Source organism: Lycorma delicatula, chromosome 11 (assembly GCF_047948215.1).
Source record: "Lycorma delicatula isolate Av1 chromosome 11, ASM4794821v1, whole genome shotgun sequence".
Lineage (NCBI taxonomy): Eukaryota > Metazoa > Arthropoda > Insecta > Hemiptera > Fulgoridae > Lycorma > Lycorma delicatula.
Window position 1 is genome coordinate 30,023,212 of NC_134465.1, and position 144,179 is coordinate 30,167,390.

Consider the following 144,179-nt stretch of genomic DNA (forward strand, 5'->3'; position numbering starts at 1 on the left):
TAGGATTTCTGTTGTACTCTGCATTCCAAAACACAAGTGATTCTATATATTAAACAAAAAAGTTAGTCATATAATATAATTAAAGATTATGACAGAGCATGAAAAGATTTAATATCGAATTTGTTTAATATTTATAGATACAATGTAATTTGTTTCAAGCAAGACTTTGTACTAAAGCTTTTTACGATTTTCCCTATTTTGTATATAAACTATAATTGTAGGTCTAGTAAAGCCAAACTTATGAAATAGATGTTTTAACTAAGTTTAACTATACATGCAAATATAAAGTTTTATTTTCTTATTACAGGAGAAGGATTACACCAATAATCTTTTTAGTAAATCTTACCCAGAGATTGTCTAGTCATCATGTAACTGACTGGAAGCAATGGTAAAAACTTAATGGCAGGCGCTCTTTACGATGACAATTTACACATACAAATTTCTTCAAAATTTGCATCATATATAGTTATAAAACAAAACCAGTCTTTCTTCTACAAAAACATTATATAAAAATAAATTTATCAATTATTAATATAAATAAACTTGGAGACATAATATACATATCAAAAAAGTTAAAGCAGAACAATTTTAGAAAAAATGTAATTACTTTTGTTTAATTTGTTTAAAATTGTTTAATTTGAGCCCATTTGTTTAATTAAAAAGAAAAAAGGAATACTAACTATAATATTATTATTAACCTGAGTAAAATTTATTTAAGAAAAAAATTTATTTAAAAAAAATAAGAATAGATAAAAATTAAGACAAAAAATATATAAATCAATAATAATAATTATATATACAAATTGCAAAAAATCTCACTTAGAAATAAAGTAACAAAAAATAATAATAAACAATACTTATTATATCTGCCCGACTGGTAATATAACTTAAGAGATTAATAAAACAAACAAAAATTCCATAAATCCAATTATTTATTTTAAAAATATATATATTAGTTTTTTATACAGAAAAATATTCATGTCATTACAAATTATATTTATATTTAAAGACTAAAATCCCATCTTTTCAGATCCAGTACATTCACTTTAGTTTCTTTCATTTTTTAAATAACTTATAACCTTTCACAATTTATAGAAAAATAGAATGAAGAAAACAGAAAAAAAAATAAAAAAACAGTGTTGAAAACTAAGTGAAATGAGTGATGAAATGATGGGAGGTTTTAAGATGAATTGCTAACTGTGTGCCACAACTTCTCTAAAGACAACGTTGATTTAAACCATACATTATAAGCATTCCAGGATTAGTGATATTTTGTTTGATGGCTGTACAAAGTAAAAACAGTAAAGGAAGACAAAGATTTTATTAAAAAGTTGAGCATATATTAGAAAGGAATGGATTAATGCATCATAGAAACCAGTTAGTTGAGTAATTAAATACAGAATAACAAATAAAAAGTACCACACAAAAAGTATTATTTTTAGTTATGCTTATTTTACCTTTTTCTTCAATCAGAAATGTTGCTATTAATTATATAGGTTAAGTATATTAAATTATGACCAAATATAAATTACTTACATCATATAAAAAAAATAATAAAGTTCTCTAGAATTTTATTAATTTAACTGGTGGGAAAATAATAAAAATATTCCAGACTAGATTATTAATCATTCTCTTTTTAACAAGAATAGTACATCCCGTTTAATGAAGTTTAACATCAAAAGATTAAAAGTGACAATGAACTGAATGAAATTGTTTGATGACCCCATAAAAAAACTCCTGTTATCCAGAAAAGTCCATATAAACATAAAACACGATTTACAGATTCAAATACTTGAAGTTACAATTGTTTATTACAATGAAATATCCTTTTTATCATTAAATATTACACACCGTGCAAACAGTAATAAGTTTGTCATCAATTATTTAAAACCGGCTCATTTATTCATTTCACATTTATATTCAACTAAAACAAAATCTATGAGATCAGGATAAGGAGAATTTACAACATAATATTGTTAGATATTATAATATATTGTCAAATAATTATATTACAATCAGTAGAGAAGTATATAAACAAAAAGTGCAAATATGAAAATAAAGAGAAGGAGAATGTAAACAAACAAAAGTAAAAAGAAAAAATCAAGAACAACAAAGAGGAACAATGGAGAGACAAATTTTTAGAATACAGTAGAAATTTTAAAATTAAGAAAACTTTAGAAATAAAATATTAGCTGGGAGAAAAGGTATTTTGAAACCATTGTATTTGGACAAACCAGGTGATGAATCAATTTCTTACATCAGAAGCCCTAGGCCCAGGGGTATAAATACTGTCGAGGGCCAGCAAGCAGGAGTATGCATGCGATAACATTCAGTGCAATAAGAGAAATGAGTGTATGACAAGTATATTATGTTTTGCAGTTAAGTGCAAGTTGCTGAATTTTGAGTTTTTGTGAATGGGAACAAGGTGATCCTTATTTTTTTGTTAAAAATATCAGCTAGTTTGTAAATAGTAAACAAAAAGTTTTGCGCAAGTTTATCATTCATTTTTGTAATTATCATATCCTAATTTGGAATTAATTTTCATTACTTACTGTAAATTTTTTGTAAAAATTGTAATTACTGTAAATTTTATGTAACTGTATATTTGTAAGAATTTTAATCTGTATAATCTCTCATTATCCTTTTTTAAACCAATAACACGCAATAAATATATATATATATTTTTTAAATTAATATATATAAGTATTATTACAAGAAACTTATTCCAGCCAGGCAGGCATATCAGTCTTTATAAAAAAAAGCTTTGATTTATTATAATAAAAACTATTATTATTAAAAGCAATAATTAAGTATTAAATAAACAAACCAAATTAATCATAATCGTAACAATAATATATAATAAATGGAATGATCTATTACGATAAAAATTAAAATAAATACACGGTAAAGAAAGAATAACAATAAATTTTTATAATTTAAAAAATACTACATATGTATGTGTGTGTGTGTGTGTGTGTATAAATATATATACACACACAAACACACTATTTACACATACATGTAAATAGTATATGGAATTTTTAAATAATTTAAAGATGCCATATCACAAATAATAACTAATTTACAATAGTAACAATTTTATATATAAGAAAATATGATGGTTAATTTTTAAAATAATAATAATAGAATAAGATTAAATCAAACCAGTAATAATATAAAATAAAAAACTGATAATATAATTTATATTAATAGTTAAAAATAACAAATATACGTGTAAGACAACTAGATTTTTTCTTACTTTGTAAGATAATATACTTTTTTATATTTTTTTTATTTTTATTTTTTTTATTGATTTACGCAAAAAAAAAACAATAATATATATATATAGGAACAATGTATCTCTAACAACAATAATAATAATATAATATATATGTATGTATAACTATATTAAGATGATACTTATACCTAAATAATAATATTAACTGTTAATATATTCAATAATTATTCTACAACAAATCAAATAATGTAACTAATAAAATAGCAGAAAAAAATTTGTAAAGAGAAAAACTGATAAAAACTCAAGCAATTCTTTTCTTTTGAAATATATATATATATATAATTTCAATATTTTTTTATCAAAATATAATTTTTTTTTCTAAATAATATTTGGTTATTACATTACCAAAACTAAGGTAAGATATTTGGTTAAATGCGAAATAATAACTACTTATTACATTATATTCTTAAAAACATATGTCCTACCTAAATAAGTAAAATTAAAACAATTATATAAAAGTAACACACTGTAATTAAAATATATCTTATCTTAAAAACTGTTAAATACTTCAGGTATAAGAAAACAATAAAATAAATTAGAATATGGCAAAAAGGATTACATAATATACATATATATTTTTATAAATAATTTTTTTTTAAATCTCAAAATAAAATTAATTTTTCATTACATAATGTTAGCAATCAAATAATAAAATAATTACAAATAACATAAAAGTAATACATATAACTAACTCTTAACAATAAATTACACTTAGTAAATACATTATCAATTTATGATAAAAATGTGCACAATTGCATACAATCACCGAATGGATTGCTACAATAAAAAAGAAAAAAACCATGTTAAATTATTTATACGGAGTCATTAATTCATAAACATCTAATAATATATTCAAATAAAATAATAATCTTCAAACTCATTAGTATGAAGAGCCAAGATTACTTAGTGTATTATAGTTCAACAACAATACGATAAAATAATTATTAACAGTCATAATTATTTAAATTGTACATTATAATATATAATACATAAAACATATTAAAAAAAAATAATAAAACAATTGAATAAAAATGTAATAAAAAGTGACGGAAGTGTGAGATCTTAATAATAAGAGAAAAAAAAACGGGGTTTTGAGAGGAGCAGTTAGTAAATGGGAACATTCTATTATATTATTGTAAATAATAAATTATCATTTATAAACGTAAATATATTCTCATATATAAGTACCTCATACATACTCACGCATCCACTTTTAATGCAGATCTGATGAAGATTATGACAATAATGACGATGATGATTTCTTCAACATTTTCTATACGATATACAAAGTGTTCAATACGAGAACATGATGATTGTTCTTCGCCAATGTAACGACATAACCTTCAGACGTTATTTTAAGACCACAACATCTTGATACCTATATGGTACATGTATTCATATTAATTAACACAATAATATAAATTCTAAGTAGGTGTAATCCCTCTATACTCAACCGACCAATTTATGTTATCTAAAACTTCTCAATATGCAGTTTAGTGAAGCAAGATCTGCAGATACACCTACTTTTATTTCAGGTGGTACAGAAATCACAAAATCATTACCTAATGAAATATAAAAAGTCTAGTCAGCTTTAAAACTGTTATCAATTTCTATTTCTGTAATTCTGTTCCTTCTGCAGTTTCACTGCTAAAATTTACCACCAGAATGTAAAGCATGTAGTTAAAACAATCATCACAGTCTAACTAAAGTAGATACACATTGTTGTTTATTCTATGGTAACTCAAATTTATAAAACCAAGTGTTTTATTCATTATAAAAAAAATTAATAAAAGAATGTATTCTGCCTCAATATCGATGTACTTAATTGGATTTATAGTGGAATAATCACCTTCAATTAGTTCTGCCAGTTTGTAAGGTAGACAACAATTTAAGAAACCACCTTGGAGAGAAATTGAGTTTCATTGAAGATGTAGAGGCTGCATTGCTGCAAGCTGCATCAAGTGATAGAAGGATGCAATTTCTTAAAAGTGCCAAAAGTTCAACTTTTTATCTATAGATCTTTTCTTTTCAAGTATTATGAAAGATAATACATATGCCGAAGTAACCTACCAAATTTGAATTGAACGACATTACTCGCTTTATCAGAAATAAAATTTAGTTAAAGAATGATAAATTCAGATTATAGATTATATAATTGTCTTAAGTGTTCTGTAGTAATAAATTAATGAGGAGAGAACTTTCAGCACAAATGTTAGCTTTATACAACAAGTATTGCAACCAGTATATACTCCACTTATACACCGACCAATACATAATGAATATGAACGTGCAGTATAAAAATTTAATGTACAACCATCTATTCAAAATACCAATCAGAATTAGTAAAAAGATGAGAAGACAAAAATTACATCAAACTTGGCTGCAATACCAACAAAAAGAAAAAATTAATAAAAATATTTTAACAAAACACTTAAAGTAAACAGACATCACACGTAAACAGACATCACACTCTTATTCACAGATTCTATATTTTTTTTTACATTTATTATTGTGTTATTTTTATTAAACATTCTAGCCACTACATAAAATGCACTATCAAATATTAATTTAAATAAAAAAGACAATATACAAAAAAAAAATAAATTTGATTTATTTATTCTGCTGCTAGGCATTTTGAGGACTAATATACAAACAATTTCTTTCTTTGGCAGCTATACACTTTTGTTAACAATTCTTACAGTTTTTGCAAACATTCCTAAAAGTTATTCTCAGAAATACCTTTAGCTACTCCATGGCATTCTTATATTGCTTTCCTTTTCGAGTTGATTTAGTGAGAATCAAACAAAAATTAGTCATTTTCATTGAAATTTGTCATGCACTGATCTCATTTCCGTTAACACATTCCTTTATAGAAATGCAATCTTTTGCATATAATCTTCCAGAAATTCATTTATATATAGATATCTTTTAAGCATGAAAAAAGTTTTAAGTTGAAATGTACTCAATCTATTTTTTTCATGTTTTTAATTAAAATAAATTTTGGTTAGACAAATATTATGACAATGGTAGTTGTTAATTATCATTTATTAAGCTCTTGAAATAAACTCATTCACCTAGAAATCTCATAAAAAAGATATCCTCACAGAATGGACAAAAAACTACTGCTTCGAGACTACAAAAAGTCAACATTTCTAGCATGCTTACCAAATTAGTGTTTTCAAAAAAAAAAGAACCAGACCATAAAAACATTTCGCAGCATTATGTTCTTGGTTTCGATATTTAATTAATGATAACTGGACTGAGATGTTGGATTTAATTTTAATGTTGGGGCTTGGTTTCATATGGATGACCATGTCAGCAGTCAAAATAGTTGAAAAAATTACATTTTCACACTCATTTTATAAAACATCCAATCAACAGAAAAGCATCAGAGGTGCAAGAGGCACCAATTTACTTTCTCAAAATGAATTTTTCTATATTCAGCCATTCACTATGGTGAACAGAGAGTGGAAGCGTCGTTTATAAGTTGAATATAACCATTTCACTGGTCTTAGTATGCTGATACACTTCAGCATATTCTCACTGGTTAATTAATTTACCTCATTTTCTCTAGTAAGCCTGGAATGGAATTCTTGTTATTCTTGCAAATAGTGTTGCACTGTTTGGAGAAACTTCTGATTCTGTCAGGTTGTCTACTTTCGAGATTTGAATACACATAAAATCAGTTAATCAATAAATGCCAAAATATACACCAGATCATTGAACAATTAAAGTCTGTATCCAGGATGGAATCCAAGGTACCAAAATATCATTCAATGACCTTAAGGTTTTTTTCAACTAAGTGTTTTGTATTGCATTTGTTGTGTTTTTATTGGATTTAGTTGAAAATATGAGAATTTGCCAATTACTTGTGGATATCTGATGAAGCACATTCTGAAATAAATGGCTTTGATGATTTGAAATCTAAGTAAGACTGTAAGTACAGGATACATGAAACTCCAACACAGTTGCATCAACAACTCCTTTATAACTGCTGAATATATGACAAATATGATATCAATTAATGTGTGTAAAATCATCTGCTGACATCTTTTTCTTTTGAAGCTAATCACAAAAGACCCATTAATTATATCTTTAAATTTAAGAAATTTAAAATATGCTCAAACATTTCTTACTGATCACATATCAAATTGCTGATTGTAAGCAGATTGATTTCATCAAAATTAGACTGCTGTCCAAAATTCTTAAGCAGCTTCAGGTATTCCTTACAGGATATGATAAACATAAAATATCACAATAAAAGAAAAGAAATATCTAAAAACTTAAGGATAGATAGTACATAAATATAAGAATTTAACTTACTTTAACATAAGGACATTCAAATTCACAAAGTATGTTCCCTTCACGATTAAAAACAGCTATATGAAACCTATTGCCATGTGAATCTCCAACTAAAACGTCCCCTGCGTCAGATATATCAATACCATTTGGGAAATTGGTTATGTTTTCACAGCCTATACGACGCAAGAAAGAACCTTGTTCATTGAAAACCACTACACAATGGCCTTTAAAGTCGCATACAAAGAACTCTTTACCTAATAACAAAGAAAAAATTAAAAAGTACAATAACCACATTGCTACTGGGGTCATTCCACATCAAATCAACAAAAATAAATGCATTTCTAAGATTCACGTCCAGTAATTCAAATAGAATTTACAGGGTTGGCTCTCTACCCATGAAGCGATGTAAAAATAATATTTTTTTCAGATTTTTCAGTCACTCAGTTTTTAAAAAAACTGTAAAAAGGTAAACAAATTGCAAAAGGAAGGGTTTGGGTAATTTCAAAAAAATAAATTTAGAGAGAGAAAGAGAGAGAGAGCTCATTTTGGTGTCATTTTAAAGCTCCTAGAGTGGACTTTCCATTATGTGATAAAACAAGGTTTTGTGATATTAATAGTTCAAGATCACCATAAACATAATTTGACCTTGAATTTATCCAAAATAGTATTCTTTTAAAATTTGAAAAAAATTTTTTGCTTCCTAATGTGTTGTAATGTGGTAAACATTTCGTAATGGGATTGTGTAAAAACTTTTCTGTAATAATTAGGTTCAGCAGAATATTCCAATTGTTCCCCTATGTGGCAAGTGCTAATTGAGATTCAATCAATGAAACCACACCCCTTCCAGTCTTCCAGACTGGGTCACTTGAGGCAAAAGATTAGCATGTCATGGACATGCACTCCTAGTGCCAGCAAAAGAATATACAAGTTCCTACTGTTGAGAAAAGTAAAGTAATATTCAGTCTGGATCAATCATCTCTTAGAACAGAAGGTTCGGTGGTCTACTTCCCAAGAGGATTGATTATATCAATACAAATGATGGAAAAAAATATTTTTTACAGACTTTTCAGTCACTCTGTTAACTGAGCTTGCCTTTCTCTACAGGTTTGGAGTTTTATAACTAATTCATCATAACCTTGGACCAGTATACAGTGACCAGCATGGAACCATCAACTTCTACAGCTTAAAGTAAAATGCACTGTTGCAATCCATTTGCAAAGTCAAGTCATAGTCCTGTAAGATAACCTGATAAGTGTAAGTAAGAACTTAGTGCCAACATTTTTCTTTTCTTAAACAAGGTTACAAAATTTGTGATACTTGCCACTAACAGTTAGAAAGCATCTGCTAAAAATAATGCTGAAGAATCTACTCTGATGAAGAATTTCAGCAATAAGATCCTTTGTGTTCCCCAGAAAAAGATGAAGCTGTAAATGCTCAGAAACAAAAGTTTGATTGTTTTAAATGAATAACTTATTCAAAAAAAAAAAAAAGACTACGCGAGAGAAAATACCCTCCGGAAAAGCTTCAGAAAGCAGTAGTAGTGTTCAAAAGTAAAATATTGAACATGGCTTCAGACTCTGAACAAGATGCCTCTCTCCTCTGACCGTGAAATTATCAACCAATTTAAGGAAAAATTTAATACTACAGATGATAAGACCATTAGGATGCAAATATTGACAACGCTCCCTAAAAGCTGGACTTTAAAAGATGAATTTGGAGTATCAGACTACACTGCAAGGAAAGCTAAAAGCCTGGATAAAGAAAAAGATGTCACGTCATGTCCTGATATTAAACCTGGTAGAACTGTAGATTTTGAAACAACAGAAAAAGTAAATGATCTGTACGAGAGTAAGGAAATAAGTCAAATGATGCTTGGAAAAAAAGATTTTATTTCTCTTAAGATAAATAAATGGAAGACGAGAGAGCATATTCAGAAAAAATTAATTCTGTGTAATCTCCGTGTAGCTTTTGCATTGTTTAAACAGAAGTATCCATTGCTGGAAATACGATTTTCAAAGTTCTGTGAACTCACGCCTGAAAAACTTCTGAAACTTCTTCAACACACATTTCTTGCTAGTCAACAGTCCAGTTACTTCACCCATCTCTGAAAGAAGGTGAATATCTTGTAATCTGCAACTTCGCCAAGAACTATTCATTCATTCTCCAGAATGCAGCCCAAGGTTTCCACTGGAACAATGCACAGGCAAGAGTTCATCCCCTTCAAAATCTAATTCCAAGATCCAACAAGAAAAACAATGATGCATACATCTATTGTCATTATTTCTGACTATCTCACATATGACACAATAGCAGTGCACCTTTTTTAGAAGGTGCATTTAATCAGTTACATGCAGTTTCATTTTACCACAAAACCAAGCCTGATCTATTAACTACGGTGATGGTCTCCCTTATTCCCCATCCCTCACCCTAACCCTTCAAAGATTTGTCCGAACCAAAAATCCCCTTCCAGATTTTGATCCCCCAAATTTTTTTTTATAAATTTTTCCTGACCTCCCCAGAAAGTTTGTTTTTTTTTCGATTTTGAAGACATACATTTTACCTACCCCAAAAAAAAATCCAGGATCCCCTAAATACTGCAAGTGGGTTGTCATTTTCAAGGGATTTTTTACTACTAACAAGAATCTGGTTATTTTTGACCTAGCATAATCGGATCTCGAAATAAACAGAAGAACAGTCCTTCAGGACTAGGAGGAGCCTGGCACGCTCTCCTGAGCCTGAGTCTGAGTTAAAGGACACTCTCCTGGATTGAGCTAAACTTGACAACAGACCCAGCACAGGAGAGCAGAGAAAAAAACAGACGCAATTTTCTCAACCTCTGTTACCATGGACTCTGGAATCAAAGCAGAGTGGTATTTCTTTGCCACATATCATGGCAAAAGTGCATGTGATGGTGCATGTGACTGTTAAAAGACTTGCAGCTAGAGCAAAGTCTTCAAATGACCTACAATGACCAGATCATGACTACATGACAATTGTATGATTATGACTGGGTAAATTGACACATTGAGTTGTTATGTTTCCATTACAGTACAATTAAATAACAAAGTAGAAGAATAGACTTTGAAGAGTACGACAATGACAGCAAGAACTATACCAGGTACTCAGAAACTCCACTCTTTTGTTCGAATGAAAACAAGAATAAGGTGCAAGTGAGGGTGTTTTCATTTTCTATAAAACAAATATTGAGGATGATCTTGAATTCACAGTAACTGTTAGGTTCTTGATCTGCAGATATGATGGACACACTGGTGGTTAGTGTGTTGTGGACTCAAATGAGGAAAATCAAATAGTGAAGGTGAAGTTTTGTACATCCTCATGGACCTTTACCTTCCTTCCATTAACCAGACTTTGAGGATGTTCTTAATTTGCATAGAAGTGATGTCATTTCAAAAGCAGATCCATGGGTAAATCCAACAAGAGGAGTTTATAACCTCTCAAAGCAAGAAGTGGATAATGCTAACCAGAAGTTGTAAAAAGAAGTGTACACTGTGAAATTCTTCTGTAAATCTTTGAAAACTATACGAATTGCAGTTAAGTGGCAAGTACACACAAGTTCATTATTTTATTTCACCATCACATTGCAATCCCATTATGAAATGTTTACCATATGTACAACACATCAGGAAGCAAATTTTTTTTTCAAATTTTTAACAATACACTTTAACTATTAATATCACAAAATCTTGCCTAGTGATATATCACATGAAAGCCCTTTTAAGCTTTAAAATGACACCAAATGACTATAGGAGCTGAGAAAATTAATTTTCTTTAATTACCTGAACCTTACTTTTTGCAATTTTTTTCACTTTTACGACGTCCTACACAAAAAAAAAACAGTGACTGAAGAATCTGAAAAAACTATTTTTTTGCATCATTTTATAGATATGATCAATCCTGTGAATTTTGTTGAAATTAGTGATGATCAGTTATGAGGCTTGTTGATTGGACATGGAATGACCTGTTAAAAAAAATATTTTTTAAGAAATCAAGAAACTCATTCGATGCATTTAAATGTTTTTTCACCAAAAAATGATGATTAATGTCTGTAAACAAAAAAGGCTGGCTGTTGGGTGAAAACTACTTAAAGTGTAAATTCACATATATATTTTTCTACAGCTAAAAATAAAAGGAATAAATTTTTCTTTTATTTTAAATAGGATTTAAGGATTATCAAAACAGTTCTACCACTATGCTGGTCTCCATGAAGGTGTGGTAACCTCTTGGCCTTTCATCAGAGTCCTGGGTTCATATCCCAGTCAGTCAAACCATTTTTCATAACTAAAAAATTTCCATTTTATATTCCCACAGCAAAACTTTATGTGGTGAATTAATCATAAAAAAAACTGAAAATATTCTAATGTATGGGAATAATAGGTGTTTTGAAGTTTAATTCTGAATTAATAAATTTGTCAAAAAAAAAGTTAATAACATGAAGTTTAAGACTGAATTGTTACCATCTAAAAAAGATTTACATAGAATATGTTTACAGTATCACTATATACTTTAATAACATAAATATGCTTCTGTTACTTGTGAAACCAGATAATGTTGTAGACACTATGTAATGAACGAATCTCCTGCACTACATACAACACATCACGTCAGCTACAAATAATTACACTAGTCAACCCAAAATTTGTATGTAACATTGTTACACAACTTTTCTCACTATATTTTGGGTACTGATTTCAAATATGCTATTGAAATTATGTTACTGCATACAAGTTTTACGTAAATCATAAATTTGTAAAATTTCTGTATAATAAACTCATTTTGATCCACTACTGGTTATAATTAGGAACATCTCTTGTTATATACAGACATCTCTTGTTGCCTACTATACAGGTTAAAATCTTATTCAGTCTAGCCCCACTTATCTACACTGTGTGTTGTGTTTTACAGAATTATTAGTGTTTCGTGATTTTTCTTGTTTTTATTTGCTACAACACGGCTTCTGTAAGAGTTTGTGGATGTTTAAATCATCCAAACAATTTTTGTTACATCTGTGGTAAATTTACACCTAAACTGCAAATAAAGATTATTTCTGAAATATAAATTTTATTTCGATCGTGCACTCAGAGTTCAAGATAAAATATGGGTGCCTCATGTTATTTACATATTGTACTCAGTAACTCTTAACTCAATGATTAAAGGAGAAACCCATGCAAATTGTTATGCAATGGTTTGACATGTGAACCTAAGGATCATTTCACAGATTGCTACTTTTGTATAACAAATATATTTAGATTTTCATTCAAAAATAAGTTCATAAGATATGCAGATTATCCACAGTACCACACAGAGTGAGTGGCATTACCTGTACCTGAACTTCTTGGTTTACAAGGTAGGTTTACAAAATATTATTTTCTTTGTCGTGGGATAGTCAATACAAAAAGTCATTACCAAGTAAAGAACTGGCCATCGCAGCAGGACTTTATGGCTGGTGAAAAAAATGTAAAGCATTTATCATTAATTGAGTGACAAAATCAAACTGCCACCACTTCTCATAAAACTTCTTCAGGATTTAATCAAAGTGTTTTCCTAAATTGAGTGATGGTAAACTCAAGGAGGGCATATTTATCGGTTCTCAAATCAAGAAACTGCTTAAGGACTCAACTTTTGACAATAAACTTAGCGAATGTGAACTAGCTGCAAGAGAGTCCTTCAAAGACTTGTTTGTGGCAGGCAACAGAAAAGATGAAACTATAAGGGTGAATCAAATATAAACTATAATTTTGTTATTCTACAGCTAGTAGTTCTAGCTGGACGGCGGAGTGGGGGGTTAATGTTTGGTGTATTACGGGAGACAGAACCAGCTTGAATTCTCCGCTCTATTCTGTTGTCAATACAGCCATGAGTGAACAATTGGTTCTGCCTGTTGCACAATGTATAATCAAAGTTTATAACTAAAGAAGGCGTTAAACCCACAGAAATTTTAACTTGTTTAAAGATAGTTTGGGAATGCTACACTGACCCAGAACCGAATAAGTACATGGGCCAGACAATTTAAGAGCGGGTGAGAAAGTGTAGAAAACAAAATCATGATCGACGCCCAAGGTCAAGTCTCACAGCTAACAACATCCGTGACTTTCAAGAGCTAGAAGGCGATTGCCAGTTCACTGTTGAAGAAATCGTATCAGAAGTGGGTATCAGCTATAGGAGTGCTCAATCTATTATCGCTGATCATCTTAGCTTCAGAAAAATTTGTGCTATATGGCTTCCGAAGTTGTTGATTGAAAATCAAATACAGGTCAGGTTGGACATCTGCGAGAGACTTCTGAATCTATTTCAGCAAGAAGGGGATGATTTTTTGAGGCGCATCACCACATATGAGACATGATTTTATCATTACACTCCAGAGACAAAAATGGCAAGTAAGGAGTGGCAATGGAAGGATGAGGGTTCCTGGGTGATAGGTGATTATTGCTGGGTTTTTTTTTACACTGACCAAACATTGTGCAAGCGAAAAAGTTTATCCATATTTTAAAAATTGAAAGCAAGATATTCCAGTGATTTAAACTTAAAACTGTATCTTAAAGACATTTCCAATGATTTAGACTTTTAGAAACTGTTACCTTAAAATAGTATTAATGTATTTCAATTTATCTGTCTTTGAATAAATAAAAATTTAGTTAGTTGATTTAAACAAATTTTAAATGAATACAAATAAATCACTTTTTTTAAATACTGATTTCACAGTAGTGATTATGCACTTACTGGTAATATATTGCATGTCTAAATCATACGATCTAAAAAATATGACACATTAAACACAATTCTGAGGAAAGTTGTAAATTCAGGACCCCAAAATTAGTTAAATCATTATGTACAATTCCAGATACAAGATTAAATGTTTTTTTTGTTGACTTAGTGTTATTATTAATCAAGGATAATATTTTTGTTTTAGATTAAAGATCAAATTTTTTATTTGATCAAAGTAAAGTTAGGGATAGTTTTCTTATTGAAACCTATAAAATATTATATTGCTGAATAAAAGTTATTGGTGCTGAAAGCAATTTTATAACCATATGTCAGTCAAAACAACTTAACGTCAAACTGCTATTTCTCTTATAAAAATATGTGGTTTAAAGTTTTATTTTCTTGACAAGTTTTTTATCCTTTCAACAAAAGTAATGTGCCCCTTTATGATGAAATTTTTTTCTATTGATTATAAGAATAAGTCCAGGGCAAAACAGCCCAGAACAGCCTGATCAAAGACAGCCTCCCACTCAGAAGGTTAATTGTAACCTTTATCTTATTTCCTCTTCCAGCCATAAGAATTGTATCCAGCCACACATCCCAATTTCATCCAGTTATACTACTTAGTCATTTTTTAACGGTCACTAGAAAAGAAAAAACTTTAGAAAACAAGTAGAAATTATGGGAAATCACAAATTAGTAAAAGGTAGACCAGTAAAAATATTTAAAAAAAAAACAATTTTAATTTTATTTTGAATATAACTTTTAATGGTCAAAGGAATTTCTTATTTTTTTATAGAGGGGTTAAATATATATATATATATATATATATATATATATTAGAAAAAGTAACATGTTTTATATTTTACATATACATACCATTTATTGCAATATCAGAAGGCTCTCGCATATGATCACTGCAATCGAACCAGCTCAGCAGATCACCAGTCTCACCTATTATGAATACAGTTGGTGATACACTGTCAACTGCTACAATACGCCCTTGATTAGATACAGCAAGACCAGCTACTATATCAATGTATCTAGAAAGGAAAAATCATTGAAAAAATAATGTTTCAAATTATCTTTACCAATTATAAATATAGCAAATATTAAGAATAAATGATCTTTCACAACTTAATTCTATTAGCCATAAATGAGATTACCACCCAAAAAACTGCAGTTGTGAAATAATGCCTTTAATAATTAAAGGCCAGAAAGACCATTTTGCCTGTTCCCAGTTTCCCTCTATGCTTTTGGTATTTATTAATGCCTAATGACTATAACAGTCAGTGCCAATTAACTCTTTTTGTGATGATCGGTTGAATACAAAGTGTTATCCAGCATATGGCAGATTTGCAAACAAGTTATTGGAGAAAACTGTTGACTTTTTGAAAAAAAAATTTTTTTCAATTTTCATAAAAAATTATTTTAAAACAATTTGCAATTCTAATCTTTCAACCCATATAAAGTGAAAATTTCAGCGATTCATTTAATTTTTTTGTACTGTTTTAAAGTTGCATCAGTTACAATGATCAGTAGTCACTGGAAAAATTAACAGCACCAGGTGAAACTGCACCCAGTATTCTTAACTTTGCTGCAGGAGCAGGGACTAGAAGAATATGGGTTTGGCTGTTTGCATTTTACCTTTCTTCACACACCTTAAATTTCCAGGATGCTATTTTGAAAGAGCCATCACATTGAATGAAGCGGTAAATCATTTGATTTAATTATTTTCATGAACATTTATTACTCAATAAGAAATTGAGACTGATGGAAAGTATTTAGTCAAATTTTCTTTTCTAAATATATAAAATACTTGCATAGCTCAGTTTTTTCAATCAATTACTGTTAGCAACAATACTTTAGTCGTTTTGTTCTTACTTATACATTCATGCATTTATAATGAGTGCTGCAATTCATAAACTTATCAAATGTGAAGAGAAGTAATCAGATTTTTTGTGTAAAAAACCAATTCTGTGGCTGAAATTCACACAAAAATTTGAAATATGAGCGAAACTAAAGTAAGATAGTAGATGTTGTTCCTTATGTGAAGGGAGAACAAACAACGATGAAGAATGTAGCGGACAACCATTAATGAGTAATAACTGATGATTTAACTGAAAAAATTGATGAAAAAATTTAAAATAACTGGCAGTTCATGTCTTTGATATTGATATTATTCAATTTTCTTTGATATTTCCTGACCTTTGATTTATGAAGTTTTAACTGAAAAATTGGGCTACAAAAAGCTGTGCCAGATGCATCCCAAAGATGTTAAACATTCATTTGTTAACCAACCATCCCTCAATAATGTAACATTCTATAACAACTGTAACATGCCAGGAAGTAGTACCTTAGAAACTGAATGGTGTGGAATAAGGTAAAAATTGCTAGTGCTCAAGGCAACGTTCAATGAATTTATCTATTGCATTATTGAAGTTAGAATATTGGGATTACTACTAGCACAAAATGGTCGGTTTTTGGAGGCTAGTAACCATATTAGTCAATATCAATTTAAAAAAAGGAGAAAAGATCTGTATTACAGATTTTACACAATATTATATAATTTACAGCAATAAAAATTTAGTACCTGATAGCAATTTTCTTGAGAAATTGTCCATTTTTATTAAAAAGCTGCATACGAGATCGTTCATTGCCACGATCACAGATAACAAATTTACCAGTGGGTCTCATTACAGCAACTTTACGTGGATACCACAATTGACCTTCTTCTTTACCTGATGTGCCAAATTGAAATTTAAATGCACCATTTTTATCAAATACCTGTAAAAATAAATAAAAACATTCATGAGCAAAAATTAAAGACTTTAGTCACTGGATTAATTTATATTACAGTACTGAATAAATAAAACTATTTCTTACAAATACCTGATGAAGAAAAAATCAACTGCTATTTAAAAAAGTTGATATCCTTTTGTAGTAATGTTCAAATCACGAAATAAATTCCAATTCTTAACCACCACTGATTCTTTCATGGAATTTTGAAACACCAAATACGTCCCACATACTGTTGTATAGTATGTGCTGTAGCATAGAGCAGGCTACATTAGTTGTGCTGAATAACAAAGAACATCAATTATAAATTCAGAAACTAGTGCCTATATAGTTAAAGAGTAGTATGACTGTTAAATATACTTCAGAGCACATGCGTTTATCATCAGGCATTTCTATGCTGCTCCCTCTAATAACCACAATTCTCTATTGCAGTCTATCGGAAGTTTCACTTTTTTATTGTTACCACACACATTTACAGTAATAAATCTCTATAAGAAATAATCTTATTCCAACTATTAATATGTTTTTAAACACATATAAAATTTTACCTTTAAGTCCAGCAGAGATTTACTTACTTTACTGTTCAGAACACATTTAGAAATTACACTGTCTACAAGATTTTTGATACTGAAATAATTTTAGCTTATTTTTTACATGTTTTTCATACAAACTGCGGCATCAAAATTTTTTAAAGAGCTTCATTTTTTGGGGTTACTTATATCAAATTAAAATTCTTAAGATTTATTTCCTCTATTAACACTAATCACGTATAAAGAATTGTAGGGAGTCAATATTTATATTAATAATGAAATATGAATGTCTCAAGATATTTCTAAGTGGAAAAATTTGTAAGAATGACCAATGTGTGTAATGCGGTATTAAATCATAGAATGACATCGATACTAAGTGTTTACTATGATTAAGATACTGCGTAATATGATTTTAATTAATTAATGACTTTATCACTATTTTTACTGTGGAATAACCTAAGATCATACATCAGTTTCATTCTGGCTTTCATGCAAATACCATCATGAGTTTGGTTTATTGTTTTATTCCTACAGTTTCTGATTTAGATGAATATTGTTTTTGTTGTGATTCATATATATATAGTTTTCTGTGTGTTAGTAATTTTTATAAAAATACCTCACAGTTTTATATATCATCCAAACAATTCTTGCTATGTGCGTGGTGAATTAACTTTTAAATCTCAAAGAAGAAATATTACTCAATCTGTTGTTAAAATATCTCATGAACTGTGTTTTTGGTGTAAGATAGGATCAGGATAAATCTTGGCCCACTAAGTCTGCTATAACTTCTTATATAACTTTACTAAGCAACTAGTTTAAGTGGGCAGCTGCAACATATGCTTTTTGCTGATCCTATGGAAATGAGAAAGCCGAAGGACAACTGAAGAGACAGTTGTTTTTGTTTCATATAAAACAAAGGCATCCAAGTAAATTCAAGAAATACTTCACACATTCGAGTCGTCTTTCAGCCATAAGGACCTATTTCACAAAATGAAGTTAACTGTTCCAGTTCTGTTAGGAACCAGACCTGGTTCCTTGCGATTATTTTCTTATTTCCAAAATTAAAATCAGTATGAAAGGGTAGTTTTGAGATTATTGATGACATTAAAGCAAATTCATCACGGACCTTAAAGACAATTTCAAATAAAACTATCCAGGACTCCTTCGTGAAGTGGAAACACTGCTGCGACAAGTGTGTGAATAAGGGAAGGAAGTACACTTTGAAGAGTACAATGAACAATAATTGGTAAAATTAATAATTAAGGTTAAAAAAATTAATTTTGGTTATTTTCTGAACAGACCTTATACATGAGATCTTAGAAATGATTAGTGAGGTAAGGAAAATAACTAACAGCCAAATTCAACTGAATTGGTTCAATGAACTAGTTATTTATCATTTTAAGAACACAAGGGTGTTCTTAACTTTAAGAAACAGCAAATTGTGTGTTATTCAGTTTTTTTTGGTGACTAACAACCATACCCATTTAGTTCCTAATTGAAAAAACCCACAAATGAAGTTTGCAAAAGCCAACACAAAATTCTGTGGCAATATGAAAACCTATCCCAAATCCCAACTGTATTAAGCAACTATATTTATTCCAAATATTTTCATACTTTCACATTCCTTATCTTACTATTCTTCATATACCCTAAAAATACTCCATCTTAACATCCTCTCTTTCTTCTCCTTTGTTACATCAACAGTATAACATACACAAATTCAATTAGTTTTGTGAATTTTACAGGACTTCTTCAAAAAAAGAGCTAGTTAATAACGATATGATTCATCTAACCAAACACAACCATAAACTCAATCTAACAGTTAATTTTACTGATATATTTAATGTAAAATACACAGGACATACCTGAATTCGATGATTATTTGTATCAGCTACAATAATATCTTCTTCAAGACCCAAACAAAAACCATGCGGTGAATTGAACTGTCCATCACTAGCGCCCATCTGACCAAACTTATTCCTAACTTGCATAGGTGTAACTTTACCACTTTGCAATCTTGCAGATGAATACGCTAAACCTCTTCCATGCGGAGGTGGTATCTCACCTACTGGCAAGAGATCTGAGACAAAAAGCAATTTATTATTACAAAGGTCATTCATAATTAAACAGACAAATAGCTGTACAGCAAAAATGGGTAATTACATAAATACAATTTTTTTGTCTACTTTTCTACGAAATCCCCACTAACTTCTCTGCACTTGTCCCATCTTTATAAGTCTTCTTATCTCTTAGCGAAGAATTCTTTACCTTTATCTCATAGCCAGTTTTGTACTTTTTCCTTTACGACTTTGTTTGTCATTTTACTTTATGCCATGCAAAGCTTCTTTCATCGACCAAACAGATAAAAATTCAAAGAAGCAAGGTCAGGGCTGTAAGAAGGATGAGGTAACAGTTCCCAACCCACTTTGCCAATAGTTTCTAGTTTGCAGCATCAGTTGTGCCGTATGAGGTATGTTGTTATTTCGATTCCTTTGAGTAAAGGAATTGCTTCTTCCTCCTATTCATGACATACATGTTTTAAAAAAGTAAAACAGGACAAAATTAGGTATTGAAGACAGAAACAATACTCATGATGAAGGTAGAAAAAAGTCTTTGCTACTAAAAGAGTTAATTTAAAGTTTATAACTAACTTATTCTTATAACATAAGTCATATTTATTATATAAATATATTCCCTAACCCAAATATGGAAATACATTTTAGCAGCAAGTTGTAAATAGTGATAAAATAAAAATTATATAACATTATGTAACGTGTTAAATACTAATATAAAACGCCTCAGCTAAGATGATGGTCAGCAAAAAAGCAAATGCATACAAAAAGATGTTTTGCTGTGTCTATAATTGTCAATAATGAGTTATTAAAATTATTCCATGTCTATTGCTCACATACATGTAGACTGCAATGCTCAATTCTACAGCAAACAGTATATCTGCTTATTAGTAGGATTATATTTATTATTATTACATAACATATTATTATATTTAATATTACATTAATTATATTGATAAATTATTTTTATTTTATTCTACATTTAACTGATTTCATTTATTAAGGGAAGATTAGACCGCGTATCTCACCAATGTTAAATTTGAAAATTTTCTGATTCATTTACTCAAGAACCTCTCATAGTAAAGTATGAAATTTTCTGAGTATGTTTATATATGTGTTAAAAAGCCACTGATCCTCAATCAGTCACTTATATCTACTGTTTTTTTTTTAACTGACAACAAGTCCATTCTTTTATGATTTTTTACAGCAAATATTTTTTATTTCAATAAATATCCCACGTAGATTCATAGATGTGGATCAATAGTAACACAATAACAAATGAAACATGTACAGAAAAATCAGCCTTGTAACTTTAGAAGTTCTTGAGAAAATGGGTCATTATCCCAAAAAATATACTCCAAAAATTGCAATTGAAATTGTAAAACAGAAGTCGCTTTACCTTATGTTGCAATCTTATGTAGCTACACAATAGAAGCCTCCTGGTTTGTAGGCAACATCTTCTTCAGTTACTTCAAAACCCAGTGTTCTTTTTTCTCAATGATCTGGCTAATTTTGTCATCTCTTTTGCAGCTATTTCTTTTTTCGTAATGCACAACTTATCAATACTTTAACACATTGATAGTGTTCCAGCCGATTTTTACTCCCAGATGTTTCAAGCACTTTTATTCAACCAATATTTCCAACATTGCAAGTAACAACATTATAAACAGCTAACTGCAGAGTTTCAAAACCAACAAATATGTTTTTAGGGATTCTTGACCAAAGTACAAAATTAAATGATTAGTTTACGTTCTGTAACGTTCAATGTAAACACTTTGCTAGTAACTCGGGGTTGGCAAGGTAAATAAATTGGTTTGATGGCCTGCATCACTGCTTCTGGAGTAGGGGTTTTAAGCTTAAATTTTTCTGCAGTTCCTTCTTTTTGTGCTTTTTGATATTTGCACCAGTCAACTGTGTATAGGATTTTTATCCGTTGATACTTTATGAAAGTAAGTAGCCCACACTACCTTTTTCATAGCCTGTAAGGTTCATCTGTTTGTTATCTCAGATTGCTTTCCCACAATAGTTTTCTAACTAATCTATTACTGTTGTTGTCAACTGCCTCCTATTTTTTTATTGTTTTATCGTCTGAAAGTTTTTGTTCTCAAGAACCTGTTTTTAATTTTGAAGGCGTTACCGATCCGTTATTAAACATGGTTTATACATTCGTTTGGTAATTTCAGCATCACCACATACTTGATTCTTCACAACAGACTTAAATGCTTTTGAATCCCCAACAGAAAGAAAATTTGCATAACTAACACCTTGCTCAGCCTCAGAATGTTTGAAAATTGCAAGAGCTGACTCCACTTCCACGGAACCACTATTTTCATCATAATTTTTAAAACACTTGAGGTTGAGGAATTGTTTTATTTTTGGTACTTTTAGCTACAGTACATTCTTGGCAATATTTGGTTAAAACCTTAACATAAAGAACTTTTACTGTGTTGACATATAGTGTGGCCCCTTTTCTACCATATTCCACCATAAGCTACACACTTTGTCTTCATTTACTTGCACAGCTTCTTTGGTTGCATCAACCATAAACTATACAGCAATTTGTTTTACACCTTGACTGATGAATATTTTTTTGTAATTCCATGGCGGGCTTTGAAGATTCAACATAGCCCAGAGTCTTCTTCCTGCCCTTAAACCTTGCCCGATGCATCGCTAACCATAAAACAACCTAACATTATTTTCTAACAGATTATTATTTTTACACTTCTCAGGTGTCCGGTATTCTTTTTTCTTGTCACATTCGTCCAGTTCAAGTCTCACCTTGCACACCAAACCCTTTCTTTCATTTTGATTTTCTAATAATATGACCTTATCTCCATATGTTTTACAAACAAGGTTATCATTTATAATTGAGGTTAGAATATTGATGTCAATAATATTTTCTTAACTTATATCTGCATGGGAGTAATCATCACTTTCATAAAATGTCAAGTTTCTGTTTTAATATATTTGGAGAAGTGTCACTATTTGTATTCAAAATTTTCTAAGAGTTCAAGTTTACAAGTTAAGCTGTGAAATAGCTGGATTTGTTCCCTAAGGTTCCCTTTGTTTTCCTTTTCTTTAAGATTCCTTTTGTTTTGTTTTTTCAAAAGAATGAAAAAAATACACGATTCAAAAGAAAAAAGATACAAACTTTTCAAGAACAAAAACATTAATGTTCAGTTCATTAATTTCACATAAGTACAAAACACTAATTTTACTCATAACAGCACCAGTATGTACAACATAACCTCTATGTTTAATTCAAACCATTTAATGATAAATTCATTTAATACCTGTGAAGAATGTTGAAAATTTAATTTCCATGCAAAATAATTCTAAACCTTGATGAGAGTGCTCTTATTTTAAGATAATCATTAAGTTTGTTTTAAAGCACTATAAAAATTAACTGAGATCTAATAAAGATCTGTGTTAAATTTACCATGTCGTCATCAAATCAAAAGCAACTAATCAACAAACTTGAAATTTTTTTAAGAAGCAGCTTAAGCTTCAGAACTTTACAGGATTCTTCTTCTAAAAAAAAATATAATTGCAGAAAATGAAGTCAGGTGATAGTTCAAGTAAATAGTTATGAGAAGAAATGTTCACATTAACTCCAAAAAAAATTATAAAAGAGTTTAGAAACATTGCCTGTAGAAAAGCTTCCAAGCTATCAAATAATAATATCAACTGCATACTGTTTTTTTTATAATTTTTTTTTAGCCAGAATAAAGCCAACTACCTGTAAGGTCAACAGAAATTTAAAATGCTTATGGAATTATATTATATATTATCTACGTTACTTTTAATTACCACAAATATTGTTTTTGCCATGATTATAACTGTGTTTATAATATACATCACGGGTGAGTGAGTGAGTGAATGAGTTTGTGCGAGTGAGTTAGTGAGTGTGACACACACACACACACACACACACACACACACACACACACAGTGTTCTGTTTTGAGAAGTCAGGGAATGATTCCCCATGTCAGAATACAAGAAAATACTTTATATCAACATATGTACTAAATACTTTTTACCAGCTATCCTCCATTTTGTACTTTTATCATAAAAATTTATTTCTCAGAAATGGTTAATTATATCAAGCTTAAAATTTAATATATTGCTAGGGCACATAGATGTTTACTTGTTTAAATATAATGTATCTGATTTCTCAGTCTAGTTCAAAATGGTGGCTCATCCAGATTCTGGATGAGCGTGGCCCTGATAAAAGAATTATTTTGAATAGTTGTTGACAAAATCAAAATAATGAGGATATGGTAACCAGTATGATAGCCAATGATCAATACTAATCATAGCAAAATAAGTAAAAATAATAAAGCCATCAAAAAAAGAGTAATGATTCAAAAAATTTTTGAACATATTACACAATATCAATGATTATAAAAAATTAAAATCAGAATTTTTAGTCTTGCTATAACAACTTACAATCAGAATTAGTAAACAGCAAGATAAAACGATTTTTTTTTTATACAGGTAATTTTAATAATGAAATTAATTTATTAAACTGTCAATAACATGATTTAATTTTTTCAAAAAATTACGTTAGTAACTGATTATATATTAATGTACTGTAAGTACAGGTAACACAAAAAACTATGCTTTTGAACTCCATCCAAACTATTATTGGTTTTCTAAAACATTTTTATGGTAAGAGCATGTTGTTAACCATTCCAGCACTCTATGATGAGTGGCAAGGTTGCCTCTGTATTATGTACTTATAATGTATAATTTTAGTAATATTTTTAATTCAGAGGTTATTATTTTCTAAAATTTAATTATCTATACTAGTAATGGTATGTCTATCTTTAACTGAGCACGTCCCACTATTTTTATTTTTCTGTTTAGTCCCCAGAACCACCGTAAAGTATTACTTCAGAGAATGAATGAGGATGTTATGTTTGAAAATAAATAAAGTGTAGTCTTGTTCAATCTTAGTTCGACCACTCCTGAGATTGTGGTTAATTGAAATCCAACCATCAAAGAACACCAGTAACCACGATCTAGTATTCAAATCCATATAAAAGTAACTACCTTTTCTAGGATTTGAACCTCACAACTCTTCGATTTCAAAATCAGGTGATTTTGAAATCATAAAGTTACCAATGGCAATTTCTATCATTTGTTTTAAAACTAATAATTACCTTTAGAACCTAATGAGTAAAAATTAGGATCTTTACGTTCTTTTAAAGTGTACTTCATCATTATCAGAAAAATTTTACAGGTTTGTATAATTAAAAGTTTCCTCTTCATATTTATCATAATTTTACCTCAATACTTCTTTCACTTCTTGTCAAAAAAAAAAAAACTAAACATCTGAAATAGTAGATATTCACAAGTGACAAAGTAACTCTGTAGCATTAAATCAAATTTATTAAAATGATATGAACAGAGGCTGCTGAAGAAAGAAAAGGCACAACAAAATCTATATTTTGTAATCTCATTGATAAGAGTAAGAAGTGATCCAAGAATGAACAAAGTATGTTGTTGTAGAAAGATAATCAGAACCCATATTTCCATTCAGGCCACTCACAATTTAAGCAGTCTTACAGTCACGCAATCATTTCTTCACTTCTTTATAAAAATTACCTATAATCTGATTTCCTAGCAAATTCATAATGAAGATGTCTTTAGCACAAAAACCCAGTCAGCATTATTTGTATTCATGGTTTTTGCAATCCCACTTTTTGAGCTTTGGTTTCTTTAGATTCCAAGCCGCATTCTAATCTTTTGTTATTGGTTTTATGCATGAATCCCTATCATTTATTTTAACATCCAAATGCTCAAAGTTCAATCTTCAGCAAATATTTTTTCATTTCTTCAGATGATTTTTGTGTTCCAACCTGTCCATTTTTCAGACTCTTGCCCTTCTTTAATCCATTTATGCCACCCAAACCCAGTTATTCTTAATAAACATTCTTCGTGAGCAATATTTTCAAATTGCACTGGTAATAGTTTTCAAAACATTTAATCACTGCTGTTTTATTTTTAACCTTAACACAAAAAAAAAATCTTACCACAATTACAAATCTCAACTGTGTCAAATGAACAGAGTTAAGTTGAAATATTAAAAAACAAATAAACCATTTTCTTAATTAAAACTGGCACTGTCAATCCCTGATATTACACATCACCAAGGGTAATGTGTAGTAGACACTGTCTACATACTTTGTAACTATAGAGTTGAACATACAATAACGTAGAATCCATGAAGTACATTTACTCGTACCTAAGAGTAAATTAAATAAGAAAACTAAAAATTAAATACCTGTTTGAGCCAATGTTGGTGAAGTTGGAGAATAACCAACACCATTAGATAAAGCTAAAGTATTATCCAAAGGTGATAAACCACGCACTAAAGACATTGGTGGTCTAACTGGCACAGGTGGACCACCATTAATTGGAGCAGTTGCCAACTCTGAAAATTAGAAAAAATCTATGTAGCAATAATTATTAATAAAATGTTGCATCAGATTTAGTTTACAGCTTTAACATTTGTTATTAAGGAGAATCTACCGTAGAAACCACCTTGCAATCAAAGCCTGTAGTTGAACTTTCTTATTTCTGCTACAGTTAACACCACCATTTACATATTTTTAGATAAGATTGATTAAAAATGGTTTTTCAACTATTCTGCACAGATTGCTGTGCATTCCTCTTGTTCAAGTAAAAGAAATGTCAAGAACCTGACTCAAAAACCTGATGTGGACACATGACTTCCTTGCACACTTATAAAATTACATAGATACATTCTTTTAAATTGAAAAGTACATAAGATTTTATTTCGTTAACTTCTGATATTTTTTCATAATTGTTTTTATTGTTATTATTGAATTATTATTTATCGTAATTTTTTTTTACAATCAGAGGTTAATAATTATACATTTGAACCAATGTGCCTTCTCCTAGTAAGATCCAAATATTTCATTAATTAAAATTTCATTTGGCTATAACTCTGGAACCAATGAAAATAAGTACTACTACAACGTTGAAAAGCTCTAAATGAGGGCTTATTTATTACTGCAGTTAACAAAAAGCCCAAAATCCAAAAAATTTGGAAAAACAAAATTTTTCACAATCACAATACTTCCTTTACTTCATGTAAGGAAGTAAAAATGTATTCTACAAAGCAGACACACCTTATCTCTGAATATTTATGGAAATATACAAGGGATATCTCTAAAGTAAAGACCGCTGGGTAATTTCTCTTCTTAAGGTTGGTGAACTTGTGTCGTTCATGGCCATGCTAGTAATGTACACACTGCATTGTTGTCTGTAATTTGTCACCTTATAGTACCTTTGAGTATACGAGAGTTATTATGTTATAAAATGAATAGAAAAATTGATGGCTGCCAATTGTGAAATACATGGAGTCCAATTAAAATTCATAGGCAGTTGTTTGCTGTGTATGGTGATAATGTAATGAATGAAAGAAATATCTGAAAATGGTGTGTAAAAGGTTTATAAATAACAGAATTATGAGCATGATGAATGTTCGGGTAGGCCCTTGAAAATCACCAACAATTTGTTGAAACATGTCGATGATGAAATCAGAAACAATTGTCGCTCAACGATTTCCGACCTGCATTTTTCCTGATGTTTCAAGAGCTGTTATTGATTATATTGCTCATGACCATGTAGGCTTCAAAAAGTTTTGTGAACTTGGGTGCCAAATGTCTTTTCTGAACATCATAAAAAAATCCGAATGGGATCTGCTTTGGAATTTTTGATGCACGACACAGAAATTGATGAGTTCCTTAATTCAATAGTTACCAGCAATGAAACATGGATTTCGAATTACACATCAGAGAGAAAACGGCCAGTCATGTGAATATCGTCATCTTCAATCACCAACCAGACCAACGAAGGTCAAGCCACAGCTATATGGACGCAAGCTGATGGCCACAGTCTTTTGGGATCAGTTTGGCATACTGCTGATTGATTTCATGCCACATGGAATGACTATAAATGCAGAAGCATTGCAAAACTCTATGGAAGTTACAGCGCGCCATTCAAAATCAGCGATGCGGGTGGCTGACAGATGGCATCATGTACGACATGTGATTTACTGAAAACATTTGGATGGGAAATTTACAATCACCCACCATAAAGTCTGGACTTAGCTCCTTCTGATTACTATTTGTTTTGGAAATTGAAAGAATTTTTAAGTGATAAGTAATTCGCGGGTGACAAACTTAAAATGTTATTAATCAGTGGTTAAATGGACTGGCAGCACAAGAATACAATAAATGTATATTGAAGCTGATGTATCACCATGATAAATATCTTAATTCATGTGGCAATTATATAGAGAAGTAGTAGAAGGTATGTAGTTTAAGAGAAATAAAAAATATTTATAAAGTTTTCTAAATAAATTTTTTTATAATGAAACTGTCTTTTGAGATCTCAATATATATATATATATATAATTTTGTGAACAACCACAAAATCATGATCAATCTAGTATTAAAATTTCATTTAGATATTTTTTTTTTTAAGGCAGTTTACCAGAGCAAGGAATAACCCTAAAAAAATAGACTAGAAAATATCTTCCTACTGAATAAATATGACCTAATATTACTTAACCTAATCATAAATCTTAATCTCTTTTCTGGTTAAAAATAACAGTAAAAAAATTGTGAGAAAGTTTATTACAATTATAACAAAACCATTACTCAAGTTCAAATGTTCATAAATAATAAAATATTCTGTTTTAGTTTAAGCACTTGTTCCAGGAATAAAATTACATGAAGTGGCTGGCTAGCTAGCTGGTTGGTTAGATTAATGAAAACATATAATAGAAACTAGATAGTAATTTTCGCTGGTAAAATATAATACAAAACACAATTCTCTACAGTATTATTGTTACATGCCCGCTGTAGCAGGAAGGAAAATCTGCCCATCCCTAGTTATCACTTCAACATCCTGGAACACTGTTCTGTATTTGTTTTTTATTTATGACTGAACAGCTGTCAGCTCGCCTTGTAACATGTAAAGCTGAAGAACAGGATGCTATAGTGCATTAGGAAAGTTGCTGTGCACTGCAATTATGGAAGTGTAACGATGAAATGTTACTTTGTATTTTTATTTCATTATTTTATAGAAACCGATACTACAGTAACTAGAATAGTTTATAAGGCATTGAAAATGATCTCCTCCAACATCAATACAACACTACACATGTTTCAATTTGATTTCAAATACTTTAAACCAGGTGATGGACTGGAATGGTCCTGTACGTAAGCTGTTATTGCAGTTTTTATTTTGTCAATCATAAGTGGTCTGTTCCGATATATTGCTTATTTCACTGTCCTCCACAGAAAGTAATCTGGGGAAATCAGATCGAGAACTTGGGCAGGCCACAAACCCCTTAAAATGATTCATTCACCAAAAAAATTTCATAAAAAGTCATTGACCTCTTAGCTGTGTACCTTGTGGCACCATCTTTTATTAAGATCGATTTCAATTCTATATTTAAAAAAAAAAATTGGACCCACAATGCACATGGAGGTTAGCTGTCTACCACAGTCATGTATTTGTAAATTAATATACCCTCCTAAATGAAACCATACTTCATCTTTAAAAAAACAAATGTCGAGGATACCTACAGAGTTATGGACAATAAAACATTTAAACCACTGACAATAATTTAGTCTTTTGGGATGATCTGTATGTACACTTCAGTTCCTGAACAAATACTACTTTGTAGGGAAAAGTTTCAGTTCTTTTCTTATAGCTTTATAAGTGGTAGCAAGTTCGATATCTTGCTGCTGTGCTAATTTATGCATAGACTTTGATGGACTTTCAACTGCATTGCGGTGAGCAACAAGTATTTGTGAACTTTTCAGAAAAATTGTGCTTCACTAAATCAGTACATTTGTCACCTTTATGAAAAACATGTGCAATAGAAAAATGTGTTCCTATACAAAAAAAAAAACCATTACATTTCTTGCAACTATTGATTCCAATAAATGAAAAACCCCAAAACGGACCACATTCAATCACAACTCATCTGACATCTTGGTTTAATATTGAGCAATGCCCAACGAACCCACAGAGCGAGCAACCAACCTAATGCCAAAAGAGCAGAATGCACCACATAATTCTAAAGCAACCACAGCAACTTTCTGAATGTACTGTATGATAAAATTTTATTTTCTGAAGATCTAAAACCAGCTGAAATTCACTTGCCAATGTTAAAAGAGTACAGTAAAGTGTATGCATTGTTGTACGTGGATTGAACAGTTAAAATTGTAACAGAAATCGTATTAATGATCTTATTTGCAATGACAGATGCATAAAAATTTGCAAAGTTGTGGCATTTTTAGTGCAAGTATCAGCATTGTTTTATTCAATTATCTATCAAATGAATTACCCCCAAAAGGTGGGATCCAAGACAACCAACTCAAAACTATGAAGACAACTAAATTACTTTTGTGCAGAACTTACAACAATTTTTATTGGAAATATTTTTTAGACCGCATTGTAACTAGTGATGAAACTTGGATTCATAATTTTGAGCCAGAATCCAAATGTCAAGAGTGTAGAATGGAATGGAAAGATTTAATTTCACTAATCAGGAAAAATTCAAAATATACACATCAGCCACTGAAGTGTTACTAATAGTATTCTGGGATTATAAAGGCCCAATCTATTGTGATTATTTGAAAGAACACAAAATCAACAAAGAATACTGTACTGACGTGTTAGAAAATAAGTGAAGCCCACACACACTCTTCTGCATACTGCTCAGAATACACAGAATTATTCAAAAGTTGGGTTTGGTGTTGCCATATCCACCTTACAGCTCTGGTCTTGAATCTCAGATATCCTTTGTAGTTTGATTTTCTCATTAACTTTTTACATGGCACAGACTTCAACAACAATGAATGGGTCAAGAATCTGGTACAATAACAGCACAGATAGCAGTGTAAACAATTAAAGTGTCTAAATTTAGCTGGGGAATATGGTGATGAAAAATACTGAAGCTTCATTGAATAATTAAGAATTTTTCTGGACACTTGTCTTTTTAATTATTGAACAACTCAAAAGTAAAAAAAACAAACCCAGACAACATAACTACTTGATTAATGAAAATGTTTCAAGTATTCAATTTATGATGCATTAAGTTATAGATATATGGATCCTCCAGAACATGGAATTTTTAATAAACTCTTAAATATATTTAAAACCACAGTTCTGTTTTTCATTCTCCAGGCAAACACAAATAATTGTCTATGGTCAGAGTATATTAACAAAGGGAATAGGTGGTTCAAGGCTGATAAAATTCATTCATTGTTACCAAGGTCACTTGATAAGATATGCATTCAATTACAATAACATAAAATATGAATGACCAGTCATATATGGTTCATTTGGAATTTATCATGATATTATACCACTGTTTTAATTAAATAATGTTCATAATCTAAAAAACAAAATATTAAACATTCTTACTAGTAACAATAAACATAATTAACTTGTGCTAAAAAAAAAAAACAACACTGTATTTTTTTATGAAATTTCATAATCATTTAAAAATTTGAACATCAGTAAATTCAAGACAAAAAAGTATCTTATTTTTTTATATTGAATTACACAGATTCAGAATAACTCTAAATTATTTCTTGCGTATATGTTCCTAGTCTGCACTAGAAACATATGTTTCAAGGTACAAGTTTTCTTTTAACAAATGTTCAAACTTCTCTTAAGACAAACAAGACACTACAAACTATGAAAATTAAGCACTATTAAAAAAATTTAGTTTTTCTTTTATCAAGAGTTTCCTTGTTTCTGAACTACTCATTTCTTATCTAAATCACATTGCCATCTAGGATTATGCAAAGGAAAACAAACATCCAAGTTATTATGCAATTTCACACATATTTTAGACTTAAAGAATGTATATAAACGTTCATATCATAATAAAATTAAGATTTTAATCATTTTTAACTTTTTCAGTATTCTTAGTAGTAAGAAATTTGATATTTACTTGTCCCATGTAAGACAATCAAACACCCTGATGTCCCAAGGAAATTTCAAAATCCTCTTTTTTTCTTATCTTGGATCTTTTTTTCTACAAAATAACAAATTTTTTCTTTGTAAAAACTCTTCGGATAGAAAATTTAGTATAAAAAAACTTGGGTCAGTATGACAGCTGTTCATACCAGACCAAAGTTTTCTTATCTTAAATTTTCTAACCAGAAAACCTTTTCACAAAAAATACCTAGCTAGTGGCCAGATATCTGATAGAAGTTTTCTGCACTTCTTCTATTATAATAAAGTTAAGTTATCCTCAAATTGTTGCAATTTGGAAATGTGATTCATTCTGAATGAATTGTGTTAGTGTTATAAATAATTTATACATAACAAACAGAGCAATTAATGAGTTATAGATTTATTATATTTATATAGCAATATCTAACATAGAATTAATATTCTTAACTCAATTTTAAAAACAAACCTACAGCATATTAACCATACTATACTCTACCTGCTTGTGAATAGACAATTAAATGGTAGCCAAATTAATGTACTGTAAACAAGTCTTAATTTTTATAAATTTAATGAATTTGTAGTTAAGCATCCTCCTAGCAGTATATTATGATTAATATCAAATAGTAAAATAAGTTCACTCAAAATAAGTTTGCTCTTATTCCTTTAAATATTCTCTCATATTAGCATTTTCATAATACATCTGATGAAGCAGTGCGTATCACAAAAGCGCTAATGCCAGAGTATTTTTAAAAGAATAAACAGTATGTGTTTTTATTTTATTTTATTTATTTGATGTTTATAAATTATACAATTCAGGTTGGTAAAAAAATTACATTTTTAGTTAATTACTCATAAATTAACCATAAAATAAACATGAATTTTTACTAAAACAAATTTAGTACAGTTAAAATTTTTTAAATAAATAAAGCTAACTTGATATCAAGTTGGCGGGACTTTTAAAAATAATTTCAAATTAGAATTCAATTATTGAAACTGTACTTGTGAAATAAGCTGTAACCTTTTTTGAAGTTTAGTTTTTCAACAAAGTTCACTAACCTGACATCAAGATAGCAACAAGCTTACAATATCTCAAGTTCAAATTGTCTCATTATAGTTACTCTCAAGAATATACATTTTTAAACGTATATAGCAATTCATTAATTTGAATACAACTTTACTTTTATATTAACTGAAAGTGTGCAATGTAAAAAAAAAAAAACAGCTAACAAACATTTTTTTTAAGTTATGGCACTATCATTAGTCGAAGTAAGTGCTTTATTATATGAAAACAGGGCTTCATTTTAAAAAAATGAAGTTGAAAGGAAAATTAATGGTACAATCTATTAATAGTAAAAAGCATCTTTGCCACAAATTAGATTTTGTTACAACCATTCTAAGTTTAGTTATTTTAACTGGTCATATTATCTTACGATTTATGTTATTTAAAATAAAAAATAAAACTACATATACTTAAAAAAATAAATTTCGGGTGATTATATAATTCATAATCAAAAAGATAACTCCTTGAAAGTTTTAGAAAATGTATCAAACTATTTTAAACGATTATAAAAACTTAATTCATTTTATTTTAACTTAGTTCATTTTAAAAACTTAATAGTAAATTTTTTAATTAATAGATAATTCTCCAACAGTTTAATTTACAAATTTCAATGTGGTCCTTTCAATTTTATATTATTTTATAAACTGCACCATCATTACAAGGTCAACGTTTCTTATAGCTCTCAATTGGACAACACAGGTGTTATTGTACTTAACTGTATTGTGATTTGCAAGATTACCCTACCTTTGAAAAGATAAAATTTTTTATTGCAGTAAGTGTACTTTAAACATGTATTTAAATATAATTTATTTAAGTGTGTATATATATATATATACACACTCATGTGTGTATATATATATATATATATATATATATATATATATATATACACATTCTCATATTTTACATTATGGGATTGATAATTGTGACAGCAACAGGTGGTAAAGAGAAAAAAATTATTTATACAGTAAATATTAAAAATCTTAAAATTAATATTTTGACAATGTATGATAAATTTTATTAAATTCTAACTTGCTATGTTTATTTAAACATTGCATTGTTAACTTATTACACACCATGGATCAAAGTGACACTTCTAAAAATACATGTATCTATAATTTTACAGAAAGTAAGTAAGTTTTCAAGAAGAAAGTTTTGAACAATGCTCAAAACTTGGATATTTATCACATACCCATAAAATGTTCCCACTCTAGAACTTTTCACTAACAGTTCCATGCCTATGGAACTACAACTATGTTTACAGGTACATCTGGACAATTTATTAATATATCACATTTAAAAAGCTTTTTTCTGATATAAAAAAAATAAAATTCCAACAATAACATTTAACCTGACTTAAGTAGCAACTATATACATAGTATTATTTAATTTTGATGGATTACAAAAACTGGATAATTTTTTGAAATGAGACTCTGCACCCATGTTTAAATTTTGTTGACAATCAGTTTAAACATGGGCCGGGCTGCTTGTATTTTAATTTACTTCACATCATTTAATTTTCAGGAATACTTAATACATTTCACGTGTTGTTAAAACCATATGGTTAAAAGTGGTCTTACTCATGGAACTTTTTTATGACACATTTTCAAGAGTTATCATCTAATTAACTAAATTAAATTATGCATTAACATTCTACAATCGTAAATTAAAATCGCTGATATCAATGCTTATTGGCTTCTAATAAAAGAAAATAAAACGTAGAGAAAACTTCATTTAGTAATATTTGGTGATCAATTTCTCCTTCACTATGGGTCAAATTCTTCTTAATTGAAATGAAAAAGACAAATCCTCAACTTGGAAGTAATCCTACTGCAGGTAGTCTCAGCTCTTGCTCTGGTTCCACCCGACACTATGCTGGTATCTTCTAGTATTCTCTTTATAACCTTCACTTTTCCAGGATACCACTTTCCAAAAATTCTGCATATGCTTTAGAACTATCAGGAGATACTGGGGATATTTCTGATATCAGAAATTAAAAGGTAAAAAAAAGTTACCTCCACACTGATGCAATTTTACATAAGCAAATATTTTATTATAGACATTTTAGGCTGTTTTGTATGGATTAAGGTTAACCAGCATAGGTTTATGTCAAGTGAAGCAATAACAGATTGGAAAATATACCTGAGGTGTGCACTGATCTTTTATTAAAAAACTCAAAAAAGGTAGATGGTCCAGGAATGATTAGAAATAGAATCCTCATTTTCAAAAAGCAAGTAAAATAGAGGCAGAATTCTTCCAAATAAATTGGAGGTATTTGCTGAGAAATTTAAAATTAATTAACCAAACTTAACCTACGCTCACTAACCTTAACTAATTAACAGTAACGTTCAGATTATTTAAATATAAATAATAAATTCAGTAATTATTTAATATTTAAATAATAAAAACTTTACTGTTAATTTTTCAAAGATAGCGAGAGTAGGTTAAGTTTGGTTACATTATATTTATAACTTATTAATAATTATAAGCAATAATGGTTATATTATTAATATGTACAATATGTTAATATGGAGAATGTTTTTAAAACTACCAGTATAAAACAGCACTTGAAGTGTATGTTCCATTGGAGAACATACACTGTAGACCTATATTTGATACATAACAGTCAAATGATGTAATTTCATGTCAAGCTAGACATGTCAGCGAGTCAAGTATTGAGTAATCCAACGTGATAAAATTTTCTTCAGTATAAGTTCAGCTCTTTGTATGGCTTGCCATCTTTAATTGTGGTAGTGGTTTCATCATATACATATAAGCGATACCATTAATTTAATGAAAGATTTTTATGAAACAACAGCTTTTGGTATTATTTCATTAAACATCAAAATTTGTGTGTTTCATACTCCATTTCATTGGACTCCATGGTGAAACAATTTTATTAAGTACTTTAAATCATTAAATATTTATAAATTAATTTTTATAATTAAGTAAATGTTTGTGTAATACTTCAATTTACTTTCATTCTTTAAAATATTTTGAATTTTACAATGAATAAAAATCAGGCTTGTAAAATTTCACCAAATTTTTTTGTTACATTTGCAGAGGAATGCACCATGAAAAGTAAACAAAAACCAGTATCAAATCTGCTGAAAACTGTTTACAAACATTATTCTGCTGTCTCGATGTGTGCTACATATGGAACTCAGGATGGAATTTAAGTGCTACGTTAAACTAACCCAGTAGTTAAGGAAAAAAAGAGCATTTGCCTTTTGGCGTATGTATATTTGGCGAGAGCCGTTAAACAATGGTTAAAGTATTGCACACCCATATGTTCGTTCAGGTATGAGACCGGCACCACACTTCATGTCATGTGTTGATTTATGAATTCAGATTTCTCCAGTTTCTTGGAAAGAATTCAGATTCCACGAAAGGCTCAACCGATAAATCCTCAACTTCAATAGATATTAATTACATTCCAGAAGTATCAAATACTGAACTTCACTCCATCACACAAGCAAAACTGAGTGACCTAACTCATGACAAGTATTTGTCGAAACAACATGAACACATCTTAAAGAATGGAATTTATTAAACAAGGATACTAAAATTTCAGTGTACAGAAATCTAAAAAAAAATTTCTAATATACTTAGAAGAGATGGTTTAATTTGTTCCTGCCATGATATTAGGGGGCTAATGTCTTAACTGGAACATTGAATAATTCATAATTTGTGTTTATTTACACTCATCAAAAAGAAGCTTAAAGGCAGTGTTGTTGCGTAAGTTTCTTCTACACCGGTAAAGCACACGCTGTAGGAATGAAAGAAACATATGAAAGTATGTCAAAAATTTTAAAAACTATTAAGTATGATGAATACTCCTCATTGCAAATAATTGTTAACCTGAAAGCAGGCTTCTTCTCAATCTCCAAAGTGGCTTCACAAAATATATATTTCTTGTGTTTGTGAGATAATCAGGCTATAAATAAACACTATCCAGTTAATAGTTGTCCAAAATGGACAGCATTTTCCAAAGGAAAATGTCAATATTTTTCTCGTTTTTGTATTCTATTATTTAAGAAGTTCTCGATATTTTAAAGGGTCGTAATTAAATATTAGAGGGTGATAAAAAAAAACCTGATATTTTAAGATTCACCATAAAAAATACATTCTAATTCACGTACTTTTATCTAAGTTCCAAATTATTATTTATTTTTATTTTTGTTGACCTGTATTATAAAACATGCTATATTAAGTCATTTTTATGTGAAAAAATGCAAAAAAAAAGTGGAGGACATAAAATAAAGTACCAAAAAATTAAAAAATGCACAGGGAAATTATTGATATCCATATTACACTAAGCATTTAAAATTCTAAAGCAAAAATTTAGATAAATATAAATTAATTTTAATAGAAATGCATAATAAATACCAAATATTTACAAGATTTCCATTATATATTTAAAAAATCACTAAACATAAATAAAACAGGTAGATGTAAATTATTTTTCTATTAAAAGTAGTTACAAAATCTTTTAAAAAAAACAGCATGTAAGCGGCTAGTTTACTGCTACCAGATTTTTAAAATTATTAATATTTTACAATTTGTTTTTAGTATTATGCAATATAATTAATATAAGCTTGATAACTAAGAGAAACTTTATTTCAACTGAATATTATTTTATGTTCATTATACTTTAATCTGATTAACTATGGATTCAGTCAAAACAATTTTATTATGAAAAAAGTAACATCAAGTTACATTCTTACATTAAATAATTAAAACCAGACTTATGATAAACTGTTACAAATGTACAATCAAATCCTACGAATATTATTAATGACTTAGCAAAAAAATTTGGTGACAAAAAATATTTTAATTGCATAAAAAAATGAGTCATCAGCCTATGTAAATTTTAATACGTATTAAAACAATTTAGATTCCTTTTAATGCCATAATAAATCTATAAATCGTTGTTAAACTATAAATCTACAAACTACTCTGTTCTTGATCACTGATCCAAGGACAATAACTGATATGATGAGAAAATGGAAACACTGATTATAACCAGTATAAAAAATAAGGAAAAAATTTTGATATTAACAAATTTCAACAATTTAAACAAACAGCCTTCTATCATACTTACATTTTTTTTTTTAATTCATGCTTGTACTTTAAGTACAACAAATTATTTATTTAGTCATAATACTACAACATGGAAATAAATAAAATTCATTAGTTATATTACGACTGCAGTAATCCTTTTAGAAACATCCAAGTCATCTTTCAAATAAATTAGATATATAATTGTAAAAATGTGATATTAATATGAACTGATCTAGCACATTTCATAAATTACCATGCAAATTTACTTTAATTAAAACTGAATCTTTTTTACTTGACCAACTGTCCTGAAAATCTTAACATTTTTAAAAGCCATTTTAACAATTGTATGGCAAATTTAATTAATTTTTGGGAATTCCCACTTGAAAAATAAGAAAAACTTTAAAAAATAAAAATAAAATTACTTTGAAAACTTTACACACAAAAAAAAATTACCTTTCAGTTCTTTTAACTTTTTTTGAAAGTGATGCCAAATTGAAACAACCCAACAATTATAAGGTACTAACCACCTTTACTTTGGTATCTATCTTCAAAAATTGAAGGCATTAAGTTTTTTTGTACAAATTTTTTAAAATTGTTAATATTAAACAACTTATTTTATATTCTTTAGTTTTATTTCTACTTAAAATTTGGAAAGGCCTAACACAGAAACAACACTTTCCATCTCAGAAGAAATTTGTGCCCACATTAAAATGAGAACTTGTTGGAAAATGTATTAAAAGTTCAAGTGCATTTTGACAACAAAAAGACAGCTAATAAGCTGTGAGCTAAAACTCTCTGGAATTCAGGCTTTATTACTTCAGTTTTACCTCAAGTAATTATTTCTGCATTAAAATACTCTGATTAGCAGAAAATGACATCATGCTGTAATAAAAAAATACTAAGCAATTATGACTGCAAAAACCAGTCTATGTAGACAATTGTCTAAAAAATCTTTCAACAGAGTTATACAGAAAACTTAGAATTCTGTATACAGAGTTATACAGAATGTATTACTGGAGGAATTCCTCTACAAAATAAAATATTAATTCTGTAAATTTGATAAGACTTAAAAATTCATACAAAGAAATACATTCAGGTCAAGAGAGTAGTCTATTAGAACAAAAAATTCACAAGTTTTTTTAATGTTCAAAATATAAACTTGTACAGTAAAATATTAGAATAAAAAGTATGGCTACAGCTTCCCTTGGGTTGTTTATACAAGTGAAATAACTCATTAAATAGACTTCAATATAAACAGCACATCCCAAGCTAAATTCCAATTTGCTCACACTTATATTTTAATAATTCTAAGCTGTTTTCTCAGGTTTATAATTAAAAATTATTTTTCATTAAAATATTTAACAGAGAACAGAAAACTTTACAAAAAAAAAATATATACATCTTAACATCTACCTAAATATACCTCTTCAAAGTGGATGTTATCATGTATTTTACTTAATGAAATTTTAAAAAACAAAAAGATGAGTAGGTTAATTTAATAAAATATACAAAATTGTGCGATTTATTATGACATCTACTAGTGATGAAATTGCTAACTGAAAAAAAAGTACATGACTATTGAACATATACAACCAAATGGCCAAGAATAACCATAACTTCTAATTCAACAAAAGCAACTAGATAACAGGTAAATTTCAGATATTTAGCAAAAAGGCTGATGATGTGGCTTTATGAATTTGAAAATTGATCTATCTCATTAAATAATAAAACCAATCAAATTCATAATATGAACAACATTACAGAGGAAATTAACTACATTTAATATTTTAACAAAAATATAATAATTTGCAAAGAAAATAACAGCTTAGCAATAATCATAAGCAATTTTAACTTTTCAATTAGAGGGTACTGATACCACAAGAAATTAAATCAAATAGGTAAACCCTAATACTTCTCCCCCTCCCAACCCCAAAAAAACATCCTTATCAAAATAATCCCTCTACAAAAGAACTATTTTGAGTATGTACTCAAAATTATTCAACAAGGAGAAAACAGTAGACACCTGTTTTTTTTTATCAATTTATTTTTTAATAACATGAAGAAGGAATAAAATGGAATATGATAGGGAAATTTAAAATGAGACAAGTCAGTGAAAACTGCAAACGGCCTTTCATTTTACTTTTATTTTTTCCAAAGAAAATAGAAATTAAACAAAAGAATATATATAAAGATTAATTGTACAATTCCTATACACAAAAAATATATTTTAAACAAAACAAAATTTTCTAAAATAATCAGCTGTAGATAAAAAATAAAACCCGAACTTCCATTAAACAAAACATACTTTTGTGTTTTATCAAAACAAAACAAGACTGTCATTAACAATAAAAGAAAAAAAATCACAATTATAAATAATATAATACGTAATAATTATTTTGCTTATTATAATTTCAAAACCTAATTAAATCTACTTACTTAAAAAATACAAATACTTCGAAATATTTCCACATTACAATTAGCAACAGTTTTTTAAACAAAAATTATTTATAAAATATGCACTGAGGAAAGAGTTAGGCCATCAATTTATTAATTAATTAAGCATGTAGGCCATGGAAACAACAAATTTGTTCATAATGACAAAAAAGCTAACAAAGAGTATGATACTTCAGTGTGTCTAAACACAAAAATTTAATTCCATTTTAAATCTGAACTTTTAGCCTAATAATTTCTATACAGAAATAATGTTTGATCAGTTTTAACAAAATGAAAAACAAACAAAAATACAGGTAACAATAAATCCCAACCGCATACAGCTGAATTTCTGTACTATATAAATTAATCCAATTAGTAATAAAAAAATCTTACAAAAAATAAATTAAAACTAAATAATACTATTTATCCACAATAAAAACAACCAAAATATATTTGTACTAAAAGTTCTTCCTTAACTTAATTAATAGGCAAAAAAGTCAATGCCTCAACAGATAACCAGTGTTTAATAAAAATATGCTAATGCATAGAAATTTTAAGTAGTTGAAAAAATAACAGAATAACAAAAATAAGATGAATTATTACTTAAGTATACAAAATAATGCAGTATTAAAGACTGAGAAATAGGGTAGAGAATAAAGGCTTGGATTAAAATATAAGAAATGTTAAGGATTAAAATTACAGTCAAGTCTCAGTCATTTAGCTTCAAGTGAAAGATCTGTCATTTTATAAACTGATAACGCTTAAGGTTGACACTAGGAGAAATATCTAACCCTATTTTATATTTATACTTAAAAAAATATTCAAAGAAGAATTTGGTATTTTAATACAATTACAAAGTTAATTGTATTCAAAGCATATATAATCATAACATTGAATTTTTACGCTGCAAATGTAACTGTAAAAATAAATAGTGTATATTTTTAATATAAAAAAATAATACTTACAAAAATACTGTTTAATTTGTTAAAAATAAGAAAATCCATATAAAGAAAAGAAAAAAGAAAATTTATAATACCTCAGGGGTAAATCAATTATTGTTCTGTTCACATTACATTATAGCACCACAACTAACACAAAAATATATGCGCTAAAGAAATACTTTTGTTTAAAAAGGGTTATTGCTTCATTGCCAAGCATCAAAAGCATTTAAAAAATTGTCCCATCAATTGAAGGTAAAATTAAACGATTTTATTTTACAGAAACCGTATTATTGAAATCTTTTTTTTTTAAAACTGACTTTTGTTTGTTTATTAAACAAGTGCATAAATATGTGGTTATAAATAACTTTCATTAATGCTATCTGAATTCAGATTCATTTTATAATGTTTTAAAACTGTTCACCGTTAACATGTATTTATTACGTTCTGATCAGAATAAAAATGATTTTACTCATGAACTGATATAGAATTCCAATTAGATTCTACTAAATTATTACACAAGATGTATAACAGCACTTTTTGTTGCAATACACTCAAAAAATTCAAAACCACAAAAAACAATAGAAACTTTCCACTAGATTGTAAGTAAAATTTATGCTGAAGCAGATGACTATGACAGTCATTCTAAGGACTGACATGTGGCCATAAAATCCAGACATTAAAAACTGCTTAATGTTTTATAAAGGGTTATGTGAAGAAATCAGCTGTCTTATCAGAGAAGAATTAACTACCACTGGGAGACTATTATCGTAGCTTAGCAATCATTACATGCAGGCTAGTGAGAAAAAACTGATTATCATTTAGAATGTGTGTACACTTGAAATGCCAGGATTTGGTAAAAACATTCATTAACTACATATTTTGAAAAACCTAAAAACCTACAACTCAATTGGAATGAATTTTATGAAAGGAATATGTTGATTACAATTTATAAATTCTCAGTAAAAAATTTTGGAAACAAATCTAATGATTTAAAAGTTTTTCAAAAAGACTAAATGCAGCAAAATATACAAATAATATTAAAGAAATAAATATGTACTACCATTTTTATAACAATCAAACCTATAAATACCAAAAAAGGACACAGAAATGTTACTTTAGAACCCAAACTTCTTTAACCTACAATTACTTAACCTAGGATAAGTTTCAAAAGTTCTTTTTCTACATTCTATTTACAAATAAAAATACTATATAACTGAGAACAGATTTAATACACAGATTGGCCAGAAGTCACCGTACCCCTAAAGTTAACAAAAATATATTAAGAAATATTAGGATGTTTTTAGAACATACAGTATTTTTGTTGGGGTTGGTTGGAACAATAGTTTTACATCACACAGTCTGATTAAAAACAACTGTGCTAAAATGGCTGACACAAGTAGTTACAACGTTGAGAAGCAATTACTGACAAATGTATGGGTTCATGAACGACAATATATGAATAAAACAATGAAGCTAATTAGCGATAAGTTTTGGCAACACCTTAATAAGCCACCACCATGAAAAGCAACAATGTTAGCTTGTGAAAAACGTGTCTGAATTAGGTAGTGTTAAAAGTAAGCCCCGAAGTGGATGAAAATTAACACTGTTAGAAACATGTGCTGCTGTTGCAGTCTCCTTGAACAATCCCCAATGAAATAAACTCATAACAGTCAGCAGAACTTCATACACTGCAGACAACACAATGCAAGACCACATGAAAAATGACTTTAAAGTTAGGCCATTTTATCCATGTTCATTGATAAACTGCAAGATGCAGACATGGAACATCATGCTGCATCACGCTGGGCTTTATTAGAAAAATTCCCCACTGCAGTGCATCATGGAAAGGTGCTTTTTACTGACGAATGTAAAATCTATTGCAGTTTGTGTGCCAGAAATGTGTTATTTTGGGCAAAAGAAAATCCTTATTAAACAACAAGAGTTGGAAAGAAATCCACCACAAGTCATGATATGGGCTGAAACGACAGCTCGTCATTTGTTTGGTCCTTATTTTTTTGATGGGCCAGTGAATGCGCAAAATTATTTAGAGATGTTGGAGGCATGGTTACAAACCACAGCTTCAAGAGAAGGATCTTCATGGAACAAGTATCGTTGCAGCAGGATTTCTGCACATTTTGCTCAATCAGTCCTCACGTTTCTGGATGAAAAATTACCAGGACAATGGATTGGCCGCAGTACTCCAGCGCCACCAGCTTTATTATCATAGCCATTATGAAGTCCTGATCTAACCGCATCAAACAATTCATTATGGGGGAGTAATCAAGACACACATATCTGCATGTCGCGACACCACAAATGAAGAATTGCATGATGCTGTGAGGAATGCCTTCTGAAATGTAACAACATTACAGAAATGCTCTGTCGCAAGTCACCACGAACTGTGCGTGCAACATGAGAACAAACAGATCTACTGGACCATTAAAATTAATACTATGTAGCAAGTCGGTAAATAAAATATTATTATATCACATTTTCAGTTATAACTAATTACAAATTTTTAGTTTTAACTTTAGGGGGTACGGTGACGTCTCAGCCATCTGTACAATCAAAGGATTGGCATACATGAAAAATGAACAATAAATAGTATTCTGTTAACAGGATAACAATATTTCATGCAATTATTCAAGAAAAAAGCTACCCGAGGCGAAATATAAAATATAATGTGCCAAAAAATAAGATATTACGTAATAATTTTTTTCTTAATTAATTTCTGCGACAACTACTACAGTCGATGATGTCTATCATGTCAACCCAAACAATTTATCTATGTTTTGTTACAACCAAGTTAAAAAACAAGCTCTGGCCAAAGATTTACTTAGAGGAAAAGCTGCCTATATAAAAATTATAACAATAAACTGCTAATAACTTCTAAGTAATTCAGATTAAGTCAGAAATTAATTAATAAAATAATTATTTTAGGTGTAAAGCCATTCTCTTTTGTATACACAAGTATACAAAATATAATATAATTACACAAAAGGAAAGATAATTTGTTTGTAATGAATACTCAAGTTAAAGATTGAGAACTGCAGTTTTTTAATAAATGCATTTATTGGTAGGTTTTTGTCAAATATTTGTTTAATAACCTTTTTTCCGATAAAAATAGTTCAACTGATTTATTTATATTCTTTGATTACAATGATTTCACAATAGTGAAAGATTGTTGCCTGTGGATAACTGAAACTTCACTGTAGAAAAACCACATCACTACGTATTTTTCGTAAGAGTCACTGCAGAAAAACCACATCACTACGTATTTTTCGTAAGACAAGACTATTCATTAAATTTTATAGAAAAAAAATACACAAAGGTTTGGCAGACATGAAAAATGAACACTATATGTTATGTACATACAATTTAAGAAGTTGTTATTGATGAATTAATAAGCCATCTCTTGATAATCTGTACATCAAAAAAACAACCCTGAGTATCATAATACAGGTTTATGTATAACAAACATAAAAATAAAAATTGTTAAGATTTTATTTTTGTATGAAGATTATTAAAAAATAAAAATCACCACTAACAGAGATGAGTGCTTATTAAGATGCTTATACCTGTGTGATTTAAATAGTATTAGATCACTAACAAGCAAAGAAAGAAAAAGAAAAGAATAAAATTGATAGACTGATCTAGAAAGATCTAGGAGTTCAAATGAAAAAAAGAAAGTAATATGGTGCAAAGGATCTTACCCAAAAGGCAGGTAGCAAATATGATTATGTGGTAATGCTGCTACAATAAATCCCCACAGAATGTATTTAAATTGTACTCATATTCTAACACTGGAGTGGAAATTTGCTTAAAACTGATATCTGATAATCTTTTATTAAATGCTTATTACAAAGTCTAATCAATTCAGTTCAGCCAATAAGATCATGGATCATTGTACTGATGAAATTAAAATATAGATCAGTTGATTGCAAAATATAGCATTGATTTAAAAGGATTATTGGAAGGGCTAATCAATTATCAACTATATTAAATGAAATACAATGCTAGGAAATATACTTCTCATTTAGATCATGAAAGAAACTTCTTGGCGATTTAAACATAAGTACAGAAAATCCAAATCTGAAGTAAATACAAAACTGAGAAGAGCTCTAAATCAATTTTAAGTAAAAATCCTGACACATCATCTAACAGTTAGACCATTATATCTTCTCATAACCAAGGATTTGGGTACTCGACAGAAGAAACAAATAAGATAAGATTTCATTGCCATCGATAAATCCTGAATTAGGATTATAATACACTACAATTTCACTGAATATCTCTTAGAAAGATATAATGTTCCTTACTATCCAAAGCACCATGCAGTTATTTTGAATTGTTAAAGGTGTTATTTATAATAAATAATATTTATAATTGTAAATAATTAACTTTGTTAAATATTTCTTTTTAATCCACAATTAATTATTTAAAGAACTTTTATAGATATTTATTATTTAAATATCTTTTATCTTAATTAGATACATGGATTACATGGATTTACACCAAATTCAACAAAGTCAACTTTTTCCCATTTTTTTTTTGTTTATTTGAGGTAGTCTAGCTTCAGATTATTAATTGCAATGGATAATCTAGAGATGGCTGAGAATCATCAATGATATAAAAATAAATGCATTAAAAACATGCAAAAAAAAATTTATAGCACTGCAAAAGAAAAAATACAAAAACATAAAATTATTAAGCAAACAGGTGCTCCAAAAAAGATATATATGCATAATACACTGGAATAAACAGACAGCAACAAGTAAAATTACATATAAAAAAATGATTTATATTTACAAAAAATTAACAGATCACTATTACCTATCCAAAATAAAGTAGTATACTGAAAATGAAATCTAATGCTTTCTTTGGCATTATTATTTTTCTCCAAACAGCTACCATTGTAGTAATTCTTCCTACTAGAATGTTTACAATCTTTCTCATATAACATAAATATATTTATCCAAAAAGTGTTAAGTTTATTTATTCCGTCTTTCATTAAGAATTACTTAAAACCGAGTTAATAATACTAGAATATTCTAGTAAAATAATAGTCATATATTTAACAAATTTTAACAGATTTGCATTAACATCTGACGTAGCAAATCCAAAAATTTGCAGTCAAATCTCTGAATCTTTCAACTCAAAAAACATAACTGAATTTTTTAAATTTTTATAAAACAAGAAACAAACAAAAATACAAGGCTTGGAAGAACTGCTAAATATAATTTGGGTACTTTCCTAATAATAAATATAAATTTTATTTTCAAAATAAAATAAAAGATACTTCAAAGTAGTGGCACACAGACGGTTGTCAGTAATATTCTCTATCATTCTCTGCATTAGGATTTTCTTAAATATCCTTCGTGTTTAATGAAGGAAAGAGTTATGTTCTGTTTTTTACTACAAGCAGGAAGACTCCTAGGGTGGATGAAATGACCTTTAGAGTGACTCAGCTGCATCATCTCTATTCCTGTACTGTAAGTGTGGCGTAGCTGACAGGACTGTTTTGCTATTGCAGCATCATTGAAAAGTAATGGTTTAGTACGTATTATGGTCGGTTTTGTATATTTTTTCTTCAACACTGTGCAGTCTTAACTTAAAATGGACGACACACTAGGCCCTTCTGGACTAAAGTGAACAAAAATCTGTATCTGACAGATATAAAATGCTAAGCAATTAAGAATTACTGTGATATTTGGAAGATAGTGAGAATAGTTTAGAAGGAGCAGTGTTGAATATTTTCAATTTCTGAAACTTTACATACCAGCTCTAAGTTTGAAGCTGAGGTTGTCAATGATGAAGTTGAATTAGTGAATGATGAAAACACAAGAGGTTAGAAATCAGTGGAAATATACAGGTATGTTAAAGCAATTTATATTTACAAAACAACAAGGAATTCTTATTCCTATTCCAATTGATGCCAAGCATATATAATTTTTTCAAATGATTGTTCAAGATAATTTTTTGCAAACTATTATTAATGAATATGCCGCCGTAGAAGTTTTTTGTTGTCCACAAACAAAAGTTAAATTCTATATTACAGTTTGGAAGGATGTTACACTTTAATTAAACATATTTTTAGCCTTACTGCTTCACACTAGCATTATTTCATTGTATCATCTCGGTGACTACTGGAAGACTAATCCACTTTTAGATATATGGTATTTATAAAAGCATATGTCCCAGAAACAGGTACAAGCATACTGTGAATAATATTACCGCTGAATTTGTAAATAAAATGGACCTTTCCAAAAACTAACAAGGCACTGTGATAGATCAAAAAGATCAAATGATGGTGTACTACCCTTGTAGTAAAAAAACCATTTGATGGTACAAAAAAGATTTTATCCGTATTTTGCAACTACATTAAATGCATGCTTTTTATATTCAAAGTATGTTAAAGCATGACCATTTTTATAATTTTTGATTAGAAATAATAAGAAGCTGGTAACCCTCCCACATAGCACTAAATATCCATCCAGATGCTAAAACTTCGACCAATCCACCGGGTTGGTCTAGTGGTGAACTAATCATCGCAAATCAGCTGATTTCAAAGTCGAGTGTTCTAAGGTTCAAATCCTAGTTAAGGCAGTTACTTTTATATGGATCTGAATACTAGATCATGGATACCAGGTGTTCTTTGGTGATTGGGCTTCAATTAACCACATCTCAGGAATGGTCAACCTCAGACCGCACAAGACTACACTTCATTTACATATCATCCTATGAAGTAATAACACCTTACAGTGGTTCCATAGGCTAAACAAAAAAAAGAAAAGTTGCTAAAACTTCAGAAAATCTTATCATCCATTGCATCAGTAAAATTAAAAAAACAGCACCAGAGGAAAAAGTAATGAAAGAATCAAAAAGGGTTTCAAAAAAAGAATGTAAAATATGTACACAGAAGAAAATAAGGAAATACACTGTGTACAAATGCAAACTGTGTCCAGGAAATCTCAGTCTTTGTTTAAATTGTTTTTGAATAAAATGTAAATAATGTAAAATATAGGCCTACTCTAATTAAATATGAAATTTATAAATAAATTACATAATTTAATATTTCTTTTCATATTATTAATAAATTATATTCAGTTTATATTGATGTAGTACATAATTTAATATTTCTTTTCATATTATTAATAAATTATATTCAGTTTATATTGATGTAGTTTATTCCTTCTGCTCTCCTTGTACACCCAGTTTCCAACCTAGGAGACGCCAAAACCTTTTAATAAAAAATTAATTTTCATACCATATCTATAAATAAACAAACTTCATATCATAACATAACAATACAAATTCAATGAAGTAATGTTTATTTTTATTTTTCTTGCATTTTTATACATTTATTCAATAATTCCTATTAAAAATTATTCAGAGTAGAAGATTTTAAAAATGGCCTTTGCAAACACTGTTTCTGTAATGCAAAAAATGACCACTAGTTGCATGAAACAACAACCTCAAATTTAAACGTCACTCCTAACTAAAGTGTCAACTTTAGCATGTATTGGCAGGGTGTGATATAGTTTTTATCGTGATTTCTTTCTAAAAATAATCATTGGTACATTTTAAAAATTATATTTATTTATTTTAAATTATATTTATAATTTTTTTTTTGGACGAATAGATAAATTTTTGAGTGGTTACAAGAGAAAAGTAGGCAATAATAAACTGATGCTGATACAAGTGGGAATGAAAGCAAAAAAGGAAGTAAAGCTCCCAAGAAAAGATAAAGTTAATCATATTTATCGTTAGGATTTACAAGTGTTATTATAGCAACCTGCGATACACACTGGTTTTTCGAAGCCATATGGCTTCGAAAAACCAGTGTGTTTGTTATGTTCAAAAGTTTTGGCTTCAGACAGTATGAGACTATACTTTCAGTTACACCAAACACATCATTTTACCAGCAGCTATTGACATGGTTCGAATGTTTGGCAAATCGTATGCATAACAGTTGCAACAAATTCCACTTGCTGTTAATACAATAAGAAAGAAAATCAATAATAACGGAAGATATTTGCGATAAATTAGTTTCTTGGCTGTATATTTAGAAATTCTACATTCAAGTAGATGAGGCAACTGATATAGTTAAAGATACCCATTTAATTGCATAAGTTTGATATGTTGCAGAAAGTAATATATTAGAATATATATTATTTTGCAAACCCATTCCTGGAAAAACCACATCCATTGAGATGTTTAATAAACAAGATTTTTTACAAGAAAACAAAGAAACTTATAATAATTGCATTGGACTGTGTACAGATTGAGCTTACTCAATATTGGTTCAGATACAAAGCAGGTCTTCAAGCATTCGTCAAAAAGAAAGCACCACATGCTAATTGGACGTACTTGTATGCTTCACACAGCAACTTTAGTCAAAAAATATGAGTGAGGAACTGAACAACAGTTTTACGAAAGTTTTTATAAACTACATTAAGAACAGTCCTTTGTAAGATAAGCTGTTTGCAAAGCTGTGTGTTGATATGGAAACTAATTATACCTCACTTCTGTATTATTGTGAAATTCAATGGCTATCTCGTGCAAAAGTGATTCAAAGGGTGTTGAGGTCAAAGAAGAAATAGCAACCTTTCTCCAATGAAAACCACCATGAAGCACATTTGTGGACAAATGATAATTTTATTGTTAAACTTGCCTATCTGGTTGAAATTTTTGGAAAACTGAGTAGTTTTTAAATCAATGCAGGGATCACAAATACATCCCCTTGTTCAAAATGACAAAGTAAAACTTTCATTAAAAAGCTGAAGTTATGGAAACCAAATTTACAAAAGAATGAGTTCGATATGTTTTCAATTTCAAATGATTTCTTGGCCACAGCCAGTACTGAAAGCAAACATATTTTTACTGAACACTAAGATGGTTTAGTACTGCATTATTAAAATTTTTTGAAAGACCTTATTTCTCAAAGGCTTTGTGGAAGACGAATTTGAGTTGAAAACCATCAAAAAAGAAAAATTGATAGAATTATCATGCGATAACTCACTGAAACAAAAAGTTTCAAAATGAAACCATAATTTAATTTTGGATGAATCTTAGTGGAGAGTACGAATCTTTGAATTGCAAAGCAATAAGTGCTTCTGCCGTTTGTAATGTCTTATTTAAGCAAAACTGACTTTTTGGCACTGGCTGCAATAAAAACTGGTTAATAGTTGAAAAAGAGTTATGAGTAGCACTTTTCACATTAACCCCACGATTTAATAAACTTTGTGCTACACCCGCATTAAATTTTCATGCGTTAGATATAGTTTAATTAGTAATTCAATATAAAAAAATAAATATGCATGTTTGTATTGCTATAGCAAATTCTATATTATATCTATTAAAAAAATAGGAAGGCGCTGAAAAAAACTTTTTAGGGAAGCGGGGGAAAAAAAATTTTTTTTAGGGAGACAAAGTAGCATAAAGGTTGGAAACCGCTGATGGTTTCCTGATGGAAACCGCTGACTTGAATTGGAGTTTCCAGCGCCAAGAAGAAAATATTGATGTTGGATGCCAATCATTCAGACTGGAGTTCATTTCTTAAATAAATTATTTAAACAAAATAATTTACAAAATCATATTCTAATATTATTACGCACTAAAAAAAAAAAACCAAAAATAAAAATATTGCCACAGTGAATCTTCTTAATATTTAGTCAGTAGTCAATGTTAATAAATTTTCTATTTCTTGTGAATCAAATTAATAATTCCTCATGTTAGGAAGTGACATTTTGAAAATAGATTATGCATGAAGTACCTAGAATTTTTCTTCTGTTAAAGAACTTTGTACTTCTATTTTATTACATTATAATATTAGCATTTAAGTATAATTTATAGTATTTCACTGTGAAATTTTTTATACAGTACATATCACTTTATTTTCAACTAAATAGCATTTTTAATAGAAAACAAAATTACAAACATTTATTTATCTCAAAAATGCATATTACAAACCAGAATTTTTTCTACTGAATCTGAAATGTGTGTGAATTTTTATATATACAACTTTGTACACAGATAATATTGTGCCAATTTTCCTAGCTGTTTTGTAATTAATTTTTCACTCTATTTCTCAAAATAAACAGATTCTAATTATTTCCACAATTACAATTTCAGAGATTTGACTGCGTCAAAAAATTTTTTTAAATTAAATGTATGTGAAATTTAATATATACATTAATATTTAAAATAATAATTGTGCTCCTAATTAACAAGTTCATGATGTTACGTATTATATTTGGTCACAAAAATCAGTCCAAATTTGAGCAATAATATTATAATTATTTTTCAGACTTCTGAAAGGAACAAGACCAATATTATACAAATACGATGACGATTTTTTAACAGCCAAGGTGTAGTGCCATCATATGTAGAAATTAATTCTCGTGTTAATATTTTCAGCAGCATTCACACACATAAAGCAAGGTGTTCATTTTTTAATGTTTACAAAATTCTTATGCAGATATAACATAAAAAAACAACAAAATTTATTTTTTGATAAAAGAACACAAATTCTAGGTGGTTAATGGCAGTGTTTATATATATTTAGTTTATAATACATAAAACATTTTAAAAAAATCTTTTCTTATACTTTATTATTAATCACTCTTTTAATAATGTAATATTTCAGTAAATATTTATGTACAAAAATCACAATATGAAGTATATAAGCAAGACCTTTTTTAACAGAGCTAAAATTATAGAATGCTGCTTTTTAACTCATCACAACTCTTTAATTGGTGACAATATTTCTTTACTTAATGATTTAACACAAAGTATGCACAAATTTCACAATAAGATTATTTTAAATTACAATTTCATATCTTTTTAAAAAATAAACATTAGAAAAGAACTTATCAGAATTTATAATTTAAGTAATTTGACAAAATTTACAACCATTATATACATACAATCATTACTAAGTACAAATGTGAAAATTTTTAGCTACTCAAATTATAAAAATAATACTTATTTAGCGTGAAATACATTAAAAGAAGCTAAGCATTAGAGTAAAAACTTTATATATATATACATACACATACACTCATATACACAAACACATACATACGATGAAACACAAAATAAATTTGTGCTACCAAATGACAACATTTTATTTAATTAATAACACCTAACACACTATCAATATCACAATATATGAGGTTATATAATAATTCATTATAAATCCATCATTACATAATATATTAATATATACAGAACAAAAATGACTAGTATACTTATTTGCTCATATTATTTTTTTTAATTCCATCAGTCTTACAATGAATTATGGATAAGATGTTCTTCAAAAAAAAAACTTATGAAAAAGAATTTTAAAAAACTAACAATAAAATTAAAAAAAGAAGATTAATTTACTTTTCTAGTATAATTAAATAAAGACCATATTAATGCTTAACTATATAAAAGAAAAAAGCTTCACTAAACACAATTTTGAAATAATCATATACATTAATACCTCGTTTAGAGTTATCCCTTTTAGTGCTGACTTGCCATAACACTCTTAAAAATGTAATTTCAAGGCGATTGTATTTAATTAGAACTTTACAGTATTGAAAGTACTATATGATGTACATGTATCTATAAACAGGACAATTCTTTATCATCTACCGGATGGTTGATTAACCGTGCTGAAAGAGGATGGAAAATGGTCTTTTGCTTCAATACAGTATATATACTGTATGTGACTGGACAAAGCCTTTTATTTCAAAGCATAGACGAATACTCCCATCCAACTGATACATAAGTTCCTATGACACAACCGTTTTACAGTTTAAATCAAACAGTAAAGAGTGGTTGGGCTGTGTAGTCGTGTTCTCGTTTCAATTCAAAACGTTTTTTGCTCATATCAATTCAGAACGTTTTTTTATAGTCTCAATTCAATTAAATTTTTTTCTGTTTTTATTTCATTTCGTAAATTTATTCACTTATTGTTTTTATTTAATATACGTACTGTGTTATTAAAAATCATGCCAAAGTTGTAGCCTGATACTGAAAATAAACAGCACAGGAAAAGGATCAACTTGGATATAAAATTGCTACGAAGATTAGAAGCTGGTGAGCATCAAGTTGAATAGGAGACTGTTATTTAAATTTGGCACAGTCTACAATTACAACAAATTTAAAAGATTAAAAAAAAAAATTAAAAAGTCTGCTTTGACATCAAACAAATTTTCTGCTACAAAAATAGGAAGCAACATGTTATCTAGAAGCAACATACTAAAAGAAATGTAAAGAAGGCTAAGCATTTGGATCGATGATCAAACGCAATGAAGCATGCTGTTAAGTCAGCTAATAATCATGGAGAAGGCTGAAAGTATTTTTGCTCACATTCAGGATGAAGTATGAGACAAATTGGAAACATTTACCGCCAGCAAAGGGTGGTTTGAGAAGTTCAAAAACGATCAAATTCACGTAACATTTAAATCACTGATGAAGCGGTTAGTGCACATCACCAGGCTGCGTCAGAATTCCTTAAGACACTAAAAATATGTGGATATTATCAGCCTGAACTCATATTCAATGTAGATGAAATGGGCTTATTCAGGAAAAGGATGCCATTTCAAACTTTCATCTCCCATGAAAAAAAGCGTGTTTCTGGATTCAAGGCAACCAAGAATCAATTAACTCTGTTGCTAAATGCCAATGCTACAACCAATTTTAAACTGAAGCCGATGCTGGTGTATCATTCTCAGAAAACACGTGCAATGAAAAGTACATCAAAATCTAGTCAAACAAACAAACGATTCGATAATTTTGGTAAGAGTATAACATTATGAATGTCACAGAAAACATAGATGCCACCTGAAAAGCAGTTTCAACAAAATACATTAATAGAGCATGGAAAAAAGTTTTCCTGTACCACTACAGAAGAAGGGGAAGAAAGAACTGAATTGGTCATTCAAAATATTATTGAATTAGTTAATGAAGAGGGATTGAAAATAATTGAAGATATTATAGAATTGTTACAGTCACATGGCAAAGAACTAAGCAATGAGGACCTCAGAGAAATTGCAATTCAGTGTACTTTAGAAGCAATAATTGACCGTAGGATACAGAATTTCTTTCCAACAGCATTTCAACCATCACGCACATTACGCATCAGTTTATTCAGAATGATCACGATTGTGAACGGAGTTCTAAAATGAAGAGAGAAATTATTAAATGAAAGAAAACAATGGAAAAGACAGGCAACTTTGACAAACTACATTTTTAAGAAAACGAAAGTAGTAAGAACCACAGCCCAGACCATTATCTTAAAAGAATCTTTTTTTATTTGAAAATGAATTATTTTTTGCTGCAAATGTATAATTTTTTTAATTTAATAAATGTTTAAAGCCATATTTTGTAATTAAAAGTCATTTTACATAATTTTATTACATGTAGGGCTACTAATTTTAAATAATTTTTGTCTGTTCTTTATATTTAAACTGTACTCATTTTAAAAAGTTTAATAAAACAAATAACAGAAACAGTAAAATTAATGAAAATTTACGAATAAAAAACCAACCTCGCATACTGCTGCATGATCGTGGAACGAATCCTGAGCATTAAATGAGATAATAAGAATTAATAAATGTATTAAGAATGATCAAAAAAGAACAATTTATGAAAATTATTAAAAACTAAATACCTAATAAATAGATGTACATGTTAAATAAATTTAAAATTGTCATCAGCAGAAACAAAATTACAAATGTAAATCCTATAAAAATATTAGGGAAAATGTTCACGGCTATTACTTTATTTATTACTTCAAGTTAACCCTTGGGGGACACTCTGGGGCGTATAACATCTACAATTTTTTATTTATATCTATTTCAATTAATTTGGCAACACAGAATTTGGGCTCCCATAAAAATTCAGTTGGCATCACTACCTACAGCCAGCAAGCAACCTTTGTTAAGTGTCAAGTCTCGCTTTCATTGAGCGATCACATTCTTTTGTGTTTTGAGGTGTTATAGACCCCCAGTGTGTCTGTTGTGTAAGCACTTTTCAACATAGATTTAGGAAAAGATCTTAGACAGCTTCTCTTAAGACATTTGCAGTGATGATGAAAATGTTGATAACCTACTCAGGGGGAATAACCTCTCTGATGAAGACCCTGACTTTATTTATGAAGAAACTGATTCATCTGATGAAAAGGACAGGACGCTGATGAAAATGTAGACCCAGAAACACAATATGCCAGAACCACAAGATGAGCTACAACAGAAAACTGAGCCAACTGTTTCAGTGTCACTGAAACAAGGATTAGGAATAAGACTGCCTGTATTGGCGAGAATGAACACCACTGCAATATTATACTTACCTCAAAGGGGCAGGTAAACAAAATTTTGGAAGAAATTATTTTACCAACAAATCGAGAAATAGATAGCAAAGTTAAAAACATTTAAGTAAAACAAATCATCAGAATATGTAAAGATAAAATTTTGGCATTTCTTGGTTTGCTGTATTTATCAGGGGCCAGAGGATTTCCCAAACAAATTTAAAGAACTTTGGTCAGCTACTTTTGGGTCCTCTACTTGCAGGAGCAACTATCCCCTACAGATTTCTAAAAACAGATTCAGATTTCTAGGAACTTGTTAAGAGATTTGATGACAGAAACTAGGCACAGGCTGGAAGGGCAACTGATAGATTTGCTCCAATTTGGGCTATTTTTTAAACATTTGTTGAAAATTCTACAGCCATTTACATCTCTCTGAATTTGTCACCATAAACGAGCAGATTCTGAGATTTAAGAGGAGATGCCCATTCACAGTTTATATGCAAAACACACCCGACAAATATGAGCTAAAAATAATGATGATTCATCAACATTCTACATGCTGAATGCAATACCTTACGTAGGATAGTGCAGGCCTCCTAATAAGGAACTAAACCTTCTTTCTAAGTAAGAACTTTGAGTAAACCGATCCACGGTATAAATAGAAATGTAACTGTATATATTTGAATCAGTTCTGTTCCACTGTTCCGTCAAATGCTAGTAGATAAAAAGCTAACAACGGTAGGAAGGGGTTGAGATCCAATAAGACTAAAATACCATCATCTTTTTTTGTTGTCTTCTATGTATACGATTAAAGAAATTGATGAATTTTCTATGAAATCTTCTGTAATATTATTCTATAACTCAACAAAAGGAGGGACACTCATTCAACCAATTATGCCTCTTCTAATTGGTTTGTAGGAGAGCTACATGTGCGGTAGGGCATCATGGACCATAGTGGTATAAATGCCATGATCCTGTACAACTTGAGGATGGAAAACCCAAAGATGAGAAGAAGGAAGTTTTTAATGGAGTTATCTCTGTTAATGATAAAATCGTTTCTGCAAGCCAAACAACTCAAGCCAAGTCACAGCATACATACCATACTGTTCTTATCTTATTGCAGCGAATGTAAAATTCCTAAGTGTAAAGAGTACTGGGTTTCAAATTTTCCCACACAAAAAAAATTTTTAGTGTAAATTTTTATTTACTGTAACTTTTTTTTAATTTAATTATAATAATAAATATTTTCTGTAGATGTAATAAGATTTTTTAGTTCTGATATAAAATAAAATTAATTAAAAATTTTACTCTGTCAAGTTTTTATTTTCAACACAAATGGTGCCCAACTAATAAAAAGAATTCTACAATTTGTTTTTAAGACACGTTTAATGCAAAAATATAAGTAAAAAGAAAAAAAAAATCACAGTTTAAAACAAGTATGATTAAAGAAGTATCATACATAGCCTACGTTATACAGTCAATAAATTTTAAAAAATTGACAATAGTCGGCATTCATTCTGTGGTGGGTTTATATTTTTGGCCTCGACAGTGAATGTGTTAAAAGACAAAGAAGCCACGGTGTAAAAACAATAAGTAGACATACATATAACTTCAATCTAAAATTTAACTTGCCAGTAAAAATCATTCCTGTTTGTAAATTTTGTAATATTTTTTGTCAGCTCTCATGGTCACGCTGATACAATTGAGAAATTTAGCATATAGAATTTAATTTGGAGACCACCTGACAGAAAAACATGGTGGAGATAAAAAATCTGGCAAATACATATTGAAAAAAATAACATGTTTACCAATTTTTATGAATAAAAAAATACATCTTACATTCTCAAGTTAATATGAAATTGAGAAAAAAGCTTATATTTTGATAATTTCCATATATTTTTTTATGATTTTGGGTGTGTTCCTTTCATTCTACATAAATTTTATGGTAAATGAGAATTATGATTTTTAATACTAAAACATATTTCTGCTACATTCCCATTTCTGAACAAACTATGTAATATACAGTAAACTGCTATCAAAAAGAATTATGATGTATCCATTATAAAATTTGACCTAAGATTAGGCTTAATTAAATTGGTGAATTTATTTGTATTATTTTATTTTATAAATTTCTTAATACGTCGATAGACAATTTTTTAAACGTAAAATTAATCTCAGCATGATTTATTACTTATCAAAAATTCTTTCTTAAAATAAAATTTTAAAAAGTATGAAATCATGCTTGAAATATGAAAAACATTTCCTATACAAAAAGTGTTACATTTGTGTGAGTACACCACATACTCACACAAACTGTATAATTCGGAGAAATAGTGGTGGGGGGGTTAGACCGGTGAGACCATCGAAAAGAATCAGTTATATGTTGGATTTCATCATGGTTAGTTGAGTGTAGAGTATGTTTTTAAAAAAACTGTTCGGGAAATTTATAAACTATGATTTATACGGAATACAGGTATGAGAATTTAATATCAAAGGCCTCTCCATAAAAACATTTCATGGATCCATTAGAAGATTGCTTATCCATCAACTCTTTTAAAATAACGTTCAAAAAGAATTATTATTAAAAATGTAATATGTTATAATGACAAATTATATTAAAAATTACAATTATAATTAATTTTGGATTGGCCAATTTGGTCTACGAATTGAAGTAGACTAGTTATGGGAGTACTGAGTCAAATGTGCTTATTGTCATTTTTTTAATTTTCATAAATAATATGTATTTTTTCATTGCTGTTAGTAATACTTTTTGATATCTCTAAAAGTAGTTATTGTAATTTTTTTTTTAAATAAAAATCTAGAGAACAACATAAGCAGCATAGTCTTAGTACATTTTATATAAATTTAATATAGTCAGTTCTCAAACAATTTATTTAAAAACTTAATGGACGTGACATATAGAACAAGTAGTAATCCTTACCAGTTTATAGCAGTACTCAGAAAATGTTGCAATACCTAAGACCTAACTGTAATCAACATCCTACTATCTTGACTGTGAACACCCCAACCCCTTGTATTACCAACCCCAGTAAACAGCATTGGCAGTCACATTAGTGTAATTTATGCTATTTCTTACATGCTGTGAAACAAGATACAGTTCACTAATCAGTACTAGTTGCAATGAACATTCTGTGGAAAGTTTAATGGATGGTTGCTAATCTTGATTTCTGTAGGTTCTTAAATTCGATACACCTTTTGTCCCATTCTTATTCCCTTGAGTAATCTGGATTGATTCTTTAAAAACCACACTGGCTTCATAATACAAGACAAAGGGATCAATAACTAATTATCCAACGTAGCGCGAGTGTTTCTTCAGAGGAAGTTAGCTAGCTGCAATAAACACTTCTGCTGCAGGCTTATTCAGAGCAGTCTCTGAATAATTTTTATAGAATTTCCCAGCCAGAGACAGTGCAATGTGCCACCTACTTAATATGCAATGAGAATTTTGAATAACTAATTTTTCAAGTTGCAGCAGCAAATAACTTAAATTTTCCCATTTAGGTACAATAAATAACACAAATTTTTAACAGAATGCTACTAATTTCTAACAAAAATTATGTATAACAAAAAAACAACAAAATTAAGATTTGGGTTTTCAATCCATTTGAAGTGACCCAAAGGGTGGTTTGCTTGACCAATTCAAAAAAATTGAAACTTATTCACTTGTTTCCTACATGTCTCGGGGGACCTTTTGGTACAGTACCCACACTATTTTTGTGATTGTAAGGGTTTGCGGAAAAAATCATAACTGAAAAACTATTGGTCCTGGAAGGATGAAACAAAATATAATCATATTTTCTGAAGGTAAAAGATTGGTCCAGTGATTTATTTACCTATTTCTCTTCTTTCTATGAGAGAACTACCATTAAAGTTGAAAAAACTGAAATTTCACTTTTGGTCATTTTTTTCAAGGGGCAGGGATGGCATACACAGTTTGAATTTTTTTTTATATATAGGTCTATATTAGAAGTTTTACCATAAATAATATTAATGGTGATATACTTACCCCAAAATTTTTATGAATTTTTGAAAACTATTTTTTTTAAATTCAAATTTAGGGGCGTCAAATAAGTCTGATAGAGCACTTATTGGAGCATTTATAATTAACTTTGAGCACTTATTTAGCGAGTCAAGATGGTATCACGTTTAACAGGTTTTTCATAATTTTTGAGAGGTTATAACTTTTTTATTAGTTCAATACACAAGAAACTTTTTTACCATAAGCATCTAAAAAAACACTGCTGGTTCTGCAAATTTGAGATTTTTATCACCAGCCCCATCAGAGTTATTTGAAGCCAAAATTTGATATTTTCAAAAATTCATAAACATTTAGAGGTAAGTATATCACCATTAATATTATTTATGGTGAAACTAATATAACACATACCTACATACAAAAAAAATAATTTAAACTGTGTATGCCATCCCTGCCTCATGATAAAAATTACCAAAAGTGAAATTTCACATTTTTCATGTTCAACCTTATGGGTAATTTTCTCATAGAAAGAAGATAGATAGGTAAATAAACCTCTGGACCAATCTTTTACCTTCAGAAAATATAGTTTATAATTGCTTTTTGTTTCATCCTTCCAGGACCAATAATTTTTTAGTTATGATTATTTCCATAAACCCTTACAATCACAAAAATGTGATTGTAAGGGGTTTTCCACACCTATTTTGGTGTGCGCACTGTAACAAAAATGGCTGACACATGTAAACTACTAAATAAAAAATTAGAAAAAAAATAGTTTTAAGGTCCTGGGTAAATAGTTTTAGGGAAAAAGCGGTCAAGTTCAATTTTTTTTAATTTGTCGAACTTATGTTTTTTTGGGACACTTTAAATGGATTGATCCATTTACCAATAAATTCAGAAAATTCTTTTTTTTAATATAAAATAAAAAACATTTAATAATTCATGATAAATTAATTTTAAAGTTTATAAAGCAAGGAGTAATTAAGACAATCTGCAACAATAGTACAATTTTTTTAAATCTACCATTTGCATAAAATATTGAAGACAAATAAAAAGTATAAATAGAGAAAAACAACAGTTTAATAATGAATTATAAAATAAATAAATGAGATCAAATATGATATGTGATTTCGCTAATTAAGAGCAGAATTATCAGTAAATTAATCACAATGTGTACTAACATTTTTACTATCAGTAATATAATCAGAGTAATTTTCAAAATTAATTATATGCTTATCAAATTTTACAACAGAGGTCAAACACAAACTTACTAAAAAAAAGATTAAAAAAAAATTCTAATAAAATCACCCACTATTTTCAAAAATTTGGAAAACTAATTTACTGCTCTATATATATATATATATATTAGTGTTACAGAATAATAACAACTTAAAAGATTTCATACCCGTGTTAAATGTTCAAATTATATTAAATTAGGTACAAAATATACTTTACAATAAGATAAAATACAATGACCAGTCTTACAACTAGAGGTCTGCTAGTCCGAATAAAAAAAAAAATTATTCTACTTAAAGGCTGAGAAAGATCATAATATTTAAATAAACAGAAGGTAGAATCTGAAAAAATTAATTTCTTGTATTAACATAGTTAAATTTGGTAGTCAAAGCACAAAATCCAGAGTACAAAAAAATTTTATTTTATAATTAAACATAAAAGTGAAAAACTATATATTTTTACTATATTATAATAATAACAGTACTTTATTATTGTTACTTTGGTTTTAAAAATGCTTTACATTAATAAACTTTAGACTGATTATATCAATAAAGATGATATAAGCAGACTCAAAAAATCCACATGATGCTGGTTTTCATTAACGTTTAATAAATTTAAGACAATAACATATTTTATTGATATGTATTAAATTCATGCTATGAGATTTTTAATAAATTAATGAAAGGTGTTAATCTTTAAATATAAACACATTGCAAACCCTATTTATAAGGATGAAACAGACCAGTTAATAATTTGAATAACAAAATAATATCTGAATACTAATGGGTATGTTCAGTATTAGCTATACTGCAATTAACATAATTTTTCATTAATGATACAGTAATGCGTAAAGTAAAAATTAATCAGGTACAAGCTTTGAGACAACAATTTAGAACTAAAACTTATCAAAGTAATTTACTCGATTCATTATTAAGCATTCTTTCCTGTATTTAAAACAAATTCTTCTAAATTTTTATTTAACCTGAACTAGCCCGATTTAATGCGACAGATAATTGTAATATCATAATTTTTAGTTACATTTTTATCGTAAGATCATGTTCTTTAAAAATTCAAGGAAAAAAGAAAAATCACTGGACAAATAGTAGGGATAAACTAAACTAGCACACTAAATTAAATAATTTATTAAATAAAGAGGCATAATTAAGACCATATGGGTTTTTTAAAGATAAAATGTGATAAATAATTTATATGAAAAACAAGATAACTAAAAAACAAAGAGGTGTGTAGAGAATAAGCAAGATAAAATGCAAGCATGTAATCCTAACACCATGAACTTAATTAACATGGGAACAGGAAACGTTTTGATCAGGATCATAACTCTACATCAAAATCAATAAGTTAAACAATTTAAACAGACATTAATACAAGAAAATAAAGATATTTAAAAAACAGTTTTTAGTTACACATATTATACAAACACAAAATTAATAATTAGTCAAAGAATAAAAAATATTCTTACAGTATCAGACCATTCTAATTATTAGTTCGGTAATTCTCCAAAATTAATGTTACAACTTAATTAAAATATATCCAAATTTGAGATAATGTTTAAGCATTGTTATTTATAACAATACTTAAACATTAAAACAACAATAATAAAGATTTTAATGTGATAATTTTAATAATTAAATTAACAATCTTTGAGTGTTGCAAATTTTTTTTTAATTATTACTATTTCTGATAATTACAGATAATTAAAAATGATAAATTCAATAACATACTATACATATTAAAAAAAATATAACAGAAATCTTACCAGAAAGTAAGGCACTAAGCAATAAGGCTTTCTGAGTTGGATAGGATTCACGTTGAGGACATGTGGATAAGGAACAAGAGGGATTTCTGGAACCTAGAAAATTCAGTTTATTAAATTGTTTTAAATAAAATTTAGAGTAAGAATTGATTTCTACACAGCAATCTAAATCTTATTTTTTTTATTTTTTTTTTTTTTTAATACGTATGTTTAAACTAACTTCATTACAAATTAAAGATAAAAACAATCTCCCTGCCAACAAAACTCAAAAGAACAAAATTTACCAGATCACTGAAATCTCAACAAACAACTGAATCTTTTAACAATGGTTCAACAACACAAATCTGTTGCCAATATATATATGCTGTCACAGCCACTATCCTTATTTACGTACATTTAAAAAGATGTTAATGGCAGTGGAAATTACATCATTTTAGTTGTACTGTGCTTAAATTATTTAATTAAACATTAAAAATATATATATATATTCAGAAGTCTGCAAAATTAATCTGAACACATAGAATTTTTTGGTTTTTTTGTTTATTTCTATGTTGTGGCTATACTGCTTGACCACCCATTCTTTAAGTTGTCCTGTGTTGTGTTTTGTAAAAGTTTATTTCATTTTTTATTACAAAATCATATTTTCACATTTTTTGTTCACTCCAAGAAAGCATTCAAAAATTGCTTCTCTTTCTGAGCATACCAGTATGACAATAACAAATACCAGGACATTGAATGCTATTTTAAAACAATTTAAAGTAATTGGTTCCTTCCTTTTCATCTCAAAGGAAAGGCAAATGAGACCATAAAAGAAAAACTACTCAAATATAGGGTTGATTATTAGCGAGAAAAAATTACTTGATCCAAAATTATCTTTTGTGGATTAAAGTGAGCCAGTATAACAGATTTACAGTTGACAACTGTTAGATGCTGACTTCTTCCAGCTGGACAAATGGACAAATCAGCCAGCTAAAAAGCTTTTTACAACAAATAATGTGCAAATAAAAAAAAGAAAAAAGTTCTTGTGGGCTAAAACACATACTAACTGAATCAAAGAACACTAGAAAAATGTTATGTATTCAGGGGCAAGGGTTTCCACACGTTGAAAATACAACACTGGCCTACTATCCAACAATCATTAAACATCTTCATAAAAAAAACAAAAACATTTTGGGTTGTTTCACATATATGTCTTGTTCATTACTTCCAGTAGATGGATATATATTAAGATCCTGAAGGACAGTTGTGACAAAACTTCAAAACAAATTCCCACAAGGCAACAAAGTGTTCCAACAAGATTTGGCACCATGCCATACTGCCAAAAAAGTGGAAATAGTTTTTAAAGAACAAAATTAACAGGCTCCTATGACCAGGCAACTCCCCAGACTTAAACCCGATTGAAAATCTTTGAACAATAGTGAAAAAACAACAAACATTAATTATATCACAAAAACTGAACTTATTAAAGCAATATCAAAAACATTTATAGTACACTAGTTGAATCTATATCAAATTATTTAAGTGAAGCCATTAAGAATAACAGGATATATCAATTACTAGATATTCACTAACTGTACAGATAAGATTTTTTTCCTAAATAAAGTAACTTATTATTAGATATCTGTGTTCGGATTACTCTGCATGCTATTCCAAGTACACTAGAAAGATCTGATACAGAGGTTTATTAAATACAAAATGCCATTAAATATATTCCTAAGAAATAAATATATATATATATATATATTTACTTATAGAAACAAAAGAAGTACTAAGTTTATTTTTTCTGCACAGAAAGCTTTATGAGGGATTTCATGTTGTGGTAATGAGACAGTGGAGGCGGCTAAATTGAAAAATGTTCTGTTTATTTAGAAATTTTATGTTAAAACACAAAAGAGTAATAACCAAAAACATCTTACCTTCGAATTTTTGTATATAATTACAGTTGAAACTTTACTATTGAATATGACTACTTATGACCGACTGTAAAATATGCTTTATAGTAAACACAATATGGCACACCTTGCAGGATTATCTTTTTAAAATCGGTTTAATAATACACGTACTTGTGTGTGGATGTGATGAAGTATATATCTAGATTTGATATTTACCCTTTTTTTTTAATTTTAAATTTACAATTACACTGAATTTATATAATTAAAATAAGTTTATAAGTTAAAAGTTTATTAAGATTAACTAGCAAGATAAAAAAAAAACCCTAACAGATTTTCTATTAGTAGTGGTACACAAGAGAATTTATTATTAGTAAACGGATTGAATTAAACATCTTTCCTATGCTGAAATATCTTAACACTAGGATCAATGAACCATTAAAACAGATAGTAATTTTTTTCTGAGCAATTATTTCCTTTAATATTTTTATCATCTTTAAATTTGAATTATATTAATAACTGAAGAGACATAAACATAAAAACACCATTATAAAAATGTTCATTAAGTAAACCACACTTTTAACTTTTTGCATCGTTAAATCAGGTCACAAATTTTGATATTAAATAATTAATAATCAATAAATTTTATGAAATAAAATTTTATAAAAAATTATAAAAACTCTGAGCATAATTTAATTTTAAATGGGGTAAAAATAAAAACTTCCATTAATATAATTTTTACCTTAAAAACATACTTTTTCACCTATAAAGGTTACATACGAGTCCTCTGAACAATACATACTGAAAGTGCGGAAGAACATTTTTTCTTATTATTTTTTATTCTTATGTACACTTATATTGCTTTGTAATAAGAACTAACATTTGCTTAATAATAATTTCAAAATGTATTTATGCTGTTTCTAAAGTGTATATTTTAAAATTATAATTCTTTTCTTAAAAAAGAATGATCAATTATCTAAAAAAGACAAAATCTATGAACTGTAGACAATCCATGTTCTACTATATTGTAAAGATTATTTTTAAAAAACATACATTAGTTAGGCATAATACAGTAAAACAATACAAAAAAAAATCTTTTCTCCATTAACCTTATAAACAAAAAAAAAATCTTTTCAAACACAGCTTTTTAAATGTTTAGAGGAACATCTGATTCTAGACAGACAAATAAATGAAAGAATAAATAATGGTCAGTTGTTAACAATGTTCTAATTTACATCACAGAAAGATACTGACTTGAAGATATTGAATAACTAAAACAAAATTAAGTAAAGGAAAAAAATGACTACTGATACAAATCATAAAATTAAATATCAGCTTAAACATGTCCATTATTAAACCTTAATAATTACAGGTAACTAAACAACAAAACTATAAAGCGATTGATGCAAACAATCAAAATAAGATTAGTAATTTTATTTTGTTTGTTTTACAGCAAATGTATAATTGAAGAAACAAGTCTAAAAGGTAATCATTTTTCTTTTCTTTTTTTTTGATTAGTCAAGAAACAATAAAAATATGTACATAAACATTAAACAAAAAAAATCAATAATAAATAAAACTGATACATAAAATAATGGAAACACCCAAAATGAAGACAAAAAAAATTAACGTGAAGAAAAATTAATATACAATTAAAATGTTAGTGCCATCGACTTGTGAATTGATAAAAGCTGTTAGTATATTGATTGCCAGATGGAAAATTTTGAAATAGGCGAGGGCGAGGTTGTAATTCATTATTCATAAATTGATTTTGCTTACCCTGTTCACTGATAGAAGCTGTTCCCAACTTAGCCAGTGCCTGAAGATTGGTTAGAGCATTAGAACTTATATCGCCTTGAAACAGGTCAACTAGATTAAATGATGGAGTCGGACTTGGGTTAGAGCTCGGTGGTTCCTCTTTACTATTGACAGCAGTAGCAGTCGCAAGAGTTGCCAACTGCGTAAGGTTATACTCTTGAATCATAGTCATAGGTGGCAGACAAGGTGTTGTTTGAAAGAGATCTCCTTCAAATGATGAAGGCATTGATACTGGGCTGCTGGTCATAGAGCTCGGTGGACACGTCATACCTCCACTGCTCCCAACTCCCCCTCCTAATAATGGTGGTGGGCTGCATTCTTGTTGTGGTGTAGTTGTCTCGGTTACAGCTGGCGAATCTTTTCGGAAGCTACCAAATGTGGACTGTAAAAAAAAAAGCAAGCATAAAAAATTAATGGACCCATATCTTTTTTTTACTAAAAGTCAAGAACGATCCTACTGATTAAAATATCAAACCGGTAAACATCATTTACATTTTGCATTGCCAACAATATGCAATCTAGAATAATCATAAAAATCGTTTAACTCTTTTACTTGACAATATGCTTAATAAAGTAAAAAATACATTAAAAGCATTAAAACTATGAACGGCCTAATACTGATAAATACAAGAGTGTTTTAAGTAATGCACAGTTTCTGATAAACTCACAAATTAAGAGGTAGTCAAATAAGAAACAAATCTTGCATAAAAATGTTTTACTTGCTACATCTTACATTTACTTTTTCCCGCAGTCATTTATATAGCTACATACATTTCTTCCAACAGTGAACGCGTTCTCATTCCATCAATGAAAAATGCTGACAGTCTTTCCTTCATCTAAAACCTCCTGCATTCTTCAAATTTACCAATCTTGGTGCAATGAATACCTTCTTTAATAGCCCATTTAATTGCAGAAAAAGGTGAAAATTGCAAGATGCCAAATCTGGTGATGATAGTGTGGAAAAGATTTAAATTTCAACTGCACAAGAGTCATAGTGGTTAGCAACACCAAACCTCCTTTTGGTGTTTCTCATCGATCACAGAAATTTGTTGATACCTGCAAGTTTCAACATCAATAATGCTTGACCAGCTTTTGATTTATAAAATTTTATTGCCAATCTATTCACAACAATCAATAGTTTATCACCAAAACGGCTGTTAGACAACGATAATACCACTATCACTTTTCCCATTACAAATTCAATCACTGCAAGATGTTTTTGATGCGTAATATAGCAAGCATAAACAACTAAACATCAATGGCAACAAATAGAAAATGACAGGCATGGGTCAAGTTTTACAATATTAGCAATAGGCAAGTTTAACTACAAGCTGGCAGCATATGTTGTTCTGTGTGAAAATTTTGTTCTTTCATTATGTTTCAATGTGCATTATATTTCAGAATCTCCTCATACAGTAAGGCACCAAAACCATGGATAACTTTATACTGATTCTTCAGAATGGCTCTATACACTGTACAAGATGGGACCAAACTTTAATTCATAAGGAAAAAAAATGTTGGTAAATCTACTTCTACTTCATATGTAGTGTATTGGAAATGAATATAATACAAAAAAATATTACATTCATACTTTCTATCGATTTTTTAAATTAATGTTTTGTTTTAATGGTTTGAGTTTGAGTATTATAATCTTTTGACCTATAAATTTAAACTCAAAACCACATTTATTTCTACTAAACTTTAATTATTCTAACCTTCAATCACTTTAAACATTAATAATTTTAATATACCGGGTGATTCAAAAAGGACTTCACAAGATTGAAATCTTAGACTCAGTTGAGGTCTCATTCCATATAAACACACATCAAGTTTTGTAATGCGATATACATCTCACTTTGTGTTTCATCCCAAACTTTTCAACCAGCAAATCAGGAATTATCTGTGCAGCTGCACCATTAATTAGCTCAACCAGATTGCAGGCAAAGGTGGTATATATAAACCTTATCTTTAATGAAATCCCACAAGAAAAATCTAATGGGGGTCAAATCTGGGAAGCAAGGTGACAATGCAACTGGACCTTCACAATCAATCCACCGACCTGGGAATCTAGTAAAAAGAAAATCTCATACTTCTAGGTGGTAGTGGGATGGTGTCCTATCTTGCTGATAATAATGGCATCCGTTCTTTGTCGTCATCATCTGAGGAATAAAGAAAATTTTGAAACATGTCCATATAAACAATACCATTTACGACTGCCTCCTAGAAGAACAGGCTGTACAGTATTTGTTTGCTTAGCGCACAAAAAACAATGACCTTAGGGCTATCACAAATGTGCTGCAAAGTTTCATGAGAGTTTCCATCACTACCCTGTATTCAGGAGTAGTGTGTTCACCTTGTTAGTGAAATGTTAACTCATCACTAAAAACCGATCTTCTAAACATGTATCTATCTGCAATTCTAGCAATCATTTCCACACACAACTGCAGCCGAGAAACTTAATCGTCATTGTGATGTGTTGAACCAAGGAGTTTGTACAGCTTTAAGTGCAATCGTTTATATAATGCACACCAAACATTTGTTTGTGGAATGCCAGCCTAACACGACACAAGAGGAGTTGTTTTTTCAGACTATGTACAAACATTTATCAGAGTTATTCCACAGCAGTCTCAAAACTGAACACGAACAACCTGTCTCAACAAAGGTTTGGTGCCACAAGTAAATTGAATGCCTACTAGGAGACTCCCTACAGTACTAAATAAAAATTATGTTGAACTGCAGTTTCTGACTGCAAAGCATGAAACCAAAACACAGCAAGCACATTCCCCACCAGTAAATATATCCATTTTTAACAACACTGGTGACAGCGCTGGTAGCTAAATACTGTACAGATGAACTATTAAGAGTCAAAATTTTATGTGTTTCGCTATGCAACAAGACCTTAACTGAATCTGTAAATTATCTAAATAAATGTTTATATGCTTTTAAAGTTGTGAAGTTCTTTTTGAATCAACTGTTTATGGTTTGTGTTTGTTTATGTGTGTGGGCACCTTTTTTAGTAATATTAGTATTTAGCATATCGCAACGAAATACATGTTAAAAAGATCAACCTTGCCTGACTCAAACTGTTTTAGTACATTTTTAATGTCTACATTCTTCATATTTGTTACCTGATTTAACACTTTAACACTAACCAAGGTTACACTTTTTAGTCAAAGTTACTATATTTGCTTTATAAAGTGAAATTAATTTAACACCAAGCAATGTTTTTTTTCTTGTAAAGTTCATTCAGGTATAATGTTTTTTTTTTATCCATCAGTAAAAAAGTATTATGAATACTTTTAAAATTTTGCTGTATTTGGAAAATTCTCTGCTGTAACAAGCTATGTAACATATCTATTTCGCAACCAATTATTAACCTTTGCAACTAAAAATGCAATCTTTGCATCTTTTTAATAATTCAATTTCAATAGCAGTGTTCTGTAAATGCAGTTGAAAATGTGAAAAAAGTGGTGTGAGCAAATTATCAAGCAATAAAAAAAACTGTAAGGAAACAACTTTGATCCTTGTGCAAACGGGTTTTTGGGTTTAATCGATAATTAATACCTACAGCTGTTGAAACTGTTCCTCTTGAAATAAGACCAGGCTTTAGTAATATAGACTCTACAAATGTCAAGGAATTATTGAATTTAATCATGACCATGTGATACTTGCAAATTTATTGAACTATACAACTTATTAAAACGCAAAAGAAATATTCACAAAAGTAAAATAAATTTCTAAAAAATTCAGAAAATGTCCCAGAAATATATTATAAAAACCACTTAATAAAAACATTCAAATGATAATACGTAAGTAACCATACCAACATTATATTACCGCACCTTATGTTATTATACTAATTTTCTAATGTGTCCTTATTTTGATAATTATATGACATACTTAAAATAAAAGTCATTTATCAGTTTTTAATCTTTATTTATGAAAAAAGCTGAAAATCCATTGCTGGTTTGGGAAGTGAAATTTGCCAGTTTATTTAAAACTAAAATATATATAACAACTCTCTATTTATTCGTTAACAATCTATTTCAACTACAGCACTGAATTATCTCAACAACAAATATAAAAAATGTAATTATAATTAAAACAAAAAAAAAATAAAAAACCAGTATTTAATGAAGTTGTTTGTAACAAACGTTCATCTAGTTCAACTAAAAATGTTTGTTGGAAATTATTATTATTATAATTAGCAATATTAAATTACAAAAGAATTCATGTCAAATGTGTCATATGTCTAAAAATAAAAACACGAGGCATATTCATAAAGTAAGGACATATTCATAACTCGTGAGAATAGGTTTTTACTTACAGTTTTAGTTTACGGCTTATCTACTTCACCTTTTCACATAATAACCATTCAATTCTAAGCACTTTTCATAACGCTACACCAGTTTCTTTAATCCCTCTGCATAGAAGTTCACCACCTGGGAACTGAACCAGTTAACAATGGCAGCCTTGAGTTCCTTGTTGTTTTCAAACGGTTGTCCACAAAGTTACTTTTTCAAATGCAAGAAGAGGAAGTAGTCACTAGGTGCAAGGTCGGGACTCTATGGAAGGTGGTCAAAAAGTTTCAACAAAAATCTTGAATCTTCTTCTTGGTTAAGGCAGCAGTATAAGACCCACATTGTCGTGAAGGAGGATTACGCTGGACAACAATTTCCCGTGTTGTCAATTTTGGATTGCACGTCTCAGTTTGGTGAGCGTTTTGCGGTACATGGCAGATGTAATTGTTGATCCATGTTCCATGAAATCAACCAAAATGACGCCCTTTTTGTCCCAAAAATACAGTAGCCAACACTGTTCTCCAAAACTTTTTCAGTTTTGGAGAACATGAATGGCGCTACTGCAAAGACTGTTTCAATTCTGCATTGGTGTAGGATATCTACATCTCATTGCCTGTAACAATGTGGGAAAACAAATCACCTCAATCTTGTTGATAGCGGTCCAAAAATGCTTGTCCACAGCACATGCTTTGCTCTTTATGTTGTCAGTGAGCATTTTTGGTACCCACCTTGCACACAATTTGTGATATCTGAGCTTTTGTGTAGATAGAGGTGCATCCAACGCGCAGAAATTTATCAGCCAGAGCATTAATCGTCAATCACCAATCACATTGCAGATTTCAGTTCACTTATTCAGCAATTTTGTCGGTCTGAATACTGGACCTGCCACTGTGCTCTTTGTTGGGCACATTTGTGTAGCCGTTTTTAAAGTCTCAACACCATCGTCTAACCTTTCCTTCACTCATTACTGTAGGTCCATACACTAGACAACTCCCGATGAATTTCAGCAACTGAATATCCTTTTGCACAAAAAAATCAAATCACAACACGCACTTCACAACTGGCGGGAGAAACGATTGTAGCGGACATTGTGATTCGCATTCACTAGCAAGCAAACGATTACAGAATAAAAACTACAACTGTAATGGCTTCGTAAATAGCCAATAATGGCCCCATGATTATAATAATAGTCAATAATGGCATTCATGAAACTGTGTTCAGATCCACTAATATTTAAATATACGCCGACAGCTCGTACACTTTATGAATATGTCTCGTATATATAATTTCAATGAAATTAATCTTTTTTTTCATACTACTTACTCTTCTGTATTGTTAACTGCATTTAAATTCTATTAAATAAGCCACCAAATACAGAACTGATAAAGTTTTCAATTATGACTGAGAATTTGGTATCCCATAATAAAGTACTTTGATGAAAAATTAAGGTAAGATATATATCATCTTAATATTCTGTACAAGGTGGTTTATGTACCACTTTGCATGTGTACGCACACGTGCACACACAAATACACTGGCAAAACTAAAAGGTATTTTCTGTAAATGCAACTTCAAAATCAGAGAAACATACAATGTCTGATTATGTTAATTACATTTTATAAGTTATTGTAGATATATTATGGTTGTTTTGCTTAACAGAATGAGAACATTTAAAAAGAACACCGAAGAACTAACTGGTAAAACACAAACTGTTTTGTCACTTTGTAACATCAATAAACATTGTTTTCAGTGATAATCTTTGAATGATATAAAAATCAAAAACTTTATAAATCATCGATAACAAAACATAATCAAGAAGTAATTGGGCAATTAAATATCTTAATTAGAATCACTGTTTAATTATCAAGTATTCCAATTAAATTGATATTTTGTCTTACAAGATTGACAATTCTACAAACGTAATAGTACCATAAGAATAAAAAATATAACTTACAGTAACATTTACATGACTTACAATTAAAACAAAAAAAAAATAAAAAACCAGTAATTAATGAAGTTGTTTACTATATAACAATTAACACATTCCTCAAATTTTCATCTAACCCAACTCAAATATTTGTTGGAAATCATTGTTATTAATATTGTAATAATATGATTATTAAAAAAATCATATAATTAAAAACTTTTGACAGGAAAGATGACCAAAGAATGATAATCAGATTGACATTTTAAGGGCAATTTATTTTTTAAATATAAGTTGATACATGCTCACTTATATCTTAATAGCATTTCAGCAAGCTGTAAAATGGAATTTTTTTTAATTTAGACATATGAAAAAAGTGCCATAATTCTAATCAAAAATCTTAATACACAATACATGGATGGGGTAAACACAATCTGCTGAAACTCTTCTTTAGAAAATAATTCATTACAGATATGAAATTGGTATTAATTCAAAAGAAATTAACATACACAAATATAATTAAATAAACTATTACTTAAAGTTATATTACCTGCACAGCCTCATTAAATTTATCCATGTCAGATGTAAATTCAATACTAATATTTACATCTGGTTTTGGTGTATTATTAATCAAATTCAGCAGCTGGGTGCCAACAACACGACGGAGTGCCAATATTTCAGCTGCATTACCCAAATCCAAAAGCCTGTTAGTAAATTTACAAGCATCCTCAATGCATTCCATTGTTTTCTCAACACTGCACACAAAATAATAATTACGACTTTAACAACAAATAAAAAAGGCATAGAAGAAATTATAAATTACTGTAAAATACTTAATTCAATTACAGGCTAATTTATAATAAGCAAGTATAAAAAAGTTATACTAAAAATGGAAGTAGAACTAAGAAAGGGTAGTATATATACCCCACCTTGTCTCTTAGGTGCCCAGTGTACATCATACTATACAACTACATGAATAAATGTTATAAGGCCAGATTTAAAACCAATAACCTCAGGTTTTTATTGGTTTTTAACCAATAAAAACCTCAGCCAAATGTTAGGTTCTTTAAACCATAAGGAAAGGAAAGTGAGAGAATCCATGGATAGGTCCATATGCAGGGCTTATGGACCTAGTTTAGTGGGCCCCCACTAAACTAGATTTAAAAAAATACATGAAATAAAAAAGATTCTTCTAAGCTAACGTAGAGCCAGAGGGCATCTAATTGAAACCCACACATCATCAACACAATGGAAAAGATAAGAAAAAAGGTAAATGGAGATTATAACAATCTATCACTGAACAATAACAATGCAATAATAATACCCACCCCCACCCCCCATCAACACGAAAAAAAAACTACTTCAAGGTCATTTCATAGCAGAAGCAGGATATTATATATTTCATAGAAAACTTCAAAATACAACTTTCAACATAGATTGGTAGAAACATTACCAATCAAAGGTTCCAGATAGATAATAGCATCCAGAAGGTTCTGGATTATAAACCTATAAGACCTGTAACAAAATAGCACAGGTTTGAAATACAAAATGTATCACAAAGTTCTCCTGGAACTTTCATAACCTATTCTACTCATGAAAATAATGGAAAAATTTCATATAAATATATGAACTAAAGTGCTTTTTTTGAGTTAGCTACTCTGTTGAAATATAGTCATACTGAAATTTTTAAGACATTAAGGTGAATTTAGTGATTTCTTATGTTATTTTAACTGGAAAATCAAATAAAATAAGCCCCACAACCGCATCTACAGCACTTTTTGAGAAATCTGGAGTGAAAACCAATAAATAGGAGGGTATAAACCCAGCTTTTTTATATTTGACTTACTAACTTATATGGATAATAAACACACACATAAAAAGTTTTAAACAAAACTTTTAGAGAATTTAATTCTGAACAAAATGGTGCAAGTTGAATAAACAAAGAAAACATGAAAAATTTGAATTTTATTCAAAAACTGTTCATTACTTCAATTGTCAAAGTAAATGTTTAATGTAATCAAAAACCAATTTTTTTTGGCAATACGAAAAATTTGTAAAAACTAAATTTACTGTTAAAAATTAAAAAACTGGAAATTACACAACAATTATAAAATAAAAATTATTTAATTTGTTTATTATGAAATACAATAAATTATTTGAAAATCATTTCAGTGTTTGCAATAAAATAACATAATATGCTGATATGTTAATTCATTTTGGGTGTATGTATTGGTGATGCTACAGCTGCTGCAGTAGAGTATGAAATACGTTTTCCGAATCACAGAAGTCCAGATCCCAAACCATTAGCCTGTCTTTTTGTAATCTTTGAGAAACAGGTTCATTACCTAGTATTCGTACCAGCTACAAATGATATGTCCAACACAATGCTGTTATTGATGAAATTATTGTCGATACAGTTCAGCGCAGTCCAGGCATCAGTACACATCTTTCTAAGCAGATCGGAATTTCGCATTTGATGGTTTGGAAGACACATAATAAACAAAACAAATTTTATCCATATCATAAACAGCCAGTTCAACAACTACAGCCAAGAGAAGATCCACTTCGCTTGGAAGTCTGCAGCTGGTGGAATAAAACTCAAACAACTTCACAAATATTTTTTGTTTACAGACAGATAAATTTCACTCGAGATAGCGTCAACAACTTATATAATGAGCATATGTGGACAGAAGTAAATTCTCATGAAACAGTGGAAAGCAATTTTCAACACTACTTATCATCAATGTATGGTGTGGCCTTCACAATCAGCTGTTTGGACCATTCATCCAAACTACTTTCACTTTCTTCAAGATTTGTCACAGCTGCTTGAATATGTTCCTCTAGCACAGAGACAAGTATTCTTCCAGCATAATGGCACACCTCCCCTCTTCTCTTGTGCAGTTTTCACTCATTTAAAACATCATTTCACTGAGAAATGGATGAGTCATGGAGGTCCACATTCCTGGCCACCAAGATCACCTGATCTAAAGGTGTAACACCATCTGAGGATGGATGAAAATATTGTATACTGAACAAAACTACATTCTCGTGAGGGATAATTGTCCACATTATGGATGTGGCTGAGCAACTTAAGCAGAGTCATGAAGAACTAAAGAGCAACAAAAGTAGTACAGAAGCGTGCCAAGAAATGTGTTGAAAATGGCGGGCACATTTTTGAACATTTATTATAAACTGGTATTTATAATGCACTTTGGTCTCCTGTTTCTAAATAAAATTCAAATGTTTCTATTTTTTTTTTGTTTTACTCAACTTATCTTATACAATTTTGTTTAGGTTTAATTCTCTACAGGTTTTGTTTAAAAGTTTTATGTGCCATAAACAGGGTTTTTACCCCAATTTATTGATTTCACCTCAAATTTCTCAAAAACTACTTCAGATATGGTTCTGGCACCTATTTTATTCAATTGTTCAAGCCAAATCAATAATTCTGTCCCTTAATTAACATCCTAAAAATTTCAGTACAACCTCATTTGAGCGAAGTGGCTGAAATCCGAGTAAAATCTTTCACTAGCTGTTAACTCGCATAACGAAGCATTTTAGGACATGTTTATATGAACTTTTTACATTATTTTTCCAAGTAGAATAGGTTATGGAAAAAGTCCCAGGAGATCTTCATAATAAACTCTGTATATCATATACCCAGCTGCTATCAGACTTTACATTGAATTAGTCACAAACCAAATGAGTAAATAAGTACGTAAGAATGGCAGATTCAGGTTCCCTAAGGAACACTCACCAATCCCTAATATTGTATGGTATGTAAAAATACCCAACAAACTATTAATCTACCCAAGTAGGTAAGTACACTCCTATTTCAGGAGTGTACCTTTTTCTAAAGGTAATTTTTTTCAGGAGTAATTTTTCTAAATTACTTATTCAAACATAATTATTTATATAAATTAATAGAAAATTTAAAATAGTTTGGTATATCTTTTACTATTCTATTAAACAGAGAACAACAAAATAAAGTTACATCTTGTTTCATAGACTTATTTGGAGCAATCTTCATATTATCTGAAGATTACGTATAATGGTGGTATTTGATAAATCCATGAGTTTTTTTTTATTTTTCAAAATAGTATTCTTTCAAGTATGTACATTTAATCCAAAAATTCTAAAAGCTTTTATGTGCCATCCTTATGTATGATTTGTTTGTCATTGAAATTTTTTTCCATCAATGTGATCATTTTTCCCCTATTTCTTCATTTAAATAATCCAGCAAAATTGTTGTTTTACTCCTGTCCAGAGAGTCGAGAAAGAATATGCCATAAGCATCCCAATAGACAATGACAATCACCTTTCCAGTATGTTCCCAGAATGCAACCCACTGTTCTGACTGTTCCTTGGTTTCAGAATGAAAGCGATGAATCCAAATTTCATCAGTACAAATGATTTTGTACTGTAAATAGCCATATACAAAAAATCATGCTTAGAAATGTTTACTCTCTCTCTCTCATACTTTTGATCAGTTGTGAACAGGCACCATCTTGTGGAATTTCTACATACGTGTTTTCATGTAAAATAATACACCTGTCCATTTGAGATGTAGGTAATCTTACACACTTTAAATTTTCTATCCTCCACATCATGGATTTTTTCATACAGAATGGGACTCGAAATGATCAAACACTTGTTTTGGCAATAATTGTTTAGGTTAATAATTATTTATGTGTATGTTGGCAGAAGTGACAGCAATTCATGAATATTGTTTCTTCTCTTTCAGAGTGTGCTGTTTGTATATCGTTCCAAGATGATTGACAAAGGAAGACCGACTGTGTTTTTAAATGAACCAAAAAGTGTGATGCTTACACAAAGATGGTTTCATTCATTCCCCTTTTCTAACACTGTGGTTGCCCTCATTTAAAACAGTACGTAGATTACAAAAAATTTAACCGTGATCGTTCAGTATTCGAGAGTAAGCACAAACAGCCTGCTGATGTTCATTCTCCACAGAATGTCAAAGCTGTCAGAGCAGCGTTGCTAAGGACTCCAAACAAATCAACAAGAAAAGGCAGCAGCACATTTGGAGTTTCTAGGCAATCTGTACAGCGAATTCTAAAAACTGATTTGTATTTGTAAAAATAACAATTTTGCCTAAATTAACGGACAACAAACACCAGAGAAAGTCATTCGCTGAATGGACTGTGTACCAAGACATATTGTTGACATGAACAATGTTTGGCTTTCAGATGAGGCCTATTTTTATCTAAACAAGATTGTTAATAAACAAAATGTGCATTTTTGGGCTTCTGAAAATCCACACATGCTTCATGAAAAGGAACATCATGCTCCAAGAATTATGGTATGGGCTGCTATCTTAAGTCATGGGGTAATAAGGCCATTCTTTCTTGGACAATGAACAGTGAACGTTATCTAACATGCTGCATAATAATCTTGTTCCTCAGTTTCAATTATAAAACGGGTGGTTCATGCAGAATGAAGCCAGACCACACACAGCTAATGTTGTTTTAGACTTTCTGAATGAAACTTTTAATACAAATGTCATTTCAGATTCCTAATAGTTTTGCACGTGGATATAACTAGCCCTTGAAAAGTTCTGATTTGAATTCATTTTCTTTGAAGATTTGTAAAGGAAAAGATTTTCTCAAAACAGCCTTATATAGTGATGCATAAGCTGATCACTGAGGCATGCAAGATAACCTAGGATATGAGTTAAGTTATTAACGTAGGAGTTCATGTTGAAGAAGTTGCTAGACATGATTGTGGTCATATTGAACACGTGATAAGCAGAATATAATTTCCAGGTATGTAGTAAACAAGTTCTATTTTACTTTTCTGTATTGTGATTCAAATAAATATTTTTTAACTAAACCAAATGTTGGATCATTTCATGCATCACCCTGTATTTCCTGTAGTTACAACCTCATCAGGCCATTCAGAATATTCAGCATTATTTGTGCTCATTTAATGACGTTGAAAATAGCCAACCACTTGTAAAGCATTTTTATAAACAAGCTGGCTAACCATAAAAAGATTATTCTAAGTTTAGTATACTGTGCAGTTTTATAAAAAGTTATGTTTTATCACCACACAAAATTCTCTTGCATCCATTTTTCACAAATCACAATACTATATCGATGCAAATTACTGCCAACAACAGAATTATGTATATAACCAATTGAAACCATCCTACATCACAAGTGCCATTGTAAACAGATTTTTCCACCCCCTCCTATTTTCAATGATTAATTTTTTTTAAATTAAATTCTCATTTATAGCAAATCTTATGACAAATTAAGATTTTAAATCAACAGATTAAAAGTTAAACTTACTTATGGAATGACTCCATCACTTTCAATTCCCTTTGGTCATGTATACTTTTCAATTCCTCCAAAACCTCCTCCTTTCTCTTTTCTAATAATGCTTTGTAACTCTGAAAAAAAAACAAAAACAAATGTTAGAAATATATAAGGAATAAAATATATTAAATCCAATCAAGCAAGAGTATTATATCTTCTGTTATACAATAATACTAAACTGCCAGAAGTAGTTACAGTTTTTAAAAGTATTAAAACAGAATCATATAACAAAGTACATGTATAATACAAAAACAAAATCATAAAATATGCAGAATGAATACAATAAGAAATATACATACATATCGATACAACTGAAAAACAAAGATCAATATAACTGTACTTCGCAATAACAGCGTAGTGGGAATCCAAAGCAATCTCTTTTGACACAACTTTACCTGAAAGATTACAATCACACTAAGAAAACTAATGAGAAATAACATCTACCATCACTTTTTAATCAAAATTCTTACTACTACTGTTCTGCGGTATACAGCTTAACAGTTCTGGGTATTTTTGCCAAACTTCAACTGCATGTATTGAATTATTCAATTTAAGACTAAAGATTTTTTTTTCAAAAATCTGTACTTAAGTTTGATTATTCAAAAGAAAAAAAAAATGGTTGCACCAGAAACTTTGTTAATTGGGACAAGGAGGCTCTCAGTGTTAACAAATTGGCTGTTTATGAAAAAAATATTTGCTGTACTGTGGTGGCTTCAAGGGAAGATGACCACTGAAAGAGGGCACTGAATAAAAATAAATATTACTTACTTATTAAGCTAATACAAATCAGCACCTGAGAGGTAAACTCAGGTGCGACCTGAGTCGTAAATCTGATGGGAGTTATCATTTACCTCTCGGGTGCTGAAATTTATCCTGTTTTATTTTTAACATACATAAATATTGTACAGCTAATAAAAAATCTACCGATTCGATGTCTGTAGAATTGTTTAACTATTTTGTTAAAGATACAGTAATGAAAAATTGTTTTAATATTATGATAAAATTAATAATACTTCATAAAGACAATTTACCTGCAATGAGTGCAGTGATGATTATCAGTACAAATCATTAAGAAAAGGCAGCCTTCCCTTAGCTTTGTGGAAACTGTAATCACTTTTGATGTTTTGGATCTTTTTATACGATTGGTTGACAAAAATCTCGTAAAATGGTATTTTTCACCATTAAAGTCTGTCCAAAGATCTCTTTAAAAAATATGATGCATGATGAATGGGACGACCATTCCATGGAATTAACACTTCTTGAAATAGTGTCAAATTTTACTTTTCAGTTGTGCTGATTGTTACTTAATGACTGATCCAACAGATTCACATAAACCCTCACTACAGATTTTTAAGTAGTTTTCAAGGAGGAAAATCGTTTCTAGAATTTCAGCATTAACTTCAGTGTTGGTAAATAGTTCTTTGATCACTATGTTGTCTTGCTCAATTAGAGGTTTTTGGCCTCATCTGGAGAATGTATTTTTTTGAAAAAATTTAATTTACAAGATTGCTCTTCATCATTTTTAGCAGTAAAAAAAGAACTTTTAACATCAAGTTGCACCCTCAATTTTTATTGATCCAATTTGTTAAAACTGCTAAAGAAGTCTATTTGCATCTGTACTTCTTCTTCATCTACACTTGATCAAAATATAATGTCCATAAAAACTGTTCTTTTATTTTAATATTAAAATTCTCAATAGCACATTCGAATTATAGAACAAGAACATCATCCTTGTGTAAAGTGCCACGTGGTGATATATCAATAATAATACAAATCTTAACACAATCTACTAATATGGTCAGACTTGTAATTTGATATGTACAGTGAAGTTTGGTTATTTTATCAGCAGTGACAGATACTAAAAGCAAACAGTTTGTTACAGGATTTTTAGTACCCAAAAATGGTAAAAATCATGTTTTTTCTGAATTCTCTATAAAATTCTTTGGAATGATTAAGCTCACCAATATCAGCATCATTTAATACATTTAGACTTAATAATTTTTCAAAATATTTCCCACCCTTACCTTCTTTAATGGCACTATAAAGCTGCTCTTGCAACCCCCAGACCCATCTTTTCGTGTTCTTTTTGCAAAATTAATTTCTTTTCTCAGTTGCTTCAGAAAAGTCAATACACCATTTATGAGCGGGTGATTAAATAATAAGGTAATTAAAGATAAGTAGTCAATTAAATCGGTTTTGACATTTTGACTGTACACTTTGAACCAATTAAATTAACTGGTATTCACTTGGTAGAGAATATACCAAAAGTGCCAGATGTAAGAACCACTAACTCTTTGGGAACGGTTTTATAATGCTCTACACATTGGGAGTAATGTACTGTGCCCATATTATGTTCTGTTAAGCACAGCATGAGTAGATAAATATCTGCAAGTGATTTGCTTATCCCTAATTAATTTCAGTTTTGTTTCAAATTCTTCATTTATCTGATTGGGGCGTTGGCCTGGACAAGTGAACTAGATGGGCCTAATTCAATAGTTTTAACCTGATTCGGTTTTAATAGTGTGTCAACTTTTATAAGACCAGATATCGCCTAATTTATAATTGATAACTCTTCAAAAGCATTAGGATAAAGATCTATCTCCTGTTGGAGACAGATACATTAACGCCAACATCACATTGGTTTGCCTGCAAGATAAGTCAAATTCTGTACAAAGTGATTGTGATTCATCAAGTTTTATTTGTTTGTTTAAAGGGGTTCTCACTGCTACTTATTTCATCAGTCACAAGTTTTTGTTTTTAAAAATACAGAATACTAAGATTGATTTTTAGTTATTGGTTTTTTCATTTGGGTGTTTATTTACAACTTAATTTCCAAGTTTATCACGTCTGCCACACCAGTCACAAAACACACAGTTTACATCTTGCTTAGTTTTAAATGTCAAATAGTTAATGTACAATTATAATATTTTATACTCACTCTACTGTATATTGTATATATCACTTAAAATATTGTGTATCAAAAGACACTTAACTACTTCACTATTAAAAGAAAACAATAGCTTGCAGCCGGCCAACTAATAAAAACAAAAAAATACTATTGACTATCCAAAAAAAAATTAACAAATAGTGCAATAGAGAGGAAACAATATGCACTCACGCACGCACATACTGATGATCACAATGCATCTTATCAGTAATGTGTCCCTTGCCTGTCTTGATTTGAGTCTGTGTCATCGCTCACCAGGAATGACACTGCTACCTTTGTTCTCATTATGCCTAATACTAAACAGGATGAATGTTTCTTTTGAAAACTTGTTAAACAATCAATTATTCTAGTTAATAATTGTAAGAATGATGTGAATACAACATCAATTGATATTTACTTCGTGATTTCTATTTTTCATGACTGGTAAAAATTTCTGTGAAACTTTCCTGGACAGCCCAAATTTACCCTGATCCTCGTTTACACGTTTGGACATATTCTGCTCCCTTACTTTCTACATAACTTTTTCAAGAATTACAACAAATTTGAAAATGAAGTTATTAAAAATAACATATTTGTTTAAGGAAAAAATGTAAGCTTTAAATAATAATTTTTTTAAAAGATAAAAATAATAATTATTACTTAAAGAAGGAATTTAGAAATTATTCCTGAATTCCTTATGAAACAAAAGATCCTTTATATACTCCTATGACGCAGCTGATAAGTTTTATATAAAAATTATTAAAATCCTTTTTATTTATTATTCAACACTAATTTCCTTAAATAATTTACCTGAAAAGTTTCATTAATTAAATCGCTAGCAGTATCACGCTGCACTTGAAGATCAGTCAGAGCAAGTTGTAGCGCATTTGTTGCATCTTCACAAAGAGAAACTTTGGCTTTGCTTTCAGCAACTAAATTCCTCAATTCGACCTTCTGCTTTTCTGCAGCTTCACTAAGTCGTTCATAATGATGTTCAGGGGCAATATGGTCTCCCATTATGCACTCATTGCATATCAATATCTGATTTAAAACAAAATGGGGAAAAAGATTATTTTATTAGACAAAATAAAACATAAAAAACAACAGAAATAAGTGAAATAAACAAATTACTACTTTTAACTGCAGGAATAAATTATTTCATAAAAAAAATCCATTTTGCAAAACATCTCTTATTTTAAATTATATGGAGCAAAATTTTGTTTAAACAAAGTCCATAATATTAAGTTTACTACATTGGTTGTAGTGATATATATACAAGCAAATATTAAGCTAAATCAAGTAGGCTCAAACAACAGGTTTACAAATGATGTCCTATCCAAGGTAGAGGACTACTCATTTAGTCATGATCACTTTTACAATAGTTTTTAAAAATTCCAAGAAAGGTAGCAATTAAATTTATTACACTTCATTTAATATTACTTTCTCCCCTTCATCTGCATTTAAATAATCGCCAATCAAAACAATTTATAAAAAATAAATATAAATACATTCCAAAACATACAAGCTATTTTCACTTTTATAAGAATTTTTTGCAGTTGTATAATCCTTCCGAGGTTAATGTAAACTTTACATAAGGAATTTTGATCTATCTGTACTGATAGATAAGGATAAGATTCCTTACACTGATAAGAAATGAATATAACATCTTTTTTACACATGGCAGTAAAATGTTTTTGTTTTTTTTTTTTGTTGGATAAATCCAACAGAGGAAAATAAAAAAAATTAAATATTAAAATACAGTAAGTATAGTTTATAGTGACATCAGATAAATGACATATCAAATGCGGTAACCAAAAACTTGGTCTATTAGTTGGTTTGGGATGCTGTTAATATATAAATACAGTATGTATAGTTCATAATTACATTGGTTGTAGTGATATCAGTTATTGTGACATTTTTTCTACTGCAATGCAACACTATCACTTACAATGACAGATGTAAGTGACTCATCAGTAACATAGATATATCTATATTGTAGCTACAAAAATATTTTGATGGTTAAAATGAGTCACCTTTTCCTTTTTACCTGCATATACACTCTGTAGCTCTTGTTTTTCTTAGCTTCTTCCTGTACCAGAATACTGTAAACTGAAGCAGCCACATTCAGTTATTATTAATCTTTTGCTGTAAGCATATCATATTATCAAGCAGGTACATTATTTTATTTTACGTATCCTGTGTAATTCATTTAATAGTGATTTAATTATGATTTCGTGAAAAACATTCACAATAGAGGGAAAGGCACACGCTATCTGGTGGTTAAAAAATGGTGAAACTAATAACAATGCCCAAGAATTAGGTATAGGACATTCAACAATATCGGTGACATGGAAGAACCGTGAAAAAATTAAGAAAAATTTTGAAACAATTCTATGATACAGCCTAGTCAACATAATGATGTAGACCAAGCGCTGTTAAAATTGTTTAAATACCAGAGGACTACTGATATCCCTATTAGCGGCCCTATATTGCAAACTAAGGCAAACTATTTTTCTGAAAAATTCTGTAAATCACGTGAAATAAATTCAGCTTGGATATAACAGTTCCATCAGTGTCACGATATTGCCGAGGAGAATAAGCGGCAAGGCTGCAGTAGCTCCAATCGATATGTCAGAAAAATGGTTAGATATCACTTGGCCAAAATTAAAAGAGGGCTATTCAGATGAAAAAATCTAGTAATGCTGATGAATCCATTCTTTTTTTTTTAAACTGACGCCAGAAAGAACCTTTCGATCTAAAGGCAAAACGTAATAGCCAAAAGAAAGACTAACAATGCACTAATTGCTACAAATATGACAAACTGACAAAAAAAACTTCTGGTTGTAGGGAAAAGTGCTAAACCCTAATGTTTTAAAATTTGAAATCGCTTCCTGTTATGTATGAAAGTAACAAGAAAGCTTGGATAACAAGTGATATCTTTACAACTTGGTCGTTAAAATGGGACCGTGAATAAAAGATTGAAAATGACAAAACACTGCTGCTCATTGACAACTGTCCAGCTCATTCACATGTTGAAAATCTTTTGTATATAATGTTAGTGTTCTTACCACCAAAAACAGCAGTCTTACAGTCTTTAGACCAAGGCATAATCAAGTTGGTAAAAGTCCACTACAAAAAACAACTGATACAGGATTTACATCAAGAAAAGGAAACAACTATTCTGGATGCTATAATTATGTTAGAAAGATCACTGAATGAGGTTTCTCCGCTATCTGTAAAAAAATTGCTTTCGACATGCAGGATTTTTACCACAGGCTCACAAAGTTACTGATGTCACATGCAAAGAAAAATCTTTATTGGAATGGGGCAGTAGTCTGCAAAACCAATCGTCAAATGCATTGTTTGAAGATTATCAAGAGGTTGACAAAGATTTAGAAATGCATGAAACTAACAGATGATGTAGTAGCTTCACTACTAACAGAATTAGATGGGGGACGTAGGTAATAACAACAAAGGTAACTATAGCGACAACGATGAAGACAGCTCAGTTTGCTAGTTCTCAGTTTTACAAATTGGTAATGAAGAAACTAAAAGTGTTTGTTTTGGTTTAGAAACGGTTATTGTGACATAAAATTGTCGGTTCCTTGAATGTCACTATAAACAATATTTACTGCGTTTTCCTTAAAATTATTTGTACTCTGTACAATGAGTACCTTCTTCAGTACTACATTGAATACTTAGCTAAAGCTTTAAATTAAATATGAAAGGTTTTAATGTAATTAAAGCTTTTTTGGAGAAGCAGATCTGCTTAATATTTCATTTTATTTCACTTAAAAATCTTTTTTTTTTAATTTTAAATTAATATTACATATTAAAAACCTTTAAAACTCCTCCTTTTAAAATACCACTTTAATCATAGAAAATATTACCAAACTAGACATAAATACACAAAATGTTAATCCATTACATTTAGAAAAATATACCTAATAAAATTATTAAAGAGAAAATCAAATTCAAACATAATGACGGACTTGGGAAAATAATAATTTAACCATGCAGAAAATTTTATTTAAAAATATTCAAACATGATATGATACAAAACTAAATTCATAATCTACAAATTGTAATAGCAACAGATCAAATTTTATTTCAATGACTGAGAAAGTAAACATCTATAATTTTAATATTTAATAGTTTAAAAAAATGAAAATGTAATTGCAATCAAATTTTATTTCACAAGTACAACATAATTGTAATCATCCAATCCGAAACATGACAGCATAATGATAACATACCTGGCACTTGTAACAATAGAATTTAACAGCCTCAATTGTATGAGTTTCACAAAAAACTGGTTTGTGCAATGGTAAGGGCTCTTTTGATTGCTTCAAGTCATCAAACTTCACAACATGGTGGTTTTCAAAACACCGCATAAACTGTAAAGTAAATCATACAATAGAAAACAATTCTGATACTTGTGAATTACAAATTTCTAAAAAAGAAAATTAAAAAATCACTGTACATTAACATGAAATATTAACCTATAAAGTCAGCAGTTAATGCAAAATTAAATCAAATTAGCCAATTACATCAGCCACGTCCTCGTTAAATCCACCCAGATATCTTAACAACCTTGCATTACAATTACCTTGAACGTCCACAAATTGTACTCAATTTGGAAGCTATTGTTTATGAGAGTTTATTCAGCCAATAAAACACTATCTTAATGGTCATTCAATTTTTTTTTATATATAATTCTAATTAAAATTTCTGTAGACAAAATTACCTTTCTTCTATTCTGGCTGACATAAATCAATCTAAAGTTTTTCTTTAATTTTTACAATTTCTATAATTCAGGTATACACATTCTATCACAAGTTTACACATACAGCGAATCTGATTTTTCTTTTGCTAATTAATTTTGTTTTTTTAATTAAAGCTCTCCACTACTTTAATGTATTTATATTTATATATATTTTTTTGTAAATCATCCTGGAAGAGCCATAATTTTTTTGTACATTCTTGACAATGAATATACTGTTCTGGATTTTTGTTTCTAATAAGTAATTAGGTTGTTTCCTTTTAGAATGAAATTTACTTACATTAATATTGCTACCTATTATTTTTCAAATCTACTAGTAGATGCTAAAGCCTAATATTTTTTGTTAATTTTATGAAATGCGATACCATAAGTTATCAGTCAATTGAAAAATTGCAATCAATTTGTATACCCCATATCTATTTGTTCAGTGATAATCTTATAATCTCAACAAAACTGCTGTATTCTACATCCTCGGTTACTTTTTTATTTAATCCAACTTTGTCTTTCTCAGTTTTCCTTCTACACTTAATCTTCATCACTAAATTTTTTAAAGGGTTCAATTTTTCTTCTTTCTGCTTTACTTATTGTTTATCTTTTGCATTATCTTTTTTACAATAAACATGTCCTCACTTGTCAAGTTTTCTACTTCTACTTAAAATAATTATAAATAGAAAATAGCAGGTATAAAAATGTTAACTTTTTTCAGTGGCAAAACTAAGAACAATTAAGGGATAATTAATACATGGAGTAAGCAGTACAGTACTGTTTTTTTAAGACTTAAGACCCAAATTTATTAATTTGATAAATTACACTGATGGACAAAAAAAATTTTTTTGAAGTTTCTAAATGTAATACAATGTCTTGAATTGCTTTTTTGCGTACATTACAGATCTATAAATACAATTTTTCTACCACCCTTAGTTTTAAATAAATTACGCTTCAAAAAAAATTAAGGGAAAATATAGTTAAAATTTATAATTTTGCATGTCCATGCCTGTGTTAGAATGATTTCGCAGATGCTTTTCTTTTATAAATAGCCTCCCAAACTAATGTCCAACAGTAATCAACTAGCATGTTAATAATATCCATTTATAGCGGCTTTCCAACACTGAAGCGTCTTGGTGGAAAAGTTCACTATGTTCATCACTTATGTCTTCGAGGTTATCCAGGAAAAATCCAAATGTAAGTGAAGGAAGCGTTTCAAAGAGATATTACATCCCATAGCTATGTATGAAGTAAGAAGATGATTAGCAATATTGTGGTAATTGACTTTTTTTTTGTTTGCCGAGAAACTTTTTGCAAACTTCTTTAAATGAAGCCCAAGGTGCACTTTCTACATTATTTAACATAGAGTTAAATAAATAATCTTTGACCAACTCTCTTATTTGAGAACCAACAAATATTCCTTCTTTAATTTTTCCTTCACTTACATTTGGAAATTTCTGCCTGATGTACTAAATCTAGAACTATCCTTCATTGCTTTTACAAAATTTTTCATTGGTCCTAGCTTGATATGTGGAGAGGAAGTAAAAATATTTTTTTGGGTTCAACTATAGGCTCATGAAATATGTTTCCCATTTGGAATTAAGTTGTCTCGTTTCTTCCACTCTTTGGTGACAATGTTTATCCCTAGCCCGGCAGTCCCATTTGCATAGAAAACACATGTACTTAGTACAGCCTAACAAAATAGCTAACTTTCAAAACACCACATATGTTCCAACTATGTTTTTTACAATTTATTTTTTCAAGACTGTCATTCATCACATCGTATGTCTTTGAAATTAATACCATAAGCAATTGGTATCTAAGGATATTTGTTACCGTAGTAGAACCATTTAGTTCTACTATACTTGGATAATCTATGAAAGATGTTGAGTCTTTCAATAATATTGAAGAGCTTAAGTTAATCAATATTTGTGCAGTAAACCAAATTATTTTCATCAATAAAGTACTGAGAAAGTTCTTTTTGTTGGCTTCCAAAGCCCAAAATGTTTGTATTTTTTTAAGTAAATTCCAACCTTGCAGTCTTTATCCTAACAGTTAAGCTTAATTTATTGATAAATTTAAATCCCTAAGCAAGTCATTTAATTCACCTTGTGATGTAATATGTGGCTTATTGGAAGATAATTCAAAATCAAAATCATTGTCTTCTTCAGTACTGCCTGATTCTTCATCGCTGCTTTCGAAACATACATTCACAGGTGGCTAAGGAACTGGAATAATCTCACTGTGAGGTACAGGCTGGATATTTTACAGTACGTTTAGATTTCAGACACACTTGTTAAACAAACTAACAATATGTTACATGATCTTTTGGTTCATGCCAAACCATTGGTACACCAAATGGCAAAGCCTCTGTGTATCTTTCAGCCGTCCTCTTAAATATACAGAACAATTAGTGCATATTATGTGAGGAGCCCACATCTTATCCTTATCACCAATTTTACACTGAAAGTACAAATGATATGCTTTTTCAATTAAAGGTGTTAAGTTTTTTCTATTTGATTTTCACAAAGATAACAGAAACATCCACATCATTTACACAATTTCGAGGCATATGACACTGTATTGTTAACAAACTTAAGACAGCAATAAGACTGAACAAAATTAATTCATTCCTAAATCCAGTGCTTAATACAAACAACAGCTGTTTTCAGCTACCTGCACAGACATGATTAATCTTGTCTATGAAGGCTCACTCTCAGTATTAGATATGTGATAATATGTGACTTGATATGATTTAATTCCTTGTCTAGTATTGTATATTTATAGCTTACAAATTACATTAACAAAGTTAAACAATAAAAAAATGAGCTAACAAAATACAATATAGGAGCTTACAATGCTAACTATACGTTGAAAAAATCCTTTAATTAAAATTTAATTTTTTTTTCAAAAATGGTGGATAAAAAGATTCTGAGTCATATTCATTTTCAGCATCAAAACAGATTAAAAAAAGGTATCGCATGTTAGGAAATAAAAATTATGTTTATCAGTGTTGCACGATTAAAAAGCTTAACTACTGTTAGATTGTTTCAACTAAACTAGGCATGTTTAAATGTTTCTGTATATAACAAATAGTAAAATTCATTCAACACATTCACTATCAAAATGATTTCCTGCTTGATATGCTGTTTTCACTAAATCCCTTAAACTACACAATAAATATGCTCAAACACTCCCCACTTAATACATTCTGAATTCCATGTAAGTGTTTATTTATCCCCTCTCCTAATTTCCACATTGAGTTGAGTGTGCTGCAGATAAATCAAATATTGCAGTACTTCTCTGCATGTGATTTTTTAATGGTTAACAAGTTTGGTCTTTATTTTAAACTGATGTCAGACAAGTCGCTGTTTATAAGAACAATAAACATCATGGTGGCAAAGTTTTCCTAATGGACACAATAGGAATAGTTAAGTTAATATGAACCAAAATATACCATATTAAAGAAATACTAAAAAAAAAATTTCTATTTATCAATAGAAATAGATGCCCCGCATATTAAAAAAAAAACCAACAATTAACTGTCAAAAAGCTTTTTTCTATTTGCTAAGAAACATAAGTTAAATTACAGCCACTGGATCAAGAGATAAAGCACATAGTTGTAAAACAACATTATCACAAAAGACTAACTCATAAGTACTCAAATGCCATGGAAAATGATAAACATCTGTAGGCAATTTCTATTTTACATACACTTCTACAATATTTCCAACCATAATTACTTATTTTTTTTTGAAAAGCTGACATTTATAGGCATTTATATACCCCGTACATGGAAAGAAACCAAATTTTCTTAAAAATTGCTTCATTGATTTTCTTGAAATTTTGCACACATTGATAGTGTAACTTTTCTAAAACCTGGAAAAATTCATGGAATTTTTCCCAGTTGGTGGTAAACACTTGTTTTCACAACTTTTTGCTCAGGAGTGTGTTTTATAAAAAAGATCATGTAAAAAATTATTACATAAAAAAAAACTGTAATTAAATTCTTTACAAGTTTTCTCAAATATGGTACCATTACAGGAAAATTGCAATTAAAAGTTTTAATTAAAAACACTTTTGATATAGGTCATAACAAAAAGCATAAAAAATGATAAACTAATCAATGTTAATGATAAAAAAATTATGATAAAAATTCCAGATTTAGTTTAAATTATTCATCATATTGTTTTCTACTTCAAGGATGCATTTTAATAAAACTTTTATATATATGTATATATATAAGCAATACTAAAAGGATTATTAAAACATTTAACAGCATTAAAACCTTAAATATGACCTACATTTAAAGAGGCATGCAATTTAATGTTTTACAAACAATATTACGTTTTATGCATGAGTTAATTGTATAACATTATGAGCACACCTGTAGTTTATTCAAGGACAACCTATCATTTGCTACATATTTTAAGAAAAAAAAAAGAACAAATACACTTCCAATATATACATATATAACATAGATCAACACTAACAAGATATTTTATCATTATAGGAAAAAAAAATTGACTAAGAAAAATGAAAATAAATTTAAACAAATATTTATGCAAAATAAGCATAAAAAGTTCACAAAATATTCACATTAAGACAAATATCATGATGGTAAAAAATAAAATAAATTACCTGATGGGCGGTGTTACAATTTGGACACAAAAAGTTTGCACAGGTTGAGCAGCGAGACACAGCTGTTTCTTGTGTCTTACAACTTGTACATACGACTTGCATATTGCCTATGGCAGATAAATCTAAAATATTTGTTAAGACATAATCACATGGCAATGAGGCAGCGCCTTTAGGACCCACCTATAGAAAAAATAATATTAGTTAAAAAGAATTTCAGACATAATTTTAATCAATTTCAAAACTTTTAATCAAGGATCAATGTCCTATCACATAACATAAATCTGCTTAATGATGGCTAAACTAGTCTCTGTACTGCATGTGTTTAAGGCAGGTGTCACTTTTGATTCAAGTAATGAGATTTGTAGTTTTTTTTTTTTTTTTTTTACTGAATTGTTTTCAAAAGTGTTAATATTTACTGGGTTGTTCAGAGTTCTCATACTGAAACAGATGGTAAAAGTAAGATCAAATAATTATATTTTCAAGTATGGTCCTTTACATGGCTTGCTATGAAGTTTCAGGTGCATGTGTTTAGTTGCTTGTTTGTGGCAATCAAGTTAAGGAACAAGTTTTCACATTTTCTGAAAAACAAATACAATTAAATTCAAGGAGCACATACTTTGTTTTAAAAGGTTTAACTCTGAAGGATAAATAACAAATAGTTAAGATTCCACTTTAAAGGATTTTCCCCCTTCCTTTTCGACTGTAAATAAGTGGGCTACTGAATTTAAATGTGGTCATACATCCATTCAAAATGATGAACAATTCAAACTCCCAAAAACCACCATAACCGACAAATTCATAATAACGTAATAAATCATTAGAGACTAAAGGTACATGAGCTTGCAGACATCATAAAATATCGACAGTGTCCACTACCATTTTACATAATGTTTTGGGTAAGAAAAAGCTTTCCGCTCAATGGGTACCAAGTTTGCTAGTAGTCAACCAATAACGCATTTAAATGAACAATTCTTAAGAGCATTTAGACTTATTTAAACACTATTCCACTGGGTTTCTTTGACATTTTATAACAGTAGATGAAAAGAGATTTAACATTAACACCATAGACCAAACAATGGATAGAAACAAATTTATGTGCACCAAAGAAAGTGAAAACGATTAAATCTCCAGGAAGTCATAGTAACAGTTTTTTGGGACTGTCGTGTGTTCATATACTACCTGTAAAAAGGCAATAAAAAAGACAAAACCACCATGGAGGAGTATTACGCTTCACTATTGGACCAAGGGTGCTATTCTGGATATGTCCACACCATTGGTCTAAATATATCAAATTTCAAGGTGACAGCATTGAAAAAGAAAATTCTGAAAAATATTGTGTTTTCTTTGTCAGACTGAGAACTTTCCAAATACCCCTCGTATGTTTAATAAAATGCAATGTACAGCACTAATTTCTCAAAAAAAGAAATATTTTTATCTTTTATTTACTTTAAATTTTCTTTTCTCTTTTGCATTTCTGTATTCAGATTTTATTAATTTTAACTTTTTTAATCATTAATGGCCTGAATTATGAAAGATAATATATACTTCAGAACTATTACAGTTAATCATTTGCAAATATTTCTTTGTAGTAATTTCCCAAAAACTGCTAACTATTCTTGTTTCAGATTTTTTATATACAAGAGTGAAATCAAATTTAAACAGTAATTTTGCTACACTACCTAGCAAGCAGTTACGAGTTGGAAGGTGGAAATCATTGGCAAAAGTGTAGATCGTGCAGGAGACATATAGAGAAATTTATAAAGAAAATTACCATTTACATTTTATTCACCCTCATAGTTTAACATTTCTCTTAGTTTTTTCTCCCAAATTCCTATTCCTAATATCCAGAATCCCTGTTCACAGATTAAGTCTTTTAATGAGAAGAATATTAAAAAAAAAATTATATTCAACAAAAACACTTCAACATTGTTCAGTTATTTCATAAATTTCCACAAATATTTCAGACATGGATTAATTCAAGATTCAATTATTGCTTAAAAAACCTCTATTACTTAACATAACTAAAAAATTCATAGTTTAATGGCCATAAGGATCGGGCAGGGAGGACAAATAACACAATAGTCAGCACGATCCCTTTTTGGGAATTGACCATTCAAAAAAATTTTTAAACATTTTCTCAACAATTTACAACATTTTATTAAACATTTTTCCTATTTACTTATACACTCTTTTTCAAGCTCATACATACACTTCTTTCAATTAAATGGGAAAAATCGCTATAGAAAACATGTTAAACATAATATTGGTCTTGCACAATAACTACCTATTAAATGATCATTCACATTCTCTAGCCTCTAACACCCTTTATCTCTTCCTTAAGCACAAAAAATGATAGAAATTATATTCTGTGCTATCCTAGTTCCATCACTGAGACCAGTTTGTACTTTTAGTAGGCTGCCAAATAGCCACCACACTATTAATTGAAATCAGTGGAATTAAAACTTCAGTTTGTATCTGTGATTACCAAATTAATTTAATAAGGCAAGTAAATATGAGTCTTTTATAAAGTTTAAATATGACATGGTTTAAAACTCTTAAAGAAAAACAACAAATGATACTCTCCACTTAATAGTTTATCCAGAGAAATAATTTTCACTACGTCCGAAATACAAATTAACAAGAAGATTAATATGCAGTACTTTTATATATGGAATGTGAACCCCTAAAAGAGATAATTTACAACTACCTTAATAATTTACTTACATTTAAATGACTCATATTGATTCAAATAACTTATCAGGATTTAAATACTAAATATTAACATTTTAGTCTTTTCACTATTAAAACTACAAAAAAATAATATATTTGTAGCAATGCTGTTAATGTAATTTTACTTTTTGGGATTAATTTTTAAGTTGAAAATGAGTTGCTGCCTGAATTAAATACCTACATGCCTATTTTTTTATTCTGTATATATATACACACACACAGGGTGTGTATATATATATATATATATATATATATATATATACACACACACAGGGTGTCCCCCATTTAAAATGCAACCCATCAATCACTCATCCATGAAATTTCAAAAGTCAAGCTTACTCCCCTACTCGTTACTGAAATGGACTCGTCCAACATCTGAAAATCGCGGCGACGCAGTAGAACACTACCGATAGTAACAACAATGCAATCATAACGTTCAGTGTATTGCTAGAGACAAGATGGTGTTTTCGCTAGATGAACGTGTTTTTATTGTTGAGTCATACTTCAAGTACGAAATCAGTGGTTGCAGTGCAAGATTTGTTTCGCAATAAGTACCCAAATAAACCGGCTCCTAACAAAACATCAGTATTAAAGTTAGTTGCAAAATTTAGAGACTGGTTCTGTTAATAACAAGGCACAAAAGATCTGCATCAATGTTGAACACAGATACAATCACTGAAATCAAAGACCGATTACTCGCCTCGCCAAATAAATTGATCAGACGTTTGTCTGCTGAAATTAATTTGTCTAAATCAACTGTTCATCAGGCGACCAAACGATTACAATTATGACCTTATCGCATTCAAACGGTTCATCAACTTCTTGAGCCCGACAAAGAAAAACGGCTACAATATTGTCAACGGTTCCGTCGATTTCTGCGAGGGAATTAATGTTATGGATTCGTTATTTTTCACAGATGAAGCACGGTTTCATTTGGATAGATACGTAAACAGCCAAAACAGTAGAATTTGGAGTGCTGAAAATCCCCACGTTTATCACAAAAAATAATTACACCCGCAGAAGTTGGGCATGTGGTGCGCAATATCGCAGAAGAAAATAATCGGTCCTATTTTTTTCGAGTACACCATTAATGCAGAACGATATCAGTATATTGTATTTCAGTTCATCGCACTCGTGGAAGAGAAAGACAGACACTGCCGGCTACAACATGACGGTGCGATATCACACTACGCAGGTTCAAGTTCTGATTTCATCGAGGAATTCTTTGGTAATGGTGTTATCGGTCGAGGCTTGTGGCCACCAAGATCTCCAGATTTGACTGCAGCGGATTTTTTTCTACGGGGTTACCTCAAAGAAAAATCCTACAGCAACAAACCACAAACACTTGAACAATTGAAAGTCAATATTGAACAAGCTGTATTAAATATCCAGCCACAAACTTTGAAAAAAGTTGCAAGAAACGCTGTAAAAAGAATTGAAGCTTGTATTCAAGAAGATGGCGGACACTTCCAACATTTACTCTAAATGTAAGGTAATGGATGGTAATAATAAAAATTACATTTACATTTACACATGCCTTTTTATTATTTCAATACCTACCAATATAAGGTTGGGTTGCGTTTTATATGGGACACCGTGTATGTGTATGTATATATGTGTTCCAAAAGCATAAACAAAATTCAGCACAATCCACCAAAGTACAGAATCAATAAGAGCTCTTATCTTATTAATTTTTTTTTTCTATATATCAAAAGCGAGGAAATTCTTCTTAAGATTAAAAATTAATTACACATTAAAACGTTAATAAAATGCTAAACATTAATATTATTACACGTATGACATAATATATGCAGTCAAATAATTATAAAAATTAAAAATGTTTAAAAACTTAAAACATTTTAAAAAAATGTTTTTTAAACATTTTAGTAACCAGCCACTAAATACAGCACTGTATTATTAAATATAAGCTTTACCTAATATTGACAAAAGTGCTGCTACCTGTAGCAGTTTTGATAAGAGTATCATTATCAAATTCTGTCTGCACATTGATATATATATATATATATATTTTTTTAAAATGTCCAATTTTTTATTATCATCTTTTGTGACTTCATTATTCTCAAATTAGTTTTAAAGTCAGTAATAGAATCTTTATTCACTATCAGATGGTTGGCAACAATAGAAAAACTGTTATGTAATAACTAAAATGTTCTGCAAATCTATCTTACTTTAAATGATCTATTAGATTTTAAAATGTTTTAATTATTTACTGTATATTATATTATGTCATATGTAACATTAATAAATAACATTTGATTAATGTTTTAATGTGTGAAATTTTTAATTTTAACCAACTGATGATGATGAATTTCCTCGGAAGCACTTTTGATATACAAAAAAGAAAGTTAATAAGATAAGATAAGAGCTCTTAAAAAGAATTTATTTTAATAAATTAATATATATATATATATATATATATATATACTTACTTTGGTTTGTTGTCGGCAATCAGGACAATTAATAACACCTTCTCTATTGGCAGTGTCACCAGCCTCACCAATGAGCAGTTTGTTCAAACATGCTTCACAAAAAATATGAAGGCAAGACAATATCCTAGGTGAACTCAACTTGTTACTGAAAAAAGCAATATGAATGTTATTTTCAACAGAATCTTAACTTTAATGCATAATTAATATATAAGATTTGAATCAACAATATATAGATAAAAATATATTATATGAAAATTTTAATTCACTAAAAAAGCAAACCCCAAGTAAACATATTTTAATATGAAAATTCACAGGTTTAAAACAGACAAATAACTCATTGGCACCATAATATCAAATATGTTAGTATAACATTGATAAAAAATGAAATATTTTACTTTTTAATGCATTTTCAGTCAGTTTTTATTTTCAATTTATTATGCCGTAACACTTTTTTTGCTTTATTTTTATTACAACCATGTCTACAATTCCTATATGAAAAAAGAAAACATAAAAAGCACAAGGTTAAAAACCTGGATCTTAGATAAAAATAAGAAAAGGAATCCAGAGATGATGTAAAAAGCAATTACTAGAATATAAGTCTCTGAAGGATGAAAATAAATCGAAACCAAAAAAAAAAACCATGAAATCAGAACTCTGTATTAAGTGAGGCTAAGAGCAAATTTATAACTTCAAATTTTGAAAAGTGGTTAAAAACAATACAATTCTTTTTTTGCTCTTACCTTAAACCATTTATGACACTTTCTTGCCAGTCACTTTCTTATCACCCAACCAGACCTTCCCCCCTTTCTTGATGATATTCATATTAATTTTGCAACTTCGGGGGTATTCCATTTTAATTCAACAAATTTTCAAAAATTTTAATGCGTCACTATTTTTGATTTTGTTGATATTTGGTATATGAACTACCCACCTTGTAGTGGCAAAACATATTTTTTTATATTTTTAAATAATTTTCTTGAGTGGTAGACTACTTTCTAACTTGCCAACAGGTAAAAAAGCCATTTTTGTTACATTTTCCATGAGCTGTAGCATTCTTATTTTACATCATAGAGATCAAAAAGAGTAAAGATGGAACTTCATCTTAGTATATTCAAGATTCATTTTGTTACATAACCAGTAATGTTTACTGAAATTAATTTAAAAATATTTTTTTTTTTTCAAATTTTGGGCTCAAAATAAATAATGATGGGCTTAAGGTCACAGACCTGTTTTTTTACCTTTTAATACTTACATACTAGTAGTACTTATAAAAAAAATTAGACTGTTACCAGTGTCCATTAAAAAAAAAAGCTGGCAAATCATACAATTTTTAAATGTCTCATTTTTGGGGTCCAAAAACCCCATGTGGGACAGTTGGCAAAAATCTGAAATGTTCACAGCAATAAGTATTTTGATGTCTTTAAAACTATATAAAACTTATTTTGTTACTCAAAGGGGCTGACAAGTAATGAAACCAACAAAACTGCTAAAAACAGTTGTATCCAAAAAAATTCACAGCATGTATTTTTTCAGATAATAATGTAGGCCTACTATACAAAATATTTTGATATGTCTATAATGAGACTCATACACACAAACTCATGTTTAAAATACCAAAGTGAATAAACATGCATGGATATGACTGTCTGCATAATCCTGAATAACACAGTAGAAGGCACAGTTACTTACAGTTTTGATTTCAATGTGATGATATGTTGTATTGTGGTTAGTGTTAATACTATGGTTAGGTAATGTACACTTGTTTATAAAGTGATTTTATTAGCAATGAACTTCTCTTTTATTTGATATCTTTTATTTTTAATTTTATTAATTAGAGAAATGTTTATTTTAGCTGTACAATAATTGGGATAAGACAAAGTGAGGTGTAATTGGTAGTTTTATAATTTATACAACTACTATATTGTTATTCTAAGAACACTTGCATTTTATAAGAACAGATTATAGAATGTTCAATTGGCAGTCACACTGAAACAGTATGTTACAAATTGACTTACAATAGATATTCAGTATTGCACGATATTTTAGAGTTTACTGAACAGCAAATAACATTACTATCTTAAAGAAGTGGATATACTAAAACAAAAAATATCCGTACTTTTCATAAAACTGAATATTTAAATAAATATTTTCATATTAACGGGAAAAGTTGCTCTGACCCATTTAGCTGTCAGGCTAAACCAGTTTCTCTCTTTGAAAAATATCTTTGACACTTACTAAATTTAATCTTTCTTTGACAGCAAGAATCTAAATTTAAAATTAATTCCAGGCAGAGCACTGTGTACAAAATGCTTAAAATATAAAAACCACAAGATGAAACATAAACTAAACTGGAATGTCAAGATATATTTGAGCCTAAATGTGTTATAGTTGAGTTCGTAAATAAAGCTTGTTCAGCACTTGGCATTTCCCCATTAGTTTCAAAAATTATCGAGCAGCGTAAATGAACCAATTTAAAAAAATAAAGTTACAAAAATAACAAAGTCAGTTAACCAGTAAATTAAGTGATTCCTTAAACTTATAATCAACTTAAATATTTCTACAGTAGAAAACAATTTAGTACCACAAAATTATACTTATTTAGGTAAGGAATATGAAAAATTAATCATTTAACTAAAGAATAAACAATTATATCAACCCAGGAAAATTTAATATTTTAAGTTTTACCAAGTAGCTAGTGCATTCAAAAAATTCAAAATGAGTTAAGTGTTAGTATTTAGCACGTCAAGCCAAACAATTAGTTAAAACAAGTGAAATTTTGGTAAATTTTGAATTTCAAAAAGAAACACAGTCGCGTAACTGAAGAAAATGTTATTAAATGTGTCCAAGATTTTTACCAGAATGATGAGCACAGCCGAATGATGTCAGGCAAGAAGAATTGTCTCTGTAAGACAAGCTGATGGGAAGAAAATTAATATTCAATAAAGGCTTATCTTATGTAACTTATTATGCTTTTCTTATGTAAGAATTGTACACAGCCTTCAAAGAAAAATATAATTTAAAAACTGGTTTTTCAAAATTTGCTGATTTTGTGTTATGGCTGGTGGGTTAGGTACTCACTCTATTTGTGTGTGTATCACCCACGAAAATCTAAAACTCAGGTTATCTGCTCTAAAAATGAAATCTGATTAAAAAAATTCTCCTTTCAACCATGGTATGTGATATAGAAAATGAAACATGCATGCTGTAACAGTATGAAAAATATCCAGACACTAATGAAGTGTTCAGATTACTGCAAGAGAACTGGAATGATTTTGATTCTGAAATTATGTTCAAACAGTGGGTTTCTGTTGACCATTGTGAACTAACTACTCAAATTCTTCCACTTCAAGAGTACTTAGATAAACTTACTGAAAATTTAAATCTAAATAGGCATGATTTTGTTGCAAAGAAACAAGCAAATTTCCTCTACATTAAAAAGGAAACTTGTTGGGAGGGTGAATTTATTGTTATGGGAGACTTCTCTCAAAATTTTCCTTTTGTGATACAGGATGAAATCCAGTCACGTCACTGGTCAAAAACTAAGGCCACAGTACATCCATTTCTCACATATTTTAAAAAGGAAAATTACAAAGCCAAAGCTACTGTGTGATTAGTGAGTACTTGAAGCACAATATTACATTGTTCTTCTGGTTCCTAAAGCAAGTTATAAATAAAGTAAAAGCACTGTTTCCACAAGTTAAACAATTTTTTTTCTGACTCCTCAGCCCAGCATAAAAACCAAAAATTTCATAAATTTGTGCTATCATCAAGATTTTGAAATCGCAGCTGAATAGTTTTTTCCATTCATGGAAAAGGTCACGTGATGGTATTAGTGGAACCGTAAAAAGGACTGTGACTAAAACAAGCTTTCAAAGACAGTCAACAGTCAAATTGTTACACCAACTGAAATGTATAATTATTGCAAAGACAATATTAAAAATATGACATTTATTTTCTGCTCTAATAAAAATGTTCAAGAGACTGAAAGAATACCTCTGTTCTCGTTTACCAGGTAATTACAAAAGCCCCAGAAGCAAGAAACTTTTCACAGTTATGTTCCAACAAGTCAGAAATGTATTCTTAAAGTCCAGGCGACCTCTGAAGCAGAAACACATTTATCGATACGCAAGGACATTAGTGTTTCCGATTGCCTTATAGCAATTTTGGTTTACCAAAGCCAAAATGTAAAAATTGTCTGCTGCATATACGATGGCAAGTGGTGGTTAGGCGACTACTGAAGTTAAAATACATGAAAATAAAGAGGAATATCAAATATACTTTTTTCATCTGCAGGGTCCTGGTACTTCAGTCAAGAAATCATTGAGGGATAATCAAACAAGGTTCAATTGGAAAATATTTTTAAAATCCTCACACCTTCACAGTTTTTTCTATCAACTACTAGAAAAGAACACAACATTACACCAAAGATGAATGAGAACATCAGTTCTACTCAATAAAAAAATGGCAGGAGCACTAATTTATGTTAGTTAAGTTTGTTAACAAAATGTAAAAGATTTATTCATAACTTCCATTAACAGGAGCAAAATAAGGTAAAAGTGAACTGAACAACTTGTTAATCTATTTGAATTGTTTACCATTTTGTAATATTATTTATCATCATTGGCAAAGACCAACTTGAACTGGAACTTGGGGAATACCAAGGGGGATTTAGGCCATGGAGAGGTTGCCCGGAGCAAATAATATCCCTAAAACTTATGATGGACTTATATAAAAGACGGAAAAAACAACTAATAATCACCTTCGTCGACTTTAAAAGGGCCTATGATTGTATACACCGACCATCCATGCTGAATATTCTGAGAAACCTGGGCCTTCACCCTAAACTCGTAAACATGATAAAATTAACTTTAACCAATACCCAGTCCAGAGTGAAATTCAGAGGTGAACTCTCTCAACCCTTCTACATAAAAACTGGATTGAGGCAAGGAGACGGCCTCTCACCACTCCTTTTTAACTGTGCCCTTGAATTTGTCATGAGAAAATGGTATGAAATAAATCCCAAAAATATAAAAATGGGTACTAAGAAAAACTCCATCACACTAAATTGCCTAGGATTTGCAGATGACCTCGCTCTTTTAGCAAATAATATTCAAGAAGCCAAAACACAAATCATGAGCCTTCAAAACCTAGCACAAAAGATAGGGCTTCATATCTATTTCGAAAAAACTGAACTAATGGCCATAGATCCTCTGGTAATAGAGCACATTACGGTAAACAATCAGAAAATTAAAATAGTAAAACAATTTAAATATCTAGGGGAAATAATAACTTATAATTTAAATGAAAAAGTGACATGGCAAAACAGGACAAATAAAATGATTAAATCCCAAAAATTAACTTGGTCAACATATAACAAAAAATGCCTTTCTGCTAAAACAAAACTTAAACATTATAAAACTGTAGTACAGCCAGAAGTCACCTACGGAAGCGAGACCCTTTTCAAAATCACTCAGAAAAACAGAATTGAAAAAATTCTGAAAATAGAGAGGAGAATTGTCAGAACGTGTATCAATAAAAAACACCAAAAAGAAGGCCAATGGTGGATTGTGCCAAATGAGGTGGTGTATCGAGAAATAGAGCCTGTTACTGATACTATGCGGAAAAAAAAGAATCTCTTTCTTCGGTCATCTCATAAGGACACCGCAAACAAGACTGTCAAGAAATATCATTGAAAAGCTCTGGTTCCAAAAGCTAGAAGTATGATAGATCAAAGAAATTAGAGAAGATATGAAAGAATTGGGAATTTCCCTGACTGACCTACAGAATAAAACTGGAAAAATTACAAAGCTAAAGGATAAAAGCATTAGATTTAAACAAAAGACAGACAAACGACAAAATACAACGAAGAGGGTGTTTACGGATGAAGAAAAGAAAGCAAGATCTGAACGGATGAAGAAATACTGGGCAGCTCGAAAGAGTAAAATAACACGCTTTTCTCAGAAAAGATCCAACTAAAATTGACTTAAGTGGTCCCATGTTGGCCGTAAAAGCATAATAATAATAATAATCATCATTCTGCAATTGCCTACTTAATCATTTTGTAACTGACTATTTTTTTATTATCAATGTATTCATTCTAAAGAGTTTTGTGTATTTTTATAATCTGAAAAAATACATATCAGTATTTTTGGAAACATTGTTTACAACTGTAAACAGTGTTTTTAGCAGTTTTGTTGGCTTAATTAATCTTCAAACCCTTTGAATAACAAAATAAGTTTTAATATAGTTTTAATGAACATATAAAGTACTTACTGCTGTAAACATTTCAGATTTTTGCCACCTGTCCTAAATGTGGTTTTTGGGCCCCACAAATGAGACATTTTAAAATTGTACAATTTGACACCTCTACAAGGTGGGTAGTTATCATATACCAAATATCAAAAATAGTGATGCACTGATCATTTATTGAATTAAAATGGAATACCCCTTCATCTTTCCACTATTGTCATCAACCCTAGAAAACCACTACTTAAATATAAATATCACCTTACCTTACACATTTTTATTTCTATAAATTATTCAACTTAGAACCCACAGCAGCACTATCACTGTAATATATACAAAGGCCAGGAAAGTAAGAAAAAGAAGTTAAAATCCCATCACTTCTAGATATTTAGCTTTAATATTGTCATCTTCATAAAATTTAATCTCATCTTCAAAATGTTATGATAATATTTATTTATTACTAATTTTTTTAATATTAATTTTATTGATTTATTATTTTTTTTTTGGCAAAAGTTTATCAATAAAGAAAGGATTATAAGGTTTTTTTTTATTACATATATATTTTGAGAAATCTGGTTAAATATATTGATAAAAATCACACGTTAATACATTTTCAGATTTTCATATCATGTGGTTCTTATGAGGATAAGAAAAATAAGAATTTAATTAAAGCATCTTGACTTAAGTAGTTCAGTATGAAAAAAAAACTTTTTTCTAAAAAAACATGGTAGCTTTAACAGGAATGTTGCCACAACATGTATGCAGTGCACCTTCAAAGAGTTCTGAAATCATTACCACTGTTTGTCTTCTAATTTTGTTGTAATTTTATTCAGTATGCTACACAAGTAATTTTCAATTATGGTTTTTTAACAATTCTTGTTATACAGTCTAGAATTCTTAATATGCCTTATACAGTCATACCTTAATAAATAGGCTGACTTGATTCCAGGATAAATTAATTTATAAAATTAAATCTTTATTCATAAACTACAACACACAGAAAACTTCAAATGAAAATAGCAATTGTGTATGACAATACCAAAGTGTGCTAAACAAATCACAGGGAGAAATTAACAACTAATTTACATTTAGTTATGAAAGTGAAAAATAAATTAAACTTCTTCCATTCTATAAAACAAAAAATATATTCTTTAGTTTTTTAGTACCTAAGTATTTGTTCCCAATTTATTAAGTTCTAAAGTGATGTTTATTAGTTTTTATAATATAATAAGATACACATAACACGATTACAAAATAAACAAATAATGCCTTCCGCACATCTGCTTACTTTGTCTTTAAAAATATTTATGTTGTTTTTTTCCTCTTACATTCTACATTAATAAAACAAACCTATCTATAGAAAAAAAAAACAATTTTTTATCCTGACTCTAGGCATCATTTAATTACTGAATTGATAATGTTAAAATAACACTAAATTACACCTTAAAAAAGAAAACCAATAATGTCATTCTACACCAGAATACAGCAGACATTTATAATTATATTAAGTACACAAAAATATTTTAATCATAAAAAAATTAAAAAATTCTACAAGCTTTTCAATTCTCAAAAAAAAAAATGAATAAATACCAATATTAATCATATGAAAAAATTAACAGTAAATTACAGTAATGATTCATTTCCATTCAATTATCTTAAATACAATCACTATTGTTATATAAATAAACAAACAGATGTAATTATATATACACTAAATACAATCTTAATTTAAAATATAACACTGGAAGAAAATTTAATTCAGATTTAAACAATTGAATAAAGTAAATTAATAAATTGTTAAGACATTCATTTCTTGTGCAATACCACACTGAAATAACACAAAGACAAAATAATATTTTTAAGCTTTATGGCCTAAAACAATATGAAATTAATATTAATAATTTATATATTATATATAAACACACATTATAAAGTATAGATTAAAATATTAATTTATATATATATATATATAAACACACATTATACATTATATACACACACTATGATGATGCTACTCTGCGGTCGGCATTCCACACATGCGCACTGTGTACCCGCATCTGTTGGCAAGCCACAGACGCCATTACAGGAATATTTGACTGTGTTTACATTTGTTTGTGAATATTTGAAATGCCTCTGGTGATCGAGAATCCTGCCGACTGTGAAATATGTAGTGCAATTTGATTTCTTGTGCTAAAGGTGTGAAAGCGCCTGAAATTCATCATCAGACCAGTAAAGTGTATGGAGAAAACATTATGAGCAATGGAATGGTACGAAAATGGGTTAGAGCTTTTAAAGGTAGAGCCAGATGATGAACAGAATAGACGACCTTCTATCATTACAGAAGATTTGGTGCAGATAGTTGACGAAAGTGATAAAGAACAGAAGTTTTACAATTTCTTCCCTATCTGAAGATTTTCTTCAAGTTTTAAAAGTGTTTTCTATGAAATTGTGACCAAAAGCTTAAATTATCGAAAATTGTGACCGTGTTGCAGTGGTTAAGTCAGGCAACAGACTTCAGTGACGACTGTGTTCAAAAACTGGTTGCATGATACAAGTGCCTTAATATTGGTGGCAATTATGTAGAAAATTAGATTAAGTACAAGCTTTCACGTAAAAATAAAACTTAACAATGTACTTGTTTTTTCTAATTTCAAAACAGTACTTGCTTTAAAAAGATGCCTCGTAATATGGCCAATAACTAAATAATTTGTAATGACTTATACCTCTCCAGACTTTTTATTGCATTCCATAATTTAACAATATGGTCTTATAATACTTTTCTAATGGAGTAACAATAAATAATTCAAACACTAAAAAATATAAAATAATAATAAGTATTAATAGAATTTTATTTTACTAGCATATCAATATGCTGTAAAGCTTTTTTCTTGAAAGAGTTAGCAATGTAGCATTAGTATAGTTTAAAGTATAAAGTATAGCATTAGTATAAGATCGAAATCTCTGGTTTTCATGATTTAATCTCTCACTTACTAATTCATTTTCTTATAAAATTAAAAAATACTAATGATTACTTAGTAAACCTAAACCCATCAAAACAGCAATCCCAGCAATAGACTCAACCTTACTTTGAAGGACATTTTCAGAAACTTCAAGAGAAATTAAGTTTAAATTATTAACTATTTTAATCAACATAGTTTTAGTATTTTTTAATCAACAGGCTTCATGAACCAACAATGAATGCTATTATTATTATTATTATTATATTTTAAATCTGTTATTTAATCTATCACTTTTTTGTTTTTAAAGCTGTGAAGCTGCTGTAAAACCTGTAACAGTTTTTACAACTTTCACAAACTGCAAGATAGTTTTATTTACTGTTACGTTCTACTGCAATACAAATAAACATCAGTAAAGCAGGATATATTAACAATGGTGCTGGAAGAGTTTGTGATTAAAAGCAAAAAAGAAAGCAGTTCGGAAGTTGAGATTTTTTTTATAAATAAGATTCTCAAATAGTTCGTTAAGCTATTTTCCTTCAGTGCAGGCCAAAATACATTTTCTAGAATTATCTGATTTTGATAGCAAGTAAATAATTTATTTATTAAGATAAAAAAACAGATTTTACAAATTCAGAAACACTAAACTGAACGTTTTTTTTGTTTATCTGTAAACAGACATTTTCATTGCGTGCACCATTAGTAATTCACAAAATATCCAATCAGTAATCAATTTCATGTCATGTTCATTAATATATCCAATTTAACAGTTCAAATGCATTAACAATCCTTTCCTTAAGGTCAATACTCACTACAAAAGCTTTACTATTCTTGATGAAACCCCATAAGAAAAAAATTGCATGGAGTTATATCCGGTGATTGAAGTGGCCAAGCAATTTGTCCATCACATCCAATCCAGCGATTTGGGATTGATTTGTTAAGGGATTCACACATTAATAAACCCCGATACGGTGGCGCTCAATCTTGTTGGAATATGATTTCGGGGTTGAAACTCTTCAAGCTGAGAGTAAACAAATCCATCTAACAACTTTGGATAGATATTTATAAAAACTACAGTTTCCGTAAGAAAAAAGGTCTAATCTCTTATACAGCCAAGTGTAAAATGTGAGCTCTCAGATCTAAATATTAGAACATGTTGAATGCTCACTTTTCCATACATGAAATATAGCCTCATTGCAGAACATACTTTTTTAAGGTTAACATTTTCAATTCTTTCAATCAATTCCACAATTAATTCCTTTCTAGCAATGTGTTGTAATATTTGTAATTTATATGGACACAATCTTAATCATTTCTTCAAGACATCATGAATAGTATATCGCAAAGATTTAACCCGCATGCTGCACTCTAAGTTGACTTCAAAGGCAGCAAACAAAAGACTGGCAAATAATCTCCTTTTTTTCATCCGATGTTCTAGGCTTGCCTGCACTCTTCTTATATTCAACACTGCCAGTTTCTTAAATTTATCATAACATGAACAAATACTTGTTCTATATAGAGTGGCTAAAAATTATACATAATTCTAAAATTGTGTAGAACTCTGACTGTTTCAATGAACCACTATGCATTGTGCTTTCATTTGTGGATTCATGGCAACTGTAACATCCGGTTAGTGTGCAATCACAGCGCTATCTAGTATCTGCCATGGGAAACTTCATGAGTTACCTGTTAAAAGCGAGTCCAACCATTCAATAGGACTTATTTTTTTTCTAATAGACCCGCCTTCTTTTCTCAGGATACCTGCCATATTTTTTATGCTAATTAATAGTTTTAGATTGAACTTTACACTTTTAAAAGCAAGGTAGTTATTAAAGTTTCTGCAAACCTCAAGCAAGTCCAAAATTGACCAACGCCCTTTACAGACTGGCCACTAAAAGGAAAATAGATGAAAATAAAATTTAATCCCTGCCATCAACTCCAAAAAAGGTAAGGCGAAGACAAAAAATTTGAAAATCTTACCACAATCATTTTAATGTTATAATTATTAATTTGGTATGAAGTGATCCAAACAGTACATTTTTCAGAAAATAATTAGGGTAAATCACAGAAAATTTCATTTTAATCCTGTATACAATTAATAAACTATGAAAAGTAAAACGGTAAATTTTAACAGGACCACTTATTCAGAATTTTCACAAAACAGAAAATTTTTAACAAATTAAAAATTTGTTTGAAAACAGAACTTTCAATGTAACACTGATCTGATTTAAAAAAACTGTTTTTAATTTTATTTTGATTAAAGTAGAAACAAAAATAACCTATCTTTTAACATCACTTTTCTGTTTTCAAAAAATTTGTTAATACATTCAAAACCATTAAATTATACAAAACTACATCTAAAACAAAAATGAAAACTGAAGTAAATAAATAACAAAAGCAGATATAACAAAGTAGAGCAGTTAAATAAAAGCAGGCTTGATAACCACAAAATGAAGATATTTTAGTAATTTTTAAAAGCAGATAAATGGTTTTTTTACCTTAATAATAGTTGCAACCACAACTGTAATGTATGCTACTATTTTAAAAGTAAAACCAGTTTTCATTTTGGCCACATCACCAATTCAGTATGGTACATTCCATTTAATAAAAACAACCTATTAATAAGCAGTTAAATCACAAATAGTATTTTTTGTCACAGCTTATAAACAACAGCCAACCATCTGCTTTGCCAACTGCTTTTCAACCGATATTTGAAAGTTTGCGACACACATCAGACATAAGATATTACATAGAGACCACATATATCTTGAAAGTTATACACATGCCATTAAAAATATGTATTATTAGCAAACAGGGAATATATACTAAATGCTATAAAACCAAGAATAAAGTGATAAATCTTGAGAAATTACACAATAACAGAAGAAATATGAATTGAAAAATTAAACTAATAATTACCTGCAAATGTTACAAATTTGATCTTCATCTTTAGTTAAACTAGAACCATTTTCTAACGGACTAGAAGTTCCGTTAAAATTCTCGGTAGTGTAAGGTTTTTCTTCAGCAGCAGTTTCCATTTTTTTTTTATTTTTTTTTTTATATGATTAATATATATGTGTATATAAAATATAATAAAATATAATTTAAACAAATATTATATATATTCACTACTAATAAATATTATTCTTTAGATTTCAATTTGTTTGTTGGCAGGAACGCAAACTTCTCAATATCACTGCAATTATATGTTTATGCGTATACCTGAAACAAACAAGAAAAAATATATATATTTATAGACTAGTTTTTAGCATTCTACATCTTAATTTGAAATGGTAGTTAAGTTTAATCAAAAAGTTCTGCCAAGAAACAGAAACATTAATAAAAGAAAATCCATTTTAAAAAGGGGAACAAGACAGTATATGTAATACATAAATGCAAATCTTTTGTGGACAATTCCGTCTGTCCATTAGCAACAGCAATACGCAAAAACCAACTGACCAGAACAATAGCTTTAAATTTTCAGGATATTCATTCCAGGGAAAGTTTTAAGTCACAGACCAAGGCCATAGCCCCCTTGGGGTGAAGTTGCAAACTTTTCCTCATCAAATATCTAGGTACTTGAGTTACTACAGTTCTGTCTTTTGTGATTTAGTTTCTTTTTTATGTATTAGTAAAGGGAGCTTTTCAGAGTTCTATTGTTATTTATCTCTATTACTCTCACAACCATGAAGATGACCACAGCAGGTGCTAGATGGGAAGAGCTAAAGGGCAAGCAAATCAAACCCTAACCAGCTTGTGTATAAATATGCGCACGTGCAGAACACCTTTGCATTCATTGTAGATGACAATTTATCATTTTTTTTATTAACTTATGTAATAAGTCCCACATTTTACACTTCTCCATTAGTTATTGTCACTTAATGATTTCTGAAAAAACCTGAAGGCCAAACTACTAGGCAGATCCTAATTGCCAAATACTGAACCCAAGATGATTAATTAAAAAATAAAACTTCCCAAATAAGTGGGATTCTGTGGAGTAAACTGGAATTCCAGTTAATATATCCTGGAATTAACCCTGTTAATATATCAAGCTGGAATTCCAGTTTACTCCACAGAATCCCACTTATTTGGAAGTTTTATTTTTTAATTAATCATCATGGGTTCAGTATTTGGCACTTAGGATCTGCCTAGTAAGCTGAGAGTTCCAGCGTTCAAGTCCTAGTAAAGCCAGTTATTTTTACACGGACTTGAATACTAGATCGTGGATACCAGTGTTCTTTGGTGGTTGGGTTTCAATTAACCACACAGTTTCTGTGTGGTTACCATTCTCAGGAATGGTCGAACTGAGAATGTACAAGAATACACTTCATTTATACTCATCCATATCATCCTCTGAAGAATTATCTAAACAGTAGTTACCGGAGGCTAAACAGGAAAAAGAAGGATCTGCTTAGTAGTTTGGCCTTAAGGTTTTTTTCAGAAATCATTAAGTGACAATAACTAATGGAGAACAGGGTAGGCAGGAATAACTCTGCAGCAGGGGTAGTGTCTCAATCCTACATATACCCTATGACAATGCTATCTATTGGAGACCAAGTACCACCATTAAATAACCAGTAACTTGGACCAATTGACAATTGCTTTGAAGAGGGATAAGGATATCACAGATCTTAGAGTAAGCTCCCATTAATAAATTTAAACAAAGATTTTCTGAACCACAACCATTTCAGAAGTTAGGCGTACCAACTAGCTGATGGTCAATTCAAACTCTACAACAGAAGCTTAAAGCTCACTTATGAGCCATTAAGATTGGTCACTGAGAAAAGTGGCATTTCCCCAAGGGTTATATTCTTCATTTCCATTTGATTTTAACTCATTACAATGCTGAACTTCTGGACTTCCCTTGAACTCCTCCATGAACTTTCTCCAACAAAGATTACTTGAGAATGAGATTATCAAAAAGTGTATTGAATGATATTCTTCAAGGCCACAAAATATCAATCAGGAGCGTAGATATTTTGGTCAGATAAATTAAAACAAGAAGTTAGATAGGGTAAAATGAAAAGAATAATTTTTTTATCCGATATAAGATAATGGGAATTCAGAAGTAGGAAGAGTAAGAGTTAAAAGGATAAGTGTGGTAAATATTAGTAACAACAGTGAAAGAATTATTTTAGTTACAATACAATTAAGACAAACTATTGAATAATCTTATAGGTTTATGGCAATTTGCCAACATAAACAAACAATTTGATTGATATCATGGTCAATCAAATGATGGGAAGGATTGGATAGGAAAATCAGTTGCAATTATGGCCTAGGTCATATAAAAGAAAAACTGCACTTCCAGAATTTTGTGAGTTAACTAGAATTTGTCAAAGGCATATAGTAGTTTGCCACAGAGAACTTTCCAACAGAGAAATATCAGTATACTAACAAAAAACATTTATGTTCTTAAGATATTTATCAACCAAACCCATTAATTTTTACGATTCATATGGAAGAGATGCAAAAATTAATAAAAAGAGGCAGGGAAACGTAGTGAAACAATAAATTTTCAAACTAGTTATGACAAATATAATACACAGTTCACACATGATGAAAAAGTATTATATAAGACACTTTTGGAACAGAAGAAAATCGTAAAAAGAAAAAGGAACCTAGATATAAAAAAGACAAGTTATCATATATGGGACAAACTGAGGAAGAACACTAGAATATTATCTGTGATGTAGAAAAATTGAACATGGATTTACAAAGATTACCCATGAAATCTTCTAAAGCAGTCTTTAGTGAAAAGGCTGCTTAAAGTAGAAAGAATACCTTAAATTGAAGTCTTAACAGTACCTTAAATTGGTTCTGGACCAAGAACTGTCTATGGAGATATTATGCTACAGATCTGTGAAAAAAATATGAAATTCTAAGAAAATAAAGAGAAAAAACAAGTAGAATAAAAATAAACATGGAAGGAAACAATGAAGGAAATGAGAATTACATTTAAAACAGATAGTTAAGAATTACAATCTAAGAGCTGTACAATGGCTAAAAATTACCACAGAATAAAAATCGGTGGAAAATACATCAAATTTATAAAGCACTTTGTAAGAGAAAAAAAATTATCTCAATCTATAATAAATTGAATTCTAAATCCACAAAAACAAATTTATGTATAAAAATTGACAGTCAGTGTAAAATAAGACATTTTTCCCTTTAAAGGACAAGATCATAAATTTAAGGGTTCCCATACATCTATCAGCTATTGAATTTAATAAATTTAACAATATTTGTACAATAACATTCAGAATTTTTCTGACATGTATTTTGTGTGCATGTGTATGTGTTGTGCCTAAATGATAATAAATACGGTGTGGCAGAAAAGCAAGAATTAATACTTGGAAGAAAAAACTCAAATCAAATCTAGATAATAAACAAGTAACCCTACCTCCACTTAAAACATTAATTAAAACTAATCATTAATAATAACCAGTTAGGGAACAATTTTAATTACATTTCAAGAATTGCTTTCTTTTTAATGAATATGAAGGAATCAATTAAGTTGTAGAGAACCCAATTTTTAAATAACTTTAGCGTTTTGAAAAAGAAATGAAAAAAGTTGGTGTTTTTCAACTTTACAATCTTATAAAAATAAATCTAGCCACAAATTCACCTAAATAAGTAAGTAACTTAGTTACAATCAGCGCTTATTAAAGAGTATAATGTTTCAAATGTAATAATGTTTTAGCCTACAACAAGTTTTCATTAATATTTCATTTTAGATGGCTGTCAATGTAAAGTTTATCAAGAAGTAAAAAAAAAAACTATTTCTAATAATAATAAATATAAAATAAATAATATTCCAGCATTACAATTTGTAACATTAGAAATTTTATGTAAGCTTATTAATAATAACATATCATGTGATAAGGTTTAATTACAAACTTATTGCTGGTTTGTTAAAATAAAGACAATTTTTAATTTTCAAAATGTATTCCTTTTCACCAAAAATCTGCATACATTGTCACTGAATATCAATTTCTTACAAACTTATACTTTATTTTTAATATAAAAATGGTTAAATCTGTAATAATTACATCACTGAGTAATAAAATATTTCCTTAATTTTCACTTCACTTACACAATGCTGAAAATACATGAATGAACAATGCTTCTGTTTACCTAATCAACCATAACTTTATCAAACAAAACCAAGCCTCCTAAATAAAGTTAATCACCTTATCCACCAGATCTGTAGTGGTTACTAATGCTCCATCCACTTTCAATTATATTACACGAAATATAATTATTACCACCACTAATCAGCCAATTTGTTAAAATATAATGGCCTATATTGCATTAATACAACCTCTCCAGTTAACACAAAATTAAACTGCAAATTTTTTTCTTTAATTGCATACCTATTACTAAATAACATTAAAAATTCTTAAGGAAATTTAAATTTATTAATATCTAATATTAGCATTTCAGAAGTGAGTATCGCTAGTAACAAAGTATGGATTATTTAACAACATAAACACGAACTAGCGAAGCCACATTAACCTAGGCCTAAAGCAACAAGGAAAATGCTGCGTTAGAACCTTAATAGAACTTAAGAGAAGAAATACTGCGGCAATTGTTAAAAAATAATACCATGTAAGCAGTTTCAATTTCATTACATTAATTATCAACAAATGCGAAGTTACCGTAGTTAAATATTTTCACATACATAGCCTAGCAATCTAAATAATTTAAAGACCAAACCTTTTCTTAGCACCAGTCTTATTAAATAGATAAAATCAAGTTAAAATTCGTAATTTAAATTTATAAAAATTACTGTCCACTAACTAGCATAAATTCATCAGTAAATAACGACAACTTCAGACATGAATCCCAGTTAAGATTTAGTGACCTTGGCTAATATCGAGCTTACAACATAGAATCAGTTTTTACATAAATTTGTTCTAAAACCTAAATGTAAGCCTAGTAGTAACATAAGAAAAATGTGTTATATAAAATGGTAAGATTTTTAAATAACTAAATTAAAATAAAAAATAAGCAAAATTCAGAATAATCATAAAATACAACCAAGATAAAGACTTACCTCAGCCATGTTGAACATAATGCAAATGGCGCGTTTCAACTAAACACAAACCCAGTCCTGCCGCCTTCGATCGACAACCACGCACATACACAACACACATACACACATATACCAAAACATAGAGTACGTTCATTTTTCATTAAGTCTCAAAATTTTGCCAAACTAATGAAACTGTATTGAAAACAAGAAAAATACTAGGACACCGTAAAATTAAATAAAAAATGGCTAACTTCATATATCAATATAAAAATTTTGTTAACAGCACAAATGTCATAAATATTTTATGTTCATTCAATCTATATATGACAATAATGTTTGTAATTTGGTGCTAATTTAGATGTTTTCTCTCAAGATTGTATTATTATAAAATTAACTATAGAATCAATTATTCAAATTTGTTGTTAAAATCTAAAATTAAATAACCTTGGGTTGAAATATATTATATTCTATGGTGTCAGTGTTACTACGAACACATATGGATTTCTGAAAACGCTGCTGAACACTAACCGACAATTTACTAATGTTTAAAATCATTATCTGATTAAAAGCGTGATAATAATATTAGTCTTTCAGAAACCAAATCGGAGCGTAGAGAATATGGTATCTTAATAAACTCGATGTTTCAACTCACATTTAAATTAGCAAAGTCTCTTTTTGCTAAAATGCAATATAAACAATTTTAAAATATCTGATTTCTTTTTTCCAGCTACTGTATTACAATTTGAAATGTCGTTTCAGTTTAGAAAAACAGTTAAATTACTTAATACGCTAAAAAAGCTAGGAATAATAAATAATTAATCCAACAATAATATCATGTCAGAATTAAAAATAAATATGCAGATCCAAAAAATCGATTTATGTTTTGAAAAGTAATTCTGTATGTAGAAAATTAATCAAAATATTTATTAATACTTTAACACTGTAGTGCACATGAGCAGCTGAAAACTTAATAATTATTATTCTTATTTTTATTGTTGAGAATGAATCAATGTCAATTTGTCTTAGCAGGAAATTTTTTCAAGAACAAACATTAATTCTTCTTAGAATTTTAAAAAATTTCAGTTGCTTTAAATGAGTTAAATAAAATGACTATTATTCCTTTCTTCTTTATGGTAAAGGAATGCACACAGTCAAGTGTACTATTTCTCTTTGCAATAAAAAGTCAACTTCATCATTAGTGTAATTTAAATGTGACCAGTTAAGATATTTATTGCATTTGCTAAGTGCAAAATTTAATTCTTTAATTGAATGATCCATTCATGTAATCCCATTTAATATTAACATATTTATTGAGAATATAACAAAAGTATTTTTAAGATTCATTTTTTAGAAAAAATAAAAACTGATCTCTAAACAGAAATATTTTAATACAATTTTGTTTAAAGTGTAATATATGTAACACAAAATTAACTAGTGATAGATTGGTAAATAAAAGTAGGAAACAAAAATGTATCCAAAGTATTCTTTTGATTTATGAAAATAAATGAAAAACAGATACTACTTTGTTTCAATAAGTTACTTTTATAGTGACTTAAATTTTTAAAATATACTACAATTATGATACAAAAATTGTAATTTTTAACTTCTCTTAAATATTTAAAGAGTACCTTTGAAACAAATAAAAACCATATTAAAAGAAGTGGAATATTTTTTTTATTGTAAACGATGGGCAACACTGCAATACAGCTAAATTTGCTGTTACCAAAACTTTTCATAATATTTAATTTTTTTTTAAATATTTTATTTGGATTTCATAGATCCATAGAAAATATACCTTACTGTACTTACCTAAAACAAATCCAAAAGTTTGCATAATAGCCTAAAAGTTTTTACTATTGCCAATAGCTTTGTCTCTCAGCAGTACAAAGATATAGTTAGAGGATAAAATTTTTGTGGGAAAATCAAATTGATTTTATGTATATCAGAATCACCATATTGTTTCATTATGAGACGGAAAAAATTGTTACACTAACCATTACCTTTTAAATTCTATCTTCATTGCAGCATATACTAATAAAATCAGTATAATTGTATTTGTTAATTTTACTTTTTTCTAATTTTTGTTTCATATAAAGACATATAAAATTACATGATAAGTATTTGTAAATCAATACACATTTTTTTTTATTATTATATTAAAAAAAAATCAATTTAACTTATTTTTAAATTCAATACTCACTAATCCTTTTTTTGCTTTCCTGCCTAGCACTATGGCAGAACTGTAGCTTTAGAAGGGAAAGTATTATAATTAGTCCAGTTTGGGTATATATGGTTTTTACCAGATTTTTACGTTTTGACACCTAAGGAACCTAAAAAACACAAAAACCAGTTGGAAATGTTTGTATGTATGTGTGTGTGTTTGGTGTTTCACATATCTCCATAACTACTCACCCGATTTTGACCAGACTTGGTCAAATTACTTCTCTGTGTGTGAAGTACTTCATTGATGCCATTAAATTTTCAATTAAAAGGTCAAGGGGGTGAGGCTGTAGAGCAAGGTACCCTTAATATCTCAAGATTTTGCTTAATTAGGTCTTATTTTTCTTATGCACATTGGTCAACAATTAAAAAAATATTTCAAAAAAAAATTTGAAAATTGCACCCCTACCCCAAAAATTGCTCTAAATTAACTAGTGGCTAAGTGGGTATAGTGCATCATTAGTACTGCCCCCTCTCACCATAAGGAGCACTAGCGTACCACTAATGAACAGCTGCTGTAATTGTCTGCTATGTTGTAACATCACAGGTGAGGGGTAGAATTAAATAAATGAATAATATTTAAAGTGTAAAAAAGGATTTAAAGTGGCCACTAGTACCGTCACACCCGTGCAAATGAAATACAGTGTATGCACACAATTTATTTAGAATTACTGAATTAAATAAACAAAAAATATTACATTTAAATCAAATTATAAATATTTTTAATTAAGTTGTGTGTGTATTCGTGTGTAAGCCATGTGACAGGAAAGTGTTACAACTGTGTTGTCAGCTTTTTTATAATTCTTTTTATGTTATGATACTGCTTTTATTTGGTTTTCTCTTTACCCTTGCAGGCATTTACTGGAATAGTTATTTTAATTTATGTACAGGATAACAATCTACCCACTCCTGACATGATCTATATAACATATGGGTACTTATTTTAATGAAATATTTATTATGCATATTCTTTAGTATGTTTTAAAAATATTGGACAGCCTTTGTCTGTTTTATAGATATTTTTTTAGTAGATTATTGGGTAACAGTAGTTATGGTTGAAAGAAAGCCAAAATATGTGTAACTTTTAGTTAAATAATTTTATAATTACTATGATCGTGGAATAAATGTCAAAAAAAAATTAAGTGTTCCTAAACATCACAGTTTAGGAGCACTAAACTTTAGAAAAAAAAATTAATTGATTTTCATGAATTATAAATTATACTGCTATTTTATCATTTTATTCTAGCTAATGCAAACATTTTCCTTGAGTAAACACAACAAAATGATAGATGGGACTATCTAGTCTGTATCTTTGTAAATATTGGAATATCCCCTAACAAGATTATTTCAGTGAAACAAGCAAAAGTTATAAAGTTTTTACTGTAAACAAAATTCTAGATTGAATGAAAATCAGTAATGTAAAGATTAAGTAATAATTATATGAAATATTGTTAAACTTTTAAAATTTATAGATGTAAATAAAATGTTTCCAGAATGAAGGGGATTATAACATAAATGTACTGTTTTATTAGCATTTATTTCATATCCATTTAATATTTATAAAAAAGTAAGTTTATTTAAATAAATTTTAATTCCTTAATTATTAAAATGTCAGTTATGTCATTTTTCTTACTACTGTGTATTATATAGTATAACAAAACCAAGTATGGTAATGTCAGAAATCATCTTTTCACTTTTTTTTAGTATTTTGGACTCAGCAGGTCATAAAAAAGTGTAATTAAAAGTCAAATTAATAAATTGTTAATCAATAAAAATAATTAATAACAACAAAAATGTTGTAGATGTGATTAGATCGTATCAGTTGACTTTATTTAAAGCAATAAAAAAATATATTATTTTTTTTAGATTATTGATTATTTTTATAGTCTCAGAAAATCAGCGTAGGGAAATGTGTATGCTTATTTATACACTATACACTTGAAGAACTATAAAGAAATATTTAGCATGTAACCTACTAGAATTTCTGTCATTTATTATTAAAGCAGAAGTATTTTTGTTCTATTGTTACAATAAGAATTATTCTGGTCTTTTTTTTATACAAAAAAAAAGCATGTACCTACCTATACTATACACAGTAGCGTTCATTGAAAGTAATCTTTGTGTAGACTACTCACAGTGCTATTGTGTTACAAGACAAAAAATTTATTAACAGAATAAACACATTGTAAGTAATTTAAATAATATTATTATGATTGTTCATAAGGTTGGTTTACAAAAATGTTAGAAAGTTTTTTTCTATATTTATGTATTTTCACATTTCCCCTATTGTATTAAAGCAATATATATATATATATATATATATATATACTCTTTCACAATGGAAAGGGGTACACTAATTTATTGTTTAGTACTACCTTACTGCCTCATATTGTGATGCATATAAAGTTCTTGCAATACAATAAACATGTCCCTTGTATTTTCTCTGAGAGTAATGATGCTCTTTATACAATTAGTCCCTGTGATTATATATGGCTGAATGTCACATCCATTTTGATAGACTTGATAGATTATGGAACAGGTGTTCTTTGGTTGGGTTTCAATTAACCACACATCTCAGGAATGGTCAACTTGAGATTGTACAAAACTACATTCATATATATCATCCTCTTTCATCCAATGAAGTAATACCTTACAGTGGTTCCAGAGGCCAAATAGAAAAAAAGAAAAGAAAGACTTGATATGCAAGAATATATTTTCTTTGTAAAAAAAAGCTACAGGGAACTACTCTGCTCTTTGCTTTACTTAGTAAGCATGGTATAGGATGTTTATTATTTTTGAGAATGGCTATTCCATTTTTGGGGATGACTTGCAATTCATACATGTCCCTAAACTATTATGGCTACGAAACTTAACATGTATATTTTTAATTGCTTTTAAACAATTTATAATGCAACAAAAATTAATAATAGGGAAAAATACATAAGCAAATTCAGTATAAACTTAAGTAGATGGTAACAAGAACTTCATCATATTTAAGAGATTAAAATATTAAGTTTAAATTAATGAAAATAATTATCTATAATATAGTCACAGGGTAGCATATTATTAGGATTTCAAAGGAAAAAAAGTTCAATTTTTTATCAATAACATTTTTTCTGAACTATTTTCATATAAATATTACAGTAATTTAGTGCACAAACATTTTTTATTGTATTTCTAAAAAAATTGAGATTTATGATTGAGTAGAGAATCAATGAAAGAAGGCACTTGCATTTCAGTGCATTGAACATCAAATTCATGTCAATACTGTACAAAGGCTTTTAATATAAACCATTGCTTGATTTAAAATCATTCTCTTTTTTTACTGATATGACTGAGTGTACATAATGTTTAGAAATTTTCAGATATTTAGTGAAGCTTTCCTATAATATTATGACACTGTCAGTATTAAAATATGAATGGCTCAGCCAGATCTCAAATTATTAACCTCACACACAAAAAATGTTCTATTATCCATTTACCACTATGAGACACTCTTTTCTTTCTAATTTAAATAAATAGAAAAAAAAACTGTCTACAACATTTTTAGATATTTTATAAGAAATTATGAGCAAACTTGCATTAACCCAAAGTCATTTCAACCATAGTTATACAGTGGAGTTCCTGGACAGGTCTGCAAACAGCCCTTCACCAGTTCATACCAAGGATACAGTAAGTATTCAAAAGTATTTTGGAGCTCATGAAGGAGCTGAAATATATGCCAAATAACCCTTTGTACAGAATATCTTCACACCACATTCCAAGCAGCGTTTGACCATCCAGTGTGGTATTTTTACTGAACAAATTACTGATGAATAATTTTACATTGACCAGCTTAAATATTGCAAATTTTTTATTGCTCTATAATAATTATAGAGCATTCCTCTCTCTCTCTCTCTCTCTCTCTCTCTCTCTCTCTCTCTCATTCTATATATATATATATATATATATATAATAAGACATATTTTACTTTAAAACATTCTCTTTATTAATCTCTTGGGTTATCCAATCAACTATACACACTTATAAATTAAATATATACTATGTTTCACTTCTTTCTTTCTTTTTCCTGTTTAGCGTCCGGTAACTACCGTTTAGATAATTCTTCAGAGGATGAATGAGGATGATATGTATGAGTGTAAATGAAGTGTAGTCTTGTACATTCGCAGTTCGACCATACCTGAGATGTGTGGTTAATTGAAACCCAACCACCACAGAACACCGGTATCAACGATCTAGTACTCAAGTCCGTGTAAAAATAGCTGGCTTTACTAGGACTTGAACGCTGGAACTCTCGACTTCCAAATCAGCTGATTTGGGAAGACGCGTTCACCACTAGACCAACCCGGTGGGTTACTATGTTTCACTTAGAATTTTCTAAGCTTCCTCAGGTGACAATACTCATTCATACATACATCATACAAAATTCTCTTACATACTAAGAAATAACTGGTCTACCCATCCTAGATAACAATATGTATGTATAAAACTGTTTTTCTTTCAAAAATTAAAAAGCCACCCAATAACAGAATCAGAGTATTTAAAGGAACCTTCTAGCCCAATCCAGAACTTTGAGAGGCAATGGAAGTATCAATCACCACCACGAATCATTTACCTGACCTCCCACTGCAATTTAGGCGTTATTAAAGCTAGTATATATGTATAAAATGGGCTAAAAAATTATTAACATCTAAATATTAGAAAATTGTGTATAGAAATTTTTTGTCTTCTTAAAAAACAAATAAAAATCAGTTCATTAAATGATTTGTAAGTAAATGCTAATTAAAATTAGCACAAATTCAAATATTCTCTCTTAAGGTGTAAAACTACCTAAAATCAAACTTTTTTCAACATAAAAATAATTTTTTTTGAATTAAAAAATTTAACACCTAAGTACATGAAAAAAATTTAAAATTATTCCTATCCTGAATAGATCTTATTTATTTAATCAATCTTATTTTTTATTTTAAAAATTTGAAGTTGATACAGTGAAACAGTAAAAATTGGATACTAGTGTTCTTTGGTGGTTGGGGTACACATTTACATGCTAGACTGTGTACAGATGCCTTGACATCTCTATAAAGTACTGTTGGCATTATGTCATTGTTCTATGTTACACTGTAACCTGGTATTACATAAAACAACAAAAATTAATTTTTTTATAATACAATTTTAATAAATTAAAAAAAAAGGTGAATTGCTTCTAATAATATTAACATGTTCTCTGCTAGTGGGGTATCAAGAAATCAATCAATATGGCTGATTTCTTTTTTTTAAATTCACCTCATTATGACCTTTATCAGTTCCAATATTTGCTTCTTTTTTTAAATCTAGTAATGTTTTTTGGCTGGAAACCAACAAAATATTTAAAATGCCAAATTAATGTTAACTGCCATAGAATACAGACCTAACACATCATCTGATTAAATAATATCCACTCTTCCGCTATACAGTTTGCTATTATTTGTAAATAATGAAATAATTTATATTCTTTATCAAAATATAGGCCTGTTTATTTTTAAATATAAATTTTCATGTTATGGTTTATTTCATAGAACATGAACAAGTAGCCAACAAAATAATTATTGTGCTATATTTTCATTAGTTTTCTTCATACTGCACAATCTACAGTAATAGAAGCACATTCAATATTATGAACTTTGTAACATAAACAGTAGTAAATATAATACAATACTATAATGGAAATAATAACAATAAAAAACTAAAACTAAATGTAAACTTGCCTAAATGTACTTATGGTAAATTTCAAAACAAGGAGACAAACAAAGAGCTGTTTGTGAAGGATAAAACGAACAATAATATTGGGATCTTTTTCTAACTTTTTTTTTGAATGCACACTTGGTATTTCCTTCGTGGTTTTCTACCAGATTCATTATTTTCCAATTGCCATGGAATATGAATTTGGATTTTGCCAATGCCTCTATAAACTGCTGGTTCCGGCCTTATTTCCTGTTGGTGAATACAGATTAATTTTTCAATAACACATCCTGAAATTTTAACTTCATTTTCTTGTTAGGCCTATATGTTTTATACAGCAGAAACGCATTATTCATAATCCTTAAATTTTGTGATAGCCTCAGGCTTATCTTTTTCTTTTCCAGATCTGATTTTGATTGTTGTCATTTGTGCAGTGTGTTGAAAAGAAATCATTATTATCTGGTGTTTGTTTCCACTTAAACCATTTAAATACACACATACCTTTCTTGTTATAACCTTGCACAATTTCTCCTCTTGAAATTCTTTTATTAATCGTATGGACTGGATTTCCTTTATGGTGTGCTTTCAGAGTCCCCGTTACATAATTTTTTCTTCCCAACAATTCATCAGTCAGAAGTACACTATTATAAAAATTACCGTATATACATTTTGCCCTATGTCTAAATAATCCTGGAGCAGACGTTTTACAACCTTTACTACATGGCCCTTACACCCAGTTGATTATCTTCGATATCTGAATTCATTAGGAAATTTAACACTTCTTCCGATGACAAGATTCTTTCTTCTGCAGTAACAAACAGGTTTCTTTTATTTGCTTCTGAAGGACCTGGCAGCTCAGAATTGTCTTCATGTTTCTAAAAAAAAAAAGAATTGAAATAATTAGGAATGTTAACATGGAAATAATCTTATACATTTTTATAAGAACAGATTACCAAAAAATTATTTTATAAAAATCCCCTACCACTTAAAAAAAGCATAAACAAGGGATGTCACAGTGACGTCGTCAGCCCTGAGGCTGAACCCATGATGACGTCAATGTGGTGTTGTCCACATTGAATATGTTAAGCAAAAGACATGAAATTTCATAAAATCTTAAAAATTACAACAAAAAAAATTGTTTAAAAATGAAAAATTGTAAAAAAGAAATTGTTTAAATCAATCTAGCTAATATAGTGTAGGTTGATTACTGTCAGAAAGTGGTAGCACCTTGACATTTCATCTGTTGGGTTCCAGATATAAATACCATCTAGCCAGGAACTCAATTTTTTTTCCCTAACACTACACAATTTCTATCCTGCTTACTTATATATGTTTGTTACACATACAGGCAACCTGATAAGAAAATCAAATGCCCTTCTGTAATTGGCATTTCCATTCTCAAGATAGTAGTCAAATTATTTATTAATTGATAATAATAAATGAAATATATAAAAATTATCTTAGAAATTATTGTTAATTAAAATTATTATTAGTTAATCTTAAAAAGTATGATAATATTTGTTAAACCTCAGTTGCTTCCACATGACAAACTTAAGAAAGACTAGGATAGATAGTAAATTTATAAATTTATTCCTTTTATTGAGAAAGAGTAAATTATATTTGCTGTCTTTACCGAAAAAAGCGGTTAGAAAAAATTCATTATTGTATTCCTGGAATTTGAAGCCAAGTAACAAGCATACCTGTAGAATTTATGCTCGAGATCTTAGTAATGCTTGAGCTTCAGGATGCTCAAAATATTGAGAAATACAAAACTTATGGAAATTTGTTTATTAATAAAACTACTTACTCTTCCCCCTTACATAATACATTGTAATAGCTAAAAAAATAATAAACAGAATATTAATTTATTAAAATTAACTAAATAAATGAACAATGTCTTAAAACATTCATTACTTAAAATGGATTATTATTACAAAATAATCTTTAAACATTTACATTAGATTATTATTAAATAAATATCAATTATACAAATAATAATCTTTAAAAACTGTGTTCTTGAAACTACAAACCTGTATAAAAACATTAATTATACAAATGAAAATAAATAACAATTACAATTAATTATTTAAAAATTAAAATTAATTAATTTTTAATAGAAAATAAATTATAATATTAAAGAAGTGTTTCATTATTGCATGTGATAATGTATGTTTAAAAAGATAAGAAATATATATATATATATTGAAATAAACAGTATACAAAATAATGTGCTGTAATAGTTTATTTTCATTACATTATAAATTTATATGATGGATGAGAACCAAATTATTTTAGATATAATTTTTTTTTTATATTTTAAAACAGTTCCACTTTATCTTTCATAGAGAGAATACAGACAATACTTATTAAGTGATTTATTTATTATTATTATTTAATCACACCGTTTTTAAACAACAAAGTGATATTGTAAGTAAATTTATATTATATAATTTTTTAATTATTAAAACAATATATAATTTTAGCTTATTTCTTTTTAACAGAAAGAAAATATTAATATTTTTTTTTTTTTTTATTATATGAACAATATCACCAACTTTCATATTACATCATAAAAAAAAAATTAAGATTAATAATAATAATAATTATTTAAAACTTTAATTTATCAATATTTTCCTGCTGAAAAAATACTGCAGCTTTGTTATTTTTAACTAATCTCCAAAACAGACTGTTCTCCATTAGATCTATGTGTTTTTTTTTATGTAGCATCAAAGATTACATTTTACTAAATGTACTGATTTCAATGATTTTTTATTTTTATTTTGTAAAGTGTTTGGGGTGGTTTAAAAACAAATTCCTTCTATTTAACTTGACTGACAGTCTTTTTTAAACAAAACAAATTCTTTTGTGTTTATTGCATTACAATGAATTGTTATAGCATACAATGATGTCATCCTAGTATTCAAATACACAGAAATATACAAGAAGTATATTTCTTATACAAGAAGTAGGTAAATTTAAATTTAAAAAACACAAATTAATATAGAAACATCATTTCTATCAAATTATTTTCTTATTTTTATCAATATACAAATCAGATTTCTTACCTTGACTTTTATATATATATATATATATATATTTTTTTTTTCATAGGACATTATTTTTCTTAGACCTACCCCATTATTTTAAATAAAATTAAAACTAAACATTTTAAAGTAGAATTATTATTTAATAAAAACAATGTCAAAATCTCAACGAAAAAAATTTATAATTTTTTTAATATTCTTGTTTATATTTTTATTTTCTTTTGAAGTCAGAAACAAATAAATTATGCTCAGTAAGTTACTGGTAGATATTTATTTTTTTAATCTGGTACCATTTAAAAAAGTTGAAATTTAAAGAAGACTCGCAAAAAATTTTTTTTGTTCATTGAAGAAATTCCTTTACATGAAGAAATAACTACTATTTTAGAAAAATTTCAAAGGTTATTGTTTTAACAATCATTCATATTCTAAATTCCTGTATGTACAGGGTTATTGTAAAAGAATGGTGCGGTTTTGAACATGGTTTAAATTAAAACAGAATTACTTACAGTTTATGTTTTTTATTTTTCAAATTTGTCGTCTCAAACATTTTTTTACATAATAAATTTCAATATGTGCACTCTTAGTCGCTCGACAAATGTCTAAACAATACTCAACTTCTCTCCAAACATTGGTTAACATTTCTTCGTTAATGGTTGTCATTGCTTCATTAATCCTGTTTTTTAAGTGGTTTAGTTTGCAAATTTTTTGTGTATAAACAATGCTTTTGATGTACCCCCACAAGAAAAAGTTACAAGGTGTCAGGTCTGAACTCCTTGTAGGCGAAAGTATGGGTCCTTGCCGGCCTATCTATCGATCTCCAAATTTTTCGTTCAAAGCGTCCGTGACCAATGCATTGAAGTGCGGGGGAGCACCATCTTGTTGAAAATGAAGTCGATGAATGTTTTCGAGTTCATCCGGCTGAGGAAAGCAATAATCGGTTAACATGTCAAGATACACAACTCCATTAATTGTTTTTTCAGCAAAGAAGAAAGGCCCTATTACGCGATTTTTCATCACACCACACCAAACATTAACTTTAGGCGAATCGTGTTGTTTCTCAATAATTGCGTGTGGGTTTTCAGAGCCCCATATTCGTGTTACATATTTTTTTTTTTAACTTTTCAATAAAAGATAGTACATCATGAATATTAAAAATCAGAAATAAGATTTCTGATAATGGTATTCTCTAGATATTTATTAATAATTTGAAAGTTTATTAAAATACTGTTTTAGTGGTGTCAAACCACCAGTATCATTCATAGAAAATAGACGGATTGATAAAAAATTCACAATTTTATAAAATTAATATTTAGTTATATTGTTATTTAATTTGTAAAAGCTAATTTACCCATTGCTCCTCCTTGCACCTGTACTTATTTACCAATTGGAAGGAAACTTGGATAAGAATTTTGGAAAAATGTTTCACACAAAACTTCTAAAGACTCTTTTTCCGGTAGATCATTACATATAAACAATTAAAACTAATTTAGTTTAAACTGATTTTAAATTACCTCTTCATAATAATTTTTAATATACTGATTATTTTAATTTAAGATTACGTTTAACTTAACATTTTCATATAAATTAACTTTCTAAGTTTTTTTAAAAATAAAATGCAACATAATATAAGGAAGGAAACATAAAAAAAATACCATTTACTCCAAGAGAATGTACGAACTAGATTAAAGGTATTGTAAAATATGGGCTATCATTTTTTGTTTCATTTAGAGCCTGGAGAATGGTTTAGAGCAGAATTGTATACCTCACAAGCCACATGAGAATCCTTCTAATTCCTTTAGGACCCATGCATCTGATCTTCCAGAACAAAATTCATGGAACTCTGGAGAAAAAGAAATATATTTAAGCTGGTCAATATATAGTGAGCTCCTTTCATCTGCGTAAATGTAGCCAGTCTCCCAAAAGATTGTATGGAGAACAGATGCTTGCTACCTGTACAGGTACTTGCATTTCCCTTCAGATAGGTTTATTCATCTTAGAATGTGATTATTCTGAAGAGAGATTTTCCTCTAACACCATGCATCCCTTTTTCATAGCCTTGATCCCAATATTTGTCATTCTCAGTTCTTTAAGGTTTGGTCCATGCTGGGAATGATGGTAGATCTAATTCATCCTCATTTTGATCTGATGGAGAGACTATCTGTGGCCCAATCTAATTACAGTTTCCTGTCTCATAGCTAAATAATAAGTCTAATGGCTCAAGAGCCTATTGCGTTGTGGTACAACTCCTAAATTATAATTAGTTTTTCATACAAAATTAAATAAGAAAATTATTATAAACATGAAAGTGGCAGAAAACTGTTGGTTAATTTCATTTGAATCTATATACACAGCATTAAAGTACAACTATTCTGGAAAGAGCAGATTTAAGTTTAAATTACTATAACAAGATTAATGATTATTAAAGAATATAAAAAAAAAACTTTTACAGTATTCGATTGTAATAATGATAGTTTTACATTTAGAGATACAGTTAATCACATTGTCTAGGTTGTGGTCATTCAGATAAGATCAACTAGTGAACTGTAACTGACTTATCTGGCTGCTGTTAATTTTTTGTAATTTAAAAAAATAAATACATTATATAAATAGTATGATTGATAGTATTTAAATTAGTATACTAGTAATTATAAAATGTCTATAAATTCCATCAATATAAATATACATATAAATGTATATATAAACAGTCTCTATTGTTGACACAAAACGGATTAGAAAAAGAAATCGAATGACTATAAAAAAAATTCAATGATAAAACAATTATGTGGGAAAATAATGTTTTACTGATAATGTTATTTATTGTCACATAACAAAATAAAAACAAGTAAAAAATTTGACTTTACTTCTTGTTACCATATTGTGTACACATTTTAAAAATATATTTAAAAATCCCATGTACTTTTGTTTATACAGAAAAAGAAAATGTCATATTCTGGTCTATTAAGTATAGGAGAGGTTAATCAGCTTGACTTGGATCAATTCATTTGGTTATTTGGAAATGTGTTAGAACAAAACACAGAAGCAGCAAAATATGTTTTTAACAATAAACCATTTAAAAACGCATTACATATTATAAAATTATTTAATAAATACTTGGATACACTTTCAATTCAAGGTAAGAATGTCTAAAACATATTATTTTTGTAAGTAGTAAATAACATTTACAATTAATTGTATTACTAAACAAAAATAAATCTATCAACTGATAAATTATATCTACCAGTTTAGATATCACTAATTTAAATTAAAAACATTACTATTTTTCTAAACAGTATCTTATCATAAAATTAATACAATAGGCAACACTTACAAGTGGTATTAATTAATATTATACATTGTATTGTTTTCCAACTCATTGCGCAAGTTGATGAAAAAGCTCTTGTATCGCACATTAAAAATAAATTTTTTAATATGCAATGGTATTAAAGCAATAAAAGTTAATTTAGTAGATCAGTCATTTTGCAATATTTTACAACTGTTGCTCCCAATCTGAGAAAGATTTTTGAGTATCCCTTTTCAAAACCTAATCATAAATTTTTGATCAAGGATTATTTTTAAACATATATTTTGCACAAATGAATCACACAAATAATAATTAATCAAGAGGTTACAAACCTTCTTGATTACATGTAGTTTCTGTAAATTATTTGCAAATATATAGACCCTTGATTTTAGATTGATGCAAACATTAATAGAAAAAACGTTTAATTTATGTCAAATTAATCTTTTTGTCAAAAAAAATCTATAAGATACTAAAAAAAGACCCTATAATTTAAAAATTATTGAAAAACAATGTAATTAACATAAAAAAAAAAAAAAACATAAAAATTTGGTCTTTGGGTTATACCTTATGTAAATGCTGAATGTTTGGCCAGAAAAGTCTTTTTTTAAAAAAGGAAAAAACTGATATCATTCCTTTCTAAAATCAAATACAGAATTCTGAATTTTAAGTTTTTAAAATCAATTACAAAGTACTTTATTTAAAATAAAAACTATCTCTTACCTCTATCTGAGCTAGCTTTAGAGACTGCTGTAGACTTTAGCTGCTGTAGGCTTTAGAGACTGCTGCTTTATCTTTAGACTGCTGTAACCCAACAGGTTGGTCTAATGGTGAACTTGTCATTGCAAATCAGCTGATTTTGAAGTTGAGAGTTCTTAGGTCCAAATCCTAATAAAGGCAGATCTGAATACTAGATCGTGGATACTGGTGTTCTTTGGTGGCTGGGTTTCAATTAACCACACATCTCAGGAATGGTCAACCTGAAACTGTGCACGACTACACTTCATTTACATTCTTACATATCATCCTCATTCATCCTCTGAAGTAATACCTTTTATGGTAGTACCAGAAGCTAAACAGTAAAAGAAAGAAGAGACTGCTGCTGAGAGCACTGAATTTTGTTGCCATTGGATATAGAGTGGCATTTAAATTTTCTGAAAGAAGGTTTTTTGTTTAATATGTTTCCAAAGAATGTATGCCATTTAAAATGTGTGTTTTTTAATATGTTTATACACATATGTATTAAATTAATAAATAAAATTTTTTTCATCTTCGAATATAAGACAATTAAAAACGATTTTTCAAAACCATATTCAAACAACAGAATTAATTGCATCCATTGGATCAAACATTCAGTGTTTTTACTAGTATTTTCTGATGTAGTTAAGCTTACTAGTAAATTTTTATAACTTTAGTCATCAATAAAATACGTAGTAGTCGAGTATAAAACTTTTCAATTTTGAAGCACTGCTTAGGTCTATAAAAATAGCTATAAAAATTCAATTTTATAAAATTCTCTCTTGAATAACATTTTTAAAAGATACAAAACATTCTCAATTTTGTCTATTTATATTTAATACAAAAATACTTTTTCAAACTTTAATTTTTATCTAAGGGTAAGATAGATATGAATGATTTTTTTTTTCATGGAGAAAGTTTCTCTGATAATCTCATGCTAAGTTCCTTCTAGACAACTGAATGGAAGATTTTGTTTTTGATATAAAAATAAAATGTTCTAGATGTTTTACTCCCATTTATTTCGAATGAACAACAGCAGATTGACTAAACAAATTTTTTATTTCTTCCAAAGTAAGAAAAACTAAAGGTAAATTGTTCACACAAGTCAAACAAGACCTAAAAGAAATAAAGAAATTGTAAGAGAAAGAGAAATTTTAAAGAGAATATTAAAAGATGAAAATCAAAGGTTCTAAGAAGTATTAAAATACAAGAACAACAGAGCTGAGCTTCCTGAAGAATGAAGGAAAGAAAGAATAAAAGATGCTGGGCAGATAGAAAAACAGAAAAAAGAAAACCACAAATAAATAAATGATCTAAAGTGTTCCAAGGTGATCTATTCAAAGAAAAACAAAAATGTTCTTAAATAACAATCTGAAGAAACATTTTTTTCGTCGTTGGTATTAAACTTTTACGACCTAATGATGTAGAGACATTTTGTTATCTGTACTCATGTTGCAACTCTTGCCAGGATGATAGAAGGGCACTGATATAAGCTAATCTTTCATTGCAATATTTTAATATACTCTCCTTAAAATTTTCATAAAGTTGATATATATATAATTTATCTGTCTCCATGGTAATCCTAATCTCTATGTTATATATCTCTCTATGTTAGCTCTCTCCTAGTTTTTGGGTGACATATCTGGTCTTAAGCTTCACTGTGGTATATTTAAGATGTAATTTATGTGATGGTTTCTAATGCAAGATATTCATTACATCAGTTAAAATCAGAGGACATTTATTTATCACTATCTCAATTCTTTTTTATTTTCTTCTATTCGACTTCTTCAAACTTCTCCATTTTGAACTTATGTAATATTTTTATGTAGTAATATAATCTGTTTAGAAAAAAATAAACATGGATAGTTTAAAATAATCTTAAAATTATCATAAAATTAAATTTTTATCTCAACTAATTAAGAATGTAAAAAAACTATTTTATTTTATTTAAGAACAAGAAAAAGTGTTACAACAACATCCTGACTTAGGATCAAATGTGAAAATGACACCAGAATCTACACGTGAACAAGATGGCGCTGGAATGAACAACTTAACTGAAAATGATCGTGAATTATTAATGGAATTTAACTACAGGTAAATATATTAATTATTTTGTAATTAAATATTTACATATAAATGAACCTACAACTTACATTTGCTGTAACTTGTTTCATACTTTTTCCTTTTAAAAATTAGTTTATCTAAATTTAAAATTCAAATTACTTAAATATTTTCATCCTAGGTAAGATCGTAACTTTGTAGCACACAATGAACGTACTAAATGAAACAAGTTATAGTGAGAGAACAGACTATCTAGTGATACACATGGGTCAAGGCATGCGTGAATGATGATAGGCAATTGATATGTAAAATGGAGATAGATTCATGAACACCAATATGAAATTTTTCATCTGCTTGCAAAAATCTACCACATTAGTGTACAAAATCTTACAGAAGGCATATGGCAAAGACTTTCTTCCACAATTCACCATATTCAGTGGTTTAAATAATCTCGGGAGGCCTGTGTTTCAATCGCAAAGCATAGTGATCCAGGCAACAGACACTGCAGGAATGAGATCATGATTAACACAATTAACATTATTGTTTGGGAGATTACCAATTTTAACAGTGCATGGATTGATAACAAACAAATTACACATATCCCGCAGTTTTGTGTTGTCATTCTATACAGTCAGTTATGTAAGAAGTACAACTATCAATCTTAAAGTCAACTGTGCATAACAAGTGAATATTGTGCAAGATGAGCCAAGTTCATTAATGCCTGATCAGAAATTGATATGAGTAGAAGCTATTGCGTCTGTAAAAGAACATGGTGAAGCCTATCACAATTTTATCATTTTTGGCTATGCAACCTGGCTTTGCCATAATAATACTTAAGCCAAACAAGTGAGCACAGTCTGGAAATCATCCTCATTTCTTATCAAAGTTGTTTGAACAGTAGAAGAGATAGTGGTGATTTCATTCTTTGACTACCGTAAAATGGTTTACCAATAAGTAGTATCTCCTGCATAAAATAACAATTAGTGGGTTGTATTAAATGACAATTTTGAAAATCCTAGTTGAACACTTCTGATGAAAATGGCCTGAGCATCATCCACTTCTTCGGCACTTGTACTATTATTATAATACCATTCTGTGTGTAAATTTCCTATTCTTCTATTCACAGTGACAATCTAATGCATTCTTCTGCTATCCTTTGTTGTACAGTTGGATCTTTTACATTCCTACTTTTGAGTAACTTTATATTACATTGTACTGCAGAAACATTTACATTTAAGATGTCACAGACACTACCCATGGTTTTCTCTAAGTATAAAAATAACAAAACAATACAACCAGTGAAAACAAACTGTGTACTTGCAAAGGAAAGTAAATTATATTTATTACAGGTTACAGATTAGTTATGACTAAAGTTATGAAACTTTCTGTCTTCTACAAAGGGTTGGACTAAGAACTTAAAATTGTTTTAAACAATTACAACCATGTATTTCAGTCTTATAAATTGCATAATCTTATGAGAAAAATAATTATCAGTCATTACATGCTCAAAAAGAAACAGAATTTGTAGTTCTTTTTGATAACTTCTATCTTACAGCTCCTATAATTTTTTATATTTCTTTTTTGGATAATGAACTAAAAATACACCATTCAAAATTATATAATAATGTTTAACCCACTTTTGTGAACAGTGTACAACTCTTGCATTGCTTTACAACAGCAGAGGTGTGTAGAAATGTGAGTGATTTAATATATCTTGTGCACTTTTTGTCAGTTTTCTGTATTACAGATACATTTTTTAAATTTATAAAACAGTATTTTTTTTTTATGTAGTTAAAAAAAATCAATCTTATTATAAATATAAATCTATGTCTTTTGTGAAAGTTCAGCCAGTCATTTTAGAAGAGTCAAACATACATTTTTATAAGTTAGAAAAAGAAAAATATTTGTATAAAAATGTTCACCAATTCTTTTTTTTTGTATTTCATTATTTAATTGTGCACTCATCAAACCGCTTTATATGTCTGTTCTGAGATATTTTGAAGAGTACCATTCAACTGAAAATAAATATTATGTCTTTTCTTTTTTATTTACTTATTTATAATATTACATGATAAATTATCATGTATTATTTAATTGCTTTATCATTTTTTTCTTAGCGTATTTTCAATTCTTTAATTTTATCGTTAATAATAATTTTTTTATATTAAAAGTGGATTCATTAAATTTTTTATACTTCAAACCATTTTTAATTTTACAATTAAAACATATATTTATGTTTTACTAGTAAGAACTATATTTTTACTACTTGTTTCAGTTTTGGTGGATTTAGTGAGTTGGATTAATGGGTTTCGATGGGTTTTTAATTTTGTCTGTAAATATTTTTACAATTGAAAAAAATTAGTATTCAAAAATTATTTTTGTAAATAATAAGGATATTATTGTAAAACTTTAATTAGATAAGTACATATTAAGAATAAAATAATAACTTATTAAACCTTATTAATAATACATATTTTATATGAATTTAATACATGGATACCAGTGTTCTTTGGTGGTTGGGTTTCAATTAACCACAATGGGAAGGCAAAGTCAAACCATCCGTAACAACCTGCCAGGAAAAATCAATGGAATCATCAAGGGTTAGAAACGATTGAATGGCTAAATTTATTTTAACTATAATAATAACATTCAAATTAACTCATAATTTTATTGTAGAAAAATTATTTTTTATGAAAAGAGGTGTGTACACATTAAATGGAAGATTTATGTCATAAATAGGTAAAAAAATCAAAAACTTCCACTCCCTGAAACCAACTTTTACAAAACAGCCAACTCTCAAAGTGTTAATTTTTTGTGAAATGAATATTTTTATCATTATTATACAAGAAAAATTTAATTGAAACCTAAGGTAAATAGTAATTATATAAAATAGATACAAAAATATTATAGCTACATAAGAGGTGTCAGTTATTAAAACAGATAAAATCAAAACATATTTTTAATTTTCACAAGATTTATTAAAAAAAAAAAAAAAAAAAAAAAGCTGTTTTGATACACAGTACCTTCCTCAGGTGTTACGTACAGAATACTAAAGCTTAAAAGTAGACACAAACAAGGTAAATATATAAAACTGGTAGAGATAAAGTACATAAAGATAAAGAGTAACAATAGGGAGTGTACATATATTAGTTATACATATTTGTTATTATGGATTTTCACCAAATAAAGGCATCATCCATCGATAAGCAGCTATTTAACATTAAAGCCGTTGTAAAAATATGATACATTATTGCAATTATACAACTTACTTGTTATCATCTTAAACACACCCTTCTTTAGTGGATTATGAATTTTTCATTGTTCAAAGCACTGCTTCAAGTCACTAGGTGTTATCTGCTCAAGTAGCTTTGCCGTTTTCTTCTTTACCCCATTGAATGTTTGTAAATTGGTACCCTTCAATGTGGATTTCAACTTTAGAAAAAGTTAAAGATAAAAATCACATGAAAATAAATCTGATAAGAAGGACAACCAAACTTTGGGATCTTCTCATCAGCTTTAAAGATACACTGTGGGTTGCAGCATTCTTTTGAAGACAACGCTCCAATATTGTTCTACCAAAGATCAATCTTTTTCACCGGTTCTCAGCTTGGCAAGAATCTCAAGATAATGTTGATTAATTGTTAAACAAATTTTTTTATAGTCTCCTTAACAATATGAAGAATTTCTGCTATCACTCAAATGCTTAATCAGCAGCAATGATTGTAGACAATTTTATTAATTTTAACAACATTGTATTTGGTTGCTGCTGTGACAGGGTCCAGATTTACAATATTTTCTACCTTCAATAAAATGTTTATGCCATTCAAACATTTGAACGTGTGGTATCACATTATTCCCACAATCTCCTGCAATAGCTTCTAACATTCAGTCAGTGATTTCTTTTAGTTACTCAAGGAATTTGAGACTAATGTGGTGCTCGAGTTAGACATTATTCTGGTGAGGCAACTTCATAAATTTCTTTATACAACTTATACAACTTCTGCAAATACTTATTTATACACAATCTAATGAGTAAAAAACTAATTCACTTATAACTAATTATGAGTGAAAGTTAACATAATAAAAACAATTGTTTTTTAAAACTTGTTCTGTCTCATTATTTAATAGCCACACCTTGTATTTTAATAGATGAATTTAAAATAATTTGGATATATATAATATTTAATTTATAAGATAAAATAATACTTAATATTTGTTTCAGATATAAAGAACATTTTGGATTTCCATTTGTTATATGTGCACGAGAAAATAATTCAGACAGTGTATTAGAAAATGTAAAAAAAAGATTAGAAAACGACAAAGAAACTGAATTAAAATTAAGTATTGAAGAAGTAAAAAAAATAGCAAGACTGCGGATTCTTGATCTAGTGTGGCATAGTTGATTATTTTACAATTATATTACAGCAGATAAAAGAGAAAAATTTGTCTACTGAATTAACCTAAACTGCAAAAAAAAACCATATAATTTTAGCACAAGGGTTCACCAAAATCATAATACACATTTCTAATTAGTTTATCCTGTTTAAATAATAATTCTGAGTTCAGTAGATGAGAAATTTATTTTATTATAAAAAATTGAATTATAATTGTATACGAAATTACAAATGATTGTTGCATAAAAACAAAAAAAAAAACAAAAATTGACCTAATAATAATGTACTTACTTAACACCAACAAATTGTCACTGCTGAAAATTATACATACTAAAAAAAAAAAAAATAATAAAACCTACAACAATATAAAAAATTAAACCCCGCACTACGATTTTTCCTTTTTTTATCTATGATTGTAAGTATACTAATAGGCTACTTGAACCACTTTGAAATCTTAAAATGGAATTTTCTCCAACTTAAATTTATACCATAATAAGTTGGAACGTTGGATTTAAAGTAAGGGTCTCCTTCTACAACCCTGCAAGAGCATCAGTAAACTCTGTTGTAAGCTGATTGCCTATCCTTGTGAAGTTGGTGATCCATGTGGCTAATATGGTTTTGGGATTCTTAGAAAACAAGATAACAAACCATTTTGATCTAATCCGATCATACAGAACCCCTTTGTGGTTAAACGTCATCTCTTTCTTCCTGCAATTGGGTCAGCCATTACTCTGGTTTAACCCAAGGCATCATAGTAGAAGCTGGTATCTAGTATCTGCAGTGCTTCTTTATTGAGAGTCTGTGGAATGTGATCACATTTTTGAGCCTGTGAAACTATCCAAGGAGTCGTTTCCTATCCCAGTATTGTACAAAAAGCCAAACTGCAGCTGAGCTGCATACTAAATGAGGTTAGGCTTCTTGTTCTATAAAAAAATGTATGGTCTAAAATTAATGTTTAATATTTTTTACCTGTTACGATGTGGACTAGTTACCACACCTTCCTTTCTTTTATTTATAGTAGTAATTATTTATGAATTTCATCCTGATAACAATCTTGTTATATGGAATTCCCAGCACCTAAGACACATTTATGGTTATCATTAATTAGTATTATTACATTTCAAGATTCTTCTATTCTGTATCATGGTTCAACTTTTAACTTTTATTCCTGATTGCTACCTCCTTATTCAATAATTACAATTCTTCAAATATTACCTTTCTGCCAGTTGCACCTTTTGTCTCATACTTTCTTTTTACTACGTTAATTTCTTCCATAGGTTTTTGGAATTCTCCAAAATCCTCTCTATGGGTCCCCATGGATTTCTATCTCTTCTTCCTTACTTAAAGTGGACTTAGTCTAATTTTACTGTTACAGTTATTTACAAACTCCACTTTCTTTTCATAATTTTTCTACTTATTTTTTTTAACATGAATTATTAGTTCAAGATAAATCTACATTTTTTCATTGTAAGAGATGATAAAAAAAAAATTGTTTAAAATATCCTATTCAGTTTGAATTCAGTGATTGACAAATGTTTACTCTTCTATCATCATGTAATGAATAAAATTAAGCCAAGAATAAATATAATAATAACTTCAATCCAACATCAATGGTTTGTTTAAACATAATAAAGCATTTCAGTTTCCATTCTCATTTGTTTCCATTTATCATTATTTAAGAGAGTGCAATGGCTATAATCAAGCTGATTTGAGTATAAGAAATCATTTGATTCTGCTGTATGTAGCCTGGACATGGTATTCTATGAGGTACATTTCTGTTTCTACTGTCTATTGCTGTTGTTATCATATGTTTCTGCTATAAAGTATTGTGTTATTTGTTATTTTTAATACTTAAGTGATAATGTTTTTAATTATATATGTTGTTTGTAATTTAATACACAATATAATTAATTTATAAAATATGACTTTTTGGTTTTTCAAAAAATAATTGTTTTGTATATTAACCAAAAAATTCCTTTTTATTTTATTAAAACTATTCTATTACATAAAGCACAGTAACTTTAAAATATTGATTTGAATACTAAAAAAAATTAAATTTACGTTTTTGAATTCTCCTGTGTTTAATTTGATATGTAGTGGAATGCATGCTATGTTTTCATTCACAAAAAATATATCATATATTCTGTCTATATACATATTTAATCCAAATAATGTAAGAACAGCGTTTCTAGTTTTAATTCTAGGAATTCTGGTTTTAGTATTTTAAATATTGAAAATAAATCTGAATATGACATTAACTTTTGTTTGGTTAATGCTTTTTGTATGAATGGGAAATGTGGAAATATTATAACTGTGTTATGAATTTCCTAGTACTACCAAAATTTACAAAGTACAATAAGATTTTGTATAATTTAGCCAAAGAAGTATCAGAGGTTAATGAAAAATCTGATTAGACGTCTCTTGTGGTCAGAATAATGATGACACAGATGAATTTATTTCCCAAAAATCACGTTTTTAAGGTACAGTTTTCTAAACCAGAAAAGATATTTTAGTAATGTGCTTTTAGCATTTCCTTAGATATTTCTCTTTAATGCTTTAAAACTGGATTTTAAATGAAACAGTAAATTTTTAGCTTAAAATAAGAAATTGTGATTTAATCCCATGCAGATATATAAAAAAAAACCCCAAGTTGGTCTAATGATGAACTCATCATCGCAAATCAGCCGATTTTGAAGTCGAGAGTTCTAAGTTTCAAATCCTAGTAAAGGTTTTATACAGATCCTAGTAAACTTGTATACAGAATCCTAGTAAACTTTTATACAGATTTGTACACTAGATCATGGATAACAGTGTTCTTTGATGGTTGGGTTTCAATTAACCACATATCTCAGGAATACTCTACCTTTTTCTTTTTCCTGTTTAGCCTCCGGTAAATATCTTTCAGTAAATACTTCAGAGGATGAGTGAGGATAATATGTATGAGTGTAACTGAAGTGTAATCATGTACAGTCTCAGTTTGACCATTCCTGAGATGTGTGGTTAATTCCACCAACCAACCACCAAAGAACACTGGTATCCACGATCTAATATTCAAATCTGTATAAAAATAACTGACTTTACTAGGACTTGAACACTGGAACTCTCGACTTCCAAATCAGCTGATTTGGGAAGACATGTACACCACTAGACCAACGCAGTGGGTTAGGAATGGTTGACCTGAGATTGTACAATATTACATTTCATTTATGTTCATGCATATTTCATCATCTGAAATAGTACCTTACAGTGGTTCTGGAGACTAAACAGAAAAAGAGAGTGGTTTTTTGAAAAGAATAACAAACATTTTCTAAAAATTAACAATTTTAACTTCTGGGGAGTGCGCCATTGTAAATTTTAAAACAGCGATAATTTATTGCATGGACAGACTGATTGTATGAATTTAGAAAGCCAGTTGACACATATTCTTTTCTCTTATCTTCTCCACCACACTTGCACATACAGTACTTTCCCCTACACCACTTCTCAGTACTCAGATACCCACTTCAGGAGTGTGTTAGTGACTATTGTAGTATTTACAGTGTATGCCTACTTGCGTGACATTTTTTGCTTACAACTTTGGTGATTTTTTGTAATATAACTTACAGTTTTATTATTCGTTTATAGTTTGTTAATGTTTTACTGCTATGGCTAGATATATTAAATCTAAGTAACATCCCACATGTTCTTCAATTGCTTTCAGACAATGATGATGATGATGATGTATATTGTGAAAATAATGACTTTCCTGAAAGTGGTGTAGATCTAAGTGATGAACATATTGAATACAATGAACACTCAGATGATAGTGAGTTAGAAAGTGAAACTAAGAGTCAACTAATTTTCATGGTTGAGATTAAGTTGGGGAATTTATAATTGGAAAAGACTTCAAACCATGTGGTGCACAACGGAAGTAAAAGGCAAATTCAAAACACTGTAAAAATATTGTCAAGAAGTCTCCTGGACCAAAACCCAGATCTTGGGGTATAAAAACTGAAGTAGAAGAATTTTTGCAAATAATGGATATGAACATAAATAAGATAATATAGATACATGATATTATACCTGCAAAGTACGTTGTGCCAAAAAGCCCTCAATTAATTCATCGCCATCATCAGTGAAGCACCTATGCCACAAAAGTGACTTAACGTTTACATCCGTACAAACAAGAATCGACTGGCACCTGAGAATCGTAGGATTTTATACCAGACAAAAAGATGACGATCAGCAGGAACTCTATATTGAAAAAGTTACTTTCAACCTACAGATGAAAGTTCTGATCATCTGCACGGATATCAATGTTATGATCGTTTGCGAAATGTCGAATGAAATTCCTTTCTACACGGTGCAGCGACATGCAAACAGAACCAAAATAAAATCTTTTCCTACGAGTAAAACCTGGCAGTTCACCGGACACAACATAGTATGTATCCTGCAACAAGACAACATCCAACCCCCTATGCATGGCGATATCGCAGAGGTTAATCTGTGCAATGAAAGCACCCTACGCAATTAATTGCCGAATTTTAACCATCTAAAGAAATTTAATTGTGATACTAATGTGAGCCTGCTTATAACACGCACACTCCTTACTATTCACAGAGTGATTATGGTCCTTCCGAAGACGTCTGCATTTAACACAAGTCGGGCCCTCCGACCTGTAAGGATACTCCTCTCGTTTATGACTCTTATCCCCAAAGTGGAAGCACACTACCAACAGAAGATTTCACACTTCAGATGTGTATCCAAACTGGCGGCATTTGTAACAACGTTGAACATCTACAAACTCTTCGGCATTACACGAAGAGAAGTCAGTAAACTGCCTGCTTTCAGATTGAACGCCTTAAAATAGTTCAAAACCCACCTGTAAGACAACAACCTAGCGGACGGTTGTCTCCTGCTGGTCGTTGGTGGCAAGTGGGCGGAGGTTGAATTCCAAGCCACTGAAGCATACAAAAAATTTGAGGTAAGGGTCATGAGGCGAGTCGGCGTAACGTTGGCTCATAATGATAAACGAATACATGATGTTTGACTGCCCTGCTCTTGGGGGGCCAGAGACCAGGCTAACCTGAAACTTAGAGGTCAGGGGGGTAATTGACTGCTGATAAACGGTAAGTCAGTGTGGCGAGAGCCACATTGTCAGACCGTGTGTCTGACAATCAAATAACTATCTGACAAATCCCAGTAGTTACTGTCCTATTTCTTGACAAATGCTACTGGAAAAATGTATGAAAAATGATAAATCATCAACTTGTTTGAATTTTAGAAAGAGAGGTTTTTTATCCTTGCATCAAGCAGGATTTTGATAGTATCATTTGACTACTGATCAAATGATTAATTTATAAAATGCCATAAAAACAGTTTTATCATTGCAGAAGGCTTTTGATATGATTTGGTGTCATGGATTAATGTTTCAATTACATGAACGGGGCATTCTTGTAACTTACCAGTATTGCTTGGTAATTGCATGAATCTTTGTATTTTTCAAGTGCATGTTAACAATGAGTACTTGTCCAAAAAAAAAGATTAGAGAATGCCATACCTCAAGGCTTGCCATTGAGCAGTACTATGTTCACGATCGTCGTGAAATTGATACTAGCCATACCAGAAGAAATCATCAAAAGTTTCGTTGATGATCTGGCAATTATATACGAGGTGCGACAATAAAGTAATGAGACTGATGTGAAAAAAAAAGTTGCTTACCGTTTTAGTCATGTTTACAGTTGTCTCCTTCAAAGTAGTTCCCCTCTTATTGCACACACTTATTCCAGCGCTTCTGCCATTGATGGTAACATTTCTGGAACTCATCTTCTGTAATATCCTCCAAGACCCTCGGCACAGCTTTTTGGACATCTTGTGTTGTTTGAAAATGGTGTTCCTTAACCGCCATTTTGACTCTTCAAAATAGAAAAAATCGCACGGAGCGATATCTGGTGAATAAGGTGGCTGTGGTAGTACTGAAATTTGTTTTGAGGTTAAAAATTGCTGTACTGACAGAGCAGTATGAGATGGCGCATTATCGTGATGCAGAATCCAATTATCAGCAATGTTGGCACGGACACGAAAAACTCGTTTACGAAGTCTTTCTAAAATTTCTTTGTAGAAATATTGGTTAACTGTTTGTCCAGGAGGCACCCACACTTTATGAACAATTCCCTTGGAATCGAAGAAGCACACAAGCGTGCATTTCACTTTTGACTTTGACATGCGAGCTTTTTTTGGTCTGGGTGATCCCTTTGAGCCCCATTGCGAACGTTGGCGTTTTGTCTCTGGATCGTATTGAAAAAACCAACTTTCATCACCGGTGATAACACGGCTCAACAAATCTGGATCGATTTCCGTTTGCTCTAACAGATCGGCTGCCATATTTTTCCGTGTTTCTCGCTGTTGTTGTGTGAGATTTTTGGGGACCATTTTTGCACAAATCTTTCTCATATCAAGATCTTCAGTTAATATTAGACGAACCGTTTCTCGATCGATGTAGAGTTCTTCTACAATCATTTTCACGGATAATCTCCGATCAGATCGTACCATTTCACGCACCCTGGTCAAGTTGACATCTGTCCGTGAGGTTGATGGTCGTCCACTGCGGTCTTCATCTTCCACATTCGTTCTGCCTTCACTAAAAATTTTATGCCACCGAAAAACTTGAGCTCTAAAGCCTTCTGAAGCTTACCATAAGTTGTCGCGTTTTTACCCAATTTAACGCAAAAAGAAATGGCATACCGTTGCGCAATATTTTGCGTTTTCATTTCTGTGACGAGAAACACAAACACGTTCACTTATTACAACACAACTCACGACTGAGCAGTTGCATCAATGTGCCGCTTGGACTAGAATTAGATTATAGACCAAGGTCAAAGATGGTGTGCCTACGCAAGTTGCAGGGTTGCCACATGTTGCAAAGAAAAATCAGTCTCATTACTTTATTGTCGCACCTCGTATACCAGTAACAATACTAATATGCTGAAGTTTAAATTGCAATAAGCAATAAATGTCCTCAGTAAAGTTCGAAAGAATTATGTATTCAAATTTTCATCAGCAAAAACGTGTTATTTACACTTGTGTAAAAGAAAGTATCCACAAGGTAGTCCTGTTTGACTATTGTTGGCCATTAAATTCAGAACAAAGAAAACGTTTGCTTTTTATTTGATAAATTCGTCACTTCAGGACGAATTTGGAGGAGTTTTTAACGAAAACACAATTTGAGTGTTAGATACAAGAAATCCTTCAATCTAATATCAATTGGGGCTCAGACAAAGATGCATTACAGTGATTATATTAAGAAAGCATTGGTTCAATCGAATCTCTATTATGGATGTATAGCTAACATAGCCCGTTAGAAAGTCGCATCTGAGAAAGTTAGAGGTGATACACAATAATGGAATTAGGTAAGCCACAGGCGTTTTCCAAATATCTCCGTCGATTAATCCGTCTGAAGCCGGCATAATTTAATTACTTTACAGAAGAGAGAGTGTTACTATTAAGACATGCAGCAAACATTTGGGTTTATCCTAGCCAAATAAATTATAATTCTTTCAATAATAATCCATTGGCTGCTTTATATGAACACCACACTACCTATTCCAGACCAAACTGAATACGGTATTGTGAGTTAGCTTCTATACACAAATTTGCTTTGCCGGATACAGTAGCAATTTCTACAAGAGAAATACCACCATGGCTTTTGGAAAACAAAACCACACGTCAGATCTCTCTTATAGAAAAATAAAACAGAAACCAGTAGTCATCATTTAGTAGGAATTTTCATCAATCCTCAGTAGATAAAAGGCTATATGATAAATTATAATGATAGTTCTAAAATTGAAACTGTTGATGGATGTATATGTTTATGGTAAAGCTCATTCTTGGGAGACTACAAATAAGGCCAGTGTTTATATGGAAGAGCTCACTTGTATTCAACAGGCTCTTCACTTTACAGAACATTTCTGTAAAGAGAGACTGCTAATAATACGTTCTGACTCTTTAAATGCATTAAATACAATTCAGAACAAAATCATTGAGGATTCCTATTGCAATATTCCGTCCATTCTATATGATTATACCAACTGAGACACTGAGGTGTATTTATATGGACTCCAGGGCATGCTGGTGTATCAGGAAATGAAAGTGTAGATGAAGCCACCAGAATGGCAACAAATTGTGAGAATATGGATATAACCCCCTGTTAGAATGGCAGACATAAAAAATTGTCTAACCAACATCATCAGAAACACTTGGAGTAATGAATGAAGAAGATTAAATACCAAACTGAATGCAATAAAAATTACTTCCATTTAACAAGTGGTGTTGACAAGACTGAGAATTGATCACACACAATAAAATCATATATGCTAACAGTTAAGACAAATTGCTCACAGTTAAGCTTCTACTTGAAGATTGTACAATATGACCTCAGAAATAGGCAAAGTTAAGAAATGATATTGCTGCTAATCTGCAAAACAACAAAGAAACAATTGATTACCTTCATACCAATAGATTTCTAACCTGTTTATATTAAGCCTTCCAAGAAGTAAAAATTTGCATGTTTGATTGTGGATCTCATGTGTGAAGGTCCTTTACAACGCGGCAAGCAGTTTGTTTATTTGGTATTGTTTAGAAATTTTTGTATTTTATTTAAATCTTTTTAATTTTAAATTTATTTTTGTGTTTAATTTAAATGTAAGGACGTTATACACCCTCCTTACACCTGACAATCATATTGGTGATTTCCTCCTACTTTAAACAATGTGGTGAGGGCTCATTAGCCCTCCTTAGAAGTTGATGGCTAGAATCTTTAAAAAATAATAATATTTTTTTTAAAACATGCAAATAAAAACTCGCAATAAACAAAAATCTTTTATTTTTCCAGTGAAACCTTTTAATATTGTAAACTCCAAAACAAAGTATTCCAAGGAAATACCATATGAAAAAAATTATTTTTTGATAATGAGAGTCATCCAGTTTTGCAGTAACATTAGCTAACATAAACATAGTTGATTCAATTTCATGTCATATTTGATCATTCATTTATAATAACAGATGTTCCATACTTTTATACCAGAACCTTCAGGATAAAGACAGAGGTACTAACATTCTGTCACAAAGGTCTGTATTATTGTAACAGCAGTTTCATGAA

At 29.3% G+C, this 144,179-nt stretch overlaps 2 protein-coding genes across 2 annotated transcripts; one reads left to right on the forward strand and one right to left on the reverse strand.

Annotated features, from left to right (window-relative positions):
• Nucleotides 1–4,350: 4,350 nt before the first annotated feature.
• On the reverse strand, nt 4,351–113,674 carry mei-P26 (E3 ubiquitin-protein ligase meiotic P26). The gene is made up of 15 exons (XM_075378591.1): nt 113,592–113,674; nt 108,452–108,754; nt 96,330–96,474; nt 91,150–91,329; nt 85,997–86,137; nt 82,551–82,781; nt 78,788–78,888; nt 73,024–73,228; nt 66,210–66,630; nt 26,012–26,161; nt 19,515–19,729; nt 16,914–17,107; nt 15,200–15,363; nt 7,622–7,854; nt 4,351–4,676 (listed from the first exon to the last, which is right to left on the reverse strand). The coding sequence occupies exons 2-15, from the start codon at nt 108,568–108,570 to the stop codon at nt 4,572–4,574; spliced, it is 2,604 nt and encodes an 867-aa protein (XP_075234706.1). The 5' UTR covers nt 108,571–108,754; nt 113,592–113,674; the 3' UTR covers nt 4,351–4,571.
• Nucleotides 113,675–123,777: 10,103 nt separating this feature from the next.
• Nucleotides 123,778–135,404, forward strand: LOC142332360 (2-oxo-4-hydroxy-4-carboxy-5-ureidoimidazoline decarboxylase-like). The gene is made up of 4 exons (XM_075378768.1): nt 123,778–123,935; nt 127,484–127,685; nt 130,541–130,682; nt 134,872–135,404. The coding sequence occupies exons 2-4, from the start codon at nt 127,493–127,495 to the stop codon at nt 135,050–135,052; spliced, it is 516 nt and encodes a 171-aa protein (XP_075234883.1). The 5' UTR covers nt 123,778–123,935; nt 127,484–127,492; the 3' UTR covers nt 135,053–135,404.
• Nucleotides 135,405–144,179: the final 8,775 nt, after the last annotated feature.

Excerpts from the sequence above, each read along its gene's own strand:
- mei-P26 (XM_075378591.1), bottom strand. The coding sequence starts at position 108,570 with ATGGAAACTGCTGCTGAAGAAAAACCTTACACTACCGAGAATTTTAAC. Across the intron at positions 78,889-82,550 it reads TAATTAATGAAACTTTTCAG|AGTTACAAAGCATTATTAGA; the intron begins GTAAATTATTTA and ends TTTTTTTTTCAG. Across the intron at positions 4,677-7,621 it reads TTGAATGTCCTTATGTTAAA|GTATCAAGATGTTGTGGTCT; the intron begins GTAAGTTAAATT and ends TGTACCATATAG.
- LOC142332360 (XM_075378768.1), top strand. The coding sequence starts at position 127,493 with ATGTCATATTCTGGTCTATTAAGTATAGGAGAGGTTAATCAGCTTGAC. Across the intron at positions 127,686-130,540 it reads GGATACACTTTCAATTCAAG|AACAAGAAAAAGTGTTACAA; the intron begins GTAAGAATGTCT and ends ATTTTATTTAAG. Across the intron at positions 130,683-134,871 it reads TTAATGGAATTTAACTACAG|ATATAAAGAACATTTTGGAT; the intron begins GTAAATATATTA and ends TATTTGTTTCAG.